Source organism: Chiloscyllium plagiosum, unplaced genomic scaffold (assembly GCF_037043375.1).
Source record: "Chiloscyllium plagiosum isolate Xiang-an unplaced genomic scaffold, Cpla_swu_hap1 HiC_scaffold_36, whole genome shotgun sequence".
Taxonomy (NCBI): domain Eukaryota; kingdom Metazoa; phylum Chordata; class Chondrichthyes; order Orectolobiformes; family Hemiscylliidae; genus Chiloscyllium; species Chiloscyllium plagiosum.
The window spans coordinates 12,189,588-12,333,374 of NW_028270174.1; the positions used below are offsets into that span (position 1 = coordinate 12,189,588).

Below are 143,787 nucleotides of genomic sequence, written 5' to 3' on the forward strand. Positions count from 1 at the left end.
ATTATTAGTTAAACCATGATCTCATCAAATTGCTGAGTAGACATGATGGGTTGAATGGCCTGTTTTTGCTCCGATGTCTTAATTTCTCTCCGTTTTGAACAATAAGTAAATCAGCTTCTTGTGAATAATGTGAGGAGCTGGGAGTCACAGCAGTGCAGATGCTAAACAGAAAAAGTCCCCCGTCTAAACACTGCAAAACATTGACACATGGTATTGTTTTGCTCCTGAAATATTTACTCAGTCCAGTGGAAGTTTTAGAACGTTATGCCATCGTCTTGTGGATTGCATAGAGAACAATATAATACAGGACCATATAAACCTTCCAATCGCTATGAATGAGTGGGTCAATACAGTTGAAAGGTTACTCCCCAAAACAGTGCAATTCTCGATGCTATTGGCTCGCACTGCTGGGTCAGAGGCGGGGCCAAGAGAAGGCAATTAACAAATATATTTTCTTGCGTGTGTGGGAGAGATATGATTCGGAGATTCCGGTGTTGGACTGGGGTGTACAAAGCTAAAAGAGATAGTTTGTCTAAGGTTTAAACGAACGCTGCAGCAGATCCGGGAAAAGGAGTATTTTATATCTGACTTTCTGAGTTATAATTGTTTATTTTCCTTTCTCTCAGTTTCCCGGTTGATTGAAGGAGGAATAATAAAGCAGGCAGAGAGAGAGAGAGAAGGATGTTGTCTTGGGGGGAGTTGACCTCAGGGAGCGGACAGAATCCCTGTTCCCCGTCAGAGGAGATTCTCAAGGGAGAGAGGGTTCAACATGCTTGCAGCCGGGAAGGAGTCACTGTGTTTGTGTTGGAAAACGGGAAAGTTTATACCAGAGCCCGCGGATGGAAGCGAAAATCAAAACCTGGTGAGGAAATGGAAATATTACAATCCTGTCTATAATAGGAAGGAGAACTGTTTAAAATTAAATGATTATATATAGAACAAATAATTATGTATCAATTTAGACATAATGTAAAGTAAATAGTGTTCAGAGTCTATAGCTAACCATGTATTTGATATCTATTATTCATATTAAGTTCTTGTGAAGAATTGTGTGACAGTTGCTACATTCTGATCATTTAAAACAAAGTTGTCACAGGAATTATATTTACCTTCACTTGGAGGTCGCCACTGATGATGTTACCTAGCCAGGTAATGAAACGTCTGGATATCAAACCGACAGCTCAGCGAGCAAACCTACACCCTAAATTACATTTAATTTGCATTTTTGAGTTTTGTATTGCATTTGTGTTAAGGATACCGTTTGGGTATTGATTGTAATGTGGCTATTGATTATTCAGCCAGGTGAAAGCGTCTGCGTTTCAAGAGCTATGTGGTATCGGCTTCCCTCAGATCTCTCCTTAAACCAATATTGTTTCCCCTTTATTTGATCTTAATGTGTTTCGGTTTCGTTTTCCCAGTCAGAGAGGCAGCTGCAGCAGCGACCTCTGGTGCCCGGTTCTGAAAAGACATCTTCAATGTCTTCATTGACATCTTCATTGACTTCATTGACATCGCCATTAATACACACCCCGTTAGCAAGGACTGGGTCTGATTAGAGTCATAGAGATATACAGCGTGGACACAGATCCTTCCATCCAACTCCGTCCAAGGCGACTAGATATTCTAAATAAATCTAGTCCCATTTGCCAGCATTTGGCCCATATCCCTCTAAATTATTCTTATTCATATACCCATCCAGATGCCTTTTTATGTGTTTTAATTGTACCAGACTCCTCCACTTACTCTCTGGCAGTGCATTCCATGCATGCACCACTTTGTGTGAAAAAGATCCTCCCTGAGATCCCTTTTTAAATCTTTCCTCACTCACCTTAAACCTATGCCCCCTAGTCCTGGACTCCCCTCCTGGGTAAAAGACTGTTGCTATTTACCCTATCCAAGCCCATCGTGATTTTATAAACTTCTATAAGGTCATCCCTCAGTCTCCCACACTCCAGGGAAAGTAGCCCTAGTCTATTCAGCTTCTCCCTATAGTTCAAACTCTCCAACCTTGGCACCAGCCTTGTAAATCTTTTCCAAACCCTTTCAAGTTTGGATAGATTCATTATTTGTTTGTTCCCTTGTTATTATAATTGGTGGAGATAAATTGACCAGAAGAGAGATTAACTTTAAGTTGAATTTATTTTTCCATTTGAATGTTCAAATTGTAACTTTTTATTTTATCAAAATTGTTGTGATTGCTTTATTCTGATTTGCCCAGTATTCCCATTTTAATGTTATTATTATATGCATAAACATTATTTAATTGATAACCTTAGTATCACCTTAAATGTCTCTACTAAATTAATCACCAATCATTTGAATTCAAGTGAATACACAAGTTTATTTGTCCTGAACTCTCAAGCTGCGGTACAATTTTAGTGCAATTAATCTAGATTAACAGCAGCAAGACAGAATTACCCCTTTGAATTTAACTTGTTAATCTACTGATTGTTAACATAAATTTGGCTTTTATTAACATCTGTGATGTGGCATTACACATCTTTAGTTCCATGCCAACATATTACAAAATCAGGGGAGAGAGAAACAGAATTAACATTTCAAGTCTAGTATGAACTTCTTCAGAATTCTGAATGTTAACTCTGTTTCTCTTTCCACAGATGCTGCCAAACCTGCTGAGTTTGTCCAGCATACTCCTTGTTTGTTTCAGATTTCCAGCATCTGCAGTAGTTTGCCTTTACTTCAAAATTATAAAAACATTACAGTGCAGAAGGAGGCCATTTGGGCCATCATGTCTGCACTGACTCTTCAAATGAACATAATGATTGTGAGCTATTCATTCTCCTGCCTTTTCCCCATACTCCAAGTGTTTCTATTCAAATAAGCACCCTTTCAAATGGCTCCATTTATTCTACTTCCACCCATACTTCCAGGTAATGTATTCCAAAACTTAACTATTTAGTGCGTGAAAATGTTTTTTTTTATCTCACATCACATTTACTACTTTTGCAAATCACTTTTAAAAGTCACCAAGATGTGCAGGTCAGGTGAATTGGCCATGCTAAATTGCCTATAGTGTTAAGTGCATTAGTCAGAGGGAAATGGGTCTGGGTGGGTTACTCTTCGGAAGTTCGGTGTGGACTTGTTGGGCCAAAGGGCCTGTTTCCACACTGTAGGGAATCTGTAGGGAATCTAATCTAAACCAATGACATGTGTGTGATCCTTTTTATGAGTAGATACAGTCTCCCCTCATCTATTCTATTCAGACCTTACCATAATTTTCCAACTATTAGTGGGTCTGTCATGTTTTGAGTGGCTTCCTGGGACATTTCAGAGTCAACAATAATGGTTTTGGGGTTATAATTCTTTACAATGACTAGTTATGGATGACAGGTATCTTTACTTGAAGGACTGTAGTGAATTGGATAGGTTTTAACAATCAGATAGCTTCATGAAAACTTTTTTTAAAACTGGATTCTCAAGTTCTTGAGGGTTTGAACATTTGATCCCTGGATTATTAGCCCAGAAACATATTCATTGTAATACCCTTCACCTAAATATTAATATTCTGTTTTGATTTTGTGTCAGGACAATTTACTCACTTCAAGGAGCAGAAAATTGACATTGCGGAGAGTGGAATATCCCACATCCTCTTCCTTTCTAAAACAGGAATCGTTTTTCAGAGTGAAGTTAAATCGAAGGAAACAGCAGCTAAAGTAAAAGAATTCTCCATCATGAAACCACAGTAAGAGTTACATTATCCTAGTAACTTGTATGTTTTCAAACTTGTATGTTTCCTTTTTTTTGTATTCTTGTTGCGTTCTGCACCATTATAATATAAATTGTGTTGCTGAAATGTTAGGGCATAGTGAAGTAATGGCAGAATTCACTCTAAAGACCACTAACAAGTACAGTACTTAGGGACACATTGTCAAAGTTTAATGTTTCATCCAAACAATCAGTGAGGCACTCCTTCAGTATTGCACTGTAGTTCTAACCTTGATTATATGCTCAAGTCTGTGGAATAGAATTTAAATCTATGACCTTTACTCAATCATTCCAAATCAAGGCTGGTTCACTGACTCATATGGATGTGTTTAACAGCTATTTTGTTTAAACTTTGTGCTTGGTCACCTTCCTGTTTAGAGAGATTAGGATAAGCAAAGTTCTGCTAGTGTGCAGTATTGTAAAGTCTAATCTTCACAATTTTTATTTTAAACAATATATCAGAGCCTATCAAGTAATGAAACAGGTTATATTTCTAATAAAGATCTAGATATGGTGTATTGACAATTATCTTTTATTTCTTTCCAGAGTGCTTAAGAGTTTGAGTAATACCCACATCATTCAGGTGGCTTGTGGAAACAATCACTCACTGGCACTGTCTAAAAGTAAGATTTAATCTTAAACATACTTGTAGTGACTTAATCAGAAGCCAAAAAGATGAAGAAGATGTAACAGTAAACAATAATCCTTCTGTGAACCAGGTCTGATTTTAGATCTATATGTAACATGATTATTATGTTCATTGGTTAATTCTGTGATCAAATTTCCATTGAATGCAGCAAAGATCAAGCCTGTCAGGGTGCCTGACATAAAAAAAAATTACTATTCTTGAGTTCATTAGCTGCTGTTTTAGTGTGTTGGTGGGTTGTGGGCTACTATGATGCCAAGAGATCTGAGTAGATGCCTGACTAGTCAGACCTTTTGGCATCATGGTATACCACATACCCACCCACACATTAAAACAGCAGCTAATGAACTTTGAAAGACCCTATACTGACAACAAGCAAAACTAATGTCATTTATAAATTACCTTGCAAGAACTATAACAAACACTACATTGGACAAACAGGCAGAAAACTAGTCAGCAGGATACCTGGCCATCAACTAGCCACAAAAAGACATGGCAAAAGTGAGGACTGCAGATGCTGGAAATCAGAGTCTAGATTAAAGTGGTGCTGGAAAAGCACAGCAGGTCAGGTAGCATCCTAGGAGCAGGAAAATCGATGTTTCGGGCAAAAGCCCTTCATCAGGAATGAAGGCAGGGAGCCTCCGGGGTGGAGGCTAGCCACAAAAAGACATGACCAACTCTCACTAGTATCCTTACATACGGATGAAGAAGGACATCACTTCGACTGGGATAACACATCCATCCTAGAACAAGCCAACCAGAGACACACACGAGAATTCGTAAAAGCATGGCATTCCAACCGGAACTCTATCAAAAAACACATTGACCTGGATCCCATTTACCACCACTTGAGAAAAAGAACAGGAAATGACATCACTGCAGGAAATGGTGTCATCACAAGAAATAACATCACCAACCCAAGGAAACCCTAAACACATAGATAGAAAATGGGCCATGCCACCAGTGCTTCATCTGGAGGCTCATTGATGATGTCACCTAGTATGGTGACGAAACATCTGAAAATGAACTTTCCAGCTCAGCAAGCAAACCTACATCTAGAACCTCAACCTAAGCTACAAATCTTCTCAAAACTCGCTAATATATTAATTGGCTAAATCTTTTTACCCCAATTAGATACGTCAGCTATGGCTCTGTTGGGAGCACTCTAGCTTCTCAGCTGGAAAATTGTAGTTTAAGAGTAATATAGGACTTTAATGCCAAAGGAAATAAACTGAAAAACTTTACACAGAATGCTACATTGTCAGACCTACTGTTGCTCAGATGAGGTGTTAAAGGAAGGACTTGTTTACCCTCGTTGGGGTTTTAAAGGATCCTATAACATTAGTTTGAAGAAGACAATCAGGGGTTTCAAGACTAGGGGGCAGATTTTTAAGCTGAGGGGAGACAGATTTTTGAAAAAAGACACGAGGGGCAAATGTTCTATAGAGTGGCCCGTGTGGAATAAACATCCTGAGGAAATGGTGGGTGTGGACACAGTTACAACATTTAAAAGACATTTGGATAAATACATGAATAGGAAAGGTTTGGAGGGATATGGGTCAGGAGCAAACAAATGGAACTAGTTTAGTTTGGGATTATATTTGGCATGGTCTAGTTGAACCAAAGGGTCTGTTTCTGTGCTGTGTGACTCTCCGAGCAGATGTGATGTCCCTGGTTTCATTGCCAATATTTATTCCTCAAACAAAATCACGAAAAGAAATTGGATTATCTGCTCATTTGCTGTTTTCTGGACTTTTCTGTGTCCAAGTTGGTTGCTGTGCTTCTTAGATTACAACAGTTCAAAACTACTTAATTGTTTGTAAAGCACCTTCAAACATCCTGTAGTCATGAGACGTGCAATGCAAGTACATACTTTTGTTTTTCTGAGCATATTGCCTAAAACTATCCAGTATTCAATTCTTGGTACCTTTTTAAATTGAGAAAGTTGAACGGCTGTTCTTTCCATTTTTAGAAGACAATAGACAATAGATGTGGGAATAGCCAATTCGGCCCTTCGAGCCAGCACCACCATTCATTATGATCAGGGCTGATCATCCACAATCAGTAGCCTGTTCCTGCCTTATCCACATAACCCTTGATTCCACTGTCTCTAAGAGCTCTATCCATCTCTTTCTTGAAAGTATCCAGAGACTTGGCCTCCACTGCCTTCTGGGCCAGAGCATTGCTGTCAAGTCCAGCACTTAAAACCTATCCTTAATTGCCCTAATCTAGCAGTTTGAGTTGAATTTCCCTTTCGGTCTCATCAGGGGCTTTTATCAGTCAGTTTTTTTCTCGTGATTGAATTCAAATTCTCAAAGTACTATGTTGGCAAGTAAAACGTTTTAGTTGGCAAGTTAGCCTATTTGTTGAGGTCCTGTTATGACACAGTCCAATAGCTTCATATCTTGATCACATTTCTTGTTAACTGATGCCTGGTGTTCAAGCTTGATCTCACTTATCCCAGACAATATCACCTCTATATCCCTAAAGTTTGCAATACCCATGCTCCAGAATAACTGCATAAATGCAAGCCTGTATATGATCACACAAATGATTAAATGGCTGATTTTTTTTTCTTTCTTAAAGTGGGTTGCTGCAATAATATCTTGTGGCCACATTTACTGGATGAGACGTTTGCCATCTAAGTGATCTATGTTAAACATACTTGCATGTTATAATGAGGGACAAGCATATTACTTTATTGTCAATATTACTTAAAACAAATAGTAAGGAACACGGTCATTAGTCTGTCTGTTGCGTCTTGCCTTTATGGCAAGCCCTAAGTCTCTCACACACAATTCTCAAGCCAGGTTCTAGAGATAAGTAGTTGAAGTGTTGTCCCATTGCCTTCCCTGTATCTTCTGCTGTGACACAGCCAAGGATGAAGAGTCCTATCTACTCTTTACTAAACGGTACCACTATTAAATAGCCCTGCATCACCTCTCTCCCTGGGCTTCAGCCCAGTTTTTAGAACTGGTATCCTGGTCTCCACTTGCCATTACTGTCTGTGCAGGGTGTTCAAACTCATCCCTTTTGGCTAAAAGATGAGGAGAGAGTCTGAGAGGTCTACAGCACAGAAAAAGGCCCTTCGGCCCATTGAGTCTGCATTGGTTGAAAATAAGCTCCTTGGCAACACAGGTGTAAGTGTAAATACTTCTACCATCCTTACAGGTAGTGAGTTCCAGATTCTTTTCACCATGTGAGTGAAAACTAAAATCCTCATATCCCTCTAAGGCATGACCCTTACCATAAATCTGTACCCCCTGGTCTTTTATTGCTCCACCAAAGGGAGAAGTCTCTTTCTGTCTCCCCTATTTGTGTGCCCCTCATAATTTCATACATTTCACACCTGCTCCTTTTCACTCTCTGTTGCTCCAAGGAATACAGCCCCAGTCTATCCAGTTTCTCCTTATAACTCGAATTCTCCAGCCCTGGCAAAATCTTTGTAAATCTCCTCTGCGCCCTCTCCATCGCAATCTCACCTTTCTATAATGTAGATTCTAGAATTGTATGCAGGACTTTAGTTGTAGCCAAATCTATGTTTTTTACAGTTCCAACATAACCTTCCTACTTTTAAACTCAAAACGTGGCTAATAAATGCAAGTACCCTTTATATCGCTTTAATCATGTAAATACTATCACTCACTAGTGGTCATTACAGCTGGATATGAGTAGGCAGGTGTCAATCCTATTTTTAGAGACAATATTCTCATCTCCATTTACTGGGATGATCAGGGATGGTGCTCAAAGCTTTCACCTCCTGTTTCAAAGGTGGTATAACTCTACTCAGTGGAACTGTGTATATTCAGGTATTTTGACTGCAGCAGAAATAGACTGCTAACTGTTTATAACTAACTGTTTTAAAACTCTGAGCCTTCTCAATACATAAGAGAAATTGGCCTACTGTAGATTTTTCACTTTCTCAGTTTTCTTGTTGAAGTTAAACATGATGATTTTAAACTTGGTACACTAAGTGGAACCAGAGGTAATTTAATATTTTTTTCTTATTTGTTTTCGGTTAAAAGATGGCCAACTCTTTGCCTGGGGACAGAACACTTATGGCCAACTTGGTCATGGTACAAAAGATGTCTCCCAGCACAGTCCTCAGAGTGTCATATCCCTCACTGGGATGCCAGTGGCACAGATCGCTGCAGGAGGAGATCACAGCTTCACCCTGTCTCTCTCTGGGACGGTGTTTGGATGGGGGAGAAATAATCACGGACAGCTGGGACTCAAGGACACAGAGGGTAAGAAACTTTACAGAAACTATTGCCCTTCCTTTCCTTTCCATTGTTGCCATTTCAAAACAATACCATGCATCCATCCAAAATCAGGGAATTATTTAACGAGAGCTCAGATTTGCAATCAGTGGCGTTACATCTCCAGAAGCTCGATGGTAGAGGATAGAACCAGAGCTAAATCATGACGCTCTTGGAAATTTTCGTTTGTAGAGGTACGTATTAAAAATGCACACCTCCAAAATCCCAAACACATGCCATTTCGTTGAGTTCTGAGGAAGGGTGACTCAACCCGAAAAGTAAACTCCGATTATCTCTTCAGATGCTGCCAGACCTGCTGAGCTTTTCCAGCAATTTCTGTTATTGTTTCTGATTTGCAGCATGTGCAGTTCTTTTGGTTTTTACCATTTCATGATATTCCTCTGTGTAGGAGCATATGTCAATCCCTGGGTAATACCCAATACCTGAATACAATTAAATGGTAACTTGATGTACAATTAGCAAGTGGTGAAGATGGTTTGCCATCGCCCTTGAAGAAAGCCAGAAACAATGATCTAAAGTTCTGAAGGATAATCAAATCAGACTCAAACCATTAACTCTGTTTGTCTCTTGACAGATACTGTCAGACGTGCTGAGTTCCTCCAGCATTTTCGGCTTCTGTTTCATTGCATTATACATTCCCTACAGTGTGGAAACAGACCCTTCGGCCCAACAGGTCCACACCAATCTTTCAAAGAGTAACCCACCCAGACCTATCCCCCTACCCTGTTGTCCTACATTTACTCCTGACTAATGCACCTAACCTACACATCACTGAATACTAGGGGCAATTTAGCATGGCCAATTCACCTAAATGGCACATCTTTGGATTATGGGAAGAAACCGTGCACCTGGAGGAAACCCACGCAGACATGGGGAGAATGTGCAAACTCCACACAGACAGTCACCCGAAGCTGGAATTGAACCCACATCTCTGGTGCTGTGAGGCAGCAGTGCTAAGCACTGAACCACCATGTCACCCTGTTTTTATGTCCATAGTACTTTGCTTTTATATTATGTATAATGATCTAGAGATCACATTGCAGGGTCTTCCCCTTTCCTAACCTTAGCTTTATTCTGGTGCCAGCAAAAAGAGATCTCTGGTGGCTGGTAACAATGGGATCAACTTAAGTAGCCAATCACATTGAAGAATTCTCACAGACATCAATGCAGGAAGTAGTGACCGGTTTTCTTGTTCAGTTTTTATAATTGTAAAAATGGTAAACTATTGATTTATACTAGAAGATAAGCAAATTTAAAATAGTATTTTGAAATGCTAGTCATTAAGTTTGGTGTAAAACTGAGAAATGTGGCATTCCCCAAATATAATTAGTTTTTCACGACCAGTCAGTTTGTACATAAGACCATAAGATATGGGAGCAAAATTAGTCAAAAAGTGTGGTGCTAGAAAAGCATAGCCGGTCAGGCAGCATCTGAGGAGAAGGTGAGTCGACATTTTGAGCATAAGCTCATCATCAGGAATGTAATGCCTTTTCCAGCATCACACTCTTTGACTCTAATCTCCAGCATCAGCAGTCCTCACTTTCTCCATGGGAGCAGAATTAGGTCATTCGGCCCATTGAGACTGCTGCACCATTCAATCATGGCTGATAAGTAATTCTGGCTTGCTAAAAATACATTTAAGCTTCATTCAACAAGTTATAATATTCTCAAGGGTTCTAATGGTGGTGCAAAGAGTTTGAGAAGTGAATGACAACGTCTAATTTATTTTTACTTATTCACGAGATGTGAATGTCACTGGCTAGGCTGACGTGTATTGCCTATCTGTAAATACCCTTGACAAGGAGGTGATGAGCTGTCCTCTTAAACAGCTACAATCCACCAGGTATAGAACCAACATAAAGAGGGAATGATCATAGCACAACTGAGATAATATATGGTTGAAATAAATCTTGGGATTATAAGGTGAAATTGTAATTTATTGATATCATTTAACAAGAAACCAATAGAACCCTGGACTTCTTGCTTATAAGAAAGCTGAATAACCAACCAGGAGTGGGACACTCCAACTGAGAGATGCAAAACATTATCAATCTCTGATTGAGATCCAATAAAGGAGATTAGTTAAAGCACCAAATATACTGATGCTCTGAAGTCTGAGGCTTTGCAGGAAAATGTTTAGAATGTAATGGGGATAAGGACGGGGGAGATGTAGAGTAATAGGATTAATAATAGATGACGGTGACCATGTAGTAAAGGTGTCAAAGTCATGTGGTTAATATTGAGAACTGGAAAAGAATAAAAGCTGCAACCCTGCATGAAGCTAATGTGTTTACGGGTCAAGTTGTAAAATAAGAGCTCTTGAAGAAAGTTCCATGGACTTGGATAGCATTCCGTTGTGATACTAAAGGTAGCTAGAGTCCAACCACACATTAATAGGCACATGGAGTGGATTCCATCCAACTCCTGATTTGTTCCTATCATATGGTGGACAGGCTTTGAGGAGTCAAAGGTGTGAGTTACTTGCCTCAGGATTTCGCCTCTGACTTGCTCTTGTAGCCAAAGTATATGCCTGGTCCTGGGCAGTTTCTAGTCAGTAGTAACCTCCAGGATGTTGATAACTGGGGATTATATCATGCAGGTTATTGGGATAGATGGTACTGTGGAGTTAAGAATACAATAGATCAGCCATGATCTGATTGAATGGTGGAACAGGTTTGAAGGGCTGAATTATCTAATTCTGTGGCTAATTCATATGTTTGGATTCTGCAATGCAAATGCCATTGAACGTCAAGAGGCGATGTATAGATTCAATGTGCTGAAATATCACTCCCCAGCATAAGGTTCAAGGTTATATCTTGGGCTAAGAATGGGGTTTGCACCAAAAGACAGGCTTAATCTTCTTTAAATGCAGAGTGCAAGTACCAACCCAGATGTAATGTGAGAAGTGTTCAAACTTCAATCTAGAGTTCTCTGTAGAAGCATCTAATCTAGTTATGCAGCTGGTTTTGTTAAAGAGATTCTTCAGTCTTTTAAACTTTTCTTGGAGAATGTTGACTGGTTGATTGATCTATTACATCTGCATATATGATCCTGAACTCTGTAGGAGTGGTCCTTTTTAATTGCTCTGATACTGTCACACTGCTCATCTCAGACACCTTACATTCCAGTCAAGGAAATCCAACACAAATTTCAAACTTCCATTTTCCTGCTGAGTTTTCCTGAGCCTTTTGTTCTGTCAGTTCACTACAGAAATCTGAAATCAGCTAGCTCACCAATTGTCTTACCCTTTCCTGTTGATCCATTTTCTTAGTTTTAAAGTTACATGCAAACCATCTGTTTGTCTTCCCTGTGATTCCATTTTTAAATTGCTGACTGAAGTTACCAAATATCACAGGGAAGTTACCAAATACCAAATTTTACAATAGAATGAGTAATTTCTTTGTATCATTCTTAAACACAAGCAGACTGCCTGAGGGTTCACAGGATTTTAGAACAGAAGTTTGGAACAATGTTAACGTGTACAGTTTGTGCAATAGCACAGTAAGAATTATTTTATTGTGACTCATTTAATAATTCTTTTTTTAACCTACACAGTTAATCCATTCCAACACCTTCTCTTCAAAATAGCTTGGGCATTTGTTGTTACTTTGCTACTGGAGTAAGAAAGTGAGCTAATTGCTGTTTCGCCCCTTCTCGTAGACAGACTTGAACCCAACCATGTGACGCTGTTGAAGGGTAAGAGGACCATCTATATCGCCTGTGGAGAAGAACACACTGCTGTCCTGACAAAGGTTTGTTAAGGAAGAAACTGAAATTAAAATCTTCATGGTGCTTCTGAGTGATATTGGAAGTTCTTTCATCTTTAATGAAGCCTCACTTTGAAGAAACAGACCAATGACAAAAGAGCTAATGATGGAAATTGGAAAGTGGCAGAGCTGCTACTCTTTCAAGATTCAAATGTATGCAGCATGCGTTAAACCCTGCTCTGGGAAAGAGCACAATAGACAGTGTAGCCTTTTAGTTGTTAGCAAAAGTGACAGAACTTCAACCTGCTGTCTCAGGTTGAATAAATACAAATTATTCATTTATGAGTATAGACAATTAAGATGTGTTTTCTGACTGCACAGTTTTCCTATTGTAGAAGTAACATGTTGACTATTTGCAGAGAATCTGTTTATGCAAAATAGAATCAGTTAAAGTTACAAGTTTATATTACTAGATACCACCATGATGTGTGATAACTGATAAAGCATCAGAGTTAATGAAACTAAAAGGACACTGGACTGTTGGGTGTATAAATTCCCTGAAGAACACATTGTCCTGTGTGGATTAGGAAATCCACCTTTCCGATCTGTCAAGAAGAATCTTGTTGAGTAAATGATAAAGTTTATTATGCGATGACAACTATTTGCAGGCTGCATGACTATGCCCTACATTACCACAGACACTGTTAGAAGCATACTATCCACGGATCTGTCTCCCACAAACTCCTTTTTTGCTCTGACCAAGTCCCCATGGCATCGTCAATGGATGGTTCTTACTGCACTCAACTAAGTATTGACCGTTTCAAGACCATATACAACATAGACTACTGACTCTTCAATACTTTTGTGGTGACGTTTCTGAAGGGGCGGATGGTAATGTATCTAAGTTTGCTGATAACTCAAAGCTTGGTGGAAAGGTAAGCAGAACAGTTTAAGTAGATGGACAACAAGTTGCAGAAATGGAAATGTGCAACAGTTTTTGAAAGGTGTGAAATTCTTAAATGTTGATGTTTCAATAAGACTTGGATGCAATAGTGAAAAAAACACAAAACATTTAGCATACAGGTAAAGCAAGCGATTAGGAGGGAAAATAGCAAGTTGGTCTTTATCACGAGACTATTGGAGAAAAGAAATAGAGAAGTTGTACGGGGCATTGGTGAGTTCAGATCTGAAATGCTATGTGCAGTTTGGATCTCCATATTTAAGGGAAAATGTAGCTGCATTGGGAACATTACAGCAAAAGTTGACTAAGTCCCTGGGCTGAAGGGGTGGTCTGATGAGAGGCTGAGTGAATTTGGCCGAGATTTGCATGAGTGTTGATGAATGAGGGACAATCTCATTAACATACAAGATTCCGAAGTTCTGAAGAAGAGTCACCACATTCTCAACTCTGTTTGTGTCTCCACAGATACTGCTGAGTTTCTCCAGCACTTTCTGAATTGATTTCAGATTCTGAAGCAGTTTGATAAGCTAGATGCCGAGAAATCATTTGCACTCCTCAAGGGATTGTCATGATAAGGGTTGCTCATTTAGGACTGAGATGAAGAGAAATTGTTTCTCAAAAGGTTGTGAATCTCTGGACTTCACAATCCCAGAGCATTTTGATGCTCCATCATTCATTCATTCAAATAGAATTGAGACTGAAATAGAATTGAGTCTTTTGTCTTGCAGGGAGTCAGTGGATATGAGGAAGAGGCAGGAAAGGGGAGTTGGATCAGTCATGATTGTACTGAATCATGGAACAGGCTCAATGAACAATTCAGTATGTGCTCCAGGTTCTTTTTTTTTTGTGTCCTTATTTTACAAATAGTCATTCATCTGTGCCTTCTCTAGGTTGGACTTGTTTACACCTTTGGAGCTGGGAGTTATGGACAACTTGGACACAACTCCACAAAGGATGAGATTAAACCTCATCTGATTGGTTACCTGTTTGGAAGTAAAGTATCTCAGATAGCATGTGGAAGGTGAGTTTGTAAAGCACCAATACATTGAAATGCAGATAAAGGTACTCCACTTTAATGTTTCCCTGTTCAGCACTGTTTGTCTTTAATATCATTAAATTACCGGGGCCGGAAATCTTGTGAAGTATCATGATGGCCATATTGACTTTGTTTGTTGTAGTAAGGTGTAGTCTAGTGAGCCTAGTTGGCATCATTTTGGACCAAGCTCTCCCTCTCTCAGACTTGAGGCTGCTGCCCATACTGCACTTTGCCCAAGATCCACACCCACCATACTCCAGAATGGCCATTCAGTCTATCCCATTGCTCAACTACAGCCCAACAGCATCCTTCCCAACCCCACCAAGACCTCCACCAGCTCCAGGATCTATTTGGACAAAGTTGCCCCACATAGCCTGCAGGATGCTAGTCATGACCAAATGCAGCATCCTCCTATACTGCCCCACCTCCATACCCTGGAGCAAGGTAGCAAAGACACCTCACCCAGTGGACCACAATAGCAGAAGAGGAGAGCTGCTGAACTCCATTGGACCAATGCTGCCATCACTCTGCAAGCCCTAGCCCAAATAAAAGCCCAGCAGCTCCAGCTGCCACCCCGAAAATGGGGCAGGGGAGGAGAAGCCACTGAGTCAGCTGCAACTACCACCTCACCAGCCAGGAGGTTTGGGAGAAAGGCCACACCCCTATACCTAACCAAGAGGAGCAATAATAGCTGAGTGCATGGTATAAACGTGAGAACTGACAGTGATGAGGGGACTTTCAGCTAGCTCAAAGAAATGGCTTCTGAGAGCAAGCTAACTGTGGGCTTTGAGAGTGTGATGGCACTAGCGACTTATGGCTTGGAATGCTGGGTGGAGTCCTGGGCTTGATCCATGATGGAACCCCAAGCCTCATTTATTATTAAAACGTCTGCCAAGGTCTGAAGAAAGTCCAAATACTCTCTTCTCCTGAGCCAATAGGAATCAGCACAATCCTAGTAGAAAATGGAATGGCTCCACATAGAAGTGCACCTTCCCCAACAATCAGCAAGAAGAGAATTTCCTTTTGCTTTCTGTCCCAAATCCTAATTCAAAGTTCAACTCCAAAATTGTTCGAGGCAAAGTCCTTTAAGTGTGAGTTAACAGAAGTATGTATGTTTACACAGCTATCACACACTTGTTTTTGTTCCATCGTATGGCAAAATCTACTCTTTTGGTCGTGGAGAGGAAGGGCAATTGGGAAACAAAGAGACCAGAGATCAGTTGGTGCCTCTTTCCATTAACATAACGGACATATTTGCCTATAATGGATATGAAGATGGTAAGCAATGTAAAATGATATACCTATAACTTGCTCCCATAGTCAGGCTATGCCAATGCAGCTGCAATACTGGCATCTATGTAGAAAACTGGTATATACGGCTGTGCCCAAAAAACGGAAAAAGCCAATCCCACCGATTACTATCCCATTAGTCTATTATTCATTATCAGCAAAGTGGTGGGACATATGAATTAGGAATAGCTGGAGGCCATTTGGTCCCTCCAGCTTGCTCTGTCATTAAGACCACTGAGGAGCTAATACAGGTGTATCTCAATCAAGATGTCCTTCACGCTTCAAAACTCCAATGGATACAAGCCCAGTCTGGTGGGACTCTTGTGGTGCAGTGATAGTATCTCTACCTCTGAGCAAGGAGGCCTGGGTTCAAGTCCCACCTGCTCCAGAGGTATGTAACAACATCTCTGAACAGGTTGATTAGAAAATCCCTACAAGCCCAGACCGTCCAACTTTCCTCAAGTCTGGTCACTTGTATTCAGTTTGGGTTCTATCAGAGCCATTCAGTCGTGGCCTCCATATAGCCTTGATTCAAACATGGACTGAAGAGGTGAGAGTGATTTGCCCTTGGCATCAAGTCTGCATTTGACTGAGTCTGGCATTAAGGCGCTCTGTTAAAATCTGGAGTCAATGGAAATCTGGCGCAAACTCTCCACAGGTTTAAATCATACCTACAACAAAGGAAAATAGTGATGCCTGTGGGAGACCCTTAATCTTGAGCATCTCTGAAGGAGTTCCCTGGGGTAGTTTTTTTAAAAAGATCAATGTTAAGAGGAGGTGGAGCAGGTAACATTTGAACCCATGCATCATGGCTCCGAGGTAGAAACATTACCACTACGCCCTTCAGTTCATCTGGGGGAGTTTTCTCTACCCAAACCTGTTCAGAGATGTTATGTGCCTCTGGAGCAAGTGAGACATGAACCTGGGCCTAATGACTCAGAGGTAGGGGCACTACCACAACATTGCTTAGTTCCTCAGTGTAGTGTTCTAGGCCCAACCCCCAACTTCAGCTACTTCATGAACAGCCACTCCTCCAACATTAGATGAAGAGTGGAAATGATCACTGATGGTTAGGCACCATTTATGACTTTTCAGCCAGTAAAGCATTTTCAGGCACTTTCCATTACAAATCTGGGCAACTGAGTTTGGAATGGAAAGATAGGACATGAAAGGCTCATGGATGTAAACGATGAACTTAGTACAGAAGGAAGAACAGGTCAATATGTTTTTTGAGTAATACAGCGGCCCACTCAATCTGTAATTGTATAATTTGACAGGACACGGAGCAAAACTAGCTGTGAAAAGAATTTTTGCAGGAGGCCACCAAAGCTTTGCAGAGTGCTGTGATGAAATGGTAAGGAGATAAATGTACTTGAAGTCGCTTGATGGTGTTGGTTGCAATAAGGAGATACTGGTGGTGCAAGACCACAGATTTGGGAATGGGCATTTGATTGGGCTCAGAAACATTTCAGATAATCATTGGGTAACACAGAAAAAATGAGCTTTTCTCTTTTAATTCTATTAATTAATTAGCTAATGACTTAATTAACCTAATGGATATCATTGAAAGTAGGTGGAATCTAGGTGTGAAGGGAAGAAAATTACCTGGCTCTGGAGAAGGGACATTGGACTAGTTTGTACACTGTCCTCACTGGAATTGTGGTGTTTGGTGGGAGGGTATGTAAAATCCATCCAGCCCCCTTAATAATCCAACAAGATCCTCGTACAGTTTTGCTAGCTCTGCCTGCTAGTGAATCAATGAATAAGGCCCTAATCCAGTCAGCACTGGGACTCAACTGGCAGTGGGGGAGGCCCACACCAAGTGCCCGGTGTGGCAGGTTTCTTTACATGGGCTTGTGGAAGGCAGGTGGGGACCCTCCTTAAAGGAAAGCCACTTATCCCTTCAAAAAGTGTTATCCCCCCTGACAGTTTACCCTTCCTTCCTCACACACTCCAACCTCACCCCTCACTGCTTCTAACGGAGCCAGCCAGCTTGCACCCAGTGAGATCCCAAAATATAAGGTCACGATTCAGTGAAGCTCAACTCCTCATCCAAGTGCAGTACCAGCAGTGGCCACCACTCCCAGTGAAGTGCAGATGGTAATGGCGATCTGGTGACAGTGACCCCCCTCATTGCCCCAGTTTTGTTCAGCTATGGGGCAAGGGCAATGCTACCCTGTAAAATGGTTGCTACTGGAGAGAATTGATGTTTCCAGTCCATGTTCCTTGCGTTCAGATGAACATGCAGCCCTCTTGGGTTTTGTTTTTCTCTCCAGGATTTGTTGCCCTGTGTCAATCAATCTTTCAATACTTTGAGGAGAATCGTGACAGTAGACCATTTACTGGAGCAAGAATTGGACAAAAACACAAGAAAGTAAGTGTCTTAGTGCAAAATCCAGCTAATCATCATTTATTTCGATATAACTCCCTTTTATTTTAATCTCTTTTGTGCAAGCACCTGAAGACACACTGTTGGATGTTGCAGTTACTGTCCAATTTATCAGCTGAAATGCTTTGGGCAGATTCACTGCCAGCAATCCTTCAGGTTAGTATTTGTCTAAGTTATTGACATCAAGTGAGGAAGGATACCGACACAAATTAGAGTCATAGAGATGTACAGCACGGAAACAGACCCTTCGGTCCAACTCATCCATGCCAACAAGATATCCCAACCTAATCTAGTCCCACTTGCCAGCACCCGGCCCATATCCCTCCAAACCCTTCCTATTCGTATACCCATCCAGATGCCTCTTAAATGCTGTAATTGTATTAGCCTCTACCACTTCCTCTGGCAGCTCATTCCATACACGTACCACCCTCTGCGTGAAAAAGTTGCCCCTTGGTCCCTTTTATATCCTTGCCCTCTCACCCTAAACCTATGCCCTCTAATTCTGGACACCCCACCCCAGTGAAAATACCTTGTCTATTTATCCTCTCCATGCCCCTCATGATTTTATAAACCTCTATTCTTTGGCAAAAGACAGGTTTAGTCTTGATGAACAGTGTAGGTTTATTGAGGAGAAAGTGAGGTCTGCAGATGCTGGAGATCAGAGCTGAAAATGTGTTGCTGGAACAGCGCCGCAGGTCAGGCAGCATTCAGGGAACAGGAGAATCGACGTTTCGGGCATTCCTGAAGAAGGCAGAGTTTATCTGGTTAACCTTCCCTTGTAACTTTCTTATACAGTAGAACAAGTCTAAATTTTACCAGATTGTTTATGTCAGACTTAATAGCACATTTTAAATGGCTTACAGTTAATTTAAAACAACTTGAGAAAATAAGTTCCAATCACTGGTGGCACGTGTACATTCAGAACAAAAACAGTAGCAGGTCATAGACCATATGATTTTTCAAGTCAGCTTCATCACTCTAACATTGTGACTGGTCCTGAACCTCAGCTCTGCTTATCTGCCTGATGCCCTTCTTATTAAATGTTCTTATATTGCAAGATTCTATTGATCTCAGCCTTGAGTGTACTCAATGACCTGAACATTCATAACCATCTAGAGTGGAACAGAAACCTCGACCAATGGTGAGCATGTAACTACTGTCAATTGTTGTGAGAAACAATCTGGTTTGCCAAAGCCTTTTAGGGAAGGAAAACAGCCATCCTTACCCAGTCTGGTCTACATGTGACTCCAGACCCACAGTGGTTGACCTTAATTGCCCTCTGCTGAAAAATGTGTTGCTGAAGAAGGGTTTATTATGCCCGAAATGTTGATTCTCCTGCTCCTTGGATGCTGCCTGACCTGCTGCGCTTTTCCAGCAACACATTTTTCAGCTCTGATCTCCAGCATCTGCAGCCCTCATTTTCTCTTAATTGCCCTCTAGGTAGTTCAGGGATGGACAATAAGTGTTGACAGGGCCAGTGATGCTCACATCCCATGAATGAATTTTAAAAAAAAGTCTGAGATAATATTTTACCAATTGGATGCATATTTTAGTGAACTATTTGCAAGACGTGACACATTTGAATGCATCTTCTAAATATAACTTAGTTTGAAAATTCCTATAATATGATTGATAGTATAGAATTCAACTTGGGTATTTCTGTCTCCTCTAGTAATGGGGGTCAAGCAAAACCTGTTGTTCACAGGATTCAGCTACACAGTTACTGAGAATTTGAATTAACTATACGTTAGTAGAAGCAGCTAACATTTACAAAAATGGCATGGGTTAAATTTGTCTGAATTTCATTTACAGGGGAATTGTTCGGGCATTTTCTTCATCTCAAACTCTGTGTGGAAGTTTCCTTGATGTCAAGTAAGCAAATGTTTGATTGCTGAACAATTAACATCAAAATATCACAGTTAGACTTGCTGCACATCTTATCTGAGTTTGTCATCTTGTTCTACAAGCCTAGGGAATAACAAAATTTTTAACTTGGATCACATGCTTATTTTCTGGTGTTTATTTTACCTAATTTACTCCAAGGAAATGCATACAACTAAACAAGTTAGAGAAAGGAAAGAGTTTTGCGAAAATATCGCTTGATGATTTGCAGGACCACCTCTCTCTTGAAACCATCCTTTTCTGTATTATGTAGTATGTTCAAGCTTTGATCAGTCATGAGCCTGAATCTACCTCATCTGCCTACTCTGAACCTTGTCTTAACTCCACAAACAATTTGAGTTTGGGAATTCATGGCCACCGATTTCCTATATTGAAACACTGCCACACTTTCAGTTGTTCTTCCAGTAAAAATCTGGATAAGCATTGTTTCAATATTTCAGGTGGTGCAGCATAAGGGCAGCACGGCGGCACAGTGGTTAGCACTGCTGCCTCACAGCGCCAGAGACCCGGGTTCAATTCCCGCCTCAGGCGACTGACTGTGTGGAGTTTGCACGTTCTCCCCGTGTCTGCGTGGGTTTCCTCCGGGTGCTCTGGTTTCCTCCCACAGTCCAAAGATGTGCAGGGTCAGGTGAATTGGCCATACTAAATTGCCCGTAGTCTTAGGTAAGGGGTAAATGTAGGGGTATGGGTGGGTTTCGCTTCGGCGGGTCAGTGTGGACTTGTTGGGCCGAAGGGCCTGTTTCCACACTGTAATGTAATCAAAAAAAAATCAAAATTATCTGCAATGCATTGGACACAGACACCAGTTCAAAGGGGATCATTGCTCTGCTGTTTTGCTATAATGCACTTTCATTAGATGTGTGACTTCAGAATCTTTGAGAATCATATTGCTGCTATACTTTGAATGAAAGGAAACGATTTGCAATTGTATAGTTTCCCTTGCTTCAGAACATCCTGAAAGGCGTCAGAGTCTATAAAACACTGCTAAATTGTTCTCACTGTTGTTGTAATGTCGAACGTGCAGCAGTTAGTTTGTGCACAGTGGGATTCCACAAATGGCAGAGAGATAACAATCAAGTCATCTGATACTTTAGATGTTGTTGACGGATAAATACTGATCCTTCCTGCTCCATTTTGGAAAGGTTCCTTGAATCTTTTCATAGCTGGTTTAGAAGGGAAACAGTTTAATGTCTCATCTGCAAGGAAACATCTCTGACAGTATAGTGATGTCAGCCCAGATTAAGCACTCGATCTTGAAATGGGATTTGGACCCACTGTGATCAATTGCCATACAGCAACCAGTCAATTAATAGTTTTAATGCACTGATATTATCCCCACTGCAATGCTAGCATGCAAATAACATGCAAGTTGTGATGTGTTTCCCCCATTTGCATGGTATCATAACTTTTTTTTTGACCATTTGGAGTGTATTGTATACCCACCCCTATTTCAAATACACTTTTGGACTGACAGAAGAAAGGGGTCAACATAATTGGATCTACTTCAATTCACTAATTTCAATATTCGGTATGAACCATTTGCTTCTGCCAGTTGCTTTCCTGCAGTCCTACAATGAACACATATTCTGCTAGGTAACACTGTTGTCAGCTGAATTAGAAAACAGAAGATGCATGAATCACACAGCAGGCCATCAAAAGACAAAGAAAGTTTCAAGTATACATTGGGAGTGTGGTGCTGGAAAAGCAGTCAGTCAGGAGGAGGAGAATCAAAGTTTTGGGCAATTTTTGAATCATTCCTGACAAAGTGCTCTTGCCCGAAACATCGATTTCTCCAGCTCCTCGGATACCGCCTGACCTGCTGTACCTTTCCAGCACCACACTCTCAACTCTGATCTCCAGTATCTGCAGTCCTCACTTTCTCCCCCTTCAAGTGTACATGTCCGACCCTCCATTGGAACTGATAGTTTTATTCCCATTATATTAGATCTGGATTTCTCAACAAGTTTCCATGACTGTAGGATGAAAGATATAAAACATTTCTTCTATTTTTTTCTTATTGCTGTTTTTCATTTTATTGCTTTACAAACTGATCGGTTCCAGTTGTATCATTCCAAAGGTGTCTCAAGATCCACTTTTTTCTTTATTAGCTTGTTCCATGGGCCAAAACACTATTTTAAGACAAAGAGTCTTCACTTCACAGGGGCACAACATAATCAAAAGCTAATAGAATGCTGGCATTTACATCTAGAAGGCTGGAGTACAAGGATGCAGAAGTTATGCTGCAATAAAACAAAATTCTAGTTAGGACCACCCTTGGAGTACAGTTTGCAGATCAGAGTATCACATGTTAGGAAGGATATATTAGCCTTGGAAGGAGTACAGCCATTTATAAAAATGATATCTGGACATCAGGGGTTAAGTTATGAGGAGTGATTACACAAGTTAGACCTGTTTTCTCTAGAATTTGGAAGGTTAAGGGCAATCTGATCAATATGTTCAAGATATTAATGGGAAAAGACAGGGTAGATAGAAAGAAACTATTTCCACTGGTTGGGGATTCTAGAACTAGGGGGCATAATCTGAGGATGAGGGTCAGACTGTTCAGGAGAGATGATAGAAAGCATTTCTATACACAAAGGGTGGTAGATATTTGGAACTCTTCCACAAATGACAGTCATTAGTTTTAAAATATGAGACGGATAAATGTTTGTTAAGCAAAGATATTAAGGGATATGGGACAAAGGCCTGAATGGAGCAGGTCACAGATCAGCCATGATCTCATTGAATGCTGGAGCAGTCTTGAGGGGCTGAATGGCCTACTCATGTTCCTATGTTCCTACTGTCTTCTCTAAATGATCACAAAAAAAAACTCAAAGGGAATGTTGGTAAGAAAAGCCCTCATCTTCAGATCCTTCCTACATGTCAGGAGTCTTGCTCTTCAACACATTGCTCTCAAGGTGGCTGTGGTAGGGAAGACGCTGTTGTCCTTTGTGAAGATGGTCAGAAGAGAGATTTTTGTGCTTTTTGTCAAGCTTCACCTCGGCAGCTGTGTGATGCAGGACTTTTTTTTGCTCTGAAGGCTATTCCCAGAGATCCACACTGAGACAAACATCAACTGTGCCTGAAGGAACATCAACTGTGCTATTTGATCTGGAAATATTAAAAGATGTTTCGAGGAATAGATTGTTTCCTTACACTGTCCTACAGTGACATAGCTGAGATTTGAGACTATACTCTAATCACTGGCCGACACTGGCTCTGGTCCATAACCAGCAAACACCCTTAAACTCGAGAACTCTGCATTCCTCCAGTGCTGCCTCTTGTATATCTGTGACCTCCTTTTCCCATAATATTGATTGCCAGGTTTTCAACCATTCAGGCCCTTGGTTCACTCCTGAATCTCCTCAGTCTCTTTATCTTTCCTCTATTAAATCATTCCTTAAACCAACCTGTTTGATCAAGTTTTTGATCAACAATAATGTTGTCTTCTCTAACTTGGTGTGAAATGTATGTCTAATGATGCACATCTGAAGCTGCTTGGAATGTTTTGTTGCATTATAGATGCTATATAAATGTTGTTGAGTTGGCACTGGCTACACAAAGTCAATTTCACTGATTGAAGATAAGTACAAGGATGAATGAGGGTAAATGATGATGGGGTTTAGATCCAAAACACACCACCATTCCATGGAATTCATGGGATGTTGGGTGGGAGGGCTGTAAGAATTTTACCTATCTCTTTATTGGATCATTGCACATGTGGTGAAGGTGACAGTTCAGCCAGCTGAGACTGTTTGAGCTCCAGCACATGGTGCCACCCGCTGTTTTGGATGACTGTAAACATTGTGTTAACTCAAGAAATTGTACTTCAAATCAAACTGCAGTAAATTTGAAGAAACTAATTCAATATTAGATTGATTACTGACGTATCATGGAAACATTCTTTATATCTTTCAAATCAGCAAAGATGGCCATTTCAAAACAAATGGGGAAACATCTGGTCTGAATCTGTCTGCAGTATATCTGGGCTTTGTGATGTTAGCAAAAAACTCCTCAGTTTTGCAGCAGGTAATGTTTTTGTTTTTTCCAAAATGTATAATCGATTTTAATTTTTTTTTTGTTTAAAAAGTATTTCAGCTTGAATCTTACAGAATTTGTAAAGATTTTCACCTTCTCAACAGCATGTTCCACTCAATAGGACTATAATTGTCTTAATATTTACAAAATGCATTCCACGTCAGCTACAACTTGACAGTGAAAGCATCTTAAATTGCAAATTACAGGTTCAAATGTCGAAAAGATTCCTCTACAAAACTGTGGCACTCCCTGATATGTCTCAAAACAAATTCACCCTGATAGTGTTTAGTTTCACACATTGTGAAATACTAGAGTGTCCTTTTATAAATCTTTTCACATTCATGGCTATTTATGTGATTCTGTGTTGTTTACACTCATTCACTGGTCATTTTCACTATTTGATGTTTCATGCCCATCCACCTTTTTCTCTCTTGTGCAATAAACTCACATTCTACTGTTAAAGGTCATCTTGTAGCATCATGTGAATGTGTTTTAGTGACTCACTGCCATGTTAAATATCTAAAAATTAGAATTAAGCATACAATTGATCAAGTGGGGTTTGATTCTGGGATCTGACTTGTCCAGTAATACTAGCAGCAAGGATCATAACAAACAGACAGAAGGTGAAAACGGTCTTTAGTAGTTTGGCAAATAGATTACTTACAGTGTGGAAACAGGCCCTTCGGCCCAACAAGTCCACACCGACCCTTCGAAGAGCAACCCACCCAGACCCATTCGCCTATATTTATTCCTTCACCTAACACTATGGGCAATTTAGCATGGCCAATTCACCTAACCTGCACATTTTTGGACCGTGGGAGGAAACCAGAGCACCTGGAGGAAACCCATGCAGACACTGGGATAATGCGCAAACTCCACATAGACAGTTGCCTGAGGCGGGAATTGAACCCGGGTCTCTGGCGCTGTGAGGCAGCAGTGCTAACTACTGTGCCACTGTGCCGCCCACCAAATAGAATTAAGGAGAATTCAAAGAGTTTTTACAAATACATTAAGGACAAAAGGGTAACTAGGGAGAGAATAGGGCCCCTCAATAGGGCCGCCTAGGAACCCTCCAACCACAAGGGATGAACTCGGATTTCACCAGTTTCCTCATTTCCCCTCCCCCCACCCTGTCTCAGTCAAATCCATCGAATCTTCTTCCCGACCTCTCCGCCCCCACCCCAGTCTGACCTATCACCCTCACCTTGACCTCTTTTCACCTATCACATTTCCAACGCCCCTCCCCCAAGTCCCTCCTCCCTACCTTTTATCTTAGCCTGCTGGACAAACTTTCCCCATTCCTGAAGAAGGGCTTATGCCCGAAACGTCGATTCTCCTGTTCCCTGGATGCTGCCTGACCTGCTGCGCTTTTCCAGCAACACATTTCCAGCCCTCAAAGATCAGCAAGGCGGCCTTTGTGTGGAGCCAGAGAAAATGGGGGAGATACTAAATGAATATTTTGCATCAGTATTTACTGTGGCAACGGATATGGAAGATATAGACTGCAGGGAAATAGGTGGTGACATCTTGCAAAATGTCTATATTACAGAGGAGGAAGTGCTGGATGTCTTGAAACGGGTAAAGGTGGTTAAATCCGTAGGACTTGATCAGGTGTACCCTAGAACTCTGTGGGAAGCTAAAGAAGTGTTTGCTGGGCCTGTTGCTGAGATATTTGTATCAACGATAGTCACAGGTGAGCTGCTGAAAGACTGGAGATTGGCTAACGTGGTGCCACTGTTTAAGAAGGGTGGTAAGGACAAGCCAGGGAACAATAGACCAGTGAGCCTGATGTCCGTGGTGGGGAAGATGTTGGAGGGAATCCTGAGGGACAGGATGTACATGTATTTGGAAAAGCAAGGACTGATTAGGGATAGTCAACATTGTTTTGTGCGTGGGAAATCATGTCTCACAAACTTGATTGGATTGATGAGGGCAGAGTGGTAGGTGTGATATATATGGACTTCAGTAAGGCGTTCAACAAGGTTCCCCATGGGAGACTGATTAGCAAGGTTAGGTCTCACAGAATACAGGAAAATCTAGCCATTTGGATATAGAATTGGCTCAAAGGTAGAAGACAGAGGGTGGTGGTGGAGGGTTGTTTTTCAGACTGAAGGCCTGTGACCAGTGGAGTGCCACAAGGATCAGTGCTGGGTCCTCTATTTTTTGTCATTTACATAAATGATTTGGATGCGAGCATAAGAGGTATAGTTAGTAAGTTTGCAGATGACACCAAAATTGGAGGTGTAGTGGACAGCAAAGAGGGTTACCTCCGATTATAACAGGATCTTGACCAGATGGGCCAATGGGCTGAGGAGTGGCAGCTGGAGTTTAATTTAGATAAATGCGAGGTGCTGCATTTTGGGAAAGCAAATCTTAGCAGGACTTTATTAAGTGTCTAAGGTCCTAGAGAGTGTTGCTGAACAAAGAGACCTTGGAGTGCAGGTTCATAACTCCTTGAAAGTGGAGTCGCAGGTAGATAGGATAGTAAAGGAGGCGTTTGGTATGCTTTCCTTTATTGGTCAGAGTATTGAGTACAGGAGTTGGGAGGTCATGTTGTAGCTGTACAGGACATAGATTAGGCCACTGTTGGAATATTACATGCAATTCTGGTCTCCTTCCTATTGGAAAGATGTTGTGAAACTTGAAAGGGTTCAGAAAAGATTTACAAGGATGTTGCCAGGGTTGGAGAATTTAAGCTATAGGGAGAGGCTGAACAGGCTGGGGCTGTTTTCCCTGGAGCGTCGGAAGCTGAGGGGTGACTTTATAGAGGTTTACAAAATTATGAGGGTAATGGATAGGGTAAATAGGCAAAGTCTTTTCCCTGGGGTTGGAGTGTCCAGAACTAGAGGGCATAGGTTTAGGGTGAGAGGGGAAAGACATAAAAGAGACCTGTGGGACAACCTTTTCACACAGAGGGTGGTATGTGTATGGAATGAGATGCCAGAGGAAGTGATGGAGGCTGGTACAATTGCAACATTTAAGAGGCATTTGGATGGGTATATGAATAGGAAGGGTTTGGGGGAATGTGGGCCAGGTGCTGGCAGGTGGGTCTAGATTGGTTTGGGATATCTGATCGGCATGGATGGGTTGGACTGAAGGGTATGTTTCCATGCTGTACATCTCTATGACTCTGTGGTGAATCAGCTGATTATTATTACATCATGCCTGCTTCCCACTTCATTTCTAAGTCAATAATGCAATGTAAATCGATCTATTGATTCAATGCAAAACTGGTTTCCATTATTGGCTATGAATCATTCAATTCAGCTAGTTGCTTTACTACAGTCTAACAATCACCACATGCTCTATTAGGTAACACAGTTGTCAGCTGAAATAGAAAACAGAAGATGCATGAATCACACAGCAGGCCAGCTAAAGACAAAAAGTTTCAAATGTGCATGTCAGAACCTCCAACGGAACTGAAAATGTTATTCCTAGTATATTAGATCTGATTTTAGAACATGAGATTCCATGGATGTGTGAGAAAAGACAAGATATTTAGAATCTTAGATGTACAGCATGGAAACAGACCATTCAGTGCAACTTGTCCATGTGACTAGATACCCTAAATTAACCTAGTCCCATTTGCCAGCACATATTCTTCAAAACTCTTCCTATTCATATACCCATCCAGATGCCTTTTAAATGTTGTAATTGTACCAGCCTCCACCACTTCCTCTGGCAGCTCATTCCATACACGCACCACCTTCTGCGTGAAAAAATTGCCTCTTAGGTCTTTTTAAATCTTTCCCCTCTCTCACCCTAAGCATATGCCCTCTAGTTCTGGACTCTCCCATCCCAGGGAAAATATCTTGTCTATTTATCCTATCCATGCCCATCATGATTTTATAAACCTCTATAAGGTCACCCCTCAGCATCCAATTCTCCAAGGAAAATAGCCCAGCTTATTCTGCCTCTCCCTGTAGCTCAACCCTCCAACCCTGGCTTCTTCTAGTTTTTTTAAAACTTTTTTTTCACTGTCATTTGGACCTACACAATTGAGCTCCAATTGTGTAGGTCCAAAGTATTTTGAGAGCCAATACTTCACCCTTCACTTGCCCATTGTAACAAAACACTATTACAAAACAAAGCGTAAATGACCAAACAGCTCTTCATCCCCTGTCTTCTGTAAACCATCAGAAAAACCATCAAAAACAGACATGTACAAATCATTACGTGGAAAGAGCCTGAATTAAGGAATATCCTGAAATAAGGAATTTTCACACCTGCGTGTTTAGTCTGTGACATTGCTTGAAATTTCTGTCATTGGTAATACCAACCCCAATAGTATAAGCTCAGGAAGGATCACTCGACCCAAAATGTTAACTGGTTTCTTTCCACAGGTGCTGCCAGACCTGCTGAGCTTTTCCAGCAATCTCTATTTTTGCTTCCAACAGTGTAAGCACCATATCCATCTATCGAACAGCACAATAAATAATTTTTTGGAAATTAATGATCTAATATTGTAATGTCAATGAGGAATTTTTTTTAAAAAGTTTAATTGAGGAGCACTACATTAATAATGAGGAATGTACTTATTATAAAGGAGTTTTATATATATCCTGTTATTCATGATCTTACAGGTGAAGAATGCAGTCCAGAATAACCTGATCCCATCGTTACCTCGATCTCCGACCTGTGTGGAAACATTGCGAGTTTACATTATAATACCAGAACTCATTGCTGTCCTGGGAGAGTCAAGGGACTCAGCAACGCTGCTTGAATCTTTAAGCAGATCCATTCTCTCACTTGAAGACAGTTATTTTAAAATTCTTGGTGAGTTTTAATATTTAAACATAATTGAAAATACAGCTGGTCATAATTAAAGGAAAATAATTCAAAAATAACATGTTCTTCTACAGTTTCTCTACGACAGTGTGTTATGGACCAGGCCAGACCCCCTCAAAACATTTCAAGGAAGTGGCCCAGACCCTAACTTTGCTGATTGTTTTAAGCAGGTGTAATGTGGTTATTCCAGGAGGGATGCAGTTGGTTAAACCACTTGGTTGATTACTGAATGAAACACAAACAAGAGAACAGAATACCAAATAACTTAACCTATCCAGAAACCAACAGATTATCCCAATTTACTGACGCTTTTCCAAACACTTGCAACAATCCCCATAAACATCCCTCGACACAAAAGGTAGAATCAAACATGCGGTCTTGCAGGAGAGAAGTCAAAGAGAGAGGATCAGCATGGACCTGCTTCTTTGGATCTAGCAGCTTCAAACTGCCTGACTGCTTTCAGTAAATAGCCAGATGGTCAAAAACCAAATCAAACCAGAGAAAAGCTGAGCTGGGAGAACTGGCCACTCTCCCCTTTCATTGTATTTAAATCTAAAAGCCTTTTGCCTGAGGCAGTATCTATTAGCTGTAATTAAATTGGCCCTAAAAGCCTTTGGCTCGGACTTTTCGGAATCTGTACTTTTTAGACTTTTCTGAAAAAAAAGCCAATGATACCATAACATTTAATGTAGGAGCAGCATCATCGCAGTAGCTCCAAAGAAACACAATTGGTTGTAAAGTGTTTGAAGATATTTGGAGCTGGTAAACGGTGCAATGTAAATGCAGTATCTTGGATGACAATGATTGGACAGGATGCTGAGGCAGTAATACATCTCCTGGTCAGAGATTCTACATTAAGATGATCTCCATTGAAGATCAAACAGCTGATCCAGAGCTCCCTGGAGGAAAGTATCAGCAAATTAGCATGACTGTTAGAAGGATGGCACCCACTGTTCTATCTCTAAAGCTCATCATCCTGTTCATTATGATCAGTGACCAAGTAGGAGGCTGTGTTTTATTTTACATGAATATTTCCGTGCTGTTTCTTGACAGAACGTTGGTGGTGTACGATGCCTTATTATTTCTTCTTGCGCCTTGTGAGGATGTATCAGAAAGAATCACATCGCCTTCTTCAACTCACAATGACAGGTGCCTCACAATGCAATCCCCAACTACACAATTCATTAAAAATCTTACAAACACTCTACCAGGTCAGTGCAAATTTCAGTTTTTTCTGGTTACTCCTCCACTTTTAGCGGGCCTGTTCCCTTTCTTTGGGACTCACCTCTTTGCCATGTACCATCGAAACTTCAGAGTCCTGAGAACCTTCCTGTACAATTACTTTTGTTAATTTTTCACCTCTATTGTGAAACAGGGTGGGCTGTTTTAACTTGGAGGATAGTGAATCTGCGGAATTCTTTACCACCTGAGGGCTGTCGAGACCGGGTCATTAAACGTATTCATGGCTGAGATAGACAGTGAGGGAATCAAGAGTTCTGGCGGGAAAAGTCAGGAAAGTGGAGTTGAAGATCATCAGGTCATCCATGATCTCATCGAATGAAGGGTTAAATGTTCTACTTCTGCTCCTGTGTCTTATGGTGTTCTATGTAAAGTGTCCTTTTTCAAATCTAACTATGGCTGTTGACATTAATAGCATTACTACTGTTGATTTCCCACCCCTATCAACATTTTGGAGGTTACCATCGACCAACAGCTGAAGTGGACCAGCTGTGTAAATATTGTGATCACAAGAATAGGTGAAAGGCTGGAAATTCACCTCTTGATTCTTCAAAGCCTGCTCACTCATCTACAAAGCACAAATTAGGAGTGTGATGCAATACACTCCACTTGCCTAGATGAATGCAGCTCCAACAAAACTCAAGAAGTTCGACACCGTCCAGGGCAGAGCAGCCCACTCAACTGGCACCCTATCCAACATCTTCAAGACCCTCTCCCTCCACTATCAATATAGTGGCAAAAGTGTGTAACATGGAGGAGATGCACTGCAACAATACACCGATTCTCCTTCAAACATTCCAAACATTTGACCTCTACCATCTAGAAGGAAAAGGGTGCAGACACGTGGAAGTACCACCACTTGAAAGTTCTGCTACAAGCTGCACATCATCTTGACCTGAAACTATATCACTATTTCTGCATTGTTCCTTCAAAGTCCCAGAACTCCCTCCCTCACAGCAGTATGGGTGTACCTTTGCCACACAGAATAGACCATCATCTTCCCTCTGACAATTAGAGATGGGAAACAAATGCAACTCACATCATGTGAATGAATTGTAATGTAAATGTGGAAATAAACCAAAATTGTTGTATGTGGAATGCTACAGTCAGGATTGAGAAATGTAGAACCTGAGAGAATAACGTATGAATTTGCCTATTGGTTACATGATACAATCAAGATGGGCTTGATAACTAGTTGTAGACAAGCAGGAGGCTGGAAGAACACAACAAGCCAGGCAGCATCAGGAGGTGGAGAATTCAATGTTTTGGGTATAATCCTTCGGGAATGGAAGTGGGGATAGGGGGAACTGCAGATAAAGGAGAGGGTTTTGGGTGGGAAGAGGGATGGAGTGGTGAGGTAGTGATGGTGAATACAGGTGGTGGGTAAGACCTGATTGGCAGGGAGGAATGAATCCGGTTGGTAGCTGGAAGGAGGGGTTGTTAGAAGGGAGGAGGCGGGGCTGGAAAGGGAGTCGGGGGATGGGTGAGAAGGTTATTGGAAATTGGAGAACTCCATGATGAACCTTCTGGGCTGTAGGCTGCCCAGGCGGAAGATAAGGTGTTGTTCCTCCAATTCACAGTCTGATTCACTATGGCAACGGGGGACACCCAGAATGGACATGTCGGAGAGGGAATGGAAAGGGGAATTGTAATGAATGGTGACTGGGACATCAGGCTAGCCCTTACGGCTCAGCGAAGCGTTCCTTAAATTTACATTTGGTCTCATTGATGTGGCGAAGACTTTTTTATCTGAAGCTCCCCCTATCCCCACCCCCAATCCTGAAGGTTTATACCCAAAACGTCAACTTCTCCACCTCCCAATGCTGCCTGGCTCACTGTGTTCTTCCAGCCTCCTGCTGGGTTTGGATTCCAGCATCTACAGTTTTTTTTGTTTCTGATAACTAATTATGGCAAACAGCGCCCATTGATTCCTCTAATGATACAATAGAAAAAAATCCCCGGAGTTAAAGGACTTGTACAACTGTAGGTCCAAATAGGTAGAATTTAGTGGCCACTTCCTTGGTGAGTTTGGTAGGCGGGTGTGTGTGTGAAGGACAGGGGCATATCTACCCACCCAGACAAAAGTTAAGGCTCTTAACAAGCAGTTAATGCCCACTGATGACCTTTATCCACCACCACTGGTATTCACCTAACAATGCATCGATGATTTGATTTGCAAGAAGACAGAAAGCAAACTTTGGTTTGTTTGCTCACCCCCTCCTGATGTGGGGGCAGTTGGTTACTTCTCTTTTCTCCGCGTTGACGTGAGGAAAGGGAATTCCACTGAGAGTGAGCACCTGTCTTTTCTGTCGATCCTTCCTTCCCATTTCCATTGCGCGACTTCCATCTGCCACCGTTCACCTGCACCTGAATCCATGGTGATCCTGGTCATTGGGTGGGTGTGGTAACAGCAGCAGTCACTGGTTTGCCAGTGGTATCACCCTAAACACAATCAGCTGGCCACCTCTGATTGACCAGCCACTCTTGTTGGGCCGACTGTCCTCTCCCAGGGTGTTTGATCTCAGGAAAGGGCCATCATTGACTGGTTCAGTGACTAAAAACACAATACCGGAGTCTCACCAGCTCCCAGCCAGCAGGAGGAACTCTCTTAAACCCATTAAATACTGCCCCTAAATGCTTATGCACTAAATCACAAAATGTTAATTTGTGTTTAATTATATTGGCGGTAGGTAAACTTGTGCAGACATCACACAATTCAGGAGAGAAATTTCTGCATTCCAGTTATGAAAGTGATTAAAGATTCTTTAACGGTAAGTGGACACCTCCATCCCGTGATTGAATTAGAAAATCAAATTCCTACAGTTCAATTTGAAGGCTCTTGAACCATTTTAAAAGTAAGGCTCAGCAGCTTTAATGTTCATATAAAATGGTCATTGCTAAGCAGGTTTAGGATAAGTCCTAAACAACGAACCTCTACCATTGGGACCACAGTACAAGCCACTTATATATTTGGTGCATATTACCAAGGAGTACCATCTGTGCAGACTAAGGTGGTATACCTATCCATGGCCCTTTGTAAATATCCATCAGTTGTGTTGGAAGAACTTGCAGGCTGGCAATCAACTTGTTGCATGTTTGACTGTGTTAAGTTCACCATCATGGGTTTGGAGGGATATGGGCCGGGTGCTGGCAGGTGGGACTAGATTGGGTTGGGATATCTGGTCGGCATGGACGGATTGGACCAAAGGCTCTGTTTCCATGCTGTACATCTCTATGACTCTATGGCCAACAAGCTGTTGCGTGGGACTTGAACTCAAAGCTTCTGTCCCAGAAGTAGGAGCATTACTCCCGCACAACAAGAGCTCCTCATAAGTGGTGGCATTGCCACCTTTGTTCTCAGCAAGAGGAGGCTGTTGCTTAATTGGTTCTAGGGATTTGCATTAGCTAAAAGCAAATACAGTTAACGCTCACATTTTATCTGCATTTGATATAAAATTTGACAGTATGAACACCAAGCAATATTTGGAAAATAATGCTCACTTCTACTTACTTACATGTTATTGATTTCAGGCTTTTGCTGCGCAATGCTTCCCCAAAGCTCCTCCAGCAGTGATGGATCCGTTCATAAATGATGTATGTATTTTGTGAGAAATATCAGTCAAATATGCTGAAAGCCAATGGGCAATTAATTATCTTTGACTAATAATACAACATTGTGCAATTTGCACATTTATTTCTTTGGTTTCCTTGGCAACAATAGCTTCAGTTCCCTTTGCTCTAATTTCAGGATTCATATGTTTTCGGAGTATAACTTGTAGTTTTAGGAATTGAAGTTTTAACTGATAAGTGAGGATAACCTGTTTTTTTGAAAATAGTCCATAATAAGTGTGCCATTCCTGGCCACCATGGTAGAGATGAGATGTCTACTGTGATCCCAAAGAGATTCAAGTGGTCCCAATATAACATTAAAAAAAGGGTAAACAGGAATAGTTTCAAAGCATCTGTAGTATTATTGCTTTAAGAGCTGGATACGACAATGAGCCTAGGACCAGGAAGAAACCATTTGACTGAGTACCTTGTATCGTGAGGTCGAAGTGTGTTAGAGTCAGGATACGTAGATAGTTATCTGCTCCTGCAAACTGTGGTCTGAGCTGTTTAATACATCTGTATGATCCTTTTAAATAGACTGAATCCACGCTACTTAATCTGTAACCCTTGACACAATAAATATGACAGTCTCCAATTTTAAACTGGTCATTTGATCTGAAAATTATATGGAGTTAATTGAGACATTCCAAATATGGCAGTTGCCATGGGGATAAATGGAAGCAGTCTTTTGTTTTGGATTTAGATCTGTGTTTGTCTCATTGTAGTGGTCAGTTAGCACGGAAGGCTGTGAACAGGTTGTAGTACATCAGCCAGCAGCCACAGTAAAAAGCACTGAGGTTATTAGGAAACAGAAGTGTTCCTGTGTTTGAGTTATTAAACAGAAACTGCAAGTGGTGCCCGATCATGAAATAGAAAGTTCAAATTCATGAAGAATTAACACTGTCATTTCTGAGAGAAAGTGAGGACTGCAGATGCTGGAGATCGGAGTCGAAAAGTGTGGTGCTGGAAAAACACAGCAAGTCAGGCAGCATCCAAGGAGCAGGAGAGTCGATGTTTCGGGCATAAGCTGTTCATCAGGAATGCCTGATTGTCATTTCTGCCTAGTAAAGTTAGTCGAAGGGATTGGCAGTGGAACTCACAGAGCGAACTTTCAAAGTCTAAGTTCCAAACAGAATTAAAGAAAATCAAAGTGAATGGAAATTATATGTGAACTCTTGGATGGAACTAAAACAGAATGGGAATTCTGTTCAGATCTTTGGACTTAAAAAATAATTTACTAAATATGGTGTCCAGTTAGTAAGACTTGGTTTGTTTAAATCTTGTACAGTGAGCATTTTGTTTAAAACATGAAACCACCTGGCATTATCAGTCTAACTTGGTGGCAGTGAGTGGAATAGGTGGTGTTTGGACTCTTGAGCCCAGAGCTTGTCTGCTCCATCCACTTTTTTCCTTTTTCTTCTCTTTGTTTTATTTTCTCTTTACTTTCTAATTTTACTACTTATAAAGATCAGCGACATTGGTGGCATCCACATCAGCAGTGAGGTGGGTCCAGAGTGAACCTGTGGCGGAGGTATGTTCTTGGCAGAGGCAAGCTTATTTTGATTTTGTTACATGTATCTTGTTACAAAATACAGTGAAAAGTGTTATCTAGTGTTGCCACTCTCCAGCGGCATCTTAAAACACAAAAATAAACCAAAACATAGAATATAATGGCGAAAAAATGAAAAAAGAAAGTAAGTGTCCAACCTCATAGTCCTTAAGTGTTGCAAACATTCTTAAGCAGGCAGCCCAGACCATAACTTTGCAATTTGTTTCGGTAAGTATACAGTGAAAATTACCCAGAGTAAGTTAGCTAGGTTGATGACTAGATTTTAAAATAGACTAACAGTTATTCACAAAATTACACAATGAAACCCAAAGAACAGAATAAAGAACCCCTACAGAATGCAGCCTATCCAAACTAGACTTAATTATGCTGTTCTGAATATACACAACAGTCCTAATAAGCAAACTCCCTTTAAAAACCAGTATAAATGGAACACATGGTTACAGGTTAAAGTTGAAGGGCAGAAAGAGAGAGAGAGAGAGAGTTTCCACACAGTTCCCTGTTGAACTCCTCACCAGTTCAAGACTGAACTAAACTGCTCAGCTAGAGAGCAGACCACTCCCCTTTCTTTATACATGTCAACTCTAAAACATGACCAGTTTGCCCTGAAGTCTCATCTGTTTACATATAAACAAAAGGCCTCTCAAAATCTTTTTCATCTCTGTACCAGACCAGACTGATTGGAGCCCGGCCTGGTTTATTACCCCTCTGAAAAGAAATCAAGGACAGAGTATCCTTGAGCCAAGGAACAGCTTTTAGAAAAAAAAGGACTAGCTTTGTGACACTGCTTCTCCACTGACATCCTATGTGGCCCTCACCAATTCAGGCACCACTGATGCCATTGGGTACCGCACTGGCCCAAACTCTACTCCATCGCCATGAATCTGCTTCAGGCGCACCTTGCCGATGCAGCCACAGTTGATGCCTCCGTGTATTGTACTCAGCCTTAGCCTGCCTTCATTGCTGTGTCCATGAATCTGCAGAGAGCACAGGTACCACCGGGAACCCAAATTCTCCTCTGCAGCATCAATGAGTCGGCCCGTGGACTGCCTCAACAATGCAGCAGTCCAAACGCATTGCTCCACAAGCCTGCAGTGCAGGGCCACATTCCAGCCCGCGCTGGGGAGCCCACTCCAGCCTGCTGATGCCATTGCCGTGACCGAGCTCTTCACCAAGAGGTAAGCCAATTGAAAGAGAACAGGAATAATAATGGGAGAAGGCTGAGGGGTGACCTTATGGAGGTTTATAAAACCATGAGGGGCATGCACAGGGTAAATAAACAAGTCTTTTCCCTGGGGTGGGGGAGTCCAGAACTAGCAGGCATAGGTTTAGAGTTGGAGGGGAAAGATATAAAAGAAACCTAAGGAGCAACTTTCTCACAGAGGGTGGTGTGTGTATGGAATGAGCTATCAGAGAAAGTGGTAGAGGTTGATACAATTACAGCGTTTAAAAGGCATCTGGATGGGTATATGAATAGGAAGGATATGGGCCAAGTGCAGGCAAATGGGACTAGATTAAGATTGGATGTTTGATCGGCATGCATGTGTTGGACCAAAGGGTCTATTTCCGTGCTGTACATCTCTGATTCTGAGGCGAGGGGATGAAAAGGATTACCAGCAATGGCAGTGGAGTCAAGTTTGGGCCCAGTCCAGGACCTGGTAGCATCAATGGTGGCTGCATCGGTGAGGTCGGACCACCATGCGGACTCAGGTCAGCAACAGCACGGTTGAGTTTGGACCTGGTGCAGATCTAGGTGGCTTTGGCGAGGTTGGCCCAGAAGACAGAATTGAGTTGGGCCCAATGTGGGATCTGGCAGTATCAGTATTGGTGCCTGTGGAATTGCAAGGTCAGCCCAGTGAGGACTCACGATGGCGTCAGTGGAGGAGAGGTGGTGCGGAAGAACAGCAACACGGTTCCAGCTGCGGTGATGTAGCAAAGGGACTCGAGGCACCCCAACGTCTTTATGCTGGTGACTGTTTCAGCACTGGGATGGTGGAGTGCCTGAATCCAGGCCCATAGCGAAGCACTTAATAAGAAGGACTGTAAAATTCATCATCTCTTTATTTTCTGCCTTTACATCTGGCATTTTGGTTTATTTTTCTGTGTTTCAAGATGGCACTGGAGAGTGGTAATACTATACAACATTTTTTTCACTGTATTTGTAACAAAATACGTGTGACAGTAAATCAATCAAATCAAATATTCTTATGGCTTTCCTTGAGATCACACACAAAGTACTAGAATTCCTTTGCTAAGTCTTTTCTTCCATTTAAAGTGTCTTTGGAAACCAACCTCTTTGCTCAAGTTTTCAGCTATCCAGAAATTTCTTATGGGACTTGCTGTCAAATTTTATCTGACAATCCCTCATGTGAAGTACCTTTTCCAATGTGAACACCATGATAGGTTATTCTGGGGTCTGAAAGAGTTATTGCTGAGGGGAGTGCCATTAACACCATCCACAGTAATGACTTGAGGTAACAGCTTAGGATCTTGGAAAAGTGAGACCTCACATCATGTCCTGCTCAAAGTCTGTAACAATGTTTATTATAGCAATGAAACCTGCAATCCATCAACAATGTGTCATAAACATTATATTAACTATAATACCACCCTCTTGTTAAAAGAGGAAGTCATTTTCTGTATCACATTAAATCAAACAGGCCCCTACACTTAAAGAAAATGATGGCAATAATCTTCATCATAAAGAGTGTAGTGAGCTGGCTTGCCCATACAATTGTATAGAAATCTAAATTGTTATTGTAAAATGGCAGATTTTAGAGAGGCAATGTATATTGTTCCAGAATGAGGATATGTTTGTAATTTTGGTAACAAAGGGATACAACCTACTGCTCGAGCCAAGATGATCTTTCAAATTGATCATATGCTTTCTCCACAGGCAATGAGAGGCTGTTATATGCCTTTTAAACCAGAATATGAACAGTTTAAACAATATCTCTCAGTACTCTGCAAGGTAGGCTCTCTCCGATTCATGCTTGTCTTTGTGAATAATGATCATTTTGTTTCATGGTTTCTCACCATTTTATGTAGCAGTTGTGGACCAAGAGAACTGAGAAGAGCTGGTCTCAGGCCACACTGACACACATTGTGAGGAGATTTGGCTGTTCCCCTGATTTGATCTCTATTGGGATGTACTTGTCCCTGTCTGTCCAGTGAGCCAGCTTAATGGAAGAGCAGGCTTGCAAAGGCAAGTTACCTCATCCAGCTCTCATTCCTTTATAACCTTGGTTTCTTCCACTTTCTGATTATGCTTCCGTCTTCTGCATTTACGTTTTTGAAATGTTGATTTGAATTCTCAACAGTCCCTTTTTTTTCTAATACAATTTATTTTGGGAAGGTGAGACTGTTGAGCTTATTCCCAGTTCCCTGAAACAAACTTACTCGAAGAATCTTTGCATTTCTACATGGAATTTTAGTTACTCAGCAAAATATGGCTTTTCTGGAAGTGTTTGCACAGTTATCTTTTCAGTCTGCCCATAGATTTTGCAATATTCCTGCAGCGAAATGGACTGTTCAGAAAGCTGTGACAGTGCCCCTCAGGTGGAGGTGCGAGACTAGCACATTGTAAATGAAGTGACTGGAATAGTAAAAGAGCATCAATGGAAAGTCTGACAGGAGGGGATACAGGAAGAGGAAATTAAATCATTATTTTCCAGAAATATCTATGTAAATATGCTTAACTAGTTTTGATTACTATATTGAACAGATCAAAGAAGAATTAATTCCATATCGCTGCATCTTTGATATGGAAACAAAGCTTAAATTATGGAAAATGGAATCCCAGATGCTGCAGAAAGTAGGTACTTATGTTTTGAAGAAGTACATCCAAAATATTTGATCCCTGAATACAAACAATTCAGATTGTGGAGTACTGTATAAATACAGTACATTAATAATACTACTAGCTATTTAGTTGTATCTAAAGGAACAGAGGAGCAATTCAGGGACTTTCAGTCACATTGCACACTAAAAGAGAGTTCATAATGCCCACTGATGTAAACCTGGTCCATGCCGACCAGATATCCCAACCCAATCTAATTCCACCTGCCAGCATCCGGTCCATATCCCTTCAAACCCTTCCTATTCATACACCCATTCAGGTGCCTTTTAAATGTTGCAATTGTACCAGCCTCCACCACTTCCTCTGGCAGCCCATTCCATACACATACCACCCTCTGCGTGAAAAAGTTGCCCCTCAGGTCTCTTTTATATTTTGCCCTTCTCACCTTAAACCTATGCCCTCTAGTTCTGGACTCCCCGACCCCAGGGAAAAGACTTTGTCTATTTATCCTATTCATGCCCCTCATGATTTTGTAAACTTCTATAAGGTCACCCCTCATCTCCACATTCCAGGGAAAACAGCCCCAGCCTATTCAACCTCTCCGTATAGCTCAAATCCTCCAACCCTGGCAACATCTTTGTAAATCTTTTCTGAACCCTTTCAAGTTTCACAACATCTTTCCGATAGGGAGGTGACCAGAATTATACGCAATATTCCAACAGTGGCCTAACCAATGTCCTTTACAGCTGCAACATGGCCTCCTAATGCCTGTACTCAGTACTCTGACCAATAAAAGAAAGTATACCAAACGCCTTCTTCACTATCCTATCTACGTGCGACTCCACTTTCAAGGAGCTATGAATCTGCACTCCAAGGTCTTTTTGTTCAGCCACACTTCCTAGGGCCTTACCATTAAGTGTATATGTCCTGCTAAGATTTGCTTTCCCAAAATGCAGCACCTCGCATTTATCTGAATTAAACTCCGTCTGCCACTCCTCAGCCCATTGGCCCATCTGGTCAAGATCCTGTTGTAATCTGAGGCAACCTTCTTTGCTATCCACTACACCTCCAATTTTAGTGTCATCTGCAAACTTACTAACTATACCTCTTATGCTCACATCCAAATCATTTACGTAAATGATGAAAAGTAGTGGATCCAGCATTGATCCTTGTGGCACTCCACTGGTCACAGGCCTCCAGTCTGAAAAACAATCCTCCACCACCACCTTATACCTTTGAGACAGTTCTGTATCTAAGTGGCTACTTCTCCCTGTATTCCATGAGACCTAACCTTTCTCACCAGTCTCCCATGGGGAACTTTGTCGAACGCCTTACTGAAATCCTTATAGATCACGTCTACTGCTTTGCCCTCATCAATCCTCTTTGTTACTTCTTCAAAAAACTTAATCAAGTTTGTGAGACATGATTTTCCACATACAAGGCCATGTTGACTATCCCTAATCAGTCCTTGCCTTTCCAAATACATGTGCATCCTGTCCCTCAGTATTCCCTCCAACAACTTGTGCACCATCAACATCAGGCTCACTGGTGTATATTCCCTGGCTTGTCCTTACCACCTTTCTTAAACAGTGGTGCACGTTAGCCAACCTCCAGTCTTCTGGCACCTCACCTGTAACTATCAATGATACAAGTATCTCAGCAAGAGGCCCAGCAATCACTTGCCTAGCTTCTCACAGTTATACATCTGATCAGGTGCTGGGGATTTATCCACTTTTATGTGTTTCAAGGCACCTAGCACTTCCTCCTCTGTAATATGGACATTTTTCAAGATGTCATCATCCATTTCCCTACATTCTATATCTTCCATGTCCTTTTCCACAGTAAATACTAATGCAAAATACTCCTGTGGCTCCACACAAAGGCCACCTTGCTGATCTTTTGAGAGGCTCTATTCTCTCCCTAGTTACCCTTTTGTCCCTAATGTATTTGTAAATACCCTTTGGATTCTCCTTAATTCTATTTGCCAAAGCTATCTCATCTCCCTTCTTGCCTCCTGATTTCCTTCTTAAGTATATTCCTGCTGCCTTTATACTCTTATAAGGATTCACTCGATCTATCCTGTCTATACCTTACATATGCTTCCTTCTTTTCCTTAAACAAACCCTTAATTTCTTTAGTCATCCAGCATTCCCTATACCTACCAGCCTTTCCTTTCACCCTGATAGGAATAAACTGTCTCTGGACTCTCGTTATCTCATTTCTGAAGGCTTCCCATTTTCCAGCTGTCCCTTTACTTGCAAACATCTGCCCCCAATCAGTTTTTGAGAGTTCTTGCTTAATACCATCAAAATTGGCCTTTCTCTAATTTAGGACTTCAACTTTTAGATCTGATCTATCCTTTTCCAACACTATTTTAAAACTAATATGGTCACTGGCCCCAAAGTGCTCCCCCACTGACACCTCAGTCACCTGCCCTGACTTATTTTCCAAGATTAGGTCACATTTTGCATCTTCTTTAGTAGGTATATCCACATCCTGAATCAGAAAATTGTCTTGTACACACTTAACAAATTCCTGTCCATCTAAACCTTTAACACTATGGCAGTCCCAGTCAATGTTTGGAAAAATTAAAATCCCCTACCATAACCACCCTATTGTTCTTGCAGATAACTGAGGTCTCCTTACAAATTTGTGTCTCAATTTCTATAATACAATCTCAGTAAGGTGATCACCCCTTTCTTATTTCTCAGTTCCACCCAAATAACTTACCTGGATGTATTTCCGGGAATATCCTCCCTCAGCACAGCTATAATGCTATCCCTTATCAAAATCGCCACTCCCCCTCCTCTCTTGCCTCCCTTTCTGTCCTTCCTGTAGCATTTGTATCCTGGACGATTAAGCTGCCAGTCATGCCCATCCCTGAGCCATGTTTCTGTAATTGCTATGATATCCCAGTCCCATGTTCCTAACCATGCCCCGAGTTCATCTGCCTTCCCTGTTAGGCACTTTGCATTGAAATAAATGCAGTTTAATTTATCAGTCCTACCTTGTTCCCTGCTTTGTCCCTGCCTGCCCTGTCTGTTTGACTCGCTTCTGTTCTCAACTGTATCAGTGTCAGATTGATCTCTTTCCTCACTATCCCCCTGGGTCCCCCCCCCCCCTCCACACCTTACTAGTTTAAATCCTCCCGAGCAGCTGTATCAAATCTCCTGCCAGTATATTAGTCCCCTTCCAATTTAGGTGCAATCCGTCCTTCTTGTACAAGTCACTTCTACCCCAAAAGAGATTCCATTGATCCAAAAATGTGAATCCTTCTCACATATACCAGCTCCTCAGCCATGCATTCATCTGCTCTATCCTCCTACTCCTCCTGCCCTCACTAGCTCATATCACTGGGAGTAATGCAGATATTACTGCTCTCGAGGATCTCCTTTTTAACCTCCTGCCTAACTCCCTCGATAATCTCCCATCAGAATCTCAACCTTTTCCCTTCCTATATCGTTGGTTCCAATGTGTACAATGATCTCCTGATGGTCCCTCTCCCCATTGAGAACATTCAGCAACCTCTCTGAGACATTCTTGATCCTGGCACCAGGAAAGCAACACACCATTCTGATTTTTCATTGCTGGCCACAGAAACATCTGTCTATACTTCAGTCAAGAGAGTCCCCAAACACAATCGATCTCTTGGAATTGCATGTACCCCTCATTGTATTAGAGCCAGTCTCAATTCCAGAAATTTGGCTGTTCACGCTACATTCCCCAGAGAATCCCATTACCCCCTACAGCATTCCCAAAACAGCATACTTGTTTGAAATGGGGATAGCCACAGAAGACTCCTGCACTACCTGCCTACCTCTCTTACCTTTCCAAGAGTTAACCCATCTATGCGATTGTATCTGCGACTTTTCTCCCTCCTGATAACTGCCATCCATCACATCCCCTTGCTCTTGTAAATTCCTCATTGCCTCTCACTGTCTGTCCAACTGATCCATTCGATCTGATAGGATTTGCAACCAACGGCATTTATTGCAAATATAATCCTCAGTAAAACGTAAACTCTCCCTAAACTCCCACCTCCAACAAGAAGAGCATATCACTTTACTAAAGGGTTCTTTCAATCTGCAGACCGAGAAAATAGCTCTATCTTATTCCTCAACAAAACGCTGCTCCAGGTTAAATTAATACCTTTGGCTTATATTTTTAAGTTTAATCAAGAGATATAAATTAACAAAACATATAATCAAGAAAGAACCAACTCTACTCACTACTGTAGACATACTGTAAGGCCCACATAAAATATTACAATCAACTGTCTTCATACACAATGGAAAGGAAACTGTGTGACTCATTCACTGGTAGAGTACATGGTCCCATAGGACAAAACCATCTCTTTCCCATTAGAGAGTGTTAAAAATCACACAACACCAGATTATAAAACCCACAGGTTTATTTGGAAGCTTTAACTTTTGCAGCACTGCTTCTTCGTCAGGTAGTTGTGGAGCATAATGTATATTAGTCTATGGTGAATTAGCTCAGTTGGCTCAATGGCTGGTTTGTAATGTAGAGCAATGTCAACAGTGTAGGTTCAATTCCTGTGTTGGTCCTGAGGTCACCACCAGGTGTTTTCTCTCTTTCTTCCTGTGTGCACTTGTAAAGTGGAACTTACATGTGAAATAATTTATTTCAGCAAGCCTTTATATCTGAGCCAATATTATCGCTAGAGGTTTCCAGAGATGCAGTTCTCCGAGATGTCCTGGACAATTTAAGGTCCCAAGGAACAGGGGATCAATATGTTGCATTCCAGGTATAGACTGCTACAGTTCATTGAATGACTAGGATTCATTTTCACTTGTGACTTTTTTTTGCATCTGACCACAACTAGTCAAGATGACATGAAAGTAGTTTTCAATATTAGCATTGCACGCAAAGTCAAAAGCTGTAATTTTAGATTCCATTTCAAAATAATTTCGATCACTGCTTTGAGAGAACTTATTTCACTTTAGGAAGCATAAGTTGAATTGCTTTGCAGAGATGATTTTCTGCAGAACAGACCAAAGAGTTGGAAGTTATTTTCGATACTAGTGTGTAGGATGAGCAGGATCCCCGTCCGCAGGTTTCCCTTATTTAGTAATCCTTAAAAAAAAGTCTCACATACAGAATAAAACCATTTTCTCATTAGAAAGCATGCAATAAGGATATATTATGTTTCTGGTTGAAAAATCCTCTTTTTATTTGCTGCCTTCCCCCTTCGAGATGACCATTTTCCATTTGTTGTTCATATCCCAAACTCCTCACTCTCTCACTATCACCGCTTCACTAGATTCCCTCACTCTTGCTTGCTTTTCCCACCTCTCAATCCCATGGAGCTGTACCATATTTATCCTTTTTCCCACATGGATTTGGCTCTGTTTGGAAATGATCAATCTTTCCTATATTTTATGCCCACAACACCATCCCTGACACTCAGTGCTTACAAAGGTTGAAGTCTTTGTAGTTGTAATAAAGAAGACACTCATCGTGTGTCCTGTTTCTTTATCCCCTGCAACTTAATTCCTGCTGTAACAACCTCCATGTTCTAGATCAGATTTGAGATTGAGCTCTTGCTGAATATGGCTTCACTTTAGTCTGGTGTTGGCAATTCCCTGGCCTTTAAGACAAACAAAGGGGCAAGCCCAGGCTTTCCTGTTTTTGGCCTATTTCTCCTTTTAAAGTCATTCACAGGATGTGGCTGTTGCAGGCTATAGACCGGCAGTCATAGTCTCCACTTACAACGTTCTCTAATGTGCAGTGCCATTGGGGGATCAATTAACATGCCTGTAGTGCCTTATTGGCTCTTGGTTGTGCTCCCCTGATGGAGAGAGTATTTGTTAGTGGGAACTAAGCTAGATCAACAAGCATATTTGGTTGATCGTAAACTCACAACACCTCTGAAATGTGGAAGAATCTCCAGACTTTGTGGGTGTCATGATGGCCCAGTGGTTAACACAGCTGCTTCTCAGTGCCAGTGGCCGAGATTCGATTACACTCTTGGGTAATTGTCTGTGTGGAGTTTGCACATTCTCCCTGTGTCTATATGGGTTTCCTCCGGTACTCTGTTTTCCCCCCACAGTTCAAGGATGTCCAGGTTAGGTGGATTAGCCATCGGAAATGCAGGGTTACAGGGATATGGAGAGTGGGATGCTCTTTGGATGGTCACTGTGGACTTGATGGACTGAATGACCTAATTGTGTTTGAGGAGCAAAGCCTAGATCTAAGTCATGCAGTGAGACCCTTACAATGAATGAATGAAACCATGGGTGTCATGCAGGATCAAAGACCCCAGGGCTGGAAATTCACCCCATCTCACCCAATACCACCATACTGCCATAACCCCCACCTTGGGCAGTGGCTGGTGCTGATAACTGATGGGCAAGAGGATTAAAGGTTAAGCAAGGGATAAGTGAGAATGTGGAAAAATCAGATCAACCACAATCTTGCTTGACAATGGGGCAAGGCTGTGGGGGCCTTCTCTTGTGCCTGATTTTTGTGTGTATAATGTACCAAGGCCCAGCCAAAGCATCGTCACTGGAGACAAATAAGTGAGGCCAGGTTAGTGTGTGTGTTGTGTGTGTCACCTTTCTGGGTCCCTCATTTCAGGCACACAGTGCCTGTCGATGAGAAGGTACACCTCAACAATGAGTCAAACCTTACAGTTTGCCATGAAGCTTTTATGGAGGCACATGCAAGCTGTGCATATCTCATTTATATCCCTCACCCACTGCTGAATTCCAGTCGGCTGAGTTGTAATTGACATTTTTGTCAGCCTGTTAATGAACCTAACTGGCATCCTGCTCCCAATGGGCCCTTCCTGCCCTGGATTTAATTGTGTGGATAGGTTTCCTGACATTGGCAATCTAATGCAAGAACTTATATCCAATTTCTCCCAGTCCACTCCATCCCTCTAATAGGATGACCTAGTAGGCTCCACTAAATTTTACCCAAAGGGACATCAAAAGATACACTAGTCAATATTTCAGTTGGCATTAATGTTTTAATCTTGATTTCTGCCAGTACAGGTTGAATTTACAGGGGAAGTCAGTTTTGGTTATGGGGTGACGCAGACATTCTTCACCCTTCTTGGTCGAGAACTACATAGTAATGGGCGGATATTTCAGCAATACGAAGAATCGGGGCTGCTTTGGTTTCCCAGCTGGGTAAGGCTTGTTGTAGTGTGTGATTTGTAAAAATAGCCATCAGAAATTTCAGAATACTTTTATCACTACTTTTGTACTCCCATACCCAGGAAAAGTGAATTTTGTAGCTATGGCGTCAAGGTGCAATATGTGGACATCTATTCAGACTTATTAAAGGGATGTTGCTCTGACCATATTCCTGTTGGTAATTCAACTGTCTTGTTTCCTGCAAGTACCTGAGCTATTGTGTTTTAGAGAGTTTTTACACAACAGAAAGAGGCCCTTCAGCACATCTTGTCGAAACCATCAAAAATCCATCAATATTAATCTCCTTTTATGTAGAACTTGGCCTGAAACCTTATAGGCTGTAGCATTTCAAGTGTTCATCTGAATAGTTCTTCAATGCCATGACAGCTCCCATCTCTTGAGCTCTTTATGGGGAATCTCACACTCCGAAGACCATGAATCACAATATGCATGATATTGTGAATAGATTGATTACTCATTGGAACATCATCCCGAACTCATGTTGAGATTTTTCAGTAAACCCACCTGGCAGATGAGGCCACCATCTGAGAGCACACAATTTGGGAATGTTTCTCGTGGTGTCAACTGAAATTGGTTTTGCTGTCAGAAATGTTACAGAGACTTTTTATGCAAGAATTATGCAATTTCTTTATGTTCAAAATATGGAATAGGAACCAGAGATGGATGATGTATTTTATCTGCTGGGAATTCTCTGCCGATTTGTTGTGTCCAATGGTTTTATTTGCAATTTTCACTTCCCATTGGCTTTGTACAAAAAGCTGCTTCACGTGCCGCCAACATTGGACGATCTGAAGGAACTCTCGCCAACAGAAGGAAAGTGAGTGAATTCCAAACTTCTCTTGCTTTAATCCACCAAATTATCTCAACCTTAAACTTGAGCCATTGTCTTATGAGGAAAGGTTAAGCAGGTTAGGCTTATACACTTTAGAGATTTGAAAAATGGATGGTTATTTTGCTGAAAGATGTAAGATTCTGCGAGGGCTTGACAGAGGCACTACTGGGAGGATGTTTCCACTCATTGGGGAATCTAGAACCAGGGCACAATTTAGAATTAATGAATCTCCCACTTAAGACTGAAATTAAAGGAATTTCTTCTCTGAGGGTCATTAGTTTGCACAGGAGTTGGTTAGCTCAGTTAGATGGTGGGTTCTTTGTGATGCAGATACCTACAACACATATTCAATTCCTGCTCTAGCTCAGTTTACCATGAAGGACTCACTCTTTCTCAACCTCACCCTCTGATTACACTCACCTCCAGTCACCCTCTGTCTAATGAGAGAGCAGCTTTATGGTCCGGTAGAACAATGACAATTTTACTTTTAGTCTTCTGAATTTTCTTCCACAGAGAGCGGGAGGGGTTGGATCATTTGAATATATTCAAGACTGAGTTAGACAAATTTTTGTTCTGCAACAAAGTCAGGGTTTATGGGGACAGGCATGAAACTGGAATTAAGGCCACAAACCATGATGTTATTGTGTAGGAGAGAGATTATAGAGCAAGCTCAGTGAGCTGAATGACCTACTCCTGCTTGCTGATCTTACTGCTGACATTTCTGTAAAATGGACCTTGCATCCTTGTCAGAAAATATAACTGCCTGTTCTTCAGATTTTTACAATGTCTTGGCACAAGTTAGCCATAAGTACTCTGTTTTAAGTCTGTTTTGATGAGCATTTTCTGATCAATGGATATTAACCACTTTACAATTAACTACATAATCTAAATAAATTATGCTTTGAAACTGGCAATACAATGTCAATTTCAATTTCAGTGTGCCTTTTTCCTGTTAATACAGATCACTCCAGGATGTCCTTGACTATGAGTATGATGATATCGAAGAGACATTTTATCTGGATTTTACTGTAAGTTTACTCCTGTGCTACATCACTAATCAGTTCATTTTGAAATTGACTGAAAATGGAAAGGCAACAAAACAACCTAGAGGGATCAGAGAAATAGGACTAGTACACTCAGAAGCATCAAAATGCATGCAGTGCACATACTGGCCAAGAAGGCTCAAGGGCACCTGCCTTGATTCCCCAGGTATCTAGCCCATATTGGAAGGTACGTTTCACCCACATGCCAGGAGTGGTTTTGAGGCAAGTATTGGGCCAGGGAATGGGAAAAGATTGCAGCTGGTTCTACAAGATTTTTCTTAAAACAATTATCTAACAGGACACTGCCCTTCTTTGAATAACACCCATGGAATATTTAATATCTTCCTCCTTTCCACCAAGATCCACAAAGACGACTGCCCTTAAGTGGCCCATTCTTTCAGTTGATTCCTGTCCTCACAGAGCTTATTTATTTTTAGCTTATATCCCCACATCTTGCATCTTCCTTCCTCGATCAGTAACTCTTTGAATGCCATCCTTCATATCAACAGCCTCTGGTTTTCCGGCCCTAGCCATCCTCATTTCACCTTTTCATTTATCCGACAACTTAGATCCTCCCAAGTTAAAGGTGTTGCTAAGCGCACCTGCACGTATCCTCACTCAGCCTGCCTTTCTGTAGGGGATATGAAGCATTCCTTGTTCCTGTTCTACTCATTACCATATTCACCAGTCTTTCCTGGTGTATTGATGACAATATCGAAAGCAAGTCCTGCCCTCACCCTGAACTGGAGATTTTCATCACGTTTGCTGTCAGTATCCTTTTCTGTACTCCATTGCCAACTCTTCCTTGACTTCTCATTTCGGTTCTGAGAGATGGACCTTGAACATATTCCCTCATACCTAGTATCCTACAAAAATTCTATTCCATTCTGCAAGATGCTGTGATCTTTGTCATAACTGTTCTGACAAGACAAGACTTCCATATTAGCATTCCCAGCATATTCCGTTTGCCTCAGTCAAGGATTTTCCCTCCTACCTTTGTGTTCACTGTGGTTAACAGGCCCTTTGACATGTCCACTCTATCACACATTTCTGTTGTTGCCTGTTCTCTTCTGTTCCCTTGCAGAATCACAATGATGTTCCTCAGTGGTGTTACCATCTACACCACTGACCTCCAGATTCAATGCACATTTCCCTGTCACTTCCACCATCCTGAGCATGAAGCCACCACCAAACATATCTTCCATCTCCTCACTTCTAACCTTCTGAAAAGGCCTGTTCCTTCATGAGACCCTTGTCCACTCCCCAGTCACAGTTCTGAACCATTCTCCATCTAGAAGCTACCAGGCCGCTTGAGCACTTCCTACAATTCCTGCTTAAATTTCAGATTTCCATCTTTGCTGTGCTCTACCTTTGGTATCATATACAGCTAATGAGATGGTCAAAAGAAGTTAAAACTGATGACTGGCCTCATGGAAACACCTTTACACAAGTTACTCAGGAGAATGTTGGGAGAGAGCAGTGAGCTCTTGATATCCCAGTTACTGCTTGGCTATCTCACTTACTGATGAAATTTTCTTTTATAGTGACCATTCTTCAAGTCTTTTCCCACTCCTTTTAATCCTGCCTCCTTTTTCTGAGCCTAATCAATTGCCACACCTCTCAGAAATAGGCTGGGCCACCATGTGAAATATGCCTGGCTCAGTGGTGAGGTTGGGACAATACGTTTATCTCACACTCACTCGCTTGGCAGAGTGTGAGCGGACAGAATCCAATTTGAAACAACAATGATCTCACCAGTCTGCCAAAGAGATGGTGAGAGACCAGCACTGTGTTCCAGGGATGGCTGGACAAATCTAACTCCAAGGAGAAAGTGAGGACTGCAGATGCTGGCGATCAGAGCTGGAAATGTGTTGCTGGAAAAGCGCAGCAGGTCAGGCAGCATCCAAGAAGCAGGAGAATCGACGTTTCGGGCATGAGCCCTTCTACAGGACTCATGCCCGATACGTCGATTCTCCTGCTCCTTGGATGCTGCCTGACCTGCTGCGCTTTTCCAGCAACACATTTTCAGCTCAAATCTAACTCCAATATGGCCTTTGCAAGCCCACTAGTGTGTCTTTGCCCCGAGTTAAGACCCCTGGGTTGGAAGGCCTGCCTGAAACGAGCTGCCGACTATAGAATCATAGACCTTTACAGTATGAAAGGGGGCTATTCAAACTATTATGTCTATACTGGCTCTCAAAAGAGCTACCCAACTAGTCCCATTTTCCAGCTCTATCTTCATAAATTAATCACTTTCAAATATTGAAACTGCTTTGACACCTCGTGGTTCTCCACTGTGGAATCTGCCTTTACCATTGTCTTGGGTAACTTATTCTAAATCGTAACAACTGAGTCGAGGAGTTTCTCCATATTCTCACTCCTAGCTGTCTTGCTGACTATCTTGAAATTGTGACCAATCAGAGCAGATAGCTGCTGCTGGAAGAGAACCCATGATCGTGGAGGACCCAGAGAAGTCACTCCCTGGAGGGGCAAAGGATGTCCAGGGCAAGGGTGGGCTCTTACCCATACATGATGTCCAGCCCCTCAGTTGAGCACTGATTGCATTTCACTCCTTCCAAAATAGATATACTGCCTGTAGAGGTTGACCTGTCAGGTTTTAACAGATGCCAGTAGGCCACTGTCCAGCTGGATTGATCCCAATGACAGCAAGCTGAAGTCCTTAAGTAGTTCTTAATTGAGGCTCAACTGGTGGTGGGATGGGACTCAGAGCCTTTCCCTCCTAGACCTAAATCCTGAAGAGGCAGGAAGGTGACAGGGTCTGGTCTCACACCACCCTAATTAATTAAGTAGCCCTCCCAATTCCAAGCTCACGACATCCTGGAGGACAATACTCTGAGCAAGAGTTAATCAAATTCATAAGAAAATAAAAAAACATTAAAGTTGATGCAGTTTGAATGTACTTTGAATATTGTTTAAAAAATACGATTGCCAGGACCAAAAGAAAATGTATCCCTTTTTTCTATGTGCAGATTCCCGTAGAAACAGCTGATGGGATGACAGTTAGGAAGGAACTAATACCTAATGGTAACAACACACCAGTTCAAAAGCATAATAGGTAAAAAAAACCTTCATTAATGTAACCTTTGTTGAATTGATTTGCTTTTTAATCAGTTACACTTACAATTGTGCAGTCACAGCACTTGCATTAATTTCCACATAATGTAGGATCATGGATACCCAACAGTGTTTCCAACCTGTTCTCATTTTGTAAGATCTCTCTATTCCCATCCAATTGCTTCACCAGGAGTAGCATTAGCCAGTAGCTGTATTCTGACCGAAGTGACTGGACACATTTACCATTAACAAGGGGCACACATCTATGACCCCTCTCTCTCTCACTTGCAGGAGCCAGTAGTCTAGTGGTATTATTGCTTGACTGTTAATTCAGATATTTTGGTGGTCTTGGTTCAAATTCTGCCACAACAGATGGTGGAAATTGAATTCAATTAAAAAAAAGTCTGAAATTAAGAGTCTATGATGACAGTGAAGCCATTTGTCAATCACTGGGGAAAAAAAGGGTGTGGTTCACTAATGTCTTTTATGGAAGGAAACTGCCGTCCTTACCTGGTCTGGTTTACATATGACTCCAGACCCACAGCAATGTGGTCAACCCTTAACTGTCCTCTGGGAGATAGGGTCGGGCACTAAATGCTGGCCGAGTCAGCGACACCCACATCCCGTGAAGATATCAACAGTCTTGATAGCACAGATTCCCAGAGACTTACTGTCTGACTTTGTTAAACAATCTGGTGGGCTCTGAACACTGAAACAGCAGGGTATTGTCCAATTCTCAGTTTGTCACTCTTCTTGTCTTCAGCATTCTGTCCTTGCTAATTGTATAAAGCAGCACAGTCTCTATTCTCAAAACTCTGCTGCAGAACCAGAGATCTGCAAACTGAAATTTGTTCCATTCAGAGAGAATGCACACATTCCCAGTCGATGGAACTGCCAAACAGGGAAAACACAATCACATTGCTTTTTATTTAGGCTGTGTCCGCTGACGTGCAAGAGCATGCATGGTAGAAGCTATAAAAGTGGAACTAATTTGAGTGATTAAAAGCTAGCAAACATGCAAATTACAGAGTTCAATGAAAGCATACATTGGGACATGTAAAACAAATATCAAGCAAATTTATTTTGTAAATGCTTTTAAAATCAGCTTTTTTTAATTTCATAAGTGCATGTGCAGAATGGAAACAATTGGAGGTGAGCATGCAGACTTGGAAATGATCAGTAGATCATTGGTGTCAGCCAACATTTCTTGTTTCATTTTAGCCTTTGCTTCTTAGCCATTTATCTCCATGACAACCACAGGTCACATGGACATTTCTTGGAACCTAATGATGTCATAATTAGGAAGCCAATATAAATAATTTTAAAAACCCAGTCTAAATTATTCTTTAAAGAGACATCCCGCTGACACCTGCAACAGGGCAATTGTGCATGCTCGCTAATCCAGAAACACTTGCATGGAGCAGGGGTGACTGAAGATGGGGGAAGTGAAGGAATTAGGATATGGCAGGGGGAAGTGAGGACATAGGGGACTGGAAGTTAGGATGTTGGGGAACTGAGGATGCGGAGGGATTGAGGATGCAGCAAGTAAGGATGGAGAAGGGGGAAATGAAGTGGGAGAAGCAAGGGGAAGTGAGGAGAGGAACAATGAGAATGCAGGAAGTGGGAGAATGAGTATGGGGACGGGAGCAAGGATAGGGAAGGGGGGAAGTGAGGAAGGGAGTGAAGCATGGCAGGGTGAGCATGGGGAATGGGGGGTGGTTTTGAGTGATGATGGAAAAGGGTAGGGTGAGGATGGGGGTGGTGTGGAGTGAGGAAGGGGAGGGACTACAGAAGCCACAGGAGGATAGAGTGAGAATGTGGCATCCCTTTCTGCACCCCTCCCCCATCTTCCTCTTCTCCTCTTCCCTCCCCTTGCCTCACCCATCGAACGCCTGGACCACGTACCCCTGAAACCAATTTAAGAGGCATGTACCGGTGTCAGCAAACACAGTTCAATCTCAGTCAAAGAAAATACAGGCTTTTTCAACATGAGTCATTGCACTTTCCACAACTATACAGAGCATTAGTGAAGCCACACCAAAAATCCCATGTACTGTTGCAGTTTTCTTTTCTTACCTTCATGGGAAGCAGTTCACTGTGGATTCACTAGACTGATTCACAGGATGAAGCAACTACCTTATGAAAATACATTGAGGAGATGGTGTCTGTGTGATTGGGATTTTGAAGAATGAGAGGTGATCTTATTGAAACGTAAAGGATTTTGAAGGGCCTCCAAAGGAGTGTAGATGGTGACAGAAGTTTTCCCTCGGGGAATCTAAAGCTAGGGGGCAGTGTTGAAAATTAGGAGTCTCCCATTGAAGATGGAAATGAGAAGAAATTTCTTCTCTTAGTATTATTAACCTTTGGAATTATCTTCCAGAGAAGACAGTGAGTTGTTCAAGACTGAGTTAGACTTTTGTTCTACAAAGGAGTCCAGGGCATGTAGGACAGGCAGGAAAGTGGAATTAGAGCCACAATCAGATCAGCCATGATCTTAATGAATGGTGGAACAGGCTTGATGGGCTGTGTAGCCTATTCCTTTTCCTATTTCATATGATCCTAAGTGATGGATGGGAAACTTCTATAAGATTTTGATAACCTTTGCATCTGGTAGATATGATATATGGATAAATGGAGATTGAACTGTATTCCCTTGAGTTTAAAGGTTGAGGGCTTATATGCAAATTATTCATTTCCTAAATCTATTTTATTTTAAAATAGAAAACAGTTTGTTGATGCCTATGTGGATTATAAGCTTAACACATCTGTAGAGCAAGAATTTGAAGCCTTTTCACGAGGTTTCAGGAGCCGTTATTCACTGCCAGTTGTGGACACATTCCTACCTGAAGAACTAAGGGATGTTATCCAGGGGAACACCAAGTACGAGTGGGAGCTGCTGGAACAGGTATGGCACTTGTATTTAACTTTATTTGTTGTATGTGCGTGTGTGTGTGACAAATAAATAGTTTCTAAAGTCCAAAACACACACATTCTTCATCATGATCACTGGATACTTTTAACCTACACCATCCAGTGGGGATTGTACTGGTCACTCAATTTCAGTGGAAAGTAAAACTGGGTGGGAGTGTAACGGAAGAAAGTCATTTACCTCAAATCTGTTCCACCATGTAATTAGATCATGGTTCATCCAGTGGCCCTCTCCCTTTTAAGCAACTCTGACCCACATCCCTCGATAAACTTACCTAACATACATCCATTGATTTCAGTCTTAATTTTCAATGAGCCCTACATTCAATATCCTTATTTGGGGTACGGTACAGTTTGCCAGTTGTACGTAAATCTTGTTCTTGACTTTTAACCCTGAATAACATTTCAAACACCCTGTTCAAAATCCCTTACTCAAGAAAATTAAGATCCCCTTAAAAATTTTAAAGATCTCAACTCACCCCTCAACTACCTAAAGATATGAGATAACAGATCAATCTCTATTAATCTCTATTTTGTTCTTACAGAATGCAATTTATGGTGGATATGCACGAACTGATGCAACAGTCAGGAATTTTTGGGAAGTGTTTGAAAACCTGTCTGAGGATATGAAGAAACAATTTCTTGGTAAATATGTTCATTGTGTTTTAATAAAACGGACTTGTGTCCCATCATGGTTCATTACAAAGTCATACCAATACTAATGAGAGAGAATCTAATTTTCTTCCCTTGATGTTCAATGGCATTTCTATCTTTGAATCCCCCAATATCAACATCATAGGGTTTATCATTATTCAGAAATTTAACTGGACCAGCCATTTAAATACTGTGGGCAGAACAGCAGGGCAGAGGTGGGAATTCTGAGCTGAGTAGCTTCTCTCATCGCCTAAAAGGAAAAACTCAGGAATGTAATGAAATTCTCCCCAGTTGCCTAGAGAACTATAGCCCCAACAACATTTCAGATGCTGAACACCATTCAAGACAATGCAACAGGTTTGATCAGCACCCCATCCTCTAGCTTAAATACTCATTCCCTTTGCAGCCAGTATACACTGTTAGTACTGTACATCATCTATGAGATACTCTGCAGCAATTTGACAAAGCTTCTTTGACAATAGTTTCATGATCTCTAACACCTGGAAGAACAAGGAGTGCTTGCACATGAGGAGATTACCAAGTGCAGCCTTCTTTCTAAGTTATGCGCCATCGTGAATTGAAAAGATATCCCTGTTCTCACTGGGTCAAAATCCTGCAAGTCGCTTCCAATACTATCACATGGATCCCACTGGTTCAAGGAGGCAGCTGAAATTGGCCTTCCTATCTGCCATCCTTTTGTAAGGGCGAAGTGAGTATAAAAATTTGAACAGAGTGAGTAGTTAGGGTCTGGAATGCACAGCCATGGAAGAGTGGTGGAGGCAGGTTCAATTGAGGCATTCAAGAGGGTATTGGACGATTTATGTGGATAAAAAATAATGTGCAAGGATATGGGGAAAAAGCAAGCAATTACCTTGTGCCGATGATGAACATTTAATGAGATGGTGCAGGCATGATGAGCCTCCTACTGTGCCATAACCCTTGTGAGATTCTCAACAGCGATTACAGATTAGCTAATAACATTCATCCTGTAAACAAGTAAGGAAAATATGCTTTTGTTTGAAGCAGAAATTATTAATATAGTCATCCAAATCTTTAAACAATCATACCATTTTGCAATGGTCTGTTTTGGTCCAAAATGTTCGGAAGAGCTATTCAATTTGCCTCACTTTCCTGCTCACTCTTACACTGCCTTGCACTGTAGTCCTATTCAAGAAGACTATTTATTCATGCCACAACACTAGGGAGGTGGGGGGCAGTTACTGCACATGTGCAGAAGCAGTGTCAGTGTCAGGTTGTTTAAAATGGCAGACTCCTTTAAGTGCAGCTCAGCTTTCTATTCCTGAGTTGTGTTTTTGAAAGCTAGTATTTTTTCAGACTAAAATGATTGCTCTTATTTTGTAGTAATGGCAAAAATAATGGTATTTTCCCCCAGCAGTCAACTATTTTAGATGAGAACATGTCTTGGAATCCAAAGATATATGCTCTTGCATGTAGAGAAATTGTCAGTGAAAATCCATAGAAAAAGTATTTATAATAAAGTATTGAAAAAAATCATCATCCTATATGGGTCTCGCAGCCACAAACCTGGAACTGAGAATCCTCAATAACCTGATGTAATCACCTCAAAGGTTTTTCAAATGGGGAACCAGCTGTGCACGTGACCATCTCTTTTAATTTAGACCAATATTAAATTGTTTATTTTTTTAAATGTGAGGACTGCACAGATTGCCTTTATTGGTAACCCCGTGCCTTCTTGCAACCCAGTGATTATAATTTTTCCCGGTCTATACACCCACATGCCAAAGTGTTTTAGACTTCACCAATTTTCCTGCTGCTGACTGGAAAGGCATCAGGACCAATTCCTTACGTGCCAACTGCCATTTCTGGTGCTTTCCCAGTTGGCGGCAGGAGTTAGAATGTTTCAAATTTTGGAAGTTGCTATTGAATTTCCTTTCACTACCCATTCTACAAGTGTGTTCCAGATCATCATAGTTTACTGCATGAGAAAACTTCTTCCTGACATCCCTCTGGACCTTGCAAATTAACTTCAATATGCACTCTCTGATTAGAGGATCTCCTACCAGTGGAGAACATTCATCTTTACCTTCTGTATTAAACACTTCAAAGTTTGGAATACCTCCCACATTTTCCTTTAACTTTTATGAGCCTCCTAGATTCCATAGTCTCTTCTTGTAACTGAATCTCCTCATCTATGAGCTAATGTTGCCTGTCGTTGGCACTGTGGCTCAGTGGTTAGCACTGTTGCCTCACAGTGCTAGGGACCCAGGTTTGATTCCACGCTATGATGACTGTGTGGAGTTTGCACATTCTCCCTGTGTCTGTGTGGGTTTCCTGTGGGTGCTCTGGTTTCCTCCCAGAGTCCAGCGATGTGCAGTTTAAGTGGATTGGCCAAGTTAAATTGGTCATAGTGTCCAGGGATGCGCAGGCTAGGTAGGTTCATCATTCGAAATGGGGTTGGGGTTGGGTTTGGGTGAGATGCTTTTCAGATGGTCAATGCAGACTCGATGGGCTGAATGGCCTGCTTCCATATTGAGGAATTCTATGTTGTGATAACTATTAATATCCTAGTGATCGAATAAGTAAAATTCCATCTGTTTTTAATTGATATTCTGGCATTTTTACAGGCACTTTGAAGTTCAAATTCAGTTTTAAAGATAGCAATATATGGACTGGTCAAGTTAAATATCTGGACTACTTGGTGTTTTGACCTCGTAGCAGACAGGATCAAAGGTGCAGGGAATAAGGGCAGAAGCTCCCTAATTTGTATGTTTCTGCTTTCTCAGTTTAAAATGTGAGCTGATATGTATTTTGGACCAGTAGGCAGTGCCAAGAGGGAGCATTAAGCCAGCCACAACCACAAAATGCATATGCTTCAGAACCCCAGGCAGGTATGGGCTTTTGGCACTGAAGATTACAGCAGATTTCTAAAGTCATATTTGATATTATCCGCTGATGAAGGGACAACACTCTTAAAGTTTGTGATTTTAAACAAACCTGTTGGACTATAACCTGGTCCCTCCCCACCCCCCCGCACAGACTGTTCCCTCCATGACCACCTGGTCAGGTCCACGCCCACCCAACAACCCACCCTCCCCTCCTAGCACCTTCCCCTGCCACTGCAGGAATTGCAAAACCTGCGCCCACACCTCCTCCCTCACCTCCATCCAATGCCCAAAGGAGCCTTGCACATCCATCAAAGTTTTACGTGCACATCCACCAATATCATTTATTGTATCCATTGCTCCCAATGCAGTTTCCTCTACATTGGGGAGACTGGACGCCTCCTCGCAGAGCGCTTTAGGGAACATCTCTGGGACACCCACACCAATCAAACACAGCACCCTGTGGCCCAACATTTCAGCTCCCCCTCCCACTCAGCCAAGGACACGGAGGTCCTGGGCCTCCTTCACTGTTGCTCCCTCACCACCCAACGCCTGGAGGAAGAAAGCCTCATCTTCCGCATCAGAACACTTCAATCCCAGGGCATCAATGTGGACTTCACTAGTTTCGTCATTTCCCCTCCCCCCACCTCACCCCAGTTCCAACCTTCCAGCTCAGCACTGTCCCCATGACCTGTCCTACCTATCTTCCTTTCCACCTATCCATTCCACCCTTTCTAACCTATCACCTTCATCCCCACCCCCATTCACCCATTATACTCTTTGCTACCTTCCCCCACCCTCCTCTCTGACCTATCACCTCCATCCCCACCCCCATTCACCTATTGTACTCTTTGCTACTTTCTCCACACCCCTTCCATTTATCTTTCCACCCTGCAGGTTCCCTGCCTCTATTCCTGATGAAGGGCTTTTGCCCGAAACATTGATTCTCATGCTCCTTGGATGCTGCCTGACCTGCTGTGCTTTTCCAGTACCACTCTAATCCAAACTCGGGTTTCCAGCATCTGCAGTCCTCGTTTTTATCTATAACTTGGTGTTGTCTGACTTCTGATGATTTGGGCCTGTGCAGGGCTCCAGCTATCATTCCTCAAAGATAAGTAGCAAATACAGGTTTGGCCACCAGTCGGGAATAATGTTCTTTTTTCCAAAACAAAAAGGTCTGCTTACTTCTGCATATGATTTTTATTTGTGTCTGCTTCTTTTCATTCCTAGCCTTCCTGACCGGAAGTGACAGAATCCCAGTGGGAGGGATTGGAAATCTCAGAATTCAGATTATTAACAACAGGAGTGAAGAACCAGATTCCACATATCCATGTGCCTATACTTGTACTAGGACCTTGGACCTTCCCAACTATAGCAGCATCGAAATACTGAGAGAGAAGTTACTTCATGCAATAAAATTTGGTGAAGAATTCACGATAATATGGGACTAATGTTTGCAGCTGGAGGCTATTTTTATGTAATCTGAGAAATATTGACTGAGACATTTCATGGACAAAAGTAAATTGCATCACAGCGTTTATTTCATTCCCATGATAGCAAACATCTTACGGTGTCACAACCTGCTGGTTCACTTCAGGGAAAAGTTAAAGAACCATCTGTACTTCTGTGAGTCTGTAGGCATGTATAGATTTGGTAAGAACAGCAGATATTAGTGAGTTTGTTGGGTTTTTGTAACATTTTGGTAGTTTCATAGTCATAAAATCATGGAAGTTTCCAATACAGATGGAAGCCATTTGGCACATCATGTCTGTACTGGCTCCCAAAAGAGCTACCCAGCCAGTCCCATTCTCCAGCCCTCTAAATTCATCGCTTCTAAATATATATCAAGCTGTCTTTTGAAATCTCCTAAGGAGATCAACCTCAACCACTCTCCCAGGTGGCGTATTTCAAATCAGAACAACTCTCCCTGAGTAAAGAAGTTTCTCTTCATCTCACTCTTAGCTCTCTTGCTGACAGTCTTGAAATTGTGACACCTAGTTACTGACATACCAACTAGTAGAAACATAATATCCTTCTCTACCCTGTCAAAATTGTTCATAGTTTTGAACATTTCAGTAAGGTCACCTCAAACTTTTCTGCTCCAAGAAGAATAAGCCCAATTTCTCAAATTTTTCATTGTATCTAAAATACCTCATTCCTGGTATCATTCTAGTAAAATTCCTTTTCACTATCTCCTGGGCTTTAACATCCTTCCAATATGTTGCCCAGAAACTGAATGCACTACCCCAAATCTGGTCTGACCAATGACTTGTACAGGTGTAGCATCACTTCCTTGTTTCATAATCTATGTCTCTATAAATCCAAGGATCCTATAACCTTTCTTAAAAACTGTTTCAACTTGCCTGGCCACCTTGAGAGAACCATGCATGTGAATTCTAAGGATCTTCTAATTCTGTACTCCCCTTAAAGTTGTGCCATTTGAACCTGTAAAGTCCTGTTCCTTCTACCAAAATGCTTCACCTCACATTTCTCTGCATTGAAATTCATCTGACAAATGTCTGTCCCTTAGCATCATCCTCACAACTTATTATTCTCCCCAATTTAGTATCATCTGCAAGTTTAGAGATTTTGCCCTCAACACCTATCGCCATATCCTTGACAGAAATCAGAAAAGCAATAGGCCCAACACTGGTCTCTGGGGAACACCATTTTCAACTCGTCTCCAGTCTGAGAAATGCCTATCTATCCTTACCCTCTGTTTCCTATCTTTTTGCTAACTTCGAATTCATGCTACCTAGGATGCATCAATCCTAGTTGTCATCAGTAGTAATACTAGCATTAGCAATAGCACATAAATTAATTGCCATAGTGTGATTTGTATTTATGTGTGACTAAGTTTGTAAACCAGTTGTAACTACTCTTCTTCCACACTCCACAGTCTATAATGTATAACATCTTATCATAAGGAAATGTCTTCAATCAATTAAATCCTTTCAAAGAATGGGGGAGATCACATGCTTTTAGCAGGGACAGATTGAAAGATGCTTTGAATGTTACTGACATGACAAGTGTTTAATCTTAGCTTGATTTTTGTTTTAAGAAAAGGACTATCTTGCCAATTAGCACAGTATCTGGAACAATATGTAGTCTCTTCAGATAAATTTAAGTGGATCTTTTCTAATTTCAAATGCAACCAAGTCAGGAACAATGTAATATCATGTCACTGTTATGAAAATGTGTGATTTGGAATATTAAACAGTATCATTGTCATGGGTTAGATTTGTTTTAAAAAGGTAGTTTCAACTGATAAAAGGGATTTTACTAAAACAAAGAACATTGACTGCCAAAGGGTCTATTTCTATGCTGTACATCTCTATGACTATGACTCTATGACTGGAATCAAAGATGGCCAAAACTAATTTGTTTCACTTTGTAGCTGCATAACATTTCCTTGAGATGAAGACTGGAAGTGTGAATTGACTCATTCTTATCTCCTTCAGATGGAGGCTAGATCATTCAAGTGAAATGGCTGAGACATACAGGTAGTTCTGCTGTAATGCCATAGTTGAGTTCCAGTGAATAGAAAATCACTTAATAGAAATAATGGAGCCTCTAGGAAAAAGTGGGGCTAGGCGCAGACCAGCTAAAGAATCACTCACAGTCACTCAAAGATCACCAAATGTCTAATACAAAGTATAGCACAGCCTGAATGAAGGTTGAAATCATATGTGTTAATGAAACAAAAGTAAATTTAACACACATTTAAAAATTGTAAGAAACCTGTTCCCTGTACAGTATCTCTCACAGAAAGCTGCTCTATTAGCAGCGGATACAGTGCATGCATAGAATGGCACAGAGACTTCACGGCCATTGGCATGTGTAGAATGGCACAAAGACCAGCACCAATGTCCCGCATGTCTGGAACGGTGCGGACACCTGGCATATGCACAGAACAGCATGGACATCAGCGCATGTGAAGAACAAAGCATGGGAATCGATCCCTGCTGGAATCATGCTAATGCCAACGGAGGTGTGCGTGCTCAAAAATACCATTCCCTAACTCTTCAGCGATGTTATAGCCAAATCACACAGCAGAAACGCACGTTATCCCAGAACTACCTGAATATATAAAACAAAATACCTCTGCTATGAAACAATGGCTGAAAACAAACTAATGTGAGACACCCAATTCTTCAAATTTCTTTGGAACATACAACCAACATAGAGAGTGCTTGAATTTGAATTCAGGGAGAGAACACAAACTGCCAAACACAAATACAAACACCCCTCCTTCTTTGAAATCTCTCTCTAAGCTGTTAGCCCTGGTTATAGCTTGAAAAATCTGCAAACATAGAATTTTAAAGGAAGAGTTTGATCTAGAAACAGTGATTCCAGGGGAATGTACTAACCAATACTGCAAAGCAATCACTTCAATGAGTGCTAACACGTATAGATACAATGAGTGAGCCTTTATTGTCTTTCCTTAAGTTTTTATTCTTAATTTTGACAAGGTTAAACATCTGTAATGTCATTCTGTGGGTGTGTGTGTGTTTTCCCTAATTTGTTTAACTCGAGGATACGTTTGTGGCTATTTCATACATGACTAAACAAAGTTAAAAGTATACTTGATTGGAAATTCAGCATCCTTTTACAAAGAAAGTCAAAACTCGGTCAAACTACTAGTGAGAAAAGTGGAAAACTGGTCCACCACTTCTTATCTGGCTGTAACATTACATTGAATTACTGTGATTGTTCAACTTCTCAGACACCTAGGAGACTCCAGTACAGGTCATGATCCTATATTCATGTGTACACAAGAGATTGAAAATTCAAAGACTGAGCTCTGGCAAAAATCCACAAGTTCTCATTTCTTATACACTAAGTCATGTATTCACTTCCTAACAATCAATTGACAACCATATATTAACCAGATGTCACTTGTTTCCAACAGGACATACATCAGACATTGTAGGCCTCCCCATATCCTGCTGATTGGGCAGTCTCCACTGCATGATTGGTTCTACCACTCACTTCCTGGCCTTGCACTGTGCTGGGAGAAAGTGAGGACTGCAGATGCTGGAGATCAGAGTCAAAAAGTGTGCTGCTGGAAAAGCACAGCCTATCAGGACATTCCTGATGAAGTGCTTATGCTTGAAACATTGACTCTCCTGCTCCTTGGATGCTACCTGACTAGCTGTGCTTTTCCAGCACTGCGCTGTTTGACTCTGGCACTTTGCTATCCTGTCTAGGATGCACATGCTAATCTACTGTTTTATTTGTTTTTATTTTACTATTTTACTTCTAGCTGAAGCTGTATTTAACTTTTCCAGCTTTAACCCTTTCAATGTCATTGAGGATATCCAGGAACAAGTCATTGAATACACAGGAACAAGTCATTCCGCTGAACCAATCTATGCTGGTGATTATACTCTATTTGGGCCTTCCCCCTTTCTTATTTAATTCTCAGAATAACTCTCCATTCCCTTCTTCCTGAATACTTATCTGGCTTCCTATTTAATGCATCTATATAGTGTGCTCCAACCATTCCTTGTGATAGTGAAGTCCATGTTCAATCTCTGGATAAATGTATTTCTTCTACTTGATCTTATATTGATCATTGCCACAAATGGAAACCTTCACTCTGGCCCAGATCTTTCTTCCCAAATTAGGTACGCAGAGTCATGAAATTTTCTGACTCCACAAATCTGAATCGGCAGAGAATTGCTAAATGGCTACATTTTTGGGTGGGTGCTAATTAGAATCAGGCCTATTACCCCAGAAGTAGTGCCACACGGGCTGCCAAACAGGTTGTTTAAAATGCCTGCCTCAGTGCCTTGGTTTAGAGACAGCGGTGTTGGACTGGGGTGTACAAAGTTAAAAATCACACAACACCAGGTTATAGTCCAACAGGTTTAATTGGAAACACTAGCTTTCGGAGCGCTGCTCCATCAGGTGGTTGTGGAGGACACAATTGTAAGACACAGAATTTATAGCAAAAGTTTAGTGTGATGTTACTGAAATTATACATTGCAAAATACCTTGATTGTATGTTAAGTCTCTCATTTGTTAGAGTGACCATGTTAGTTTCACTTCTTTCATATGTAAATCACAAAACTTTTTTTACAAGTTACATTCTCAGGTTAACTTTAACAATTGGTGTCAGCCCAGATAATATCCCTGTGTGCTGTCCCTGTTAAGCTCCCTGTGTGCTGTTGTCTGTGCCATACTGTTTAGACTGATTCTAATCTGAAAAATTGAGTTAACATGGATTCATGTAAGACTCTGTTCATTTAAGGTTCATTTACATATGAAAGTACAAATTCACCTCACAAACTTATATGTGTGTGCGTGCATGTCAGAGTTCCCTACGCGCTCTCATCCCACGTACTTCTCGTGTAGGTGACTTCTACTGCTTTCCGAAGATACACAAAACCAACACACCAGGACATCCCATTGTATCAGGCAATGGGACCCTGTGTGAGAATGTCTCTGGCTATGTCGAAGGTATCTTGAAAACCATTGTAAAGGGGACCCCCAGCTTCTGTCGTAACACTACAGATTTCTTATAGAAACTCAGCACCCATGGACCAGTTGAACTGGGAACATTCCTTGTCACAATGGACATTTCAGCATTCCCCACAATGACAGCATCATGGCAACAGCCTCAGTACTCAACACCAATAAATGCCAATCTCGAAGCACCATCCTACAATTCATCCGCTTTATCCTCGACCACAACGTTTCCACTTTGACAACCAGTTCTTCATCCAGACACACAGACCAGCCATGAGGATCAAATTTGCACTCCAATATGCCAACATTTTCATGCACAGGTTCAAACAAGACTTTGTCTCTACACTGGACCTCCAATCAACACTATACATATATTGACGACATTTTCTTCCTCTGGACCTAGAGTGAGGAGCCACTGAAACACAGTGATATCAATGAGTTTCATTCCACCATCAAACTCACCATGGATTACTCTTTAGTATCTGTCTTATTCTTGGACACATGCATCTCCATCAAGGATGGGCACCTCAGCACCTCACTCTACCACAAACCCATGGATAACCTCAGGATGCTACACTTCTCCAGCTTCCACCCAAAACATATTAAAACAGCCATCCGCTACGGACAAGCCCTATGCATACACCAGATCTGTTTAGATGAGGAGGAACATGATGGGCACTTGGAAGTATTCAAGGATGCCCTCAAAAGAACAGAGTATGATGCTCAACTCATCAATTGTCAGTTCTGACTGCCATAGCAAGAAACCATAATGACCACAAATGGAGATAGACACAAGCTGCAACCGACAGGGTACCCTTCGTTGTTCAGTACTTCCCAGGAGCCAAAACACTACACTATGTTCTTGGCAGCCTGTAACACATTATCGATGAGGATGAGCACCTCGCCAAGACCTTCCCCACGCCACCACTTCTCGCCTTTAAACAACTATCAAACCTCAAACAGAACATTGTTTGTAGTAAGTAAACTGCCCAACCTACAGGACAACACCATACAACCCTGCCACAGCAGATGCAGCAAGACATGTCAGAGTGTTGACAAGGATACCATCATTAAATGTGGGGACACCTCCCACCATGTACATGGCAGGTACTCAGATGATTCAGCCAACATTGTCTATCTCATTTGGTGCAGGCAAGAATACCCTGAGGCATGGTACATTAGTGAGACCATGCAGGTGCTACGGCAACAGATGAATGGACACCGCACAACAATCATCTGCCAGGAGTGTTCCCTCCCAGTCAGTGATACGGAACATTTGGCCTCTGACCTTCAGGTGACCATCCTCCAAGGCGGACTTTGGGACAGGCAACAACGCAAAGTGGCTGAGCAGAGGCTGATAGCCAAGTTCGGTACCCATGGGGATGGCCTCAACCAGGAACTTAGTTTAATGTCACACTACAGGTGACCCCACTGCACTACACACTCTCAAACACACTCACACAAGGCTTAGACCTTTCCATTCAATACAAAATCCCACAACTCATATTATAGGAATCCAGGTAACAAAAATTACTCCTAAATGATGGCTGCTGTCTCCGCAAACTTTGGATGTGTGAAACACCACTTCATCCCTCCTAACCCCATCGAAAATGATGAATTCTGGATACGTAGCTCCAGAAATAATTTGGCTAAGGTGAGGAGTCCTTCTGTCTCTGCATACATTCAGGCCTCCTTGTTAATTCAATCAAAATCATAATTTTAAATATCTCTATTAGGCCTTTTTCAAGAAAATTGATTCCCAACCTGTTCATCCTTTCTGATAGATGTAATATCTCATTTCTATTAACCTTTGAAATTGATTATTATTTTTCCCCACTTTTAGTGCATTTTTATCTTTTTTCATAATTACATTCCTGGACGATGGGTGCCACTAGTAAGGCTAGTAATTTTTGTCCATCCCTAATTTCCCTTGAGTTGGTTGGGTTGCTCAGCCAATTCAGAGGGCATTTAAGAGAAAACACATGGCTATGTTCCTGGAGATAGATGCAGACCAGACAATATTAGCAGACTTCCTGGTAGACTGTCTGCTTTGGAGGTGGGACAAATGTGTAGATTGTTTTTAAAATGTAAAATGTTGCAAAATGTAGACATACAAAGGAGCTTAGTGTCCTTGTCACCATGTCATTAACATACTGGTGCAAGACACTATTAGGAAGGTTAATGGAACATCAGCCTTTATTGCAAGGTGATTTGAATACAGGGGTAGTTAAGTCTTGCTTCAATTATATAGGAACTTTTTTGACTGCATCTAGAATACTGTGTGCAGTTTTGGTCTCCTTGCCTCAGCAAGGATATTATTGTCATTGAGGAAGTGTAATAAAAGTTCACCAGATTTGTTCCTAGGATGGCAGGACAATCCTGTAAAGAGAGATTGGGCAAACTTTGTGTCTGTCTTCTCTAGAGTACAAAGAATGAGAGTTGATTTCATTAAAGCTTACAAAATTCTTAAAGGGGTTAGGGTAGATGCAATTAAGATGCTTCCCCAGGTTGCAGATTTCCAGAACCATGGTACACAATTTAAAAATAAGGGAAATGCCACTTGGCACCAAGATGAGGAGAATTTGTTTTAGACAGACCTTTTTTTAAACTAAACCTTTGGAGTTCTCTACTCCAGAGGGCTGTGGAAGCTGAGTCTTTAAATATGTTTAAAATAGAGATTGCTCAATTACTGATTAACAATGCCGTAAAGGGGATTGTGGGGATAGTACAGTCAAAAGGTTTAATTGTTCAAACAACTATGATTGTTTTTAAATAGTGGCACAGGTTTGATAGGCTGAGTGGCCTCCTCCTGTTCCTATATATCTAATACTTCAACTTTTTACTCATATTCATCAAGAAAATACTCTAGTGTTTGGTTTGCTTTTCCTTTTTAATCTGTTCCTTTTAATGATTGATGTAACTAAAAACTCAGATCCCTCTGTTCCTGTATCCCATTTAGAACTATTATGGTAATTGTAGCTCAAATGAACATAGATGAGGAAGTCAATTTGGTCCACAGTCAACAGAAACCTATTGAACCCATTTGTAGAGTCTATTGAATGATTCCAAAGTCCTCACTTTCATAATCCAAGCAGAATTTCATCCAAATATTGATTGTTCTATTTGCAAATTAACTTTTAACACACAATAACTTATCAACAAAATGTGACCGTTTTTTTTAACCAAAATATAGGAACTCATATAAGTTGAAATTCATTTGTCAACTATATGCCCATACTATGGGATTATTCTGTTAGTTTATTCTGCATGTAGCTGCAAACACGTTTGGATCAGAGACCTCATTCCTGCCAGTAATATATAAAACAAAACCTAAACCAATGTGTTATTACATTAATGTTTTTTGTGAAATTTGATAGTTTCATATGTAACCAGTTATTCATAACTTTTGCAGTTATCATAAATTGTATTTACCTAAACTAAACAATTTATTGATTTTAATCCTTGTTGTTGAAAGTTTATTGTGTGCTAGAAGTTCATTTGCAAAAAGAACAATCAATACCTGGATGAACGTCTGCATGGGGTTATGGAAGCAAGGACTTTGCAGTCATTCAATAGAGTCTGCAAGTGGGTTCAGTAGGTTTCTATTGACTATGGACTAAATGGACTTCCTTACCGGTGTTCACTTGAGTTACAATTGCATTTTCAATCTCATAAGTAACTTGTTTATGTTGCTTTTAACTTGAAAGCAATGAACTTTCTAATCTGGTTTCATCAAGCATGTTGTAACTGGGACGTTGCGATTTCTTCAACTGGGAAGTCAAACACAGCTTCCCTCCAGTAGAAAATGGTGGGACATCAATTTAATTTATACAGCCTCAGCTCCACATACATCTTCACGATACACTTACTTACATATGAATATACAAGAAAAAGTAGGCCATTCAGCTCCTTGAGTCTGCTCCACCAATCAATATGATCATAGTTGATTTAGTTGTAATCATAAATCTGCCTTCCTGCCTACCCCGATAAACTTTCATCCCCAAGCTTAACAAGAATCTATTTACTTCTGCATGAAAAATATTCAAGGACTCTGCTTCCACTAGCTTTTCAGGAAAACAGTTACAAAGACTCATGATTCACTGAGAGGAAAAAAATACCACAGCTCTGTTGTAAATCAGTGGCCCCTGATTTTGAAACAGCGAACCCCAGTTCTGGATTCTCCCATAAAAAGAAACATATTTTTCACATCCATTTTCTACTGGAAGGTATTTCGGCTCTCAGTCACAAAAATCAGTTTCCCAATTACATTATTGCTGAAATCAGATTAGAAAGTTCATTGCTTCTAAGTTAAAAACAACATAAACGGAGGAGATCCAAGATGGCGGCGACCCAGCAAGTCTGAGTCTACAGTGCTCCTCCCAAGACTTGGGTAAAGTGGGTCACCCACCCCAACCACACTTACCAAATCATTTATAATAGCTGTTTAATTTAATTAGTTGTTTAATATCAAATTTAAACAATTTAATCTTTAGTAAAAATGACTAAAGAGAAGGGAGTCCGCAACACTCAACAAGCAGGAACAACCCCCCCCACCCTCTCCAGCTGCAGCCGAGGTGTCCACAGCCGCCCTGGAGGACTTACCTATGGTGACAAGCCTTGTAGAAATGATCTCCAAACTGGGCGCGAAGATCGACGATTTCATCGAAGAATCCCGAAATCGATGGGACTCACTCTCGGCCGCGCTGCAGAAGCACGACCGAGACATCCAACAAATCGAGCGCCGAGTCAGAGGGGCGGAGTTAAAGGCCGCGACCTCCGAAACTACAGCTCAATCGGCCGTGGATCAGGTCCGGACTCTCGAACAGCGAGTCCAGACCTTAGAGAATCACATTGATGACCTCGATAATCGAGGTCGCTGAAAAAATATTCATTTGCTGGGCCTTCCCGAATGGGAAGAGGAAGGCCAGCTTACAGTGTTTCTCGAGCAGTGGCTGCCACAGCTTTTAAATTTGGAAGCTGGATCAGGCAAGGTAAGGGTAAAATGGGCCTACCGGGTCGCAATACGCGGGCCCAGCTCAAACCAGCGCCCATGCCCGGTCCTGTTCTGGCTGCAGAGCTACAAGGAGAGGCAGATACTCCTAGAAGCCTCTAGAAATCTTGGAAAAGACCCCCAAGCTATGATCTATAAAGGATCCAAGATCATGTTATTTTCCCCATCTCTGGTCCGAAAGAGGAAGGCATTCGACGAGGCGAAGAAGCGTTTAAGGGACTTAAATATTCAGTACTCCTTACGCTACCCAGCGACGCTACGCTTTAACCATGAAGGATCCGTATATAACTTCGGATCGCCAGAAAAGGCTAAGGAATTCTTGGACTCTCTTAGATAAACTGTAAGACATAATGGATGTTGGATTGCCTTTCCCCCCGCTTTGGTTTATATCCTCCCCTTTTTTTTCTCTTATCTTACTGTTTAATATTATCATGGGGGGTGGGGAGAGGGATTTGATTTTCTTCCCCCCCTTGGGGTTGTTTTCTTTTATTATTTTATGTATATGTGGGATGTATGTATATGTGTGTGTGTATATATATGTATATATGTATGTATGTATATATATATATATATATATAAGCTGGGGGGTTTGTTTAATGTTGGTGGGGGGAGGTGGTTACCTTATTCAATTTTACCTCTGTCTTTAGGAGCGGGGTTGTTTCTCCCTTGTTATTTTGTATTACAATATTTATATTTAATTATTATTTGTTGAGGTTGTAATTTTATAGTTATATGTTTATATATGGTATTAACATTACCAAATATATCCAGGTGTTGGTATGGGTGGGGGTAGGGTGCTCACTGTTAACTCTAGCTTTGTATTATATCTGAATTCTCCTCATTTTATTGAGGAGGGCCTGGGTCAAGGGTGGGGCATTGGTTGGGAGAGGATATGATGGACTTTTGGAGAGGAAGTGACACCCCCTGGCAACAAGGGGGAAAATCTCCACTTAGATACGTTTTATATTTTTTTTATTTCAAAATAGTTTTTTATTGTATTGTTGTGAGTGTATTAGAGAGGCTTTATTTTTGTAAATTTTATATGCTCTACACTCGGGATGTTCTGGATAGGGTTTCCACTCCCGAGGGGTCTCAGATTTGCCCAGATGATTATGGTTGATCAGTCGGTTAAGTGGTGCACCTGGAATGTCAAGGGGAGTAATTTGCCAGTCATAAGGAAGAAAATATTATCAAATCTTAAGAAGGAAGGAGTTGATATAGCTCTCCTAGAGGAGACACACCTGTCGGATAAAGAACACTTGAAATTACGACAGGGTGGATTTGATCAGGCCTTTTTTTCTTCTTTTAGCTCAAAAAGCAGGGGAGTTGTTATTCTTGTTTGGAAGAATTTCCCTTTCAAAATCCTAAAGCAGATAAAAGACGAATCTGGACGATATATTTTGATTAAAGCCCTCATAAATGGAGAGGAATATGGGATTTTAAATTTGTACTGTCCCCCCGGCACACGCCTTTAAATTTATAACGGAAGCCTTTTCAAAATTGATGGCTTTTGGTGCCCGTCATACAATTATACAATTAATACAATTAATTGTATTATGGATCCGGAAATAGATAGGATTCCCAGATCTAGACAATTGATGGATCTGAACAAAGAATTAGGATTAGTAGATGTATGGAGATGTCTTCATCCACAGGGCAGAGATTTTTCTTTCTACTCCAATCCACATAAATGTCTTCCCAGAATTGATATGCTTTTTGCCCCCTCGATTTTTAAAAATTCCATATCATCCTGTAAAATAGGTAGTATAGTAATTTCCGACCACGCTGCCGTATATATGGAAACTAAGGCGAGGAACAATGGGACATCCCCTTAGCATTGGCATATGGACCCCTTCCTAATGAAAGATAGTAAATTTGTAAAGTACTTCTCTCAAGAATTTAAAACTTTTTTAGAAATTAATTCAGGTACAGCTAGCAACCCATCAATGATGTGGGAGACCATCAAAGCTTACACGCGAGGTTTGATCATCTCCTACTCAGCAACCCAGAAGAAATTGAAGGGAGAACAACAGCGTCTGCTTGAAGCTCGCTTAAAAGCAGCTGAAACAGCATACACTGATAGACCTTCTATTATTAAATTGCAAAGGATTACGGCTCTTAGGACAGCTCTAAACACTACGCTTACTCAAATGGCTAAGAGGGAAATATTATTTGCAAAACAAAGGTTATATGAATATGGCAACAAACCGGGTAGATACTTAGCATTTCTTGCAAAGAAAAAAAAGGCCCCTCAGACTATTACGCCTATCAAGGAAAGTACGGGTATTTTGACTCATGATCATAAAAAGATTAATGCGATCTTTAGAGAATTTTATTCTGACTTATATAAATCGCAGGATTGTGAAGATAGAACGAGGAGGATGCAGTCATTTTTAAAAAATTTGACCTTTCCAGGCCTAACTCCGGAACAGGTATCGGTCCTAAATGCTCCTCTAACAGTCCAAGAAATACTTGATGCAATTAGGCAACTTCAGAGTGGTAAGGCACCGGGCCCAGATGGTTTTCAAGCTGAATTCTATAAAGAATTTACAGAAATATTGGCTGGTCCACTTATGGACATGTATAACTATGCATATAGTCAGGGCTGTCTCCCGCCTTCGCTGAAAGAGGCAAATATTTCTCTTATCCTTAAAAAAGGAAAGGATCCAGAAGATTGTACATCATATAGACCAATATCCTTGCTAAATGTAGATTTTAAAATCCTTTCTAAAACGTTAGCACTGAGACTAGAAAGGGTACTGCCACATATTATAAAGGAGGATCAGAAGGGGTTTATTAAGGCCCGTAGATCATCCAATAACATTAGAAGGGTTTTGAATATGATTCAAGCCTGTCATCAGGGAAAGATACCAGGAGTAGTAGTTTCATTAGACGCGGAAAAGGCATTTGATAGGGTTGAATGTCATATTTGTTTTACACATTGGGAAAGTTTGGCGTTGGACAGGTGTTTACCAAATAGGTCTCAACATTGTATAATGATCCCAAAGCAGTTGTGGTTACCAATGGATTAGGTTTGGATAGCTTCAGTGTGGGTAGGGGCTGCCGTCAGGGATGTCCCCTCTCGCCATTGTTATTTACACGAATAATTGAACCACTAGCAGAAGCTAGACGAGCTGATCCTAATATAACGGCCCCGAGGATTGGTACAGGTAAACATAAAATTACCCTTTATGCAGATGATGTTCTTCTATTCCTCAGTATTCCTCTGATGTCCATACCTTGCCTAATCCAAGTTATTAATACATTTAGCGCATTCTCAGGCTATAAAGTTAATTTTTCAAAATCGGAGGCTATGCCAATGGGCGGCCTTGCTTTGACACCTCATTTAGTGGACGGATCCCTTTTTCCCTTTCGTTGGTCCCTGGAGGGCTTCTTATATTTAGGCATTTTTATTACTCCAGTATTTGGTCAGTTGTATAAGGCTAATTTTGTGCATTTACTGGAAAGGATAAGGCAGGACCTCCAGTGATGGGGAGACCTTCCAATTTCTTGGTTGGGTAGAATAGCGCTAATCAAAATGAATGTCCTGCCCCGTCTCCTATATCTTATGAGAATGCTTCCGGTGATGCTGCCGAGGACTGCTCTACGTAAATTATATGGCTGGCTGGATTCCTTTATGGGGAATCATAGATGGCCCCTCATTAAGCTGAAGAAGCTACAGCTTCCACAGGCAAGGGGAGGATTGGACTTCCCAGACTTTAGGAAATATCAGTTAAGTTCCCTATTAAGTTACATAGCTGATTGGGTCTTGTCTGATCCACAATCAATCTGGTTGAACATCGAGGCCTCTCAAGTAAAATACCCACTTATTAACCTTTTATTTTCAGACAAGAGGAAAATCATTACAGATCACTGTAAAAACCCTATAATACTAAACACAATTAAGGCTTGGAATATAATGCGGTAAAATGAGGGCAACTCACATAAAACATCCCCCTATGCACTGATAGTGGGAGCATGGGGATTCCAACCGGGGTTTACAGATGCCACTTTTAAACTCTGGAGATCCAGTGGTATCTCATGTTTAGGGGACCTATTTAAGGATGGGGTCCTGATGTCTTTTGAACAGCTGCGTCAGAAATTCGGATTACCTAATGGAGACCTCTTTTGATATTTCCAATTCGAGATTATATACAGAAGAAGACTACGTTATTAGATAGTCTTTATAAATCAGATAGAGAATGTAGTGTCCTACGACCAGTGGGGGTATCTTCCATCAGTACTATTTATCATTTACTACATGATGAAGTATCGGGAGATATGGATAATCTGCTTAAAACATGGGATCAGGATTTGGGACTAGAAATCTCTATAGAAACGTGGAATGATATTTGGGAAAACGCTAGAAGAATTACTATCTGTAACAGAATCCAGGCTATCCAGCTGAAGATACTTCATAGGGCCCATATAGCACCGGTTCGATTGGCAAAATTTAAGGCAGGAGCATCTCCAATGTGTCCCAAATGCAAAATAGAGGTGGGCACTCTTGTACATTGCCTATGGACCTGTCATAAGATCCGTAGATATTGGACTAAAGTAGCAAGTACCCTGACAGAAATTTTAGGAACGGAAATTAAAGTGGACCCAGTATCTCTCCTTTTGGGCTTTTCGAACTTTCCCTCCCTGGACATGTACGGGAAGAGACTATTTTCTATTCTTTCTTTCTGTGCAAGGAAAAATATTTTGGTGAACTGGGTGGCTGAGGGCCCCCCTGGACTTTCAAATTGGCACAGATTAATTATGGAATGTATTCTCCTTGACTTCCTTACAAATATGGTGCACCGAAAGATCAAATTATTTTATAAAATATGGCAGCCCTTCTTGAATTACATAAATACAGATATTTCGGCTATCCTAACAAGGGCTTTTATTTAATTGAGATTACAAACCTGGCTGGTCCGGGGCCCCTTAGGAGAGGAATCCCACACGAATACGGGTTTTATTACATCTGATGTTAACACATTCCGAGCATGTAAGAGACTTAAATATACACTCTGGTTAGTTGTAGGTTAGATTAGTAGATAGTTGAGTTTTGTTTTTTTTTCTTTTTTGGTTTTTTTTATTCTTTTGTTAAATTTTGGCTATTGTATATTTTATTTAATTGTATATCAATGTTTATATTTGAGAATTTTGTTTATTTTTTAAACTTGTAAAAATGTTAAATTTCTAATAAAAATATCTATTAAAAAAAAACAACATAAACAAATTGCAAGTATCAGTAACAAGGCAATTGTAGCTCAAGTGAACGTTGGTGAGGAAGTTCACTTGGTATATAGTCAATACACTGCTTGTAGCGTCTAAATTATTGAATGATTGTAAAGTCCCCACTTCCACAAACCCATGCAGATGTTCATCCAGGTATTAATTGTTCTATTTGCAAATGAACTTTAAACACATAACATATCAATAGTGAGGATAAAAATCAATAAATTACTTACTTTAGGTCATTATAATTATTACAACCGCAATAAAGTTACCAGTAATTGGGTACATATGAAATTAACAAAGGGGTCAAGTTCCCTTAAGGATTTAAGAACTCTGTTCTGAGGAAGGGTCACTCAACCTGTAACGTTAACTCAGATTTATCTCCACAGATGCTGTCAGACCTGCTGAGCTTTTCCAGCAATTTCTGTTGTTCTTGATTTACAGCAGCTGCAATTCTTTTGATCTTTACCACTTGAGAACTTGCATGTTTCATCCAAGTTAACTCTCAGTCTTCTAAACTTGGAAAACACTTAAGATCTTCCTTTTAACAGACTCCCACAGTACTTTTCAATCCACCCTCAGTTAAGATAATGCGGATCACTTTCTGAATCTTGGTAGCCTATTCTCAATAAAGTCAAAGGTAGTCATTAAAATTAATTTATCGCCTCAATTTGTCAGTACAGTTGACTGACCGAGGAAAACAATATTTGAGGATTTGAATGTCAGACCTGAGTCTAATGTCATGGTTTATGGGGTTGTGGTAATGCGTGTTCCTCTAAACCGAAGGAACGCAGATGACCAACATCAAGCACCTCAAAGCACTGGAGAATTACTGAATTGATAAGGCACAGAAGGAGGCCATTCAGCCCATCATGCCTAAAATGGTTCTTCAAATGAGCACCATTTACCTAGTGCCAATCTTCTGCTTTCTTCTCCATTACCCTGCATGGTACTTCTTTTCAAATAACCATCCAATACATCTTGAAAGCTTCATTGAACCTGCCACCACTACACTTCCACTACATTTCAGACCCTAACTATTCACTGTCTGCAAAAGAGAAGTACCCACTTTGCAAGATCCTCCATATCTAGTGGCAAGAAGCGCGGTTCAAAAACAGCATCCTCTCTAAAGCAACTTATCCAGCATCAAGGTACTGACATTCCAACTTAGCTCTGCTGTCAATCTGCTGATACCAGATCCATGTAACAACTGCTCTACTCAGAACTCAGTCACAGCAGGAGTTTTCCAGCAGATGGTGCAGTCACTTCAGAAAATTCCTGAACACATTGAACAGCCTCATTGACTAATGTGAGTCCATGGCATGTTGCCAATCAAAGTTCAGGAGGTTTATTTGGCAAGGTGCTAAACAGATTGACAGACTTCATCAAAAGTATGTGGAAGCACAGTTGAGATGTTGGAAAAAACAGACAAACCTGGAAACAACTCATCAAATCCAAACATAACCATTTGTAAGAACAAATGCAAAGAAAATTACAGCACAGGAACAGGCCCTTCAGCCCTCCAAGCCTGCGCTGATCCAGATCCTCTATCAAAATCTGTCGCTTATTTTCTAAGCAATCACAAAGAAATGTTTGCAATGTTAGGTTTACTGTTTGGAAACAAAGTGCAGGGTATGCAAAGTTGAATGTATAAAAAAATGGAGTGTTCATAAATCCTAATACCCCACCTCAAATCCACTCTAACTGATGTCTATTGCTATGAACTAATTTTCTCTTCAACCCCTCAATCAATTCTGACACTGTAGCCCAGGATGTGTGACAAAGAAAGACTTTAAACAAAACTTCATTAAATCTTTGGATTAAAGTTAATATTATTAGTAGTCTGGTTGGTTTTGCTTTTCAACCAGTGTTACGGAAAGACTAGCTATGTATTCAACTCATTGCAGCACCCAGTTATGAATTAAGTACTTCCTTCATTTTGGGAAATGTGAGCACAGTGACTATTTTGTGGCTTTAGTGATACAGTGATCTGAATAAATGATCTAGGAAAGTGAGTTCAAATCCCGCCATGCAGCTATGAAATTGAAATTTTTTTAGCAACAAAATTATGGTGAACCTTTATAACACATTAGTTTGCCCTCAACTGGAGTACTGCATCTAATTCTGGGGATCACGCTTTTGGAAGAATATTGTCATGAAGATGTAAGGGGTATTGTACCTTTAAGAGAGTTGAAGGACTTAGCAAGCACACACAGTGCTGGAGAATTTACAATGTAATATTTGGCCTAGCAGCTAGCAGTACCTGGGTTGCTATGAGACAAAAAAACCAAATTCAAATTCGGCCAATCAATTTAAATTATGTTCCAATATACTAAATTCCAATTAAATTTGAATTTGGATTTTTGACAATGTTAAAACCAATGAAACGATCAAATGTTTTGGGGAATAAGACCGGTGAAAATTGAACAGTTGGGAGGAGAACTGCTAAGCCACCAACACATGCAGACTGCCCACAGAATAGCTCACTTAAAGGTACCTTTATTTATCAATGACCAGTGAAATCCCTAAGAAGAAAAGAAGACAGAGGAAGACACCAAGAGAAGATTCGACAGCTGGCTGGTTTTGAAATTTGAATTTTTGTTGGTAAATCAGAGGTTTTATTGGACCAGTATTGTAGAAGAGACAGTAAAAAGATAAGTTAGAGAAAGGAGTTGTTGATAGTTGTTAGTTAATATTCTCTGTTAGACTTTAAAAAAATAAAGTTGTTACGTTTTACTTTAAATGGTGACTTTTGGAAATACTTCTTTGCCTCTCAAATGTTAACAGATTATAGCTTGGGTAAAATCATTTGTGTTGCAGGTTTAAATTAGCTGGGGGAGGGGGGGTTTACCCCATGGACATAGTACTCAAAACATTCATGAGAATGGCTCCAAGAATGAGGGACTTCAGTTAACTCGATAGTTAACTGTGAAAGAGGATCAAGAGGATGATGGAAGTCTTCAAAATGAAGTGGTTACTCAGAGTAGTTAGTGAGATTTTTTCTTCCATTGGCAGAAGGATGGAGAACCAGAAGGTATTGATATAGGGTGAATAGCAAAAAGATGAAATTATTAGGAAGTTGTTTTACAGTGAGTGATTAAGATCTGGAGTTCACTCACTGAGATTGTGGCAGCAGATACAATCAGGAATTTCAAAAGAAAATTAGATTAGCACATGAAGGAAAAATTATATTTGCAGGGCTCGGGGAAAAGGTGGAAGAGAGGGCCTAGCTGACCTGCCCTTGTCGAGAGCTAGCATGGATATGAGAAGGTGAATGGACTTTTTCTGTGTTATTCCATGTTTCTATTCTTTGAATTAGATACTGTAAAAAGAAACATAAATGAATATTCCTAATGGTGACTGTGTAAGTACCATATTGTCATAAAAATCCATCTAGTTCACTGACATCTTTTAGGGAAGGCAATCTGTTGATTTTACCTGATCTGGCCTATATGTTGATTGACTAATATCCTTTGAAATGGCTTAACAAGCCCTTCATTTGTTAAGGTTAGCAAGGGTAATATATAGGGATAAGCAGTGAATGGTGGCTTGGCCAGCGATCCCCAGATCCTATGATTAAAATAAACTCATCTATGTAAGTATCACACTGAAGCAAATAATTTACACTAGATTACAGATATTTGCAATGTGATTAAGCACCATGTTTACTCTGCCATTAGAACAGCAATTATTTAGCAATGAGATTCACATAAAAATCTTTATTTACATAACTGCTTCACAACATCTCAAAGTTCACTCTGTAGAAATGTAGTCACAGTTTTATTTGAGCAACAATAGATCATTTGTATACTGGATGTTCCCATTGAAAAGCAAATAAACAGTGCTGAAACTCTTCTCAAACTGTACTTCGAGGAAGATAACAAATTGCCCAATCACTACATGTGGTTATATATCTATCTACATAGAAATATATTAAAAAGTTATTAGAAACAATTTGCTTGTTCACCTGTTTCTGCTATAGGCCAATGTTCTACAAAGAATAATAGAGGAAGTCTTTTCACTATTTTTGCATGAACGGCAAAATATGGAAATCCCCTGTAATTCAGCTTGGCAGCAAAACAAATTGATAATTTGAGTTACTGGTATATATTTTATTTTATAAACCATGGCTCACAGCATCTGTATATAGCAAAGCAGCACTAAGTATATTGACACAATTCTTGGAAGTAAGTAGTCTGTCAATTTGAACACCAACATTGTACAATTGTTGCAGAATCTAAATCTTTGGTAGTGTTCATCATTTTATTACCAAAGCCTGAACTATGTACCATATCACACTGTTTACCAGATCACATTTTATTAGGGATGGTGCCACCAGAAATGAACAATTGCCACTCGCAAACAGATTAAATTATACAGATTTTTCTATTCTAATAAACAAAAGGCTCAGCTGGCAGTGAAGAAGGCCCAGTGAGAATAGACACCAGCGAATCCTGCACCTTCTCTGCCCTCTGTGTTTCTCTGTAATAAAACATATTTACTACAGAACTGGCCATCATGGTATAAACCATTGTTTTCCACAATGGAAATCCAATGGCACAAGGTGCAGTAAAGGGGATGGACAACTTTGCACCATAGAATCTTATGTTAAACTCAGATAATAATTGTGCAGCTGGAGGCAGCAATGTATAATGTAAATTCTACATCCAACATACCTTGAAGAACATGGCATGAGTTTTAGTGTGCCTATTTCACAATTTTGTGGCACACCAAAGTAGCACCATTTAGTTAGGTTGACCTGTCGACTGGTGTATTGATTCTGACAGCAGGAAGTTTGATTCCCATTTGGAATGGTTTGGGATCCATCTCCTTGCCTGCCCATGGGGAAGTCATTTACTTCTGAGTATGGGTCGGACTTGGTTTTGAGCAGAGAACTGCTCTGGAGGCCTGTGACCAGTGGTGTACCACAAGGATCGGTGCTGGGTCCACTGCTTTTTGTCATTTATATAAATGATTTGGATATGAATATAAGAGATATGCTTAGTAAATTTGCAGATGACACCAAAATTGGTGTAGTGAACAGTGAAGAAGATTATCTCAAGAGTACAACAGGACTTTGATCAGATGGGCCAATAGACCAAGTAGTGACAGATGGAGTTTAGTTTAGATAAATGTGAAGTGCTGTATTTTGAAAAGGCAAATCAGGGCAGGACTTATACAATTAGCGGTAGGGCCCTAAGGAGTGTTGCTGAACAAAGGCACCAAGGGGTGCAGGTTCATAGTTCCTTGAAAGTGGAGTCACAAGTAGACAGGATGGCGAAGAAGGCATTTGGTATCCTTGCTTTCATTCATCAGACCATTGAGTTTAGGAGTTGGGATGCCATGTTGCAGCTGTACAGAACATTGGTAAGGCCACTTTTAGAATACTGCATATAATTCTGTTCTAGATTAGAGTGGTGCTGGAAAAGCACAGCAGGTCAGACAGCATCCAAGGAGCAGGAAAATCGATGTTTCGGGCAAATGCTCTTCATCAGGAATGAAGGCAGGGAGCCTCAGGGGTGGAGAGATAAACGGGAGGGAGGGATGGGGCTGGGGAGAAGGTAGACAAGAGTACAATTGGTGGATGGAGGTGGGGATGGAGGTGATAGGTCAGAGAGGAGGGTGGAGCGGATAGGTGGGAAGGAAGATTGGCAAGTAGGACAGGTCATGAGGATGGTGCTGAGCTGGAAGGTTGGAACTAGGGTAAGGTGGGGGGGAGGGGGAATGAGAAAACTGGTGAAGTCCACCAGCGGCTCAGGATCCAGGACTAGACAGCAAGCTAACATTTCAAGTCAAGAAGAGACAGCTAGACTTGAAACATTGGCTTGCTCTCTTGCCATGGATGCTGCCTGACCCACTGTGACTCCAGCATTTTTTGCTTTCAGTGCAAATTCCAGCATCTATAGTAGTTTGTTCCTGGATGACTATATTAAGAGGAAGGGTTTAGAGATTCAGGGGACAAATGCTGGCAAATGGGACTAGATCAGTTTATTATATCTGGTCGGCATGGACAAGTAGGACTGATGGGTCTGTTTCCATGCTATATAACTCTATGACTCTGTAAATGAAGAGGAAACTATTTAGATACTTGAATAATAAGGGATTGTGGAGCAGAGGCCCAAGTCAGATCAGCCACATTTAATTGACTGGCAGAGAGGTGTCAAGAGTCCGATCCCTGCTTCTATTTTGCATTTTTTAAACTTAATATATACTTTTGAAGTTTAGTCACCATTGAAGTCTAGGATGACAACATTATAATGGTAGACAATTTGCTCCCAAACTATGGGATGATGACAGGCATTTTGTTTTAACAAAGTTGTTTGAAGAATAAATATTTATCAGAATGTAACTTTCTAATCGGGGGAAAGATCGGTGTTAATAAGATCACGTTTGGCTAGAGTGAACTGAGAGCAGATACTTTTAGGTAAATCTGTGTCAGATGGTTAGGCCACAACTAGTGTAGTGTGTGCAGTTCTGGAATCCACACTATAGGAAGGATGTGATAGCACTGGGGGGGAAGCAGAGGAGATTGACCAGGACGGTAGTTTTAATTATGAAGAAAGATTGCATAAACTGGGGTTATTTTCCTTTGGAGCAGAGGAGGCTGAAGCAGGGCAAGATTGAGGGGCATAGACAGGGTGGATGAAAAGAAACTTTCTCCCTTAATAGAGGGATCAGTTTCTGCGGGCATAGATTTAAGGCATGGGGCAGGAGATCTAGGGGAGATGTGACAAAAAATTTCTTCATCCAGAGGGTGGTAGGAATCTGGAACTCACTGCCTATAAGGAACTCCTCATACCATTTAAGAAATAAGTACACAAGTTAGCTCGCTGAGCTTGAAGGTCTGTTTTCAGATGTTTCGTCACCATACTAGGTAACATCATCAGTGAGAGTCTCTGGTGAAGTGCTGGTGGTATGTCCCGCCTCTCTATTTATAGATCTTGGTTTCTTAAAGTGGGTGATGTCATTTCCGGTTCCTTTTGTCAAGGGAAGGTAGATAGGGTCTAAATCAATGTGTTTATTGATGAAGTTCAGGTTAGAATGCCATGTCTCTAAGAATTCTTGTGTATATCTTTGTTTCACCTATCCTAGGATGTGTGCGTGTTGTCCTTCTTTGTCTGTAGAAAACTAGTGAGAGTGGGTCATGCCTTTTGGTGGCCAGTTAGTGTTCATGTATCCTGGTGGCAAGTTTCCAGCTAGTTTGTCCGATGTAGTATTTTTTACAGTTCTTGCATGGGTATCTTGTAACTGACATTAGTTTTGCTGATCGTATCCATTGGACACTTTAGGTGCACTAGTAGCTGAATCAAGGCATAATTCCAATGTGCTACATCACACTGCAGCCCCCAAGAACTACAAAAAGCAGAAGAAAAATATCTATACAATGTTTTCATGAAAAACGGGCACCCAATAAACACAATCCACCAAATCCTCAGAAACAAACCCAAACAAGCAGACACAATGCAACCAAAAACTATAGCCACATTACCTTACATCAAAGACACATCAGAAATGACTTCCAGACTACTAAAACCCCTTGGCATCATGGTAGCTCACAAACCTAACAACTCACTTAAACAGTGACTGAAACTATTGGAGATGGAGAATGAAGGCTGTTTGACTCGTTGGACGAGTTGGTATTATGGGATGTTGTAATGAGAGCACCATGAACCAGATCAGAATTGGCAACCTTAGAAATCACGTAAGTGGAGCTGCAGAATGAATTGATAGGAATCTTTGTGCTGAAATAGGACCGAGGAGGAAATACCAAAATTGTTTAGCTGCACCTGGAGCTAAATGAATCACACTCTGCATACATTCTGAAAACCATGGCCCAGATGGGGAAGAAAAAGAGCCTTTGTTTTCTTAAGGACTGCAGTGCACTGAGATTATTTTAGTTTGACTGCTTAACAATGCACTTGTGCATGGGTGGAGTTGTGTTGTTCACAGCGCGGTATCTGAGAAACTCAGTTAATTTAGTACTTTTCACCAATTCTTTTCCCTCAAAATATACCTTATTCATAATGTTTATAAAAGGACATTCCAAATCATTTCAAATACAATATTACAGGAAGTGGAATATAATCCAATTTCTCTCCATACAGAATGCCCCGTTCTGACATGCCCCAAAACAATTGCAGTACATTGATAATTGCAATCTACCTTTCACCTCCCATATACCATCCATCAGGTTCAAAACAGTATCCGATCCCTTGGTGTACAATAGATGAAAGCCCTTGGATGGTGTGCTTTCCCAATTGTGCCTCTACAGTGGTTGCTCCACAGTGTGTCTCTTAAAAAAATACAGAAATCTCTTGGAAATCTGAAATACAGACAGAAAATGCAAGAAGTACAGAGTAGATCAGACAGCCTCATTGAAGTGAGAGGTAGGAGTAATGTTTCAGATTCTGACACCCTTTCAGACTTGAAGCATCAATTATGTTTCTCCACAATAGATGACTAACCTGCTGAGTATCTCTAACATTTTCAGTTTTCATTCTAAATGCTAAAAGCATTGCTCATATCTTAGACTCAAAGAGATGTACAGCATGGAAACAGATCCTTTGGTCCAACTCATCCATGCTGACCAGAAATCCTAACCTAATCTAGTCCCATTTTCCAGCACTTGGCCCATATGTCTCTAAACCCTTCCTATCCATATACCAATCCAGATGCCTTTTAAATGCTGTAATTGTACCAGTCTCTGCCACTTCCTCTGGCAGCTCATTCCATACACGCACCACTTTCTGTGTGAAAAGGTTGCCCCTTATGTCCCTTTTATATCTTTCCCCTCTCACCCTAAACCTATGCCCTCTAGTTCTGGATTGCCCCACCCCAGGGAAAGGACCTTGTCTATTTATCCTAGACATTGGAATGTGCCAGTCTGTAGGACTCAATTGTGCACACTCTTTGCACTGGGAAACCAGCAGGCTTTGGACAGACCAAAGAGCATCTTTCATATGCTAATAAACTTTCTAGCTGCAATTGATGTTTACCCTGTGTGTCCCTGGGTGTAGCCTGTCGAGTACAGAGTCCTGCACCATTAAGCTTCTCGGAATGGACAAAAATCATTGTACCTCTCTCCAGAACTTCTTTGCACATGTACATTCCACAAGGAGATGAACAGTGGTCACTATAGCCACCATTGAGGGCAATATTCAGAGGAGGTAAATTTTATTTGCTTCCAGCATACCATCAGTCCATAACAATACAACAAAGAGGAGAGCAAGCCTTAAACTGTTTAAAAGCAATCATCATATTTTGAAGTGCTATCCTGTCTCTTCTTGTTTGATGCTGCTGCTAACCTTAATTTTATTTAACTATGGAAAGATCTGGGAGATTCATCAAAGTGTTCTTTCTTTCTGAAGGGTACAGGTGTGGGTCAGTGATTTGATGAAAATGTATTACCTTACAGTTCAGAGAATCAAGGCTGTTGCCACTCCAAACATTCAACTTTCAGAGAGCACAGCCAACAGTTGTCTCTCAGTTGTCACTGTCAGTGTTTGCCACCTTCATACTTCGGTTATATGTGCCCCTACAGCATAGGTATGGATGCCCAAGAGATCATGAGACAGTGGCCATTTGCTACCATAAGGTCTTTGGGTAAATGGCCAACATCCATCTGAGCTGAAAATGTGTTGCTGGAAAAGCGCAGCAGGTCAGGCAGCATCCAAGGAACAGGAGAATCGACGTTTCGGGCATAAGTCCTTCTTCAGGAATGAGGAAAGTGTGTCCAGCAGGCTAAGATAAAAGGTAGGGAGGAGGGACTTGGGGGAGGGGCTTTGGAAATGAGATAGGTGGAGGGAGGTCAAGGTGAGGGTGATAGGCCGGAGTGGGGTGGGGGCGGAGAGGTCAGGAAGATGATTGCAGGTTAGGAAGGTGGTGCTGAGTTCGAGGGATTTGACTGAGACAAGGTGGGGGGAGGGGAAATGAGGAAACTGGAGAAATCCGAGTTCATCCCTTGTGGTTGGAGGGTTCCCAGGCAGAAGATGAGGTGCTCTTCCTCCAACCGTCATGTTGCCATGGTCTGGCGATGGAGGAGTCCAAGAACCTGCATGTCCTTGGTTGAGTGGGAGGGAGAGTTAAAGTGTTGGGCTACGGGATGGTTGGATTGGTTGGTCCGGGTGTCCCAGAGGTATTCTCTGAAACGTTCCGCAAGTAGGCGGCCTGTCTCCCCAATATAGAGGAGGCCACATCGGGTGCAACAGATGCGATAGATGATGTGTGTGGAGGTGCAGGTGAATTTGTGGCGGATATGGAAGTGTCCCTTGGGGCCTTGGAGGGAAGTAAGGGGGGAGGTGTGGGCGCAAGTTTTGCATTTCTTGCGGTTGCAGGGGAAGGTGCCGGGAGTGGAGGTTGGGTTGGTGGGGGGTGTGGACTTGATGAGGGAGTCACGGAGGGAGTGGCCTTTTCGGAATGCTGGTAGGGGAGGGGAGGGAAATATATCACTGGTGGTGGGGTCCGTTTGGAGGTGGCAGAAATGGCAGCGGATGATACGTTGTACATGGAAGTTGGTGGGGTGGTAGGTGAGGACCAATGGGGTTCTGTCCTGGTGGCGGTTGGAGGGGCGGGGCTCAAGGGCGGAGGAACGGGAAGTGGAAGAGATGCGGTGGAGGGCATCGTCGACTACATCTGGCGGGAAATTGCGGTCCTTGAAGAAGGAGGCCATCTGGGTTGTATGGATTTGGAACTGGTCCTCCTGGGAGCAGATGCGGCGGAGACGAAGGAATTGGGAATATGGGATGTCCACCAAGGACATGCAGGTCCTTGGACTCCTCCATTGCCAGATCATGGCAACACGACGGTTGGAGGAAGAGTGCCTCATCTTCTGCCTGGGAACCCTCCAACCACAAGGGATGAACTCGGATTTCTCCAGTTTTCTCATTTCCCCTCCCCCCACCTTGTCTCAGTCAAATCCCTCGAACTCAGCACCGCCTTCCTAACCTGCAATCATCTTCCTGACCTCTCCGCCCCCACCCCACTCCGGCCTATCATCCTCACCTTGACCTCCCTCCATCTATCTCATTTCCAAAGCCCCTCCTCCCTACCTTTTATCTTAGCCTGCTGGACACACTTTCCTCATTCCTGAAGAAGGACTTATGCCCGAAACGTCGATTCTCCTGTTCCTTGGATGCTGCCTGACCTGCTGCGCTTTTCCAGCAACACATTTTCAGCTCTGATCTCCAGCATCTGCAGTCCTCACTTTCTCTCAACATCAATCTGAACAAGGTGAAGCCAGCTCAGACAATGTTGGACTGGCAATAAATGTACGGTGATGGAATTAACATTGAGACACTGAGTGGTGAACTTTTCCTTCTAAATGGACACATCTGAGATAGTAAAGGTGGAAATTCACCTCTTCTCTGGCCAAGAAATGTTGTCTGAGATCTCACCACTGTAGAGGAGTGCTTTGAGGATACAGGCTTGGTGGATATACAGTTTACGGTCTCAGTCGGGTTGCTGTGTTCAACACTCTTACTCAGCCTGGATATACGCATTGCAAAAGATGCAATTGTTATGTCAATTTCAGGTGTTAACTGACACAATACTACTGTCTGTGAAACCTATATATGTGAAATTATCCACAATCTCAAGTCACATTGTTAATGCAGATAGATGACGATACGGCAACAGTTTGGGCTCTGATATTTAGTATCCTGATGCAGGTGCTCAAAACAATCTCTTTCCAGTTGTGAGAGTTTGTCTGTTTGTTGCTGCAAATGTTCCAGCATTGTGTGGCACCGTTAGTATAGAGGACCTGTTAAGCACATTACTGTGTTTGCTGTAATTTTTTTCTCATTTTTGTTTTGGCACTGTGAACTGAAGTTGGATTTTGGACTTTTAATCTTGAAAAGCAGTTAGTTTTCAAAAAAAAGTGAACAAACAATCTGATGCTGACATTTGGGAACTGTCCTGGGAAGTTAATTGCAAGTTAATTATATTTCTAAGAACACTGCAGACATTTTGGCAAAAGGATGTGTTATGCTCAAGAAAAATGAGAGGTGATCTCATTAATATGGAGACATGATGGTCAAGTGGTATCATCATTAGCTATTAATCCAGATACTGGATTAGTGGTGCTGGAAGAGCACAGCAGTTCAGACAGCATCCGAGAAGCAGTAAAATCGACGTTTCGGGCAAAAGCCCTATTAATCCAGATACCAAGGCAATGTTCTGGGGACCCAGGTTTGAATCCTGCCATGGCAAATGGTGTAATTTGAATTCAATAAGGCCTGGAATTAGGAATCTGATGATGACCATGAAACCATTGTCATGAAGATTGTCGGGAGAAACTGATCTGGTTCATTAATGACCTTTAAGGAAGGAAACTGTGTCCTTACCAGGTCTGGTCTACACATGACTCCAGAATCACAGCATTGTGGTTGACCTTAACTGCCCTCTAGGCAATTAGGGATGGATAATAATGCTGGCCTGGCCAGTAATGCCTACTTCTTGTGAATAAAATAAAATGGTTCTTAAGGAGCTTGACGGGGAAAGTGCTCAGTGGATTTTTTACCTCATTGGAGAGACTAGACCAGACTGCATAGTCTCAGAATTAAGTGGTGGCAACTCAAGACTGATATGAGGAGGAATTTCTCCTTTTAGAGTTATGAGTTTTGGAACTCCTTGTTACAAAGAGCTGTGGGGGCAGAGTCCTTGTGTATATTTAAAGCTAAGATACTTCATTGGTCAGAGTTTCACAGGTTGCAGGGAAAACACAGAAAAACAGACATGAGGAATGTTGGGTCAGCCATGATCCATTGAGTGGCGAAGCAGAGATTCAAGCAAGATACAATCCTGTGTGCTTGTAATTCAACGCATTATTTAAGGATTCCATGAAAACCTGGTAGTCATCCTGAAACAGTTATCAAACCGGGAGATTACAACCTTTTTTTTTCATTTTATCACTTAAAATGTCTATCTCTCTGTCTATGTATGTCAGCAGGAGTTATAGAAGTGTGGGAACAGGCCCTTCAGCCTAACAAGTCCACACCCACTCTCCGAAGAGTATCCCACCCAAACCCATTCCCTATGACTCGACATTTACCCCTGACTAATGCACCTAATCTACACATCCCTGAACACTATGGGCAATTTAGCATAGCCACATCACATAATCCGCACACCTTTGGATTATGGGAGGACACCAGAGCACCCAAAGGAAACCCACACAGGCACAGGGAGGATGATCAAACTCCACACACAGTTGTCAAGGCTGGAATCAACTGGGTTTAAATCATAGACATTAATTACCTTTTTTAACTTTGCTCTACAATTTAATTACAAGTGGTAAAGCTGTGCGCACGGGTAGTAGTATCCCCGACTGACAGAAACAAAATCCCAGCGTCCACCCTTTCTAAGCCATGCATTATCTTCTAAGTTTCTATTAGATCTCCCCATAACCTTCTAAACTCTAATGAATATTATTCCAGGATCCTCAACCATTCATCGTATGTTAGGCCTACCATTCCAGGGATCATCCGTGTGAATCTCCGCTGGTCAATGCTCCAGTGCCACTATATCCTTCCTGAGGTGTGGGGCCCAAAATTGGACACTGTATTGTAAATGGGGCCTAATCAGAGCTTTATAAAGTCTCAGTAGCACATCACTGCTTTTATATCCCAACCTTCTTGAGATAAATGACAACATTATATTTGCTTTATTCACCACGGACTCAACCTGCAAGTCCACCTTCAGAGAATCCTGGACTAGCACTCCCAGATCACTTTGTACTTTGGCTTTAGGAATTTTCTCACCATTTAGAAAATAGTCCATGCCTGTATTCTTTTTTTCAAAGTGCAAGACCTTGCATTTGCTCACGTTGAATTTCATCAGCCATTTCTTGGACCACTCTCCTAAGCTGTCCAAACCTTTCTCCAGCCTCCCCACCTCTTCAAAACTACCTGCCTGGCAAACTAACTTTGTACCATTAGTGAACTTCACCAGAATGCCCTCAGTTCCTTCATCCAGATCATTAATCTATAAAGTGAACAGCTGCAGCCCCAACACTGAACCCTGCGGGACGCCACTTGTCACTAGCTGCCATTCCGAAAAAGAACCTTTTATCCAACTCTCTGCCTTCGGTCAGACAGCAATCTTCAATCCATGCCAGACACTCACCTCAAACACCATGATCCCTCACCTTACTCAGCAATCTCCCATGAGACACCTTATCAAAGGCCTTTTCGAAACCTAGGTAGATAACATTTACTGGGTTTCGAGGCCACCATGTTAAATGTCTTCAAGGCAGAGATTGATAAATTCTGAATCTCGCAAGGAATTAAGGGATATGGAGAGCGTGCTGGCAAGTGGCATTGAAATGCCCATCAGCCACGATTGAATGACGGAGTGGACTCAATGGACCGAGTGGCCTTACTTCCACTCCTATGTCTTATGGTCTAATATTAATAATTATTAATTTCTGTTCAAGTTATAAACTTGGTGTCTGATATCTATTATTTTTAAAGTCTGCTTAGGAACAAGTGGGCAATCTTGAGGGTCATTGAATATTTTAATTTCACTCTGTTGCAAATCCAGTGTTAGCGAGTCTGAACTGGTCTGGTTTCCTATTCCTGCATCCAAACAGAGCTAAGAGAATGCAAGGACTGCAGACGCTGGAGAATCAGAGTTGAAAAGCACAGTAGGTCAGGCAACATCCGAGTTGAACTTTCCCACTTAAGCCCTTATCATCTCTGACTCCTCCCATCCTTTCCTGAACTTACCAATCTGTATCTCCAGCGATTGAATCAACACAGACGTCTATTTCAAAACCACCAACTCCCACAGCTACCTTGAAAAAGCCCCAAGCCTGCACTGCCCGATTCTACCTCTTACCCAAAATCAACAATCGTGACTGCCCTGGTCGACCTATTGTCTCCGCCTGCTTGTGCCCCACTTAAGTCATCTCCTCATATCTTGACTCTGTCCTGTCGCCTTTGGTCCAGGAACACTCCACAGCCTCCATGACTTTCGATTCCCCAGCCACCAACACCTCTTCTTCACCATCGACGTCCAGTCCCTATACACGTCCATCCCCCATGGCAAAGGCCTCCAAGCTCTCTTTTCTTCCTCTCCTGTCGACCTAACGAGTCCCCCTTCATTGATACACTCATTCAATTGGTGGAAGTGGTCCTCACCCTCAACAACGTTTCCTTCAAATCTTCCACTTCCAATAGACCAGAGGGGTAGCCAGGGGTATCCACATGGGCCCCAGCAATGCCCGCCTCCTCGTTGGGTATGTAGAACCGTCCATCTTCTGAAGTTACACTGGCACCATTCCCCACCTTTTCTTCCGCTACATCAATGATTATACTCGCACTGCTCGTGCTCCCAAAAACAAGTTGACTGGTTCATTAACTTCACTAACAGCTTCCACTCTGACCTCAAGTTCACATGGACCATCTCTGACACCTCCCTCCCCTTCCTGGACCACTCTGTCTCCATCTCCGGCAATTGACTCAACACGGACATCTACGTCAAACCCACCGACTCCCACAGCAACCTTGACTACACCTCCTCCCACCCCCACCCTGTAAAAATGCAATCCTTTACTCCCAATTCCTCCACCTCCACCATATCTGCTCCCAGGAGGAGCAATCCCACTCCAGGACAGATTGTAACCAAATTACCCCGTATAAGCATCCACAGAGGGAAAAAAACGGATAGAATCTGGCTATATAAACACTTTGACAACAAAAGCATGTACTTTGGTAGACATTTTTTGATTATGAACTCAACTCGTGTCTCCGTGAATCCTACACCGTTTTCAAAGCACAAATGAGACGTGGAATATGGTGGAGGAATTGGGAGTAAAGGATTGCATTTTTACAGGGTGGGGGTGGGAGGAGGTGTAGTCAAGGTTGCTGTGGGAGTCGGTGGGTTTGACGTAGATGTCCGTGTTGAGTCAATTGCCGGAGATGGAGACAGAGAGGTCCCGGAAGGGGAGGGAGGTGTCAGGGAACATCTCTGGGACACATGCACCAAGCAACCCCACTGCCCTTCAACTCCCCCTCCCACAAGGACATGCAAGTCCTGGGGTGCCTCTACCGTTAAATCAAAGCCACCCACCAACTTGAGGAAGAATGACTTATCTGCCTTGGGACCCTTCAACCACGGCATCAACATGGACTTCTCTAGTTTCCATATTTCCCCTCCCTCCCACCTCATGCCTGACCTGCTGTGCGTTTCCAGCACCACTCTAATCTTGACATCTTCCTTCCCATCTATCTGCTCCAGCTTCCCCAATGACTTATCACACTCTTTACATCCCGCCCCACCCCCTATTTATCTCTCATCCACCTTCCCTCTCCACGTTCCTAATGATGGGCTTATGCCCGAATCGTAAGCTTTCCTGCTCCTCGGATGTTGTCCCGACTTGCTGTGCTTTTCCAGCGTCACCCTTTTCGACTCCTGACAGCTCTCGGATGAAGACGATTGCGCCCATTTCGAGCAATTCTGATGACCTTCCTCATCTTTCTCTCCAGACGCTGTTGATCGTCGCAGAAAATGTTGAAAACAATGTAATGACGTGCCATTTGATCTCATGTTCTGGAAGCATCAGAGCCGCGTCTCGTTCATATGCATAACGAGCCTTCTAACCACATTTAACCCTCCTGAACAAACATGTTTTTGGTGAAACATGTTTTTGGTTCAACCCAGCATTCGTGTTTCATAAGACATTTATACTTCTCTCTGCCGTACTGGCTCGTTAAAATGCCAGGACTTTTGTTTCAAACTTATTAATCTCAACATTTTAAGGCTGCTTTATTTTAATTTTTAATACTGGTTCAGTCGACCTTCCCAAGTTGGTATTCTGCACATTTTGACCTACAGCATCTGAAGGTTAGCCGTTTTGTTTTAGTCTGAGGTTTCGTGATGCAATGCAGGCAACGTTCCGCAAGCATGGTTATGTTATTGGTTGTAGAATTGACGAATTGCATTGAGAGCGTGGTTACAACGCCCCATTGAGAGAGAGAGACACACAAGCGGATCGTTTGCATGACTCAGACAATCCCAACAGCGTAACATTGTCACAGCTGGGGCATGACTTTCCTCCAGATCGTTCAGTACGACTTCTCCCCACCGGAATAAACAGCGATCGCGCGAAAGGGAGAAGGTAAATCTTTAACAAAATACTTTGCAAGCCAATTGCAGAGGAAGACACGTCGTGAGGGAAAAGGGTAGATGGGGGATTTTCAGGATTTTGCAGGTTTTGACTGTGCAGTAACTACATCCATTTTTATTTTGCTTTGATTCGCACATATTACTGATGCGATTTCAATGAAATTACAGTTTGCAGTTCAGATTTGCAATGGTCGGAGTTGGTTGTTGCACTTGGCTGCAAAGCTCTCTCGCCCCCTAACCCTGCACTCGCCGTCTCCCGGGGCGACCGCTGCCCGGGGACTACCATTGATTTAAAAAAAAGAGACCGGCCTGCTGCCCGCCAAAGGCCCATTGGCGCATCCGGCCGTCAGTCACAGCCTATCCTCGACTTCTCGGCCAAGACGAACGGACGGCAGCTCGAGAGTCCTTGTCGTTATTTCGCTACTCTTTTGGTTTCGTTCTCCTCCCTTCGTTTTATCCAGGCCGTGAGCGATTTTTTCTTTTTAACGATCGGACCTGCTCCGTCGCGGTCTCGAGAGCTCGCCTCACCTTCACCGCCACCTCCGCCGCTGCACCATTGGCTGGCTCTCGGTGGGTTCGGTCTGTGATTGGACGACGCCGGTGTCAGTGGACACTGCCCCCCCCCCGGGTCCCGCCTCCTCATTCTCCCTCCGCGGTCCGCATCCTGAGGAGGAGGTGCGCGAGCCCGGGACCCCAAACCGTCACTGGCGGATGGTGCTGAGGGGAGAGTCGGGCGGTGGGGAGAGAGAGAGAGAGAGAGAGCGCGCGCGACCCCGGGGGTAGGAACGATAGGAGAGACCTGGGGGAATGGCTGGAGAGAGAAATACTGATATTTGTGGGTACATTTCCCGAGAGGAAATTGTCTGGTTTAACCTCCTTCTCCCCCACCCACACCAAATTATTTCTCACACCTTCCTTCCCCCACCACCCAAAATCCCTTCTTTCTCCTTCCACCATTCCCCCCCCCCCAAAATACCTCTTATTCCACCACTCTCACCCCTCCCCAAATCCCTTCGCTCGCCTTCCACAATCCTACTCCCCAGAATCCCTTCATTCGCCTTCCTCAATCCCCCCAAAATCCCTTCATTCGCCTTCCACAATCCCTCCAAAAACCCTTCATTCGCCTTCCACAATCCCTCCAAAATCCCTTCACTCGCCTTCCACAATCTCCCCAAAATCCCTTCATTCGCCTTCCACAATCCCTCCAAAATCCCTTCACTCGCCTTCCACAATCTCCCCAAAATCCCTTCATTCGCCTTCCACAATCCCTCCAAAATCCCTTCACTCGGCTTCCACAATCCCCCCCAAAATCCCTTCATTCGCCTTCCACAATCCCTCCAAAATCCCTTCACTTGCCTTCCACAATCTCCCCAAAATCCCTTCATTCGCCTTCCACAATCCCCCCCAAAATCCCTTCACTCGCCTTCCACAATCCCCCCCAAAATCCCTTCACTCGCCTTCCACAATCCCCCCAAAATCCCTTCATTCGCCTTGCACAATCCCCACAAAATCCCTTCATTCGCCTTCCACAACCCTCTGAAAATCTCTTCACTCACCTTCCACACACACCCAAATCCCTTCACTTGCCTTCCACGACCCCCCCAAAATATCTTTGCTTGCCTTCCACAACCCCCCCAATCCCTTCACTCGCCTTCCACAACCCACATCCCTTCTATTGCATTCCATTCCCTCCCATCCTTCTCTCGCTTTCCACAATCTCCCCACACACCCAACATCCCTTCTCTCACCTTCAACCCCTCACCCCCAAAAGCTTCTCCTCATCCCCATTCCACTTCCCCACACACACCCCCATCCACTATGCATCCTATTCCCTTCTGATCCTCTTTTGGTTTATTTCTCCACACACCCCTCTCTCCTATTCCTCCCCTTTTCTTTTATGGTTCCTCCCTCTTGCATTGAACAAAGTAGAGGAAAATGAGCCAAGCTCCTGGTTCATTAATTTCAATGTTTTATGAAGGTTGCATCTTTAGCATCCATCCACAACCTTCCACATGCCAGCAGAGCACAGCTTAATTTTGTTCAAAGTTTTTTGTTGTTGAGTTGGCCTTTTATGTAGATTATTTTAGGGAACTTTATACTCTCCAGGCAAGTTTTGTTAATTCTTGACAATAGATTGGTTTTGGTTTTTCTTTCATTAGTATGAGGCATTTGTTCTATAGAAAGGACCATGTGGTAATTGTTTGGATGCTACTCATATTGATGTCCAGTAGCTACATTCTTTCTCTCTCTCTCTCTCTCTCTCTCTCTCTCTCTCTCTCTCAAAACTGCCAATGCTTAAGTTTTAATGGTGTTGGTTTTAACTTTTGCTTTTTCTTCTTTCAGCGAACTACTGAATTCTTCAGATACGTTAAACTACATTGAAAGGAATCTTGAAATATTTTTTCCAACTTGAAGTTTCATTCCTGGGCACTCTCTGTTTTATTGAGTTATGTCAACAGCTGCACTATTCACCTTGTGTAGATCTGGTGGCTTTCACGTGAGAAGAAGAGCACTGTTGACTTTCAAGCTGCTACAGGACGAAAAGCGCGTGGTTCTACTTTGCCAGAGCAGTACCAGTGATCGGAGGTCTTCACGCTTTGACGTTGACGGTGGTGGCCGCCTGACATCCTGGGATTCTTTTGGAATCTGGGACAACCGCATTGATGAACCAATTCTTCTTCCACCCAGCATAAAATATGGCAAACCCATTCCTAACGTTAGTCTGAGTAAAGTCGGATGTGTCACTCAAATAGGCCAACGCAAGGAGAATGAGGACCGTTTCAGTATTGACATGCTAACTGAAAATGTGCTGTACTTTGCAGTGTTTGATGGACATGGCGGAACAGCAGCAGCTGACTTTTGCCATAAATATATGGCAAAGCATATTGCGTACGTATCTATCAATTGTTAGCTTGTGAGCAATGAACCTGGGAAGATCCAAAAATCTACTGGAAAGTACTTTTACTTTTGGATCATCGTTATAATTCAAACTTGCCTTTTCATTGATGCATACATTTTAAAAAAATTACTGAGTGTTACAGAGAAAAAAGTTACATGGCCAAAAGTTGGGGCTTGTCTTCACAAGCTGTTTGGTTAAAAGAGGTTGCTGTTTGTATAGTAGTCCTTTATCCATTTCCCTTAACTATACAGTATAAGCCACTTACAGCGGAATAATCTGTACAGATATAGTTTGCCTAGCATGTCAGTCCACGGAATGGAATGTGAATCCTGTCTTCACCCTCTACTAGCCTTGCACAGTTCCAATCTTTGTGGTTGTCTATCCTTCTCTATACTGCACTGTATTTTGAAAATTTTCACTTGCTCTGGCCTAAGTATTTTTTTTATGAGCATTCGTCATTATGATCTAGTAAATTAGTATTCTGTGGGGTTGACTCTATTTCAGGTATTCATGTTGCATCGCCATTTCCTCTGGATTCAATGGATGCCTCTTCCAGTATCTTTCATGAAAACTTTGTGCGTTAAAGTGGCTTTGATACAAGGGGATAACTTATATCCAGCCTCAGTCAAATTTTGTTAAGAGTGTTATTTTAATTTCTTAGAACATTAGGAAGGATATTTTAGAGTTGTAAAGCATGGAAACAGACCCTTCATTCCAATTGGCCTTGCTGAGCCAGCTTTCCCAAACTAGACTAGTCCTATTTGTCTGCATTTGTCTAAAACTGGAGGCATGCATTTAATGTGAGAGGGTCAAAGTTCAAAGGAGTTGTGAGGGGCAAGTTTGTTATTGTGTGGTACGAGTGTGGAACACACTGCCAGGGGTGTTGGTGAAGGCAAATACAATAGGTCGTTTTAAAAGATCTGTAGATAAGCATGTGAATATGCAAGGAATGGAGGGATATGGATTAAGGGCAAGCAGAAGGGATTAGTTTAATTTGTGTCAAGTTTAGCATAACATAATGGGCCAAAGAGTCCTTTCCTGTGCTTTACAGTTTTATATTCATTTGGACCATATCTCACCATTTCCTATTCATGTTCCTGTCCACACGTCTTTAAATGTTGCAACTGTACTTGCATCTGTCACTGACTCTGGCAGTTCATTCTATATTCACACAACCCTCTCTATGAAAAGGCTGCCACTCAGTTCTCTTTTAAATCTTTCCCTCTCGCTTTAAACCAATGCCATCTAGTTTTGAAGTTCTCTATCCTAGAGAAACGATCTTGGCTATTCACTTTATCTATGCCCTTTATTATTTTATAAACTTAATATAAGGTCACCCCTCAATCTCCTACACTCCATGGAAAAACGTGCCAGTCTATCCAACCCCTCCATATAGCTCAAATCTTCCATTTCTGGTAACACCCTTTGAAATCTTTTATACATCATTTCCAATTTAATATACTTCCTCTGCAGGCTGACTAGAACTGTACATATACTCCAAAAGTGGCTTTACTAATGTCCTGTACATCACAATATAATGACCCAACTCCTATAATCACTGGTGTGATCAATGAAGGCAAGCATGCCAAATGCTGCTTTCACTACCATGTCTACCTGTGATGCCACTTTCAAGGACCCATGTACCTGCAACCTTAAATCTCTTTGTTTGGCAACACTTTCCCAGGGTCCTACTATTAACTCTAAGTCCTTGCCCTGTCTTGTCTTATCAAAATTCAACACCTCACATTCGTCTAAATTGAACTCGATCTGCCTCTCTGCTCAGCTGATTAGGATCCTCTTGTACTTTTAGGTAAACTTCACAATCTACTATATCATCAATTTTGGTGTCATCTGTAAAATTACTAACCATGCTTCCTATATTCCAAATAATTTATATAAATGAAACCAACATTAGACCCAGCACTAATCCCTGCAGAACACTGGTCACAGACCTCCAGTCTGAAAAACTCCTCCTACTGTGAAGCTAATTTTGTATCCAATTGGCTAGCTCTCCTTGGATCCCATGTGACCTAACTTTACTAACCAGTCCACCATGCAGAACCTTGTTGAAGCGTCTACTGCTGTACTCTCATCTGTCATCTTGATTGTGGATTTAGAATCGCGTCACGTCAGGTAAGGACAGTAGGTTTCCTTCTCTAAAAGACTTAATGAACCAGATGGGTTTTTCTGACAATTGGTGAAGGTTTCATAGTCTTCATTAGACTCTTAATTCCAGGCTTTTAAAAAAATTGAATTCCAATTCCACCATATGCAGTGGCACAATTCGAACCCAGACGAAACGTCGATTCTCCTGCTCCTTGGATACTGCCTGACCTGCTGCGCTTTTCCGGTAACACATTTTCAGCTCTTTAGATTCATTGTCTAATGATTTTACCACAAGCCCATCACCTCCCCCTTCCCATTTTAAATTAAGTCCACATCTGAACCTGTTCCTTTTTGGAAAAAAAATCCAAGCCATTATTTTCAAATGGGATTAATAGAGATTTATTTACTAAACTCTCATGTATGTAAGAGAGAATGACTTCGCAACTTTCTCGTTTTGAGGCAGTCTTTGCCTGTGTGACTTTAAAGGCTATTGTACTTTTTTTTTTCGCCATATTGCTTACTCATGTCACTGCAGGCACAAGGTTTCTTCTTGGCCTTTTTGGGTAACCAATTGCTGTAGCCACCTGCAAACAACTCACCATCACTTGGCAATTGCTCTTAAGGCATTCATGACTATCCATCTTGTGGAGTTGTGTTTCCTATTATGATCACTAGTCTTTTCAGCCTGTATTTATGTCCCAGCTATCTTTTGGTTTTCTCATGGTCTCTTCTATGACCTGATTTCCGTCTGGGCTATTGAGCAACCCTGGCTGTCTGTTCATTACTGTAAACTCATATATAACTTTGTCAACCGTGGCTCAGGTCATAATATTGTTATCTCTGTGTTAGGTTATGGGTTCAAGTCCAACTCCAAGACCTGGAACATAATCTAAACTGACGCCAAGCAGTGTCGAGGAGGTGCTAAACTGCTGGAAGTGTCCTGATTTGGTGTCTGATGTGTCTTCTAGTAGATATGAATGATCCCATGGTACTATCTTGAAACAGGCATTAGCCCTGAATTTCTGGCACTGTAAATTCTTCAACAAATATGAACAAATTCTGATTCTCAGTGCTATTTATGGGAGCCTACTGTGTTCAAATTGCTGTCACATTTCCTAAGACAGTGATGCATTTCCAGAATCTTTAATTGTCCTAAAGAGTATTTAAGGTCGTGGAAGATGCTATATGAAAAAGTCATAGTCATAGAAATGTACATCATGGAGCAGACTCTTCAGTCCAACTTGTCCATGTTGACCGAATATCCTAAATTTATTTAGTCCCATTTGCCAGTATTTGGTCCATATCCCTTTAAAACCTTTCTGTTCATATACCCATGCAGATGCCTTTCAAATTTTGTAATTGTACCAGTCTCCACCCTTTGAGCTTTTTTTAAAAAAATTATTAATAGGATGTGGAATTCACTGGCTTAGTCATTTGTCCTTGAACTGAGGTGTTTGCTGGGCATTTCACATTGCTGTGATTCTGAAGTCACATATAGGTCAGACCAGGTAAAGATGGCAGTTTTTCCTTCCCTGAAGGATATTGGTGACCCAGCTGGGTTTTTACAACAATTGGTGCTAACTTCATGGGCATCATTAGACTTTTAATTCCAGATTATTATTGAATGCAAGTTCCACCATTTGTCATGGTGGTATTTAAATACTGGTCCACAGATCCACAGAACCTGTGTGTGTCTCTCTTTCTCTGTCTGTCTGCCCCCCACCCTCTCCTCCGTATTGCTATTTTCTTATCTTGCTTTTTGTTTCTAATTTATTGCATCAAATATTCTCATTTTCATGATTTGTTCAATTACTTTTCTTGGTTTTTTTTCTTGGCAGTACTCTGCTATTTCATGCTGTTCTGCAGCTTTGATCTCCACTAACATGTTACATTTCAGTGTTAGCCAGCTGAACTACATGGCCAAGGGAAAATAATTCAAACAATGGGTGTTTGGTTTTACTTTGTGTAGTGTTCAGTTGAAGTATTTCTTTATTCTCCCTACCTCACAATATTTTTACTGTTATGTTGATTTCAAGATAAAGTTTGCTCCTATTTTCATCAGAAATAATGCGCTGTGGCAGTATATAGTGTTGTGGCATTCAGCGTAGGGTTGTAACATCTGTTCCATTCAACTAACTGCGCTCTAAACCAAAATACGGAAACAATTTACATCACCATATGCGACATGAAAACATATCTGGTGTGAGGAATGGTAAATTAATATCTTTCATCATAATTTGACAGTGAAATGATAAATTCTGTTTTACAATCCTCTTCCAAAAGGAGCCAATTTACAAAGTATATTTTTCTCTTTTGCATGTTACTACAGCAATATATTTTTTTATTTCAAAAATATACTTTATTCATAAAATATTTTGATAGTCTGTACAGTTGGTCATGCCATACATACGTAAACATTCCATTTCTTTGCATACAGAGATCAGACTTTATCATTTTTATATACAGGTCTGTACGTTTATCAATCATATATCAAAGTTTTTTTTATTTCAAAAATATACTTTATTCATAAAATATTTTGATAATCTGTACAATTGGTCATGCCATACATACGTAAACATTACTATGGCAATGTATACCCAATATATTGCTCTTAAAGTTATACTTGTGACTTTCATGATCTCAAGACATCTTGTAGCACACCACAGCCAATAAAGTATTTTTCAGTTGTGGTTACTGTTGTTAAGTCAGCAAATGCAGAAGCTAATTTGCATATAGCACGGTCCCTAATGAAGCATGGGAGAAAATTACCAGTTCAGAGATACACTATGACAAACACATCATGAGGGCACCGCTAATGCAAGTGGAGGAGTATTTCGTATTCACTTGACATTGAAGAACACAGAAGATCTTGGGATCTCAGTCTACAGCATAGATTTCGCCTTTTCCTGAGATTGACTTTGATCTGATCAGAAATCCTCAGCAACATAGAACATCAAACGAATCACATTGAAGACCGCAAGTTGAAAACTATCCAGAAATTACTGATTTGGCATGAATGACTACTGCTCATTATCCTTTTTTACACTTTCTAATCACTTTGCAGAGACTAAAATAAAGATTGGGGCACTCTCATGGATTGGTTAGGAATGACCTGGCTTAAAAATTCCAAAAATGTAACTGTTTTAATTGGAGAAAACGTTGTCATCCTACAAGTCATTAGTATGTGTTTGTTCAGCATCAGAGTTCAGTAATTATGATGTTTAAAAGTTGACATTTTCATTCAATAACTTGAAACTTTTTTTGCAGTAAGACTCAGGGTGTAAAAAAACATTCATGACAAATCAGTGACTTCTACATGGTTTTCAATTATGAGAATTATAAATGGCATATCTTTGGAGAAAGATGGAATAACTAACAACAAATTTGCTTTTAACTCCATCGGCAGGCAACAGAAGTTGCTCTAACCGTCAGAGTAATAACTGTGAGTGCTGTCCATTTCATAACTTTCACCATTGTTATAGCTGCAGATTCAGGGCCACAAACTCTTAACAGTGCAGCACCACCTTAGAGTGAAGCATGACCTTTTGACTTTGCAACTGCACTCTAAGTTAAGCTGACAAACGTGTCATGTTATCAAAACAAATTTGTCCTACTAGTTGCCCATAAAAGTAAAATTAATATTCTTTTCAACAATTGATAGAATTAGGCTTGCTGCAGTGGTAGCACTTTTGCTTCTGAGACAGACTTGCTCCAATATCTTGAGCAAATACGTTAGCTATGTTATTTTGGAGGATATGTTAAACAGAGTTTCTTGTCTGTCTTCTCAGAAGATAGAAGGGAAAATATCCATGGTGTTGTTTTAATATGGCTGAAGTGTTCTCTTTTCTTAATCCCTGATCAACATGAAAATGTGCGATTTGAACATTATTGTGTTGCTGCTTGTGGAGCTGAAAATGTGTTGCTGGAAAAGCGCAGCTGGTCAGGCAGCATCCAAGGAGCAGGAGAATCGACGTTTCGGGCATGATCCCTTCTTCAGGAAACGAAGCTCCTGTCCGAAACGTCGATTCTCCTGCTCCTTGGATGCTGCCTGACCTGCTGCGCTTTTCCAGCAACACATTTTCAGCTCTGATCTCCAGCATCTGCAGTCCTCACTTTCTCCTTGCTGCTTGTGGAACCTAGTGTGCAGAGATGTTGATGTCTTGTCCTACATTACATCATGTTACACCAAACTTGTTAGTCAAGGGCTTTTAGATTAACTGAGACTGTACAAAAGTGTCTAATTTCTTATATGGTTCATTGAACATGCCATGTTCGTTTGTTTTTGTTGAAGTAACTGTCTAAATTCAATATTGCAATCCAGAAATTTCATAACTTTTTAATAGCAGTTAATTGTCTTAATAAATTGAACATGTCTTAATAATTAGCATTTGGATTAGTATAAAATGCATAAGTGTTATTTACTGATAATTTTATTTATTTTTTGCTTCTTTAGACAATGTCTTTCACAGGAGGAGGATCTGGAAGTGGTATTGACCAAAGCTTTTTATGAAACAGATAAGGAATTTGCAAGACATGTCCATTTATCTGAAAATGGTAGGTACCTCTGTTTAATGCCTGCCTGTAGTAAATAAATTGATTAGTTGAACTTTTTTAGTGTGGATGTTAGTAAATATATATGGTTTGCCAGATAGTTTAAAAAACTGATTTTATTTTAAAGAGCTGAAGTTGATTGGGTTATTCTTTAAACTTCAGGGTTAATATTGTACACTAAACTAGTTTTCTAGTTGATTACCAAATTAATGTTGGTAAGGAAAAATGATTCTGCAACTAGACTGCGAATAGATTTAATTTATTTGTTATAACAAACCAAAAACATGCTGCTGGATTCAAATGTCAAACTGCTGCACTCAAGCTTTTTGCTTTCAACTGAGTCAAAATTTTTGTCAATATTTTTTATTTTCTTGTATTGAGTAATTTCTTTAAAAGCCATTTCCTAGCATTAGTAAGCACTGCACATTTTATTGCCACATCATAAATCAGTAATTTCTTAAACTTCTAATATTGCATATTTAAATAAATTTTTGAAAATGCTTAATTTTTTAATTTCATGTTATTGTGAAACTTTGTAGTCTTTCAGAAAATTATTTTTCAAATGCATCCTATTGTCATGTTAACTTTCACGGTAGTAGGATAACCTCATTTTCTGTTTTGTAAATTGTAAGATCAGATTAAAGCAAATTGTCAAAATTCTTTATATTTTATTTTTATACACCAAGCTAGTCTAAGTCATTGGTGGGTGATAATAAATCATTTTATTTAAGTTTTTGTAATTTTAGCCATCAATGGATAGATTCTCTGAAAGAAGTTAATAGTAGGAGTTCTCCTTTCTGTGTTAAGCTTGATTTGTCTTTTTGGATGTACTGATGACCAAATGAAATTATACTTTTTTTTTCATTTCTCCTATACACACCCTAAAATTGTGAATTTATGCTTAGGAAATCACTTCAATATTAATACCTAAGAAATTAGTTTATAATGTTTACATAATTTAAACGCCACTTATTCGTCCTATAGTTGAAAATAATTTTTTCTTCAAAACTAATTTAGGTTTCTCAGGTATGCTGTTAAAATCTGTGAAAGAAGGGAAATGGGTCCGGGGATCATGAGAAATGTTAAAGCAAAAAAATGCATGCTTTACTGAATTGGAGTTAAGTTTGTCATGGTGAAGAAATCTTTTAGGAGGTAACAGGAAAGCAGTGAATGTAATATATTTGGATTTTTTTTTAGAAGGTAATTAATAAGATGCTACACATTGTGCTACTTAATAAGACCACATAGTGTTGAGGTGGCATATTAGTATGGATAGAGGATTGGCTAACTAATGGAAGACTGAGATAAGGGACGTTTTTCAGATGGCAACCTGTAATGAGTAAGGCGCAATAGGGTGAATGCTGGGACTACTTTATTTACAATACATGGTGAATGTGTTAAAGCTAAGTTTGTAGCTAACACAAAAATAAGTGGAAAGGCAACTGGTATGCAGAGGGATGTAGACAGGTTAAGCAAATGGGCAAAAACTTGGCAAGTGAAATATAATGTGGGAAAATGAGGTTATGAACTTTAATGGGAAGAATAGAGGAACTGAATATTATTTAGCTGCAGAGCAGATTTCAGGAAAAATATACTGGCCTAGGAACCAGTCCAGAGAAGGATTACTAAACTGATAGCAGGTATGAAGGATTTCTCTCATAAGGAGTGATTGAGTAGATTGGGCATGTATTCATTAGAATATAAAAGAAGTAGCGACAACCTTGTTGAAATGTGAAAGGTTCTTAGGGAACCTGACTGGGTATATAGGAACAATTATTTCCCCTTGTGGGCCAGCCTAGGACCAGATGGCATAATACCAGAATAAAGGGTTGCATTTAGGACACAAGTTAATGAATCTGTGTGGAATTCATTACTGCAGGGTCCGTTGAGACTGAGCCATTAAGTATACTCATGGCTGCGATCGACAGATTTTTAATCAGTACAGGAATTAAAGTTTCTGAGGAAAAATGGAATTGAGGATTATTCTGCAATGACCGCAAAAAATGGGCTGAATAACCTACAACTTATGATTCTATGATTTTCATACTCTTTAATTAAGAATTCGTGAAAGTTTGGCTTCGCTGTTAGTTTTTGTATATTGCTTTTGACAAGTTAGTCCAGGTAAAATGAATTGAATGTGTATATTACCTCTGGTAGCGATATTTGAAAACAGCTCATCCTAAATAGCTCATAGTTAAAAATCACACAACACCAAGGTGTAGTCCAACAGGTTTATTTGGATGTACTAGCTTTGAGTGCTGCTCCTTCATCAGGTAGCTGAAGGAGCAGTGCTTTGAAAGCTAGTACTTCCAAATAAACCTGTTGGACTATACCCTGGAATTGTGTGCTTTTTAACTTTGTCCACCCCAGTCTAACACCGGCTATCATAAGTAGCTCATGTCATTCTTAGTTCTGCCTTTAGGGAAATGACTCTATAAACTGCAAAACTTAGTTTAAGATTGACCATCCTTGTTCAAAACAACAAACATGACCAACTTGGGAAAAGAAATATCACACCTGTGTAGGAAAAACATTTGAGTACTGGATATAAAGTATGTTGTTAAGGCTAGATAGAAGGAGTTTAATTCTGTGCCTCAGCTCCATCCTAGTCCTTCTGGAACAGTCCTTTTTCTTTCAGCAGGACTGCTTCCTTACAGCTAAAAACTACCTCTGACATGTATAATGTTGCAGAGCTTCATTTAGAGGAAGAAGACAACAGTCAGTAGTGAAAGGCATTTGGCAGCCATGTGTACTTCTGTTAAAGGAGGAACACTTAGATTAAATGCTTTGGAGTTACTGATGAATTTTTCAAGAGGCAAGCACTTTACGTCAATAGTACCATTTACTTATGAAGCTCAGAATGCCAAATTAGCCCTATAAATGGAATGTTGTAGGTTCCTGGATGTCAATGAGTTCATACTTCTTTAATTTCAGAAAGTGAGGAGTTCATATTTCTTCTGAATCGCAGTAGTGTATCAGCTGTTCTAGCCAACAAGTAGTTTTTGATTGTGGACATATTTCATTAACAAAACTGTACTTAAACATATGCAGTTCTGTGCTGTGAATGGGAGAGCGGATTGCCACCTGAGATTTTAGTCTAAATTAAACTTTTGGGTTATTTCTGCCTCTCCATCAAGGAACACATAAACAAATGGAAGAGAGCTGAGAAAAAGAAATTTTTAAAACTTTTTAAAGAAGTGCTGGAGCAGAGAAATTAAGACCAAAATGAATAAAGGTTTGGGGAAAGCAAACCAGAAGAGAATTGGATGAAAAAATATTTTGAAACATTTGACTTCATTATTTACACTCACTTCTATAACAATTTTCCACAGATTACATTACTTTTCCAAAATGTTACATTGCAAAAATTACAACTGTACTTTTGGAGTTTACTGTTGAGTATAATGCATAAGAGGAGCTGGGCTGCAAAGCAAATTTAATCGTAAGGACAGCGCATCTTTTACCAGTGTAGTGCAGACATTTATGTGGCTGCAGGTTCAGGTTTATAGAGAGTCCAAGATGATTCACACCTTTCACTTTTATATATTTCATTGAATATAGAAGATAAGGAGCAATCCAGTCGGAAAGCTAATGAATGTGTGTATAGAGAGGTGGGGATGTTTCCATTTCAAGGAGTCCAGAGCAAGACAACATGGGCTGAACAATAGATCTGGGTTAGTGAAGATTCAGATCAGCTGTAGCTTATTAAATGGTGGAGTAAGTTCAAAGTGCAGAATGACCTTCAGTTGCAATATTTCCTGCATCTGCCGACAGTGCTTGTGTTTTTATGTTTAACTTTTGTAGTTGGCTCTTGACTTAAGGTTTTTTTTATTGCAAAGTAATTGTGCCTAATAATGATTCACCATGGTTCTGTGATAATGCAGAATTGGAAAGTACAGACAAGCTTTGCAAACTGGTCTGAAAGAGCTAAAGGTATCAGTTTTCAATCAGTAACTCTTATGTAACTAGGCTGCTTTAAGTCACTTAGTATTGCCAGTGTGCACTTCTACGTTACTAATATCACTTAAAACCTTACTTTTGCCCTCTTGGGGAATCTTGCCTTTTAACTGTTTTTCCTACTTTTCTAATCAACCTGTTCAGAGGTGTTATCGCGCACCTCTGCAGCAGGTGGGACTTGAACTCTGGCTTCCTGGTCGAGGGTAGGGCCACTGCCGCTGCGCCAAAAGAGGGCCCAAAATATTTTGAAGCAACCTGACCAGACATGATGTGACACACCTCTAGAACATGTGGGACTTGAATCTGGGCCTCTTGGTTCAGAGGTAAGGACACTACCAGTGTACCACAAGAACCCTTTAGATGAAACCAGTCAGCAACAGTTTGGCAAATTGTGTATATTTGCATATTATCCATAATATCGTGGTTCCATACAATATATTATTGAATTTACTCAGGTTGAAGTTTATGCAAATCTTGCCTTTTAATAATGTTATCGTTGAGGGTAAAAACAGTTCTCTGGTTATAGACACTGCATTTAGATCTTGTGTTTTGACTCACTAGATTGTGTATTACATGTGGCCCACTTACAAGTGCAGCTTTAATCGGACCTAATGGTATTTGAGATGTGGAAAGTGTTTACTTTTTCGGAGCCAGCAACTATTAATATTATATGACAAAGATACAGATACTGGCCAGGGTTCTGGTTCATTTACAGCCATCTGAATGAAAGAACCAGAGCATCAGTTTATTGTCATCTGCAAAATGACACACTTGATACTCTCAGGATTGCACTGGTGTGGTTTATGTTCTTAAGTCCAGCTGGTACCCACACTTTTTTGACTCTGAGCAATGAGAGTTGCCATAGTCTAGAGCTGACATTCACAGCATCATTTATTTGTCTGTCTTTACTCTCCCATACCTAACTTTCATTTTGAGCACAAAATGAAAACTCAGCAGTTTTGCATATTTTTAACTTATCTCAAAGTAGAATTGTAAGAAATTAACTGTGCACTTTTGTCACTTAGTATCTATTACACACGATTAGTGTTGAGAGAATATATCTTAGTGAACTGATGTAGATCAAATATAATGGACCAAATAAGAAAATTGCAGTTGCTGTTGCTATATTTGAACAGGAATAGGGGAGAGAGCTATTTTGGTCAAGTTTACTATATGCAACTGTTACTCCTTTTTAAAAAATATTTGTATGATCGGAATGTTGAGCCTTGACTGAGATGATCTTTGTCATCAAATAACATGCTCTGAACTGATATGTAAAGGGGGGAAAAAGCTAATCTGTAAGGATACTATTGCCTTTGAAACCTTGCATAAGATTGCTACAAAACAGAAGAGCTGCAAGCAAGAACAGTCAGCAAATAATTGAAAGAATACAAGCTGACCAATTCAACAGTTTACAGGAGACTCCATTCATTGGTTCGGCATAAATGCTTATAGTAACACTGTTCCTATTCAAAACAGTTTTTGAATGTTAATTCTAATCAGTACAGTTATCATTTAAAATAATGATATCATCATGTGACTAAAGCTGGAGGAATGCACTTTTGGTTGACTCTTGCTCTCATAGATCCTAACATCAAATAAAATTAGTTTTTCCTGTTACGAAGATGACATATTAAATACCTCATCAAATCAGATTTTAAATAAGATCTATCAACCACTTTTCTTGATTGTTGGTTTACTTTTAATATAAAACTTCATCAATGAAGGTGTACTAATTTGTTAGCAAAGCCAATCAGTGATGTAGAAGTATAGGTACTTATTCCTCTAAATATCCCCAAAATGTATGAATACTTTTGCAGTTCAGGAAGGGAGGAGGGTGGTAGGAGTAACTGATCCTTTTGCAAAGATTGGCTTTCTTAAACTTTCTTAAACTCATTGGCCAATGGATTATTATTGAAGGCAAAAAGATAAAGCATTGAATACTCCAAAGTCTGTTCCTGTAATGTTTGGCACATGTATCATTATTGACAACCACATGTTTGTCTCTGGGGACTTTTCAGGTATATGCTTGCTTAACGTATGTAATATTGTGCTGTTCCTTTAATCATTCAGAATGAATAGGTTCTGAACTTGAGGGTTATTTAAGAAATGCTAAAAATCAGCTGTGTAGCCCTCCCTCGCAGGTTTCTTTTTCATCCAACTTGAGACCAGATAAAGCAAGAAACCCCAAACCACTGTTTAATAAAACCCCAGCAGGGTCTACAGCTAAGTAAGCAGTTAACAACAATCGTGTGTTTGGCAGGAAGTATTAAAAAAAAATCTCCGTGGTCAATATGAACCTTTCAACAACAACTTTTCGAGAAACCATTGCAGGTATTTCCATAAAACTTGAAATAGATCAAATTTTCCACAACCTGGGTCTTCAAGAAATATCAAATATGAAGTGCCTTTGTAACAATTGCTATTTGTCAGTATTAATTGTTTTGAACTGTGATAAATTATGTATGCCTTCATTATTCCTGTACTACTTTATAATTTTGCCAGTACCCTACACCTGAAAAGTGTACTTTTATCAATAGATCATGTGAACAACTTCTTATATTTTTCTATTAATTGAACAAACTACTCTTCCCAAACCATTTCAACTATGTCAGGCTTAATTTATGATTTAAAAATGCATAAATATTTTTGAAAAGATTTGTAGGTTTCCCCCAAAGTTAGCTGCTTTTTCTAAAAACAGTTGTGCATTTTGAACTCATTCTTGTGTCTCAGAATAGTGAATTTGCACTAGAATTGAAGTGCAAGATCCTAAAGCATTGTATGTTATTTTCCTAAAATTACAAAAATATTCATGTTAAGTACTATTCTTGCAGTGATTGATATGTAAAGATTTGGTGACTATGCTATCGAATTTTTGAAACAACCAATTGTAAAAACACGTGAAGAAAAACAAACTAGCTAATGAAAGCCAAGAGTTTCCATAACTCTTTGAAGTAATAAAAAAAAAACCCGTAACCAATGATTATAGATAGCGTAGTTTTGAGTAGTACTGAAAACTTGGTTGAAAAGCACATTTAATCTTGCAGCATGATTAATTTTAAAGTTATTATATAATAGATGACACTTGTGACAATATTTGAATATGAGTAACCATAACTATGACGTTGTTGTAATTGAAAATAGACAAATCTTAAACATTGCATTGCCACTATACATATGTCCGGCTTTTTTTTCCTGCCTTTTAATGGTTGGTATGAAATATATAGTTGCATGCTTGCAACAGGCTATTCCAGAAGGCCAAATGGGAGGAAAAATAAGTTTTAGACTTTCATTGAAGTTCTTGAAAGTGCAATTAATGAAACGCAACCATATGCCAGATCTGTCCATAATGAAATAAAGAAGGAATGTTTCCTCAGTTTTGTATTTCATTCATCATTTCTAGAATCCTCGTCTTTGCATAACAAAATGTATTGATTCTGTAATTATTTTACAGTTTTGTATGTGTCATAAATTCAGCAAAGATGTCAAAGTCCAGTTTCTGTCAGAGTCTAATTTATGGTTCGCTACAAAACCTCCTTTTTCAGAGCTTCAATTTAGAAACTTAGAAAAGGTATGATCCCACAGACTAACGAAGGAATGACCAAAGTTGCTTATGAACAGAACAAATCTGTTCTTGATTGTTCAAGTTTCATCCTGTATTTTCTTTTTTGAAGAATGAGATATATGTTTGGCATAATGTTAGAAGAAGATCATGTATGGCTGCCAGTAATGAAGTTTCTAATATTCATTTTCATTGAGAATTTATCTTTATTTTTAATTCATCAAGAAATAACTTTTAATTTTATTCTGTTCTTGTGTGTTTTTATTGGTGCATTTTTGACAGTTCAGGGAAAGATTTTTCTACAGCTTGAGGAGCATCTGACCTCTGATCAGCTTTCATAGCCTAAAAAGAAATGTTTCTAATAATAAAAGTCAATTTTCTGTTCTTAATGATAAATAGGGTTTTTTCCCCCAATTGATAATCTTAATCTAAAGTTCCTTCTGAAAGTCTGTAAACTGATGAACTGAGGGTTTCCACACTGATTATCAGATATCTACAATCAGGAAGAAATTGAAAAACCGGGTAATTAAGAAAACTAGCTATTACTCGTTTTAGTTTGATTACCTTCTTTTAAAGTAAGTTGAAAGTTTTTAAGACAGCAGGAATGTGATTTTGCTCATTCTTAGTCAGCTGCTCCAGTCAGCAAACATCAACCAGAGTGTTGCTGTCGTAACTGGGTTTTTAACTATCAAATGAAGCTTATTAAATCTAACATTCAATTTGAACAGTTTAAGTTAATGAAATAAATATAATGCACTGTTTGACATGCATTTTTCAATGTTCTACTCCACTAATAAAAAAAGGAAATGTTTGAGAAATCTCAGAAGTTAACATCAATTATCAGTTGCACAAAATGAGTGTTAGAGCCAATATTATTCAGCTAAATTTTCATCAAATCTACAGTTGAAGATTTAGCAATAAAAATGCCATAGGATTAGCTTTAATGCAAAAACAATTTCTGTTTTGTCCTGATCAGTCTCGAGTAAGACTACCAGTGAGTTTGATAACCACATTCAGTAGAAGCAAGATGTTACGATTATCCTTACGGAAAGCTATGTGATCCAGATAAAATCCTGGTTATAAGCCTGGCCTGTGTATCCTTGGCCTGATGACATTTGACATTTTTCTGGTTCAATTTGTGGAGACTGATTAGCAAGGTTAGATCTCATGGAATACAGGGAGAACTAGACATTTGGATACAGAACTGGCTCAAAAGTAGAAGACAAAGGGTAGTGGTGGAGGGTTGTTTTTCAGACTGGAGGCCTGTGACCAGTGGAGTGCCATAAGGATTGGTGCTGGGTCCTCCACTTTTTGTCATTTACATAAATAATTTGGATGCGAGCATAAGAGGTACAGTTAGTAAGTTTGCAGATGACACCAAAATTCGGGGAGTAGTGGGTTACCTCAGGTTACAACAGGATCTTGACCAGATGGGCCAATGGGCTGAGAAGTGGCAGATGGAGTTTAATTCAGATAAATGCGAGGTGCTGCATTTTGGGAAAGCAAATCTTAGCAGGACTTGTACACTTAATGGTAATGTCCTATGGAGTGTTGCTGAACAAAGAGACCTTGGAGTGCAGGTCCAAACCTCCTTGAAAGTGGAGTCACAGGTAGTTAGGATAGTGAAGAAGGCATTTGGTATGCTTTCTTTTCTTGGTCAGAGTATTGAATACAGGAGTTAGGAGGTCATGTTGCGGCTGTACAGGACATTGGTTAGGCCACTGTTGGAATATTGCGTGCAATTCTGATCTCCTTCCTATCGGAAAGGTGTTGTGAAACTTGAAAGGGTTCAGAAAAGATTTACAAGGATGTTGTCAGGGTTGGAGGATTTGAGCTTGGAGGTTGGAGGAAAGAAACAAAACTGAACAGGCTGAGGGGTGACCTTATAGAGGTTTACAAAATTATGAGGGGCATGGATACGGTAAATAGGCAAAGTCTTTTCTCCGGGGTCTGGGAGTCCAGAACTAGAGGGCGTAGGTTTAGGGTGATAGGGGAAAGATATCAAAAGACCTAAGGGGCAACATTTTCACACAGAGGGTGGTACGGGTAAGGAATGAGCTGCCAGAGGAAGTGTTGGGGGCTGGTACAATTGCAACATTTAAGAGGCAGTTGGATGGGTATATGAATAGGAAGGGTTTGAAGAGAAATGGGCCGGATGCTGACAGGTGGGATTAGATTGGGTAGGGATATCTGGTCGGCATGGACAGGTTGGACTGAGGGGTCTGTTTCCATGCTGTACGTCTCTAAGACTTTATATGTGATTCCCCTGGAACTGTCTTCTATATTCATAACGTGCAGAAAAATTGTTGACTAAAGAATCTTTACTATTCTACAGATGCTCTAAGTAACCAGGTTTCTTTGCCAATTTCATGATAAAACATTACCTTTAAACATAATAGTTGCCATCAAACTATTTCAATCTATATCAGCAGATCTTTAAGAATATGAATTCAGTGGGGATACTAGGGTTTATTAGTCTGATTGTTTGTGATCTTCACATATTTCTTTCTCTTTTGGAGTAGTGGGGAACTGTTATAAGGATACAAGACTCTTATAAACCATGTTTAACAGATTGGGACTCTTTTTTTGGAGTATAGAAGAATAAGAGTTGGTTTCAGCGAAATATAGGATTCTTAAGGAACTTGACAGGGTAAATACTGAGAAGATGTATCCTCTCATGAGAGTCTCGAACCAGAAGGCATAGTTTTAGAATTAAGGGGCACCGATTTAAGAATTAAATGAGGAGGAATTTCTTCTCTTAGAGTTGTGAGTCTTTGGAACTTCTTGCCATAGAGAGCTATGGAGGCAGAGTCCTTGTGTATATTCAAAGCTGAGGTAGGTGTTTCTGTTACAGATCAAGAATCTAAAGGTTGCGTGGAAAAGGCAGGAAAGTGGATGGGAGGAATGTAGGATCAGCCATTTTCCTATTGAACAGTGAAGCAACATTGTGGGACTGAATAGCGTATTCCCGTTCCTAAATTTTATGTTTTATGTTATGGTTGTCCTGGCCAATAAATCCTGGAGTGGGACTTGAACCTGGAGCTTCAGGATAAAAGCAACAGGTGCTATCTGTTGAGCCACATGGACTTATCATTACTGGTCTGTTACTTGAGTGGGTGGAGCATGACTTGTCCTTGACCCTTTTCAAAAGGTGTACAGTATGTGCATAGCAGCAATGCAGTTTCCGCGATCAGTCTATTAGGTCAGCAAACTGTAGAACCACAGGATGTGTCTGACTGCACTATCCACTCACATAATCAGTGGTAGGATCATTGGCATCCTTTTTGTATTTATAGAAAGGATTACGTTGAGTTCCCTTTCAGTTTACCTCTTGCAGTGTGAATGATCCAGTGCATTAATTCATATCTAGAGATAAATATTGTTAAGGCTTTATATTGACATAGCATATCTTGTGGATCAGAAGGATATTGATCATTAGCTGGTCTGTTGATTGCAGATCTTGATTATTTAAATTAAAACTCTACATTGTACATTTAACTGACATTATCTGAAGGACCTGTACTGAATGTAATGCTGTTATTCATCAAATGAGGTAAGAAAGATTGGCTGCTTAGCAAGGAGAAAGTGAGGTCTGCAGATGCTGGAGATCAAAGTTGAAACTTTATTGCTGGAACAGCACAGCAGGTCAGGCAGCATCCAGGGAACAGGAGATTCGACGTTTCGGGCACAGGCTCTTCTTCAGGAATCTGAAGAAGGGCCTGTGCCCGAAACGTTGAATCTCCTGTTCCCTGGATGCTGTCTGACCTGCTGTGCTGTTCCAGCAATAAAGTTTCAACTGGCTGCTTAGCAAACCAACTTTCATTTTAAAAAATAAAATTCCATGAATTTCTTTGGGAATTATTTTATAGGCTGAATTTTGCTAGAAAAGTAAAAGCTCAGTCAGTAAATCCAAGGGTAAGAGATATGGCAATGAGTTGTGAATACCTAGGAATCACTACTTGTCACTGTTTAAAAAAAAATTTCATAAATGGCAACCCACACTAACTAAACTGCCCTGGCCCCCTCCCTCCCCCATCCCAGTTTTTAAGAACCTGCTGGATTTGTGTGCTACTTGCACACAAGTTTCCCATAGAAAATCGAGATTGGTGATGAAGTTATTATGCCTTTTATTTTAATAAATTGCTGCTCACTGCAATCTGACCTAGAAAGGGAACACATTCTAATTATTCAATCTCACATCAATATATGAATTGCAGAAAGGATTAAATATTTAACATCTTAAAATTTAACTAACCTTTCCTATTCTTAGTTTGACTTTGTAGAATTTTAAAATTATTAAATGTAACCTTTTTTATTCCCACTTTTCCTCACGCTTCCTTAATCAGATATTGCTTTACATTTTTCAATAATTGATTTAACTCTAACTCTACTTCAATCTCCATCATTCACAATTTGGATCAATATGTTTTAAAAAGATTTTCCTCTGAAAACTGTAGAGATCTAGTGATTGGCTCTTGCATATGCTTGTGATACCCCTGCAGTGAAATGAGCCACAATATACTATTAATAAAATATTTGGTTGCTATTAACATAGAACAATACAGCGCAGAACAAGCCCTTCAGCTCTAGATGTTGGGCCGACCTGTGAACTAATCTAACCATCCCCCTACGCTACCCCATCATCATCCATATGCTTATCTAAGGACTGTTTAAATGCCACTAATGTAGCTGAGTTAACTACATTGGCAGGCAGGGCATTCCACGCCCTTACCACTCTGAGTAAAGAACCTGCCTTTGACATCTGTCTTAAATCTATCACCCCTCAATTTGCAGCTATGCCTCCTGTACAAGCCGACGTCATCATCTTCGGGAAAAGGTTCTCACTGTCCACCCTATTCTATACTCTGATCGTCTTGTATGTCTCTATTAAATCCCCTCTTAGCCTTCTTCTCTCCAATGAGAACAGATCCAAGTCCCTCAGCTTTTCCTCATAAGACCTTCCCTCCAGACCAGGCAACATCCTCTGCACCTTTCCCAATGCTTCCACATCCTGTAATGGGGCGACCAGGACTATACACAATATTCCAAGTGAGGCTGCACTGGCGTTTTGTACAGTTGCAGCATAACATTATGGCTCCGGAATTCAATCTCTCTCCCAATAAAACCTAACATACCATATGCCTTCTTAACAGCACTATCAACCTGAGTGGCATCTTCCAGGGAGTTATGTACATGGATACGAAGCTCCCTCTGCATATCCATACTACCAAGAATCTTTCCATTGACCCAGTATTCTTCCTTCCTGTTATTCTTCCTAAAGTGAATCACCTCATGTTTATCTGCATTGACCTCCGTTTGCCACCTCTCAGGCCAATTCTGCAGTTTATCCAAGTTCCCCTGCAACATTCTTCCACACTGTCCATCATTCCACCAACTTCAGTGTCATCTGCAAACTTACTAACCCATCCACCTATGCCTGCGTCTAAGTTATCTATAAAAATGACAAACAGCAGTGGTCTCAAAACAGATCCTTGTGGCGCACCAATAGTAACCGGACTCCAGGCTGAATATTTTCCATCAACCACCACTTGCTGCCTTCTTACAGAAAGCTAGTTTCTAATCCAAACTGCTAAATCGCCCTCAATCTCATGCCTTTGCATTTTCTCCAAAAGCCTACCATGTGGAACCTTATCAAAGGCTTTATTGAAGTCCATGTACACCACGTCAACTGCTCTACCTTCATCCAAATGCCTGGTCACCTCAAAAAAACTCAGAGGTTTGTGAGACATGACTTGCCCTTGAGAAAACCATGTTGACTATCTCCAATCAAATTATTGCTTGCTAGATGATTATAAATCCTATCTCTTACAATCCTTCCCAGGATGTTTCCTACAACAGACGTAAAAGGTTCACTGGTCTATCTGGATAGGCCTGGGTCATCTCTACTGCCATTCTCGAACAAGGGCACAACATTTGCAATCCTCCAGTTCTCTGGTACTAAGCCTGTAGACAATGACGACTCCAAGATCAAGGCCAAAGGCTCCACCATCTCCTCCCTAGCTTCCCAGAGAATCCTTGGATAAATCTCATATGGCCCAGGGGATTTATCTACTTTCACACCTAGAATTGATAACACTTCCTCCTTACTAACCTCAATCCTTTCTAGTCTAATAGCATCTCAGTCTTCTCCTCTACAATATTCTCCATTTCCTGACTGAAAACAGATGAGAAATATTAATTTACCACCTCTCCAATCTCCCCAGGGTCTGCACACAACTTTCCACTTCTGTCTTTGGTCCTATTCCTACCCTAGTCATCCTTTTACTCCTTACATACCTGTAGAAAGCTTTAGGGTTGTCCTTTTATTCTAACCAATAAAGACTGCTCATATCCCCTCCTTGCTCTTCTTAACTCTCTCTTTAAATGCTTCCTAGCTAATCTGTAACTCTGCATCACCTCTTCTGAACCATCTTGTCTCAACGTCACATAAGCCTCCCTCTTCCGCTTAACAAGGGGTACAATTTCTTTAGTAATACACAGTTCCCTTACCTTATCACTTCCTGCCTGCCTGACAGGGAAATAACTATCAAGGACACTCAATATCTGTTCCTTAAACTAGCTCCACATTTCGATTATCCCCATCCCCTGCAATTTGCTACCCTATTCTATGCCTCCTAAGTCTTGCCTAATCGCATTATAATTGCCCTTTCCCCATCTATAACTCTTGCCGTGTGGCATCTACCTATCACTTTCTATCACTAAACTAAATGTAACCGAATTATGGCCACGCTCTCCATATTGACTTTATATATAAAAACTCCACAGTTATACCAAGGTTCTGATTAATTTGCATTCTTAATCAAATGGTTTATGCATTTGGGTTTAAAGATGTATAGAATAATTAAAACCTTAGAAACTGCTGCACAGAAATTATTTGGTGCTATAAGCATTCTCTTTTATTTTGTTCCATTCTAATTTTGACAGTCGTTTTCAGCAATCTATCTTTCCTGTTCAGTTTCCTGATTTTAACCATCCATCTTTCCTTGTACATTTGTCCAGACACATTTTTTGAAATAACTTCATTTCATTATGCTCAGCTTTAAACATATGCAAAACTGAAAGTGATTCATTACTTTGTAAATGTTTTAAAATGTTGGTGTAATGCCTTTAAAGTGGTGTATTTCCATTCAGTGTTCTGGTATAGCCTGTGCTTTTTTTAAAAAAAAAAATGTAATGGACAAAATCTACACTGATATCAGAACTATCTTCTAACATTCTTCAATGTATTTGTTAAATTGCGCTACTTATAATGTACATTTTTATTGAAAAATATTGTCTTTAAAATAAATCAGATTTTGGAAAACTTCAAGTCCTGCAAAGACATTTAACATTTTTTTAAACATTGCTTTTTATTTCTACCATGATCTATTGTTGCCCTGTAACACTGGGTAATATCTTAAGAGTTGCAGATAAATCTGTTAAAAACAAAATGTGAATAAAGGTAATTTTGTGCCTCAAAATATAATGAGTGGGATTTGGAAAACACCATTCAAGAATAATTTGAAAATTAGCTGATTATTTTGTTAATTTTTAACCCATTTGGCAGAGGGTTGTCGAGGAACACATTCAATGGCAACATGTAGATGCGTGAATTTTGTACATTTGTTTTCAATATTACAAATATACCAGCCAGGACATTTACATGCAGCTCCAGTTGTTATATTTCCAGTGTTGCAGATATTGTTTGGACATCCCTGCGTAAATTTCCTATTTGCCTCTGTGTGCGTGTTATCTATAGCAGAGTTTGTACCTGGTCTGTTGCGCAGAACCAGCAGCTCTAGAACTGGAGGCCCTGGACACTTTGTTGGGCTTCAGTGGAAGGAGAACTGCTCCCTTTTACTCCCAGGTGAAGGAGTCCAGCGGTTCCTAGCCTGGACTACTGGAAGGTCCCTCACATCCTCTTTGTCCCATTAATAGCGATGGCATGCAATAAAATCTGCTCCAGTGAGTGTTCAGTCCTGTTGAAGAAATTAGTAATATTAGTCATATTAATGTGAGGAAAACTTGTTTGTTAATGTAATGCATTTTTGAAATTTTTTTCAGTTTTACATTTTGTCTATGTATAGCTAGAAGGATACAGGAATTGCTTTGTAACCCTTTTCAGCTAGTAAATCATTTAGTTTTCTAACAGAATCGGCAGGAATTTTGAAATTAAATGCAGGTAAAGCATTTTATAGTTATGGAATGTTTTTAAAAGTATTTTCTTGTATACTATATTGAGCAGGTATTTTTCTTTTCAGACAACTAAACGATATTGATTTTGAGAAGACACTGAATATTATAAATTAGAAACAAAATAAGCAAATAGAATTACATAGATCAAACATCATTTCTAATGGGAATCTGCATTACAACAGTAAGCGAATAAAGGACCTCGTTGAAAGACAATATTTGTCACACTGTCATCTTCGATTTCCTCTTTCGTGTCCCTTCCTTTGTGAACAACCCCACATACCTTCCTATTTTGATTATGCTCACAGCTAACTGACCTATGTTTCTAGCATTCTCTCTGATTTTTATTTTGAAAGTTGTATTTGAGAATCTTCTTGAAATGAACTTCTGTTAATTTTCTCTTCTGCCCTTCACTCTGTTAAATATCATTGTTCCACCTTCTACAACATAGTCTTTCATTTTTAAACCAGTTTTGTAAGTTAGAAAAATCATTTATTTGATTTGAATGTTTTAAGAAGGACAAAGCCACATTAGCCACAATCTAATTCTGGGTAACTGATATAAAGAAAACTAATTAGTGCAGTTGAGTCTATGAAATCATGAAGGTAATGTTGTTTTTCTGAGGAACATTTCTGTATATGTGCACATAATCATTTTGGCAGGATCAATGGAGACAGAAATTTAATATCTAAATGCTGAAAATTTAACTGGGCATTTAAAGTTAAAGGTAGTCTTTATTGTAATTCAGAAAATTAACACTTGGCACAAAAGTGCTCATCTGGTGATTTCAGAAAACGTTTTGATTTGTTTGTTTAAGCACATAGGACAGGATTGTTATGTTAATAGCCCTTTGCATTATTTAAGACCATAAAATGTAGGAGCAGAATTTGGCCATTTGAGTCACCTCTACCATTTTATCATAGCCAATATGTTTCTCAACCCCTTTCCCCTGCATTCTCTCCATAACACTTTAGTTCCTTACTAATCAAGAATCTATCCAACTTTATCCTAAATATACTCAATGACTTGGCCTCCACAGCTTTCTACAGCAATGGGTCTTGCAGTCACCATCCTCTGCTGAAGAAATTTCCTCTCATCTTTGTTCTAAAGGGTCATCCTTTCACTCTGAGGCTGTGCCCTCAGGTTCTAGTCTCTCCTCCTAGTGGAAACAACATCTTCACATCCATGTTGGAAAGGATTATAAGAGATAGATGATTATAAATCCTAGAAAGGAATAACTTTATTAGGGAGAGTCAACATTGTTTTTTTGTGAAGGGTAGGTCGTGTCACACAAACCTTATTGAGTTCTTTGAGCAGGTGACCAAACAGGTGGATGAGGGTAAAGTGGTTGATGTGTGTTTATGGATTTCAGTAAAACGTTTAATAAGGTTCCCCATGGTAGGCTATTGCAGAAAGTACACCGGCATAGGATTGAGGGTGATTTAGCAGTTTGGATCAGAAATTGGCTCGCTAAAAGAAGACAGAGGATGGTGGTTGATGGGAAATTTTCATTCTGGAGTTAAGTTATTGGTGGTGTACTGCAAGGATCTGTTTTGGGACCACTGATGTTTGTCATTTTTGTAAATGAAATGCACGAGGGTGTAGAAGGATGGGTTAGTAAATTTGCGAATGACACGAAGGTTGGTGGAATTGTGCACAGTGCAGAAGGATGTTGCAGGTTACAGAGGGACGTAGATAAGCTGCAGAGCTGGGCTGAGAGGTGGCAAATGGAGTTTAATATGGAAAAGTGTGAGGTGATTCACTTTGGAAGGAGTAACAGGAATATGGAGTACTGGGCTAATGGCAAGATTCTTGGTAGTGTGGATGAGCAGAGACATCGCGGTGTCCATGTGCATAGATACCTGAAAGTTGTCACCCAGGTTGATAGGCTTGTTTAGAAGGCGTATGGTGTGTTAGCTTTTATGGGTAGAGGAATTGAGTTTCGGAGCCATGAGGTCATATTGCAGCTGTACAAAACAATGATGCGGCCGCACTTGCAGTATTGCATACAATTCTGGTCACCGCATTATAGGAAGGAGGTGGAAGCATTGGAAAGGGTGCAGAGGAGATTTACCAGAATGTTGCCTGATTTGGAGGGAAGCTCTTATTAGGAAAGGCTGAGGTACTTTCTCTGTTACAAGGTTTCTTTCATTAGAAAGAAGGTTAGAGATGACTTAATAGAGAGATACAAGATGATCAGGGTGGACGGTGAGAGCCTTTTTCCTTGGATGGTGATGGCTAGCACAAGGAGACATAGCTTTAAATTGAGGATGATAGATATAGGACAGATATCAGAGGTAGGATCTTTACTTAGAGAGTAGTAGGGGCGTGGATCGCCTTGCCTGCAACAGTAGTGGACTAGCCAACTTTAAGGGCATTTAAATGGTCATTGGATAAATATGTGGATGATAATGGAATAGTGTAGGTTAGATGGGCTTCAACTTGGTTTCACAGATCGGCACAACATCGAGGGCTGAAGGGCCTGTACTGTGCTGTAATGTTCTTTGATATTCAGGCCTCTCTGTCTTCTGTAAATTTCAATTGCAAAATTGCTCACAATATGCCAAATGTGATCTGGACAGAGCCTTATACAACCTCAGCAGTACGTCTCTGCTGTTTTATTCTCGCTCTCTTGAAATGAATGCTAACATTGCATTTACCTTCCTAACTGCCAACTGAACCTGCACATTAACCTTAACAGAATCCTGAACTGGAACTCCCAAATTCCTTTGTGCTATGGATTTCTGAAACTTTTGCTTGTTTAGAAAATATCCTCTGCCTCAGTTCTTCCTACCAAAGGGCATAACCTCACACTTTCCAACATTATATTTCAATGCTATTTTTTTTGTGCCCTCTGTTAGCCTGTCCAAGTCATTCTGCAAGTTCACTTCTTCCTCAACACTATTAGTCCTTCCACCTATCTTGGTGTCATCTGCAAACTTAGCAACAAAGCCCTCAGTTCTTTCATCCAGATTGTTAATATATAACACAAATAGTTGTGCTCCCAACACTAACTCCTGCATAACTCCAGTAGTCATCGGCTGCCATCCTAAAAAAGTCTTTTTTTTAATCCCCACTTTCTGCTTTCTGCCAGGCAGCTAATCCTCTATTCATGCCAGTACCTTGCCCCTAAAATCAAGGCCCCTTATTTAGCAGCCTCCTGTGCAGCATCTTGGCAAAGGCCTTCTGGAAGTACGAATTGATTATGTCCACTAATTCTCCTTTGTCTAACTTGCTCATTAGCTCCTCAAAGAATTCTAACAGATTTGTCAGGCGTGACCTCCTGTTTTCAAAATTGTGCTGACTCTGCCATATTTTACCATGCGCTTCCTAGTACTTCACAATCACATTCTTAATAATGAATGCTAAAATCTTACCAGTCGGCATTTAGTTTTGTCTTCTGCCTTCCTCGATTCTTAAACAGCGGTGTTACATTAGCCATTTTACAGTCCTCTGGGAGTCCCCCTTACTCCAGTGATTCCTGAAAGATCAACACCAATACCTGTACAATCTCCTCAGCTGTCTCCTCTGAACTCTCGGGTACAGTCCACATGGTCCAGATGATTTATTTGTCTCTGACCTTTTCGGGTTCCTCAGCACCTTCTCCTTAGTAATAACCACCTGTGCCCCGTGATTATCTTCAAGTTCTGGTATGCTGCTGGTGTGGAAGTTATGCAAAACACTATTCAACCTCCTCTGCAATTTCTTTGTTCTCCGTTACTTCTCCAGCCTCATTTTCCAGTGGGCCAATGTCCACTCTTGCCCGTTCCTTACCTTTCTTATACGTATTTTTATAAAAATTCTTGCAATCTTCTTTATTACTAGCTAGCTTTCCCTCATATTTCATCGTTTTCCCCCGTCTTCCCACCTTTTGGTTTTTATTTTGGTTACCCTCTGCTAGTTTATAAAGGCTTCCCAATTCTCTGGCTTCCCACTAAACTTCACTGCATTGTATGCTTTCCCTTTTGCTATTGTGACATCCTTGACTTCTATTGTCAGCCATGGGTTGCCTCATCCTCCTCTTAGTATGTATCTTCATCTTTGGGAAAACTTTCTGCTGTGCCTCCTCAATTGGCCCGAGAAACTTCTGCCATTGTTGCTCTGCCGTCTTCCCTGCTCAGCTTCCCTTCCAATCAACTCTGCCCTGCTCCTCCCTCATATCTTTGTTGCTACCTTTACTCGATTGTAATACCCTTACATTTGATTGCAGCTTCTTCCTCTCAAACTATATGGTGAGTTCTATCATTTTGTGGCCACTGCCTCCTAAGGGTTCCTTTACCTTAAGTTCCTTAATCAAATTTGCCTCATTACACATGTAGATGAAGCAGAAGCCTTTTTTTTGTTTCCCCCGATCTATCTTTAAATGCACATGTTTAAGTATCTTAAAATCCCTAAATTGCTAATAAATTAGGTATATTTGACTGAAGTCGAGTAGGATATGAATCCCGAATAAAAGTTGAGTTGTGATTATTAAAAGTCTCACTTCCCATATCCATTTTTCTCCATTTTTACTTGGGTTGCTTATACTTAAAGTGGGGAAAAGTACATAAAGAATGCTTTGTGCTACCAGTACTTTCCCCTATCTCCATCTTTATATATCTTGTGAAAATGGTGTTGAAGTAACTTGCCTTTATGGGAAAGCTTCCTGTGCCTCTGTAGTGAATAGCTTGCTTTATTTTCCCTGTCACTGCTCTTGATGTTTAATGGTATTGCAATGGAAGTCCAAAAGTCAAACTTTCGAAGATTGGGAAATGGTCCAGTTTGGACATTTTCTGATCTAAATTGCAGAAAAATATTTGAAACCGTTTTTACAAGTGAATGCCTCCAAACATCTCAAAGCAGCAGTTTAAAAATACCTGCTACATAGTATACTTAATTGAGCATTTCATGGTGTTTGTTCTTAAATTTAGCTTTCTAGTTATGTTGACTCCTGTAATTGTTTCTACATTGTTACAACAGGGCCTAATGCTAAGTGGAAACTGTGCTTGCTCCAAATATTATTAGTATTTTCAAACTTGTTGCAGTTCTCAAGAAATTTATTAACTTATCTAGTTCTCTGTATTTTTAAACTAAGAATAACATATTTCCTACTATTGCCCTTGTGCTTTATGTAAGGTACGTTAAGCATTGAGCCCTGTTACCAAAGTATAATTTCCATTTATTTTTAGTTTAATTACTTTTTAATGTCTGCATGCTGTATTTTTATCAGATCTAATATAATGTATGATGCTTAATATTGAACAGTAGTTTTGAACATCATTATTTTAAATGTTGATGTTTACAAAGTGTTGCATACTGCATGTTTTCTAAGTCTGTTTTCTGATAATTTTAGTCTCTTTCCTTTCGTCGGGGACAACTGCCACTGTGGCTCTGTTACGTGATAGCATTGAGCTTGTGGTAGCAAGTGTGGGTGATAGCCGGGCAATTCTTTGTCGTAAGGGGAAATATAAGCGACTGACTGAAGACCACACTCCAGAACGGAAAGATGAGAGGGAAAGGTAACATTGAAGTCTTGATACAAATAATCTAGTCATTATGATGTATACTTGATGTTAATCTGCAAATTTACTGAAATTTAAAAATGCTAAGTACAAGAAATCATTGTTCTATATCAGCGCTTGGTGTTTCACTTAGTACTTTGTGTAGGTGTGGACAATATTTGTTACCTTCTACTTTATTGTATTTGACAGGATTAAGAAATGTGGTGGATTTGTTGCCTGGAACAGTCTGGGCCAACCACATGTAAATGGGAGATTGGCTATGACACGCAGTATAGGTGATCTAGCTTTAAGGTCCGTTGGAGTCATCGCTGAGCCAGAGACCAGACGGATTAAGGTGAGTCTGCGTACTGCAGACCATAATTATATACGTCCCTTTTGGCATTCCATCTCTTCTCTAATCCAAGTTGAAGATTAAAAATTTGCATTTCTTGGGCCAACTTAATTTACAGTATTTTTAAATTTCCATGAACATATTAAATCAATCTGAATTTTCTTGAAAGTAATCTGTATTTGGAAGGCCATGTTGAGGTTGTACAGAGCATTGGTGAGGCCTGTTCTGGAGTACTTTGTGCAGTTCTGGTTGCCCTGTTATAGGAAGAGGAGAAAGTGAGGGCTGCAGATGCTGGAGATCAGAGCTGAAAATGTGTTGCTGAAGAAGGGCTTATGCCCGAAACGTCGATTCTCCTGTTCCTTGGATGCTGCCTGACCTGCTGCGCTTTTCCAGCAACACATTTTCAGCTCTGTTATAGGAAGAACATTGTTAAACTGCAGAGTGTTCAGAAAAGATTTACCAGGATGTTGCTGGGATTGGAGGGGTTGAGATATAAAAATAGATTGGAAAGAGGTTTGAAGGGTTTGAGCTATATGGAGAGAGACTGAATAAGCTGTGGATATTTTCCCTGGAGCATTGGACGCTGAGGGATGACCTTGTAGTGGTTTATAAAACCACGTGGGGCATGGATAGGGTAAATCAGCAAGGTATTTTCCCTGGGATGGGGGAGTTCAAAACTAGAGGGTATAGGTTTAAGGTGAGAGGGGAAAGATATAAAAGGGACATAAGGGGCAACTTTTTCACACAGAGGGTTGTGCGTGTATGGAATGAGCTGCCAGAGGAAGTGGTGGAGGCTATAAGATTACAACACTTAAAAGTCATCTGGATGGGTATATGAATAGGAAAGGTTTAGAGGGATATGGGCCAAATGCTGGCAAATGGGACTGGATTAATTTAGGATATCTGGTTGGCATGGGCAAGTTGGACTGAAGGATCTGTTTCCATACTGTATATCTCTGACTCTGAGACTTCCTTCACTGTTGCTTTGGAAGTTGAGGGCTGTCCCCTTATTGAGGTTTATAAAATCACGAGAGACATAAATAAGGTTAATGACAAGGGTCTTTTTCCTTGGGTGGGGGGAATTCAAAACTAGGAGGCTTTTTTTTGTAGGTGAGAGAAGAAATATTTTAAAAAGGACAACTTTTTTTATATACGATGTAGTTTGTATGTTGAATGAACTATCAGAGAATGTACGGATGAAGGTACGGTCACAACGTTTAAAAGACATCTAGATAAGTTCATGAATGGGAAGGGTTTGGCAGGATGTGGGCCAAGCAGAGTCAGGTGGGACTATTTAGTTTAGAAACATGGTCAGCATTGACTGGTTGGACCTAAGGGTCTGTTTCCATGCTGTATGACTATGACTAATAATTGTATCCCTAGAATTGCATATAACTAAACTAGAATACTGCTTTTTCTGTTAGGATGGAGCGCATTGAACTTGGATGACTTTGTTGGGATTGCATACTGAAGCATCCAGAAAAATAATTTCAGAATGTTGCGATTGTTCACTTGGCAAAGGCGCTACTTAGTATTGTGCCAAGTCATACAGAATAAAAAGGTCCTCGGTTCCAACGCCAAACTATACTGACTGAATTACTTTCAACCAGGGCTTCAGTGTTCCAAGTCAAAAAAGACAAAAAAGACGCAATGTCCTCCCGAAGGAGACTGTCTGCTGATTTGAGCAGGAATGTTCCTGAATTGATGTTGAATTACAACAGGATTAGGCCCTGTAATCATTTTTTATCCATTGAGAATTTCTGTTCTCTGTCAAAGCTGAGAACCATGTGGGCAAACTATTTGAGGGTTGTTAGTGCCTGTGAAACTGTATCCTAGTTGGCAATTTCAAGAAACATTGGGGGAGAGGATGAATTTCATATAATATATTCCTCTGTACAATTGTACAGCAGGGCTTCTCCTTCTGTAATTTGTTTTTTTTTAAACTGTTTCTGCAGCTGCAACATGGAGATGATGCTTTTTTAGTTCTAACAACAGATGGGATTAACTTTATCATGAATAGTCAAGAGATTTGTGATCACATCAGTCAATGTCATGATCCAATAGAGGCTGCTCAGGTTATTGTTGAACAGGTAAATGGAACTTGATGTAATCATGTGCCGTTTGTTTCGTTTGCATTTACCTGTGTGCTAGAATATCCATTCATATAACAGCCTGTCTTGAAAGCAAGATTATTTTAATGGTTGAACTGTTTACTTTTATGCTTACATCTATTTGTCTTTATACTTCATGTGCTAATGTAATCATCTCTGTTTACCTCAAGTGAACAATATATGGTATTTGAGTCTATAAGGGTTTTTTTGTAAATGAACTCAAAAGCCATGTATTAATTTTAAGTTCTTGAGAGCATTCAGGGATAGACAATAAGTGCTAGCCTATCAGTGATGCCCATATCTGACCTTCTTTAAAAAAAATCATTTGTTACTTTAACCTGAATTGAATAGTCCAATTAAGAACAACTTTGCCTATAATTTCTTTTTTTTTAACTGAAGCCGAGCATATAGTATATATGTTTTACCTTTGAAAGTCTTCAGTTAAAAGATTGTAGCTGAGAATATTGAAATAAATATAAGTATAAAAAAGTTAAGTGCTGATTTTTAAAAATATAAAATCTTTTTCAAGAGTCACCAAGATAAAGTCCTCTTTTGGAGAATAGTTATGGACCAGTTTTCAGCCAAACTGGTTAGGTGAAAGTTATTACTCCTGGAATTTGCAAGTCAGAAATGGGATATTTGACCTAACTGATCTATACTGATACTTAATGTTTAAAAAGTACTGTGACATAACTGGAATATTTGGAATAAGGCGTATATTAATATTTTGGAGAATATTTCTGTGTGACCATAGCCCCTCAAAGAAGAGGGGTGTCTAATTTACGTACGATATAGTATTTTAAACCTATGATGAATACATTGAGTGTTGATGTGTAACTGAACAATTTCTTGCCTGATAACTCACCTCATCAGAGTAATTACTTCCAACAATAAATTATTCAGAATTGTTAATAGGGAGCCCTCTGCAATCCATAAACATGTCCTTTTTTTCAAATCCTAGTGATAATACGCAATGAGTTCTATGTTAAAATCCATACTCACCATGGCCCCAAAATTAATCAGGTCCCACTGGAACTTCAAGCTGCAGTCTTTTGAATATGTGATACATGATTGTGTTATTTGCATAGATCTACTAAAATGTTAAAGTGCTGGTTGCGTAACAGCACTCAGAAACTGACCCTGGTGGAATTTGCTCGATTCTATTTGATTTCAGATTTGTATTTCTTCAACTGCTTCTTGTTTATGGTATTATTGAAGTGTCTGGCTTATAGGGAGGGTTCCTTGTTGAGCATTTCTGACTAATTGGCAAGTAAGTAAATACTTGTAGGTTTCAGAGTTAATATTGGCAAACCAATATTTGAAGAAACTGTAGGTCCCATTTTTTTAGCTAGAGCTTAAAAATGTGTTGCTGGAAAAGCGCAGCAGGCCAGGCAGCATCAAAGGAACAGGAGAATCGATGTTTCGGGCATAAGCCCTTCTTCAGGAATTCCTGAATTTCTTCTCCATTCCTGAAGAAGGGCTTATGTCCGAAACATCGATTCTCCTGTTCCTTTGATGCTGCCTGGCCTGCTGCGCTTTTCCAGCAACACATTTTTAAGCTCTGATCTCCAGCATCTGCAGTCCTCACTTTCTCCATTTTTTAGCTAGGTCTGTTTCTGACTCCGGAAGATGCCTGCTTTGTACGCACGACAGGATATATAGATGCAGGTACTGGGAGCCTCCATTTCCGACCAAATGGGGGACCCTCGGTGATTGGATCAAATGAACTATGTCTCTGATTCTGACCCACCCACCTAACTTAACTGGGACTGTTGCAGCCCAGAATTATCGCAGTCCACACCTTTAATGTAACTGACTACGCTAGTGAGGACATATGCTTGCAAAATACACCTTTGCCAGTTCTTCAGCATTTTACTAATGATATTGTAAGACAATGCAAAGGCTGGAGAGCAGCTGAAGAAAGAACAAGCTAAATCCAAGACTGGAACAAATGCAAACTGTTTCTGGTGTAGAACCAAACTCTTGTAAAAGTTCACAAAACCACAGGGAAGAGAAACCAACAGCACAAAGCAGAATATTCAGTTTTCTAAAGTGGTGTTTTGACAAAAGGTAAAAGGCAAACAAAGGTGAAGGAGGAAGGATTCCTTGATTTTAAGCGCAAATTGAGCCACAGTCAATTTTTGTGTGCAAGTAGTTCAAAAGTTTAAATTTAAGAAAAAATGTGAGTTCTAAGATAAACTCCAAAACCTAATTCTCTTAAAGTGAAGCTATGCTGAAAAGGAGCATAAGGCAAAGAATTGGTGAACCTGTTGTAGCGTTTGTTCTACATTGCCTATTATTGTTTACAATCTGGTTAGAGCAATTTTGGTAATTTGATAAAGAGTAACCTGTGAACTTGAGGGATTCAGATTTGTTTAAGACAAATCGGGCACAGAGCTGTTAAGTGACAAAATTTCACAGATCATAGAATGAAGGTTGGGAGTTTGTTTAACTTAGGCTGGAACTTTAATCATGTATGGCACTAATAGTGATTTTTGAAGGGAAAAGTGATATGACTGTAGGAAACAGCCTACAGATATTCCCATTCAGACAGTGCATAGAGACTTTAAAATTGCTGCATCTGCATAGTCTGGCAGACACATTTCAAGGGCCTAGGCAGTTAAATTAATTTTGCGTTACCCAAAAAAGGTTGCAAGTTTGATCGGAAGAGAATAGAAGAGCTTTACTATGTGAGGCTGTAGTGGGTGGAATAGCAGCTGCAGACATACTGTATTATGTGGGTGGCTGAGAGTGAGGAAATGGGAACAGAATGGAGGCAACTGTACAGCTGGTCTTTGTCTTGGTGGAGAAGCACTTGGTATTGGTTATGGTTGAGAGCTACAGCAGTAAAGAGTCTAAGGTTCACCCCATGCTCAGAGTGAATGACAAAAATGTATAGTTTTACCTGAAGATAGATATGTAATAGTGCTTGTCTTGGTTGTGCCAAATTTAACAATGGACCAGTAGCATTACTATCTTGCTCACGATTCACCTTTCAAATTCGTGATTGGGAAGAGTGCAGCTGAACTAGAGGGAATAATTTTATTTGCAAATTAAGAAGTAAGCACACTTAGGTGAAATAAAAGTAGATGTTGGAATTGTAATGATGGAGGATCAGATATTGAGAATTAAAAATTTTAAGAGTGAGGTTGTTGGCAAGATTGGGATGGGAGAGTTAATTTCCCCATCAATAGTTGATGTAAATCAGGATACAGATTTTTAAAGCGCATGGTAGGGGAAATCAGACATTGAATGCAGATGGCTTATCAGAGGTTAAGATCACAGGTACAAAGACACTGAGAGAAGGCAAATTTGATAGAATTGCCAGTGATAAGAGCCGCAAAGTTTTCTGTTGGAAGGATAAGAGTGTAAATTCAAAGAGGACTTGAATGGGATGTGGTGAAGATTTTGTTTTGCAGACATTTTGATGTATTAGGAATCTGAAATTAAATGGAATTAAGGTACAGATTTGCCATTATTTAACTAATACAAACTGCCGCGAGTGGTTTGCTTTCTCCTGTTTACTTTGCTTCTGCATAGCAAGGAAACAAGATTGGGCACTGTGTAGAGGCAGTCATAGCTGAAATGAACTAAAGTTTGTTTAAAAAGAAGTCTGACTCACAGAAGCATTTTACTTGTGTAGTTTAATAATATTCTTCTCCTCTGTTGCAGGCACTGCACTATGGTGCAGAAGATAACAGTACTGTTATTGTAATTCCATTTGGTGCGTGGGGAAAGCACAAAAACACTGGCACCAGCTTTTCTTTCAGCCGAAGCTTTGTCTCAAGTGGAAGATGGGCATGAAATGGAAAGGCTATAGTCTGTGCTGCCCACTTGCAATCCAGTTTTCAAAATTATCTATTTTAAGACCACTTTCAAAGACCATATACTTTCGCTTTTCCGTTTGGTAAAAACTCATTCTGTCAAAGCCTGTAATGTGAATGAAGACAGCTCGCCAGATGTACAATTAAAACATTGCTCTGTTATTTTAACAACGAGTTTAATAACTGGACAGAAAAGTTATCTTTGTAGCAAAACTGGTAGAGGTATTGACATTTCACTAATTGATCACTTTAGATGCCTGTTTAGCTGCAATAAAATTTGCGTTGTATAAATTCTTAAATGCTTGTGTTGTAAGTCACAGTAACTGGTTGTATTAATCTTGGTGCAACAGTACAAAGACAATTTGTGCCCGTTCAAGTGTGTTTTCAGTTTTGGCATTGAAACAAGTAGGTTTGTTGAGTACAAGAACTGCATGTTATTATCCAGTGTTGGAAATCAGGGAAAGGGATATTTGTTTATTTGAGTTGGACCCCATTAAACTGCTACAGCTTATCCAGTATATACTTGAAATAACCTTTCCTTCCTCTTTGAGCAATTTAAATACAGTGGAAGCGAATCTTGCCCCATCTAATCTTGAGCTGCATTCTTGCTAATTTAAGCAGGCAAAAAGATTTTCAAGCATGTAAGCTTTTTCACTCTTCCCTGAGTATTCTAATTTCCTCTGTCACGCATAGCGACCAAAGCACAGGGAGAAATATATTTCTATACTATTAAGGAATTTGAGCTTTAAAGTGCGTTCACTAGAACTTGAAGATTTTTTTTATGTTTGTCCCTTATAGTAAACAAAATGTGGCAGACACTGTAACTGAGAATTCAACTGCTGATCTTTAATAGATATGAGGCCTGTCAAAAGATTTGTAATTTTTGTCACAAATACCTGTGCCTCCCGATGTCACTGCTGGAATGGCTGTGTAGAACTAGACCAGAATATACATATAATGGTGTGCCTTTCTGGCCCTACTTTTTCCAGCATTTGTCTCAGGTGGAATTTAAGAAATCTGAAGTAGTAGGTTTGGATCTAATTTTGAGTTTCAGCAGAGAGGTGTGAGGTATCAACTTGATCCCAAATTAGGAGGGCAGCTAAGTTGCTATGGCCTGCATGATTTATGCCTGTTAAGTGAGTTGGTACTTTTTTCTCTATTTTGAGGGTATTATTTAAATACAAATTGTTGGAAATGACAGGAAGTATGAGATGGGAAGAATGTTCTCCATGGTCATATTTTTCTGTTATTGAATGTGCCCAAAATTCTCAAGCATGTGTGTCTTTTATTGTGTGTGGAGAGCAAACACAACTGAGAGCTTGGGTTATTGAAACTTGCCAGTAACTGGAGTTTGAGTTTTTGGAATCTAAAGCAACTCAGGCCAATATGAATCCTTTTTCTGACAGTTTGTACTTTTACATTACAAAAGATTTGACTAAGATCAGTTGTGAACTAAATATGTTTCCTCTACTGAGGATTAAGGGATGTGTAAATGCCTTGAGAGAGATGAAGGATTAGTCAACTTTATGTGGCATTGGGGGCATTATGGAATAAACTGGAGAAGTACTTTCAAAGTATTTGTTTCAAGGTTGAACAGGAGGGGACTCATGTATAAGAGGAATGTATTCTTTACCGTAATTCTGAAGCATAATGTAAAATGGTAGTGTAAGCCATGGCAAAGTTTTTATTTGCTTACTTTTCTCCGTCTTGTTTTCTGCCCCGGATCCTACAGTAGAACCTTATCACTCTACACACAAGATTTGTTCATGTTTTTGAATTAACGCTGGATAGTGTACACTGACCTAAATTTTAAAATGAAAGTTTGTGGATGGTCCCTTTGCCAGCTGTATATTGTGCGCTGGTTTTACATTTGATGGTGTTACTGGTAAATGAAATGTTGCAGTTTAATCAATGTGAAAGTAGAATGACTAGAGATAGGAAAAAGACTTTCTGCAGTTTTCATCTATTTTGGTAATTCCTCAGTTACATACTTTTTGTCAAGAAGCCAAATATGTTATAGAATAATGTGATTCTCAAAAATCTAGATATTTTCAACGGTTCCTTTCTGTACTGTCAAACTTGCTTGTCATATTATCTGTTACTACTGGAAATGGTAGAAATTTGCAGAATTATTAAGAAAAGATTCAGTACCTCAGTTGTGCAAATGCCAGCACTAAATGCACTACAGTAGCTATTTTAAATATAATTTAATCCCAAGAGACATGCTGTGTGTCTGTCTGTCTGTCAGTCTCTCTCTCTCTAGTATAAAGACTGTTCTGCACTTAGTACATGAAGGTAATTAGAAGCGAAATCCTTAGATTGGCTGACGCAATGAACATTACATAGAACATAGGGAAATTTTCAAAATGGTCACATCCAGATGTTTTGTGACTTGAATCTATCCATGTACTTCTGCCAGGTTTTGTATTATAATATGTATAATATGTAAATATTTGTTATATATAGTAAATCCATAATATACATTAATCTTTGTCTTGGTTGGTAAATATGTATTATATTATGGTTGAACTGACTTTGTACAGATCTTGCCCTTGTATTTTAACCATGTCTTTTTATACACCAGTAAAACCCTAGCAACCCAAAAGCAGCGCTTGATTACATTTTGGAGGCAGTGCTGGAAAATGTACATTGTATTCATCTAAAGGATTGCTCTTTGTAAGGTACAGCAATGAATTCGACTTCTTGTGAATATTTTGGATGTTTATTTGGAAGGAAATCTATTCATTTTAAAAGTTTCTGTTGGGTATGTATTGCATTGTTTAATGCATAGATGCTTTCAATATATAGAAATGTACTGGAATCAGAAAATATTCAATTTTATATGCCTTGTCTGCAGCTCCCAAAACCCAAACACTTCGTTCCAGAAAAACACCATATTGGTCAATGAAACCAAGAACTATGAAATATAACAGAACAAACTATAACTGTATTTAGCATAATATACTCTGTTCTATTGCTTTGCCACACTAGCTGTAGTGTTGCTGTAAGTTTGTCTGCTTATTGCACTCAGTACCCATCTGTGTTTTGATATCACTAATTGATTGCAAAGTTGTGCAAATGTGAACTAGTGATGGATCTAATGAAATGAAATCAGTAATTTTAATGATTCACCTCAATCGTTATTCAGTGGTGCTTAACTTCTTAGCAGACATTACACACAAAACAAAATGATCATTTTTAGCTTTTGTGGAACTAGTGAGCAATAATTTGTGTGCTTATAAAAACAAGGCTTATAATATTGTCTGTATCTTATTTATCCTGAGGGCAGTACATCTGGAACGTATTGGTTGTATTTTGCCATCTTTCAGGGATGTTGGTAGAATGGAGACATTACTGAAGCGATAATCCAGACAATTCAAGTTCATCCCACAGTTTCATTTTGAAGATATTGGTTCATGACAATGAAGATGTCAGATTGTGTCTTACATTCAACTGATTCATCGGGTTTTTTTTTAAGAGAAGGAAACCTACTGATTTTGGATATTTCCTAATTACCCTGTTCAAAGATGTTATGACCTACCTCTGGAGCAGGTGGGACTTGAGCCCAGACCTCCTTGCCCAGAGGTATGGACACTACCCTGCCGCACAAGGAGCCCTAGATATCTGTATTCAATATACCTATATTATTAATCCATACCAACATGTTTGACATTTAACTACCCTCTGAAGAGGCCTAGCAAGCCAATGAGTTATTTTAAGCTCTCTAGCAAGTCAATTCTGAGAAGAACTTGCTGTGAATGAAGTTTTTTTTTTATTGACGTAAGTACCTGGTATCACATTTGGATCAAATCAGTCAGTCAGTATCTTATTTAATGTAGAGCAGCAAGTAAGCCAAATAGAATGTGAAAGCAACTGTATGTCGGATTCATTAAAACTGGAGCAGTGCTGCATATGTAGTCTTTTTTTTTCAAGATTTTTCTTTTATCATTTGTCCGGTCTAGTTTTAGTACGTGCAACCATCATTGACGGAATTTGCCAAATGAATGTGTATTACAACATCTATTAATTGATAGTGTGATTACTTTTCATATATTTGTAATTGATTTATTTTATTTGTATTAGAAGCCTGAACTTCAAAGGTTTTCATATCAACCTGACCAAATTATTAGATTTCCCACCTTTTTTCCTTTTCCAGTGTCCTGCTTGAATTTACTGTATGGGAGATGGTGCTTGTATGATATTGGCTGTGATGCAAATATTTTCAAGTTTGAATTGTAGATGTTTTGGGTAATGCATGATGAAAACAGCATGTACTGCTGTGTACAGTAACTGTGAAAAATGTAAGCTGTATGTAACATTTGAGAATATTCAAATAAAATTATTTACATATAATTTTGCATGTGATTTTAAACCACACAAAATTCTTAAATGGGTTGAATGTTGTGAGCAATTGTTATTCATTCCCAATTATCCTCTTTTTCTGTTTGGGATGATTCTTCTCATCCCAAAACTTGCTGTTTCCGTGGAGTAAACATTTAGTACAATATCTCTCAAAGCCTTGACAAAATTAAAATTAGGATGCTAAATTGAAAAACACTGGTCAGTGCTCATTAATGAACAGTACAGTAGCACTGGATAACACATTCTATTTACCAGAATGTTTCTTAAAGCTGTGCGTAAGAGTTGCATAGCAGTTGGTAAGCCTATAGTATCCAGTAAGATTTTGAAAGATCTCTAGAGAGCAGATACAGATATCATTTTCTGTGGTGGGGAGAAATACAAAGCAGACATGATCTTAAAACTGGAGGTTAATCCTTTGAGGAGTCAAATCATGTGTGGCAGTCATTTACAAAGATTATTCAAAATCCAGCCTCCTAAAGACCTGAATGCTGGTTCAGTTGGAAATTTTTTTCACTATTTTTACTTGGGGCAAGGTTATTAGGGATATAAAGCTAATGTCTTAAATGGAATTGCGGCTCAGACCAGCTTTAATCCAAATGAATGATAGAGCTTCTGGCTGAATTGTCTATTCCTATTCTGTTGTCACCTAAAGATCAAATTCAAAAAACTATGTACAATAATGACTGCATTTCAAGACCACAAGTTTAGGTTCAAGCACATGGACATGTTGTGGTTATAAGTGGTGCCGATCGTAACTCATTCTTTGTTTTACTACCAGGGCAATGCTCAACAGTAGGATGGTACTCCAGTATAAATCGCCAGAAAACGGGGGCAATTTATAGTTATAAAAGGAGGAATAATGTGAGGAAACAAGTTAGCTATGTGACTGTGTACACCCAACATTTCATAACATTTGTACTTTCTGACATCTGTGTATCAATATGGAGAGGGTGTGGGGGAAGGCTAAAACTTTAGAATATGTTGGTAACCTTTCAAGAAAATAAGAGAATGAGTTGGATCAATTAATGCATGACATTTTTATAAGTCTTGAACAAACTGCTGCATGATGAGCTCACCTGAATAAAAGTTCCATAAATTTCCCTGTCTTCCCATTCATCTGTTTAACTATTGCATCCAATATAATTTCCTCTTGGCCTACCTTCCTCCTTAACATCTTGTAGAGCTGTTTTACAACTTGATATTTATAACACTAGATTTATCTTAATTAAATTATCCAATAATCAATAAATTTAATTATATAGGACCTGCAGGTACACATGATTCCCCCAAAGTTAATAGTCAGTCATAAAAGCAAAATACTGCAGACACTGGAGATCTGAAATAAAAACAAAATTCTAGAGAAACTCAGCAGGTCTGGCAGCATCTGTGGAGAGAGACACAGATTTAATGTTTTGATTAAAATAGAACTCTTCCAGAACCAGTTCAGGAGGAGCGTATTGATTGAAACGTGAACTCTTTTTTTTTCTCTTCAGCAATGCCACTGGACCTGTTTCTCCAGTTTTTATTATTAATGATGTAGTCACTTTTTGTAGTATAGTTAATATGACTGCTGTTTTTAGTCCAGTGAGATCAGAGGGCTTTGAGATTAAAAAGAAAGTGCTCACATTTATATATGGTTGTGTTTTGTAACATTACATCTCAAAGGGGTAGCATTTATCATGTAGGAAACATAATCTTTTTTTTCAGCAAATATTCTGATAATGTAAATTTTCTTTTAATTATGGTGGTTGAGCGATGAATGTTACCAAAGACTCACCAGAAAGAATTCTGCAGCTTTTCTTCTGCCATGGGATCTTTCATATTCACCTGAGTGGACAAACCAGAACTTGGATGATTGTCTTATCTAAAAGTGAGAACAGCAAATAGTGTAGCAATCTGAATAAATGATAAGTTGACCTGATTTGGTGATGCTTTGTTTTCATAAACACACTGAGCCGAAAACCAAAGCCTGCTCTTTTTCTTAATAATAGAAACATATACAAATAATGCTAGATGGTTGGCTTTTAAAATGAAGGCAGAACTGTGTCAAGATAAATACTATTGAAGACTAATCCAGGTCTTTAATATTTGTGTGCAAAGCCATGGGAAATTGACCAGCAAGAACAAAACACAAGCAGTGCACATTTTATTATAAGTTATGTTTTTCCTATTTACCCATAGCAATTTGATATAATTATACAAGTCCTCAACAAAAGAATTCATTACCACTCCCTTCAGCACATTTGTTCTGCCCATTCTTGGTCTTATTTGATCTCTCCTGTCTTCCATCCTATCACACACAAGCACTGTTTTCTCCCCACCTTTCCCCATGTCACTTATCATATCTCTAATGTTTACCATGATGATGAAAAATCACAAACCTGAAATGTTAACTGTTCCTTTGTCCACGAATACCACCCTGTGGCTAATGACACACTGCAAGGGACACAACTGGGGACTGATACTGTAAAATCCCATGACAGTCACTGCAGTCTGATTTCTCATTAAAGAAAGGGAGATGACTGATCACTGAGGGTCATCACACCCTCAGGTGAGGAGAGAGTTTGAGAATGTGGGCCATCTATGGTGACCTCAGCTGGTACTGGACTCAAATCCATGCTGTTAGGTATCGCTCTACATCATAAACGAGCTGCCCAGACCAGTGAACTCACTGCTCCCCATATATATATATGACAGGCTGAAGATACGTTTTAAATGTCTGGTCTTGCTCTTTAGTACACAACTGGCCTTGGTCTCGAGAATTGTATTGATGTGTTGCATTCTGGAAGATATTGCGCAGCAGTGAGTTTTGGGATTGTCAGAGGAATAAGGTGCTAAACATAGTCTGTTGAGAGGTGAAGGTGGAGAAGGAGGTGGAACCTGATGAGGGCAATACACCATCAGTAGGACACAGCTGGTTCACATTGACTCCTCCAACTGCCAGCCACATGCAAAAGCCACTTCCTTCCTCCCCCCAACTTCTTCAATTCGAGTAACACAGAGCAGATCTGCAAACAACCAAGAACTGTTTCCCTAATTCCCAAGGCTCAGTACCAGTTCGTATCTTACTGTGCAGTATAAGTGATAAGGTCACTTGCTAGCTAGCCACCAAAAATGGACAAAATCAGAACGTTGTTTAAAAAAGCTGTAATGTTCATTTGGCTCAAATTAAAACAGAAACTTACCATTATTTTAACACCCATCCATGTGCACCTTGTCCAAATAGAAATCTTTACTCCATCTCTGCTCAGCGCCTGTGTGTGGCTTCAGTAAAGGTTGAAGCAAGTTGATCACATCCCTGCTGTGATTGCTGAGCTGTTTTTGAACAAGGTCTTCTGAGTGCTGGAGCCTGTGAGGGTCTGACCAAGTCTACTCCACTGTGCACATGTACAGGAGCAGGCTTAGCCATCAGGCTGTGAAGCTGCAAGTGGGCTCAAATTGAAGTGAGGCCATGGGGTGGGTGACAACGCAGAGTCCCCTTTCACCATCATCCCTCTTATGGTCCAGCCACACTCCCGCTAGCAGTGAGTTGGTGAACACATCACTGCAGACCAGTGGGATAATGAGAAAACAAGCTTAGGCTATCACCTCTCCTATTTAGGATGACTTTCATTGTGTGGCAGCACAACACTTTTTACTGCTTCGATCATTAGACCATATTCAGCTTGAATTTATGAGCATGGCACTGTGTTCCTGCTCAGGAACAAACTCCAACATTCATAGATTCACCTGCAGCGCCCTTTGTCCCTTCAGTGAGGAAGGGTAACTCCATTTGAGATCTTAGAGACCCCTCCTGCATGTCAATGAAAACAAGGTGCAGCCTTTGAATGTTTGGGCTCCACTAGGAGGCAGACTCGTGAACATCCATATGCCTGTCATAAGGACACCGGCAATTGAGATATGAAAATGGTGGACATTGACAGATAGAGAGTGAGTTGTTGATGGCCATGACTGTTGGAGGTTGGATGTTTGAAAAGAGCATTGTAAGAGGTGAGTGGAAATGAGAAGCTCAGTTGTCCAAGAGAAAACAGAGTGCATCAAATCCCTACACACAGTCTTTGTCTATAGCTAATGCAGTAGAGACTGCAGTACCAGAGAATAGTTCCTGAGCCACACCAGGCAATACATAAACTTGATAACCACCATGGAGCAAGCCATTTTGTCAGCTAGAAAGATGCCACTAATAATCACAATTTAATGCAAGTCAGTTAACATATTATATTGATCAGGCAAAAGTGAGGACTGTAGGTGCTGGAGATCAGAATCTAGATTAGTGTGGTGCTGGAAAAGCACGCAGGTCAGGCAGCATCCGAGGAGCAGGAAAATCGATGTTTCGGTCTTTTCCAGCACCACTCTAATCTATATTATATTGATCAGACTAGAATGGATTTAATCAAAATTGGGCAACAATGAAATCCTTCAAAAGAAAGGTTAAATAACAGAATAGTTACTAAACAACAGGCACATTGTTTAGATATGATATCTTCTTGCATCAATCAGACCCTAAGGTAATTTCTTAATCTTGGTTTCTTGGTGACACACAAATGTCATTTTCATAATTTGCATATATGTTGCAAGGATTTCCTTGCTGGGAAGTCACACCACAGTAAAGCTTTGTCTCCCAATGTATATCGAGTTACCAACTCTACAAGGTGGCTTGGAGTCTCCAGGAATTGAAGAGCTGTCTCCAGGCCACTAGATCCTTGGAGAAAATCACAGGGACATTAGATAGGATGTTTTGTTTGGTAATAATCTTTTACAATCTTCTTCACCAGCCATAAAAAATGTTTAGAAATGGGAAGAATGTGCAATTTTGGCTGTGCTGTTCAATTAAGTAATGTATACCCGTGCAACTTTTATTACTATGACAAAGAATGTAAATAGGTAAGAATTCTTGTCAGAAGGACAGCCATCTGTGAAGGGTTTAAAGGGCTATATTGCGCATATTTTAATGTTTATCTCTGTGCATATACAGGGGTATAATTCTGGACTGGTCATTGAGAGACTCAGACTTTGCTTCAGTTGAATTCTCAGTTTAAAACTCTGCTATCTTGGCAGCTGTGGGCACTGTCTATTTTGAATAAATTGTAGGTCTGCAGAATGTGCCCCCCCCCAAATTGAGACACCTTCAAGGTCTCCCAACCCTTGCAGCAGTGCCTCCCCTCCTCTGCCCAGCCAGACCACCAGCTCTCTGGTGCCTGGGTTTGTTCTCATGCCCAGTGGTGGGGCCTATTTGCCATCCTTAACACGCTAGCCCAATTGGCTGTATAGCTGGATTGCGATGCAGAATGATGCCAAGAGCATGGGTTTAATTCCCACACCAGCTGAGATTACTATGACGTTTTTCCTTCTCAACCTCACTCCCCTGCTTGTTGGTGGGTGGTGGTGGTGGTGGGGGGGGGGGGGGGGGGGGTGGTGATGGGGGGGCGTGAGGTATGTTGTGATCCTCAGGTTAAACCACCACTTTCTCTAAAGACAGAGCGGTTCCCTGGTGACTTTACCTTCAGTTACAAGAGGTGCCTCCAGGGAAGGTCAGACACTGTGTGGTGTACTGAGGCGTGTATTCTGTAAAGCTTCACAATGTCACCACACTTCAAACAGCATCTCCCAAACAATATGAGGGGGGAGCCACTCAGCATCAGGAAGTGACCCATCTGGTTCACTGATGTCCTATAGGGAAGGAAATTGCCATCCTCATCTAGCCTGGACTACATGTGATTCCAGACCCACAGGATCACGGTTGACTCTTAACTATCCTGAATGGGTAATGAATGCCAGCCTAGTCAGAGATGCCCACATCCCACAAATGAATATTAAAAATAAGTGTTGAAAACATGGCCACCAGAAATCTGCTTTTTCTTTCTCTCCACATTTCTGCTGACAGAATGGCTGAGCATTGAGCATTTGTCTTTTTTATTTCATTCTGACTTCCAGCACCTTTTAATTTTTTTGGATTCTTAAAAAAAATGAAATTAGAAGACAACAGTCCCTTTAAATCATAGTAGTTCCATGTCCATTGTCAGTAACAAATGAATGCACATGGTTCAGGAGTCATGTCCAGATATTGCACCCACATGATCAACTTATGATCATTACATATCATTTTAACACACACTGGGCATGTGGCTTTTGTAATAGTGAGAATGTTAATTGATTCCACTCCAAGCCGATTATAGGACGTGTTAAATGTCTCATGTCCGTTTGTCAACAGCTATGTTGCTGGTTTTCGCTTTCATTCTCAATAATCCTCAACAAAATCAAAAAATTGTATTTTTTCACAAATTTCATTCCAAGATTCTATCTATTTTTAAAGCAAAATTTCCCTGATGCACTCTGTTCACTGCTACACTGTCAGTGGGTCTATGTGAGATTACTTTATACCGTATTATTTGTTACTTGCATTAAAGTTTCTTTTTTCTCCATTAAATGTATAAGTTTTTATTCATCCACAGGATGCGAGGATCACTGGCAAGGCCAGAATTTATTTACTTCCCATCACTAATAGTCCTTGAGAAGGACCGAGGGAGTTTCTTCTTTGAATTGTGCAGTTCAGATAGACAATTAAATACCATAGGAATCTGACACAACTAAATGGCTTGTGAGGCTTTTTCACAGGTCAAATAAGAGCCAGACTGGATTAGAAGAGCAAGTGCTCTTCCTTAAAGGGCATTTGTGAACCTAATCAGGTTTTATCACAATCCAGTATTGTTTTTCTATTTGTTAACCAGATGTGGCCTTGGCTGGCTGTAGAGTCACTGGACTTGAAACATTACCCCTGCATACTTCCCACAGATGCATGCCAGATCTGCTGACTTCTCTGTTTTTGTTTCAGATTTCTAGCATCCTGATTGTTTGTTTTATTTGTTACCCATTCCTAATTACCTTGAGCAGCTTCATGCCTTCAGGATCATCGAATCATACAGTAGTGAAGGGACCCTTTGACCCACTGAGTCTGTATTGTATCAAATGTGTTACTGGCTTTTTATTTCAGATTTACTTCATTGATAGATTTATGTTCACCAAGTGTCATAGAAGGATTCAAAAGTCTCTCTATAATTTTAATCCATATCTCGAATTGGAGTCTAGCCCCATAATCGCTACATTACTAATTACTTTCTTTCTATTCCATTGTCCATGCTTTATGATTTTATGAATTGATTTTACAATTAATCAGTAGAAAGCTTTGGATCTTCACTCTGAATCTACATTCCATTTATATTCTGAACTTTTGAAAATATTCTTGTAGCCCAAAGAAAAAAAATAAATTTGTGGTATTATGACTTTCCCCAGACATGTGGCTATAAGGAAACTGAAACCCTTTTAGAAATTATACATTCTCAAGGCATGGGCATCACTGACAAGGTCACATATTGAACCTCGCTGATATGGCAAGGGAATTGGGAGTGCCAGGATATTCCCACATCTTGTCCTTCTGAGGGGTACAGACCACAAGTTGGGTTATGCCTTCGCACTACGTATGGTGAGCTGCTGTGCCTGGTCTAACGTTGCACATAGCTAAACATTCTTACCAGAACTTAAGCTTACAGCTGATACCCTGAAAAGGTCACATGACACTTTTCAAACTATGTCAGGGAAATGCTCCAAGCTGTCTTGGCTGGCTTATCTTTTTATCCCTAAACCAAAATCATTTAAAAAAAAGTTTGAATGTTTTCATCTTGCTGTTGCATCTCTTGATCATTCCAATATTTTCCTGACCGATCTTCCATTTAATACCCTCTGTCAATTTCAGATCATCAAAGACCTTTGCTGCACCTTGTTTATCCATCACTCTTGCTTTGCCTGACCGGAATTAACTTGCAATAATTAACAACTCAAATCTCCATCCTCGTGTTTCAATCCTTTCATGGCACTTTTGTGATTTTCTATATCATCTGGTTCTGCCAGCCCCTGAACTCTGTCCCTCAGGAACTGACTATATGACTGTCCATTCCTTCATTCCACACAATGCTGTCTGTGCGGGCAACTACCAAGAGCTCATTCTCTGGAGTTCCCTCCCAATATCCCTCCAGCATCTTCACCTTCTTTAAAACCCACTTAAAATCTGCCCCCCACTCCTAAAATATGTAAATTTTTCTTGGCATGCGCCATGGGATAGTTTCCTGCATTAAGAGTGCTATATAAACACAAGTTCATGTTGCTTGTGCTGATGTGAACCTATCCTGCGAATGTGACAGTGTATCTGTGTGGCAGTGTATACTTAGACTAAGGAGATGTTTGTGTGAGTGCATGTGACAATGAAATGATACAGCTGTTGCTGGATAAGTGCAAGAAGATTAACCCAGCAAGTTTACGTCCTGTAAACCTGCACCACAAGAAAGCTTGTGATGAAAATTCAATCCCAAGAATTCAGATCCCATGCCGGATTTGTGGAAACAACACTCTATATTCTGCATTCAGATTATCTCTCACTCCACACATAGGAGCATATTACATCACAGACAATCAGTGTGTCACTCTTTATATTTAGATATTATGTGATTTATTTTCCACAGTGGTTGCTGGAAACGGTCACCAGGCTTAATGAGTGTGGTAGCTGGCTGCAATTTGATCAAATAGCACCTTTCGAAATCTAATGTAGTATGGCTCAGTGCTGAAATGGTGTCGCCTGGCCCACATTCAGACCCCTGTCACTGCACAATCATTAAGAGCTACAGTAAACACTGACAGATAAAGGCTCTGTTTAAAGCCTTGACAGCTTTTACGAAGGAACAGACAAATTGAACAGCACCAGAATCTGGTTAATCATACGTGGCACCCTCATGACTAAGCACTTTTCAATAACTCCCTAGCACCCTACACTTCTAGTCTCCTGGGAGATGCAAAGACCCAGGAATTCCCAGGGCTATGGAACCCTGGAAAATGTCTCTCTAGCTCCCCCATGTGCTCAAGAATGTGAAAACCTCCTATTCTTCGAAGCCACGGTCTTGTGTACTAAGATGTCAGCCCCTGTCTAGGATTGATCCAGGTCCCTAGTGAAGGTGATGCAAAGCATCAGGGCCCAACACATGATGTTCACTGCACTTGCTATTCCTGCATTACAACATTTGCCATATAATCTAAAAGGTCACCTGTAGCAAGAACAAATATGGGAACTAGCAGTTGGACTGGTAATATTGAGAAAATAATAGCTCAGACAGACTGGTGGCTTAGTGGTTAGCAATGCTACCTTACAGTGTCAGGGACCTGGGTTTGAATTCCAGCCTCAGGCTGTGTGGAGATTGTACATTCATCTTATGCATCTGTGGGTTTCCTCCAAGTGCTCTGGTTTGCTTCCACAGTCCAAAGATGTGCTGGTTAGATAGACTGGCTATGGGAAATTGTCCAGGGGCATGTACGTTAGGCACATTAGTTAGGGGAATAGGTCTGGGTGTGTTACTCTTCAGAGGGTTGATGTGGACTTTTGGGCCAAATAGCCTGTTTCCACACTGTAGGGATTCTATGATTCAGAAGTTCAAGGCAGCACAATTGAAAGAAAAACAAGATACACTTCTGACTACAACTAATAAGATTGGACAATAAATAAATTTAACCCAGCAGAAACACGTCTGAACTTTATAATTAAAATCCTGGAGTTCTGGCAATTGTTAAACAGCCAGAAAGAAAGCAGACTGTGATTGTTTCAGTGGGTAACACTTGCAATGTGGCTCAGTGGTTAGCACTGCTGTGTCAGAGCACCAGAGACTCAGGTTTGAGTTCCCCCATCCTCAGGTAACTGTCTGTTTGTAGATTGCATATTCTCCCCGTGTCTGCATAGGTTTCTCCGGTTTTCTCCCACAATCTAAAGATGTGCAGATTAGGTGGATTGGCCAGAGGAATTGCAGGGTTATAGGGATTGGGTGGGATGACTTTTGAAGGTCGAACGGCTGAAACGGTTTTGATATAACTACATATTCAAGCTTATTTCTCCTTTTAAAATTTCTGATTAGTCTAATTTACTGTCTGAAGGCACTAAATGAATCCTTGGTGTGGCATTTATACAAAGGTTATGCCACAGAATATGGTCATTCGGCCTGTCATGTCTATGCTGTTCTCTGTAAGAGAAAATGAGGTCTGCAGATGCTGGAGATCAGAGATGGAAATGTGTTGCTGGAGAAGGGCAGCAGGTCAGGCAGCATCTAGGGAACAGGAGAATCGACGTTTCGGGCATTAGCCCTTCTTCAGGCCTTCCTGAAGAAGGGCTAATGCCCGAAACATCGATTCTCCTGTTCCCTAGATGCTGCCTGACCTGCTGCGCTTCTCCAGCAACACATTTCCATCTCTGTTCTCTGTAAGAGCAACTCATTTAGTCTTACCCTCCTGCTCTTTTCCTATGGCCCTGCAAATCTTTTTTGCTCAGATCCAAATCCTTTGTGCAAGCTAATGCATTCCTTGCTGCGCAAAAAGACTTTTTCTTACATTCCCTATGCTTCTTTTGGTAATATTGCTTGAGCATCAATATTCTGCTAATGCAACCTTCTCCATGCATGAGCGCTGACAGTATCTGCAGACTGATCATAAGGAATCAGACCCAGTCCACCTGAAGCCTCACTCAGATGCATCTCCAGAAGGAGACCACTAGGTAGTGATCAAGAGCAAAGTCCATAAACCAGTTTAGTCACCCTCTTGCTGATGATTCTGAATCAGCTAGCTCAGGAGATCCATAGAATCCCTACAGTGTGAAAACAGGCCATTCAGCCCAAAAGAGTCTACACCAACCCTCCAAAGAGCATCTCAGCTAGATCCACCCCAACTACCCTATCCCTTGCATTTCCCACAGCAACCCACCCAACCTAACATCTCTGGACATTACAGGGCAATTTAGCATTGCCAATCCACTTAACTTACACATCTTTGGACTTTGAGAGGAAACCAGAGCACCTGGAGGAAACCCACGCATACATGAGGAGAAGGTACAAACACCACACAGCCAGTCTCTTAAGGGTGGAAATGAACCCAGGGTCCTCACACTGTGAGGCAGCAGTGCTAACCATTGTGCCA

At 40.5% G+C, this 143,787-nt stretch overlaps 2 protein-coding genes and 1 pseudogene across 9 annotated transcripts; all 3 read left to right on the top strand.

The window, feature by feature from the left end:
* The first annotated feature begins 487 nt into the window (after positions 1–487).
* On the top strand, positions 488–60,786 carry LOC122539483 (putative E3 ubiquitin-protein ligase HERC3). Of its 8 annotated transcripts, XM_087979960.1 has the most exons (25): positions 488–862; positions 3,547–3,703; positions 4,273–4,349; positions 8,398–8,619; positions 12,313–12,404; positions 14,211–14,341; positions 15,480–15,634; positions 16,924–17,000; positions 17,923–18,020; positions 19,848–19,907; positions 23,861–23,966; positions 28,559–28,751; positions 29,817–29,974; positions 32,693–32,773; positions 33,534–33,596; positions 38,075–38,149; positions 38,903–38,992; positions 43,629–43,745; positions 45,997–46,134; positions 46,812–46,978; positions 47,955–48,021; positions 51,027–51,112; positions 53,833–54,016; positions 54,585–54,684; positions 58,788–60,786. In XM_087979960.1, exons 1-25 carry the CDS (start codon positions 682–684, stop codon positions 59,006–59,008), a joined length of 3,096 nt encoding a protein of 1,031 aa, XP_087836086.1. In that variant the 5' UTR covers positions 488–681; the 3' UTR covers positions 59,009–60,786. The 8 variants fall into 8 exon arrangements, with proteins under 8 accessions (XP_087836086.1, XP_087836089.1, XP_087836088.1 ...); XM_087979963.1 differs by lacking the exon at positions 45,997–46,134; XM_087979962.1 differs by lacking the exon at positions 43,629–43,745.
* Positions 60,787–68,360: 7,574 nt separating this feature from the next.
* LOC148139898 (uncharacterized) lies at positions 68,361–70,979 on the top strand (annotated as a pseudogene).
* A 20,269-nt stretch (positions 70,980–91,248) lies between these two features.
* ppm1kb (protein phosphatase, Mg2+/Mn2+ dependent 1Kb) lies at positions 91,249–132,780 on the top strand. Its single transcript, XM_043674352.2, has 7 exons — positions 91,249–91,384; positions 93,736–94,281; positions 100,851–100,951; positions 121,993–122,158; positions 122,351–122,495; positions 124,448–124,582; positions 128,276–132,780. The coding sequence occupies exons 2-7, from the start codon at positions 93,842–93,844 to the stop codon at positions 128,405–128,407; spliced, it is 1,119 nt and encodes a 372-aa protein (XP_043530287.1). The 5' UTR covers positions 91,249–91,384; positions 93,736–93,841; the 3' UTR covers positions 128,408–132,780.
* The last annotated feature ends 11,007 nt before the right edge of the window (positions 132,781–143,787 follow it).

Excerpts from the sequence above, each read along its gene's own strand:
- LOC122539483 (XM_087979960.1), top strand. The coding sequence starts at position 682 with ATGTTGTCTTGGGGGGAGTTGACCTCAGGGAGCGGACAGAATCCCTGT. Across the intron at positions 14,342-15,479 it reads TCTCAGATAGCATGTGGAAG|CTATCACACACTTGTTTTTG; the intron begins GTGAGTTTGTAA and ends ATGTTTACACAG. Across the intron at positions 32,774-33,533 it reads TGATTAAAGATTCTTTAACG|GCTTTTGCTGCGCAATGCTT; the intron begins GTAAGTGGACAC and ends TATTGATTTCAG.
- ppm1kb (XM_043674352.2), top strand. The coding sequence starts at position 93,842 with ATGTCAACAGCTGCACTATTCACCTTGTGTAGATCTGGTGGCTTTCAC. Across the intron at positions 94,282-100,850 it reads TATATGGCAAAGCATATTGC|ACAATGTCTTTCACAGGAGG; the intron begins GTACGTATCTAT and ends TTGCTTCTTTAG. Across the intron at positions 100,952-121,992 it reads TGTCCATTTATCTGAAAATG|TCTCTTTCCTTTCGTCGGGG; the intron begins GTAGGTACCTCT and ends TGATAATTTTAG.